Source organism: Vidua macroura, chromosome 1, assembly GCF_024509145.1.
Source record: "Vidua macroura isolate BioBank_ID:100142 chromosome 1, ASM2450914v1, whole genome shotgun sequence".
NCBI lineage: Eukaryota > Metazoa > Chordata > Aves > Passeriformes > Viduidae > Vidua > Vidua macroura.
The window spans coordinates 98,024,484-98,168,662 of record NC_071571.1 but is presented as its reverse complement, the minus strand read 5'-3'; the positions used below and the strand labels follow the sequence as shown (position 1 = coordinate 98,168,662).

Genomic DNA, 144,179 nt, shown 5'->3' with positions numbered 1-144,179 from the left:
AAAATCAGTTTTCAGAGAAGAAAATATTTTGAGTGACCCTTTCACCCTTCCTGAGGAGACTAAACAAGGCATTATATTTACCTCCTAAACTAATGTCTTCCAACTGTATTAGCACATACTACATGATTTTGTTAAGTTTCTAAAAACACAGGTTTGCCTCTTTTTTCCAGTTTTAATGAGTTACTGACACCAGTTCTACAATTAGACCAGAAACCAGAAGTACTGTTGTGTTTGAAGAATGCATTTTACTAACAGCAGCTGTTCAGCTCATGAAAGTTAAAATGAAAGTATTTATAATCCTATATCCTTAAATCATCATTTTAAATATATATTAAATTATATTGTGAAAAATGTGGTGACTCTTTGTGTACAAATTATTAATTCTGCATTATACACTAAACATTGAGCACACAATTGTAATTCACCTGCCAATTGCAGTTTGTTTGTATATATTCAATTTTTGTTGATTTTTTCCTGTTGTAAGCTGAACTTTACTTTTTCCTGTTGTAAGCTGAAACTGTTGCCTAGAGTGCAAGGAAAGGGAGAAGTCAAAGAGAGGGAGGGAGAAAGAGTACAGTTCTAATAAGAATGAGAAAATCATTTTCTCTTCAGGTATAAACAGTTATGAACTCCTAGCAATGAGAATTTGGTTGCTGGGGAAGAATTCATCTGTTAAAATCATATAGAGCGCTATGACAAGATTTACCTGCAGAAGGGTCTTGAAGATCTGAGAGGCCAGAATTCCAGACTTACATCCTGTCCAGGAATTTCATTGGTTCAGGATGAAGAGAATTTTACCAGCAACAGGAGTTCAATGAGCAGGCAGAAGTTAACACAGGATACTGTGCTCAGCATTCACCTACTGTTGATGACCTGTGCTGTCTCACAGTGGCAAAAGGGAGAGAAATGCTGTGCTGAGACACTGCATGCCACAGCCTGCATATGTGTGTGTGTGTGTGTGTGTGTGCATTTGTGCCCAGCTACTCACACCTGCCACAAGGCTCTTCAGGGGTTTACAACAGGCAGAGCACAGGATAGCAGGGTTGAAGCCACAGAGAAGAAAACAGGCAGGGGAGAGGGGAAGGGAAGGGAAGGGAAGGGAAGGGAAGGGAAGGGAAGGGAAGGGAAGGGAAGGGAAGGGAAAAATCAGGCTGGATCCTAAGGATGACTATTGGAACCAGTGTTTCTCAAGAGTGAAAGCCACAGGTGCCAAGGCAATGGATAGGCTACAAACCCAAGCTGCTCAGCCCCTGAAGTGTTATATTACAGGAGTGTAGCATGAGGACACACTATGGAGAATTTGCTGTCTTACTTCTCAGATCCTGTGAATGGATTGTTTTATGGGCTGAAAACATACCGGTGAAGAATGAAATGCCTAATTTGTTTCATAATAAGTTTGTTATGCAGCTTGGTACCTGGTAGGAAAACATAAAAAAATCAATATATCATCAGTATTTTTACCAAAGGTTTCTTCACATTTATTTTTGTCCTTATTAAGTTATAAATTCTATTCCTGTCTTACAGGCCAGCTGAAATAAAGATTCATCATTAGAAATATATGCAGCTGCAGAAGCTTTTGCAGACATTAAATAGTAATCACCTGTTAAGAGATTTCCTTTAGAGTATTTGGAAGTTTAAATATCTGAATCTGTAATTCCTTTTATCCTCTGCTTTTTATCTGCCTATGTTAATTTAATAAGTTAACTTGTATTTCTCCAAATAAAATATTATTCCATCTGTCCTAGACAAAACTATCTCCTTAATTGTGAATACTTTAAAGCTGTCACTGTAGACTTTCTATTTTCCCACGCAATTTTCTAAATTGCATTATCTCAAAATTTCATCCATCACATTTACTATGTGGGAAACAAAAAACAAAGTTACAAAACTCTTGGATCTGGATTTAACTACTGGGTGTCACTGCAGTTATGTTGGATACTAGAGATAATACCATACTTTATTTAAATTGAATTTCCAAGTGGTGGCTGCAGTGGCAAAAAATTATGGAAGAGTAGTTGAGAAGATGAAGTACTTTTGGCTTATAGAGGTAGCAGAATACTTGCCCTCAAAAAAATGTTTAACCCATTAGATTCCACTCATGCCCCCTTAGCATTTCCCTATTTGTGTAGGCATAATTGGAATGGTCACCCTTGTACCCTGTTTTATTGTTTTCAAGGTGTTTCCTGTCCATATAATTGCACATCTTTCACTTGTCAGCCCAGTCCACTTCCTTGCTCACATGTGGGTTGTCATCTCACTTTCCTGTTGCAGCTCCCCTCACCAGTCTGTTGTCAAGGATGCTTTTCTCCTCTGTCCTCAGGTGGATCCTGTCTCTTTCTAGCATTCCTTGATCAATAAAAGAGCCCATGGTGATAAAAGGCAACTTGCTGTTGACATCAGCCGTGCAACTCAGTCCTGGCCCATGGAATTGTCCTCCAGAACTTTCCCCTTCTTCAGCAGAATCAAGAAGAAGACACCACCTAAGCTGCCTGTGTCTTTGATCACCCCCTCTAGCACCATGTAGTCATGCCTGATGTGGTCCAGATCTCTCCTGGACTGATCTTTAGTGTACATGTGAAAAAGCAGCAGGACAAGCCTCCTTCATCTCACTGGAGGACCCTAAAGTCTACCCTGGCAGCAGCAAATCTCCCCAGACAGCAGGATGTGTCAGCAGATGAACAGACAAGATGTGAGGGTCATCCCCAAACTATCACAAAAGAGATAAAGGTCAGGTAATAGCCATAGCAGCCATCTGACACATGTTCATCAAAGCAGTGCTCGTATGGAACATATAAAACACGCATTCTAATTTTATCTTACTTTGGTAAAAGTGCAGCAGTCCTCATGGGTACTGAATGTTACAATTTTTTCCTTAACATAGCACATTCCAATGCAAACAAAGTAACCAAGAGTACCTAATAGCATCATTATTCTTAGTAACTAACAGAATGTTCAAAATGTTAAGAATTAAAAAGAAGAAAAGGAAAAAAAAGTAAAAAATTTCCCCAGAGGTGAATAAAAGGATCTGGATGCTCTGAATGCTAGCCAAATAATATCAAAAATGTAATCACGTTGTCTGTTTCAAAAGACAAATTTTCTCAGGTATGTCAACAGAGAGTTACATACAAGATAAAGGAGGCATTTTTCTGCTTCCTTTAGAAGTGGTAAGATCTTAGATGGAATATGACTTCATACTATTAATCTTATTAAAATAAGGTTTTACACAAATGGGAGAAAACTCAGATGAGAACAAAAACTGATTAAATTTAGAATCACGAACTGAGAAGAAAAGCTGAAAGAACTGTGTTTGTTTAGTGTGGCGGTATCACAGAAGCATAGAATCATAAATGTGTTGGGTAGGAAGGGACCTTGAAAATGGTTTAATTCCAACCCCCTTGCAGTGGGCAGAGACAAATTCCACTGAACCAAGTTGCTCAGAGCTCCATCTAGCCTGGCATTGAACATTTCCAGAGATGGGACTTCCACAACTTCTCTGGCCAAAAATATGAAGGATGAAGGTTGGTAACATGACACTTTCTTTCTCTATTTTTCAGAGAACAATAATTAATAAAGTCATTATTAACCAAGAGATATCTAGGTTAGATATAATGGGAAAAAAATCTCCTTGTAAGACTGGTTACGTCCTGTAGTATGACCTCACAGGAGTTTTATGCATGCATTTCCAGTGTGGGAATTTCTCAGACACATTAAGGATACGCTTCTCCTGCCTCAGAAGGCAGAGATGGATGAGATGAATTCGGAATGTCTTTTCCAGCCTGAGTTTTCCACAATTTTATACCTGTTTTTGATCTAAGCTTTTCATTTCGAAAGGAAGAGGAGATATCTCTTGGACTCCCAACAGGGCCGGCTTGGTTTCTTTCCTTTTACTGTTTTATAGTGAAGGGGCATCCAATCTTTAGGTCATCATAAAAGATAAAAAGTAAGAAAAGCAGTATTTAACAGGTCAATAATCACAGCAGAAGTGTGAAAAAGGCATCTTCACTTGTCTCCATCTTCTTGCTTTCTAATTAGGTGCTGACAATTTGGCTGACACCATGTAAGATACAGAGATAATTCTGGCTCTGGGGAGCTCAGCATCTGAGAGCCAAAGAATGAAGGTCCCTCAGGATTAGTTCTTGCTTCCATGTGCTTTAAAAGTCTGATAATTTTTCACTGTAGACCTATGAATCACATTCTAATTTGAGACAGAGATAAATAGAAAGCAAGTTATTTCAGGTGAATAGGGACTTGAAAAAAAGCTATGCAACGTGCTACTTTTGGCAGGCAGAAGAGCATTAATATAGAAGTAAGTGCTGAGTGGCATGGATATCATCACACTAGCCAAGAATAGAAAAGCTCTGTCTCTGCTATCACAGAAGAGGTTGATCACTCTATTTAAAAATTGGGAGTACTTCATGGTACATCTGGCATTTAAATACTCTATTAATGAACTTCCATTCTTATTCTGAGTTCTTAGCAAAACATATCCCCTGAGAAAATGGTCCATTGTCACTGATTGACAGAAACAACAATTCACCCATAAATTAGAAAAAAAATCCACCACAACCTCAAACCCCACAATTCCCAGTTAAAGAACAGGAAAAAAAATAATAAAAGGGAGACTCCATCCCCCAGGCCCCCAAAACCAACAAAAAACCCCAACAAATTATGCAACTCTGAATAATTCACACTGTGGATATAAAAGTCACTACATCAAAATAATTTTTTCCCCATTCTACTCAGAATATAGCATGAAAATTTTAAAGTCAAACTAACACTATTTTAACACCCAATTGAAATAAAATTCCTGAGAAAATAAACAGAGTTTTCCAAATATATAGAAATTCTTGTTAATATTAACCATTCTGAAAAGGCAAATATACAAACACAGGACAAAAATATTCCAGGTAATTATAACTTCATTTGTTTTTAATAAACATACAACACTGTTCTGCCATAAAGGCCAGTTTTTAATTAAGTAGTGTATATATCATATAATTTTTCACTACTGAAGACTTTCAACTTTCTATCTAGATGTGTAGCAAAGGCATAGTGCATACTAGATCAATATGAGTTTATGATCTCTCTAATGATGTTTATTATATTTTATATTTTAAGTTAAATTTGCATTGTAAATTTACTCATCATCCACTTTAAGATTTCTGATTCACTTTTATCTGATTGAATTCTGCATCACAAAGCTCTTCACAAATAGTTCAATCATTTCTGCTTCTGTTAAATTTGAAATAATCAACATTCTAATTACATTTCATGAAAACTTTAAAACTCTTAATTCAGGGACTACTGCATTTTGAAGCAATGCAACCTAGAGAGCTAACTATTAATAAGGCCAAGTGGTTTTGGAAGGATGTGTGAAACACATGAAGCCAGATGTACTTACCAGTATTTCTCAATGCAGCATGAGTCAGAGGATAGTTTGTGGTTGTGTAGGAGGCATTAATACCATGGTCTAGAAATGGGAAAATTATAGCACTGAACAGCAGCTGACAAAGAAATTCTTCATTCTTTCAATAAGGGCAAGACAGAAAAGGGTAAGATTATCTTTATGGGCAATGACAATAGAAAGTTCTAACCAAGCAGTAATGGTACATAATGTATCATCACAGATATGAGAGTGCAATAGGAAGAAAGTTTTGCATAGTGTCTGTACAGGGAGCTTAAAATATATCAATCAAGTTCAACAGAGCTCTGGACGTGGAAGATATTTTGCATGTAAATTATCACTAATTTATTTTGCCAGATTGGGAACAGTCAGGAATACACTTCAGGTTTGAGAATTCTTATGTTCTAGATGTAAAGTTATTAATGGAAATCATATTTTTAACCCAATATTTGTCTGTTGACATTGTCTTAGCTTTTCTGTTTATACACCCTCATTATAATGCTCCATGGAGTCAAGTACAGCTGAAAAACAACAGATTAAGAACTTTAAGGCAGATATGTAGATGACATGACAAAACCTGAATTTCCTGGCCAGAATAATTCCTTAAACTTTTTTTCTGTAAATTGATACTTTATTCATACTTAAAAAAAAAAAAAATCACAGATGAGTTACTTTTGTACTGATGGCTTTAACAGAGCAGAAAAGAACCAAAGGACTAAAGACAGGTCTGGAAAGGATGAAATAAATAAATGTATCCATACCTCAAGTGGCCAAAGGTAATCAAATACCAGACAAACCAGAAGAATACAATGCACATTGTGTAAAGATAAAATACTTCCCAGTACTTCTTCCAACACTTCCCAATACTTCCCAACACTTCTTCCAACACTTTTATAAATTAAAGTCATTAAAGTCAATGTTTCCTTTTAATGTTCTAAAGACTGTAGACATATCTTTTCTCTGCATACATTTCTTTGCAGAAGTTATTAGTTTAAAACAAAAGAAAGAAGGATTGCAGGAATTCCTGCTGCTGCTTTGCTGCTGTTAGACACATGGCTGGCAATTGGTGAAATGTCACAGTTGTTTAATGTGTTTTGATTGGTCACCTGGGATGAAGAGTATAAAATACACCTCCCTACAGCGCTGTCCAATGGACTGTCCCAGTGCACTGCTCTCTCTCTCACTCTTCCATTTGAAATTAAAGTTTCAACACCTGCACCTTCAAATACTTTTTCTTCCAGTCAGCAAATGAATGAATTAACATCTCTTCAATGATCAATGATTCCTGTGTGACATCTCCAATTCTAATGCTTCTTCTATTAATAGTGACTTCAATCTCTGCTCCTCACATTTTATACTGAACTTGAAATCAGACTTCAGACATACATCCCTAAACATTGTACATAAGAAACTACAGATCACTTTTAAACTGTTCCTTAAGAATGATGGAATAAAGATACTGACTATTCTTACATAATCTGTGTATCTTAGAAAATATGTAAAGAATTTTTCTCTGAAAGTAAGTGTTTTGTCTGCTTAGTGCAGGAGGATTTGTGACTCATATAATGTGGGAACATTGAGGATTAAAAAAAAAGTCCCTTGAATTCAGTTCTGAAAACTGTTGGCTATATGCTCACTCTGCAAGGAGAAAAAAAAAAAAAAAAAAAAAAGAAGCCTCAGATTCACCCAGCTGGCAAGTAACTTCCTGTGGGATAACTAGAGTGTTCTTTACCCATACATTCATGTGTAAAAGAGGCAGCATGAACTCTCAAGTTCTTCGCAATTATGGTGCAGGATTTCAGCACTGCATCCACATTTAAGAACATCCTGTAGCTACATAACCTGTGAAGTTTCTGACATAATATCCTGAATATTATTCCTTTTCTGTCAGTCTGTTTCAGTAACTGTTTCAGTCACTGGGCATAAAGAAAGCATGGATAACATGGTGCAGTTTGCCGGAGCTCTCTCTCACCTATTTCACAAATGCCGTAGGAAAATTCAGACAAAATTCATAGCAAAAGGAACAATATATGTCTAAGATTTTTATTATATATGCTGATAAATCTAAGTTAAGACCACATCTAGTAAAAAAAAATTTAAAAAAAACTATCAGTAGAACAATTGCATCAAAAATTTTATATAAGTGGTGATTTATCACCAATTCTAGGGTCTTCCATTTACCAACAAGGAGGACAGCACACCAAGAGAAGATCTCTGTAATGAGAGTTATAGTCTCCTGTGTCTCCTAGGATCTCAGGTCCTTATGCCAGCTCAGACATAATTTTTCTTTTTTTCCTCACTTTTGTCCTTGATTGAAAAAGAGCTGTGTTCACCCCACCCAGACCATGGTGGGGTGAATTGATGTTCTGTGACAGAGACTGAGCCACAAGAAGAGTCCTAAATAGAGTTTCTCCAGTCTTATTTTGACACCCCAGAAACGATAAATCTGTTGTGGTCTCTTATTCATTCAATAACATCTTTACCACACATGAAAGAGTGCAACCACCATGGACATTCTTTTTATAAAGACACCTTTACTCTAAAGGAAAATAAAGATATTGTCAAAATACTGAGAAAAACATGCTTAATGTTTTTCAAATACCTGATTTCTTTCTTCTCTTTCTGTTTTTGTTTTGAAAAGGAAGCCATGATCCCCAACCTTTTTTATCATGTTGATCTTGTAGTGTCAGGGTTTTGTTACCATGTGAGTTTCTAGATCTAGTGACACCATTAGATACTCCTTGAAATCTTTACTCATTAAGGGTCAGCACTCAAGGATTCAAACTATGCAGATCAGAATCACACTAAATATGCTCACTTTGTATTCAAATTTTTAAAAATTATACAAAGCACATGGGAAGGCAGAATCAGACTCATGGCCTCTGTGGATTACCAGGAATGAAGCATTAGAACAACTTCAAGCAGATTGAGTGCAGAAACATTCATTGTTTTGCAAGACAGTAAAAGTTAACCCAAGATACTTTATTCAAATTTATGTAAATGCCAGCAGATATGATTGACATGTGAAGAACATTTCACATTTAGTCTAGTTAAGAAATCTCCATCATGAGCATAATGCCATATGGCATTATTTCCATTTATTTCTGCTATTTCCTTTCAATGGAAATTTTGAAAGCCAATCATATATTCTACATCTATAGTCTGGTGTCAGCTTTCATTGAAGTATGCACTGCAGGTTCTGCAATGGCATAGTTACCTGCTTAAGTTGGTGCAGGAATGTCTCTGTGTCCAACAGTAACAGGTCATTAGAGATAAATCCTGACAATTTTCACGCCTTTGTGGCGTGATTTAAATTATAACCGAGCTTCAGTTTTGATTGACACAAAAACCTTAATAATACCTACTTAACTTCACTGTGCCAATTCACAGGGCAAGCCTACGTTTCATTTTGAATATATGTGTCCACAAAGTTGCATGTGTTTACAGGCACACACTTCACAATTTAGCTCAGACAATCAATACTTAAAACTAAAAGCATGAATTACAAAGCATTAGACACTATGCAAACCACAAGAAAAAGAAATTAGTCTATTAAATTTTTGTTGATTAACTGAAGAAGAAGAAATGGATTTTGCAGTGAGTTGTTTATTTGTCTGGGGGACTGTAGATAAATTAACTCTTTTAGAAAAGTAATGTCTATTGGGAATCAATAACTTATAAATAAAAAAAAAAAAAAAAAAACAAAAACAAACCACACTGTAATTGGAAAAAAAGTTTAATTACCTACAAAGTGATCATTCTTGTATGCTGGCCAGACTTCTTTATTCTATCAAAAAAAGATACCTTAAAAAGCATTTAATATACCAGGACCCCAATTATTTTTTATGTGAATCTTTTAGAACAAGATCCATGTACAGTAAAATATGAGACTAACAATCAGCTTTCTCAGTACACTTACCCTGGTGCAGAAAAAAAAAAAAAACCAAACACTTTAGAGATGAACATCAATGTCCTAATTTTACAGTTTGGAAGACAAAAAAAAAAATATGTATCTGGTGTCAGCAGCAAGCTAAAATACTGTCTACATGGATGTGAATTTTACTGTTTATTTAATCTCAGAACATGTCCTCCAGGAGTTAAAATACTTGGTACTGGCAAAGATGCTGGTAAAGTAAGATAAAGTCTGACTGAAAACAGTTCTACTATGACTACTTCATAAATAAATATACTCTCTAGAGTCTGATTTTAATAACATATTTAATTTACAGTGTAGATTAAAGCTGTAATGTTTATCTTTACTGGTAATACACTTAATTTTCCTCAGATCAGATCATGTTTATACATATTTACCAGGAGCTGAACAGGATTGTTCTCAGAAATCTTTATTCCTTAAATGGAAAAGGATTAATTTCTATTCAAAATTATTGCCAACCTTTGTAGTTGATTTAAATAGACATACTTGAAACATGAGGGGTTTGCTGTTGATTAAGGTTTCACTTTTAGTGTGCTCAAACCAAGAGAGATATCCCACATGCTGAGAATACTGAACTCTACAGAATCATTTCAAAAAAAAACTTACCTCTGGTATCAAATCCACTTTTTGTGTGGTTTACAGGGTACTCAAATCTGCAAGGTGATTGCCTAACAGAGGTGCTGGACCGAAGAGGATCATTCCACAGGAAGGTGACTGCCTTGTTTCTTCAGATTACCTCTAGCAGAGACATCCAGGAACAAACAGCTGGTGTCAGTGCTGCCTTGGCCAGGAAAAGGACTACAAGAACTTCTAGATCTCTACTGCATGTAACTTTCAGAATTATATAGAAAATGAACCCATTGTGTATAAAGGTTTTGCACTGCCAGAAGTCATGTGGGATTGAACTGAATAAGAGATCTATTTTGCCTGTCTTTCAAATGCTAGGAACTGAAATTTCCTTCTGATCTTTTATTTCCTAGCTGGGAAATACAATCAAATGTTGAATGGCATCTATTTTCACTCAGGGGAATGGGAAAGAGGCATATAATTTTTCTACATTGTGACTAACAAATTAACAAAACAATAAGACCAACTGCTTATCTTTTGAAGGCTATTCTGTCATATGTACATAATGATTCCTCTTAGTTTTTGGTTGACCCATGTTGATTAGACATGCATGGAAAATTACTAGAAAAGAGTTCTTTCTCCTCTTAGTCATAGGACTGAAAGGGAAACCAAATGAGGTGAGTGGTCAGGTAACTACAGGGTTTTTGGAAAGTACATGGACAGCTACACCGAAAGTACATGGGCATAGCTAGATCTTTTTCTCTCCTTCTTCTCTTTTCCATTTAAAAAAAAAAAATATTTTAAAGAAAAAGTTGCAATACCAGATGCTCCCTGAATTGGCATAGATTTCTGTCTTGCATATATCTGAAATTAAAAAAAAAAAGAGATATTTGATGACCTGAGTAATTTCTATTACCTTTTTCAAAATTCCATCTGAGTTAGTTACAGTGGAGAAAATGTTGGTTATAACGGAGACCATCATCTTCCGAAGTGCACTTGATGAAGAGCATTATTTTCAAAATAAGTTCTTCTATTGTATTTGTCTTTGGTATGCATGCCATAGATTGGATTCAAGACAGCTGTATTTTCTCTAAGAGTTACATTAAGTTTCATCCAGGATGTCTGGATTATCACAGCTTTTTTTTTTTTTTTTGGATATATGCACTGCATTTTCACTTTCTCAGTAAGCTTTGCAGATGAATCTGCAAACTATGCTTCCATGTTGGCTAAAGCACACACAGAAATTCAGTTTCAGTATTAACATAACTGAAAATTAAATTCATAGAGAAACCCAGAAAAAAACTTTGGTAACACTACAAGCAAAACACTGCAAAGAAAGTTCGCTGAAAAAAATCCCCAAAAGCTACAAATTATTATTACTTCTAATTTGTGAATGTCACTGAACTGTTAAAATTTGTCCAAGCCCCACTAGTGAATTTTGTTTATATCTGTTGTGATATGATAAAGAACCAAAAGATACTAACTAGGAATAAGAATGCAACCTTACTTCCACAAAGCTACAGTCCAATAATAAAAAGAAAAGTGCAGTCACTTTCAAAGAACATGGAATCAGTGACTACAGTGTGACATGATTTTATTCAATCTCTGCACATCTAGTGCCCCCCTAACAGGATATTTTTACTTTTGGAATATGAAAAACATCATGTGCCTTTTACTTTCACATTCTGAGAAACACAAAGTTGGAGGCCTCAGTGCAGTTGCACCAGAAATTGTCTGAATTCCCACCAAAATCTATCTCAGAATAAATTTTTCATTATTGATTAATATATAGCAATATGCATGGATATTATAATAACTGATGAAGCAGGGATCTTCAGGGTTTATCACCAGAAGAAAACAGAAATTTTCCATATTATGTATCCAAAATGAACTGTGTTTTTTTTCAGACACCACAGTTCAACATTTATCTATTATTCAGGGATTAAAAAATCTAAAGAGAAGATAAGACAGTTTCTATAGGTCATAAGTCAGTGACTAGTTATAAAAAGTAACATCTTAAGGTCTGAGGATTTATTTGTGATAATATGGCATGAGGTATTATTTTGGGATCAAAATTATGCAGCTTGAAAATTCGTGTTCAAAGGTGTAAGAATCCTGACTATTCATGACTCATGTTGAAATTTGTCAAAACAAGCCACATTCTTACATTTTTAATGGATTTTTCCTGGGACAACTGCAAGTATTTTTGCACTTTGGCAAACCACATCTTTATGGAGCTACTTGAAATTGGAACAATATGACTAATTTGAAGTCAAAAGTAAGCTTGAATCAACCCATTAAAATTCTTGAATGAATAAATAAGTGTAATTTGAGCAAAAGCTGAAAATAGAAGTCAATATTTCAGGTGAGTAATAGCCTGCACAAGCCAGAGAAGGACTCGGCATCAGAGCTGCTCAAAACACCTTCCACAATGCAACAACCTGACTGGAAATCAGAATCTGAATATATTTATCTGTATAACAATAGACATATTTTAGAATAATACAACATACAGTTCTTTTCCAACCTAAATGATTCTACGACTTTCAAATTTTTCCAGTGACTCCATTTTGCCACTATGATTCCATATTGTTACAGTTACACTTATTTCTATTTCACCTTACCCACAAACAGAATCCACCAAATGATGAATAAGGAAATCCTACTCTATACAACTTTTTAACTCAAAAAGCTGTACTACCTGAATATACTTACTTTTAGAAACAAATAGAAGCTAATATACCTATATAAATATACCTAATATACCTATATAAATATATGATTAGTAATGTGTCTTTTTGTCAGAATTTAGAAAAAACTTATAAAGGTTTCTCTTCTCAATCCCTTAAGCTGACATGATTCTTGTGTTCCTGTTAGCTACAACAATTTTCACATAAATTTCAAGTATTTTTAAAATTTTCTTCTTATGGAGAGCAACTCTGTGGGGAAGAAGAAATTTGAGTTTCAGTGTGAGATGTTAATAAACCTTGACTTTTTTTTTCCTTTTTCTTTCCTTGTGATTTTTTTGCTTTTACAAGTGATTTCCTATTTTTTCCTGCGTGGGAAATCATGTTCACTGTTGTAGGTAAGTGAAATTGTTGCAGATACTGTATTCCTCTAAACAGGATTGGGTTTTTGTTTTATGAGGAAGTGGTATACTTCGAATTCATAGAATCATAGAATCACAGAATCATAAAATGCTTTGCACTGGAAGAACCTTAAAACCATCTAGTTCTGACTCACTTGCCATGGGCAGGGACACTTTCCATTAGACCAGGTTGCTCAGAGCCCCATTCAATCTGTCTTTGAACATTTACTGGGATGGAACATCCAGAACTTTTCAGGGAGAACTACTCCTGTGCCTCACCACACTCACAGATTCACCAGATATGCTACAAATAAATAAAAAAAAATAATTAAAATACAGGAAAATATTTTATGCAAAATATTTTGTTAAAAGCCTGAGCTTAGTTTTCCAAATTATTTTTAACACAACCACATCCTCATTAAAATTGTTACTGACTTTGTTTCTTCATTTGTGTATTGTTTTTATTGCAGTTACTTCAATATTTTGGGAATTTCCTCAAGTACTGGAACTTCACAGAAGTGCAGGCTTTGAGGATTAAGTCTTATGACAGGACACAATTTTTAAAAGCAGCTTCCTATTTCCTAGGAATATTACTTACTTACCTTTTAATTGAGCAATTAAAATTGTCATGGACAATCCAAAATCTGGATTCACAAGATAGTCAGCAGTCCCGCTGATGCTCAGTATAAAAATCTAAATGGAAGGGAATTGAACTGAAGACTAGGCCTCATTTTATTTCATGACAAAGTTATCTTTACAAACAGATCAAAATATTAACTTACATTTAACTTGTCTCAGGAAACACAGAAGCATTACTGATAAGAAAAGCAGGAAATGGGAAGCTTCAGATACTATACTGCAGATTTTGTATTTGAAAGGATTTATGAGTCAAATTGGTCAGATTCCTGGATGCTCTGTGGCATTACAGCCTTTAAATCTGCTACATTGGAACTATATGGATACCACATTTAAATCTTCAACCTTCTGGCTAGCAGTTCTTACACTGCAGTTGCAGAAGAGGCAAAAAAAAAAAGAAAAAGTACATCTCTAACCTGAAATATTATTCTTTATGCAATAATACATGTGCATATAGTAGTTTACAGATGAGTGGTGTTCCACAAAATCTAAAGTGGAATGAAAAATATAAGCATATGTTAATTTCTTTACAACTATTATTACAAATGATTTTTTTCACACATCTGTTTTCTCAAACTAAAGCTAAGATATATTCAAGACATCTCCAAAATGAAGACATATTCCCTGAAATGAAAATTATTTTTCACTTATCTGTCTATATAGAAAATTGCAATGTTATTGCTCTGAATTTCTTGTTCATTTCTCTCCATCTGGCATTGAAAGGAAAACAGAAGTTAAGAAATAAATTTCTAACTCCTTATGATGACTAAGTATTGATGATATGTTGATGTCTAAGGATATTTATTTGCTCCACAACAAACAAAATTACTACAAATGTCAAGAATTCTTGGGCAGCTGGCCACAAGGACAGGATCCCTCATCATACCTGCTAAAAAAATACCCTGTAACCAGGGTATTGCTGGGTCTCCCCTCTAAAGGCTGCAGTTGAAGTCCCCTCTGGACACCAGTACAAGTCCCCTGGAGAGACAAGGGCCACATGTCTGCAAGACACAAATCAGAAAGCTGCAGGCACTGTAAGAGCTGATTCCACTCATACAATTTGAAAGCAGACACATAAAACATCATATTTTTACAGAAGATGTAACCTATGAAAATAAATATCTACCATCTCCACACTACCCACCTGGACAGTGGACACACCAGAGCAGGTAATGTAAGGAAAAGCCCAAAGTGCAGCTCCCTCACAGGCTCTCCCCATTTCTTCCTTAGCTCTAACCCTCTTTTCTGCCTACCCCACCCAAACTGAAAGGCTGGAAAATCTATGTAATTCTGACCATCTGTGGATAGAAGACTCACAACAGCAGCAGCAGCACATCTTAGAGTCACTCTATCACCTGAGCAGTTCTTTGGTCCCTGCCTCTCCATTTCTCTGCCCATCCTTCCCCACAGCCTGGCTCTTCTTTCCCAGTTATCCTATTTTCTCTCCATTCTTTTTAACCCCTAAGTAGAGGGAGGGAACGCTCACAAACAAGTCACATTTAACTAAAGTAATTTGCTAAATTGGCTAAATGCCAATTATCATTTGACAACAAAAGCAGCACAGTGGAATTTTCCAGCTAAATGTAAAACTGATGTGGTTTAAAGAAAAAAAGAGAAGCAGCAAAAAAGAATGTGCAACCAACGCAATGCAGATCTACAGCTTGGATTTTAATCATGAGTTGAACATACATCTTCAGAGACCCTGGGTGAGTAATTTCATTTCCTGGTGCATTAATTTCCCAAATTCCAATGCATAGATAATGCGTAATGAATGCTGCTGTTTCAAAGCATGTCACAATAATCTCTGTAGTGAGGTTTTTAATAGAAATTGCTATAAAACTGTGAAGAATAAGACACACATATAGGGCCAGAAAATATGTTAATACCTTGTTTAATGATTCATTAGTATTTAAGATTTAACAGATAGGCCTGTAGCAATAATGCAGAAAGAGTGGCAAATATTTTTGCAGAAGGGTGTTACCACCAGAAAGAAAGGCCTTGAGTGGGACAGCAAAGCAGGAGACAGCCAGAAGGGGAAGCACTCCAGCTACCATTTCTTTACCTGCAAATATAACCAACTGGAAAGCAGTGAGGACAAAAAGGCTCTTTAGTTGCAATGACTTTTCAGTGAAGGTAATGAAGCGAATGGGCTAGGAGGAGGGAGGATTTAGCAATTTCATACCTGCTGTGAGCACCCCTGTAGTTTAGCTCTAACCCTGTAGAAGCCAGGTTAACTAATCCAGAAGAAAAAATCAGTGACAAGGGCTGTCCCTTTTTCTCTATGGATGAGAGTTCGCTATCAAGAAAAATGCCTCTTTTTCCATGCACCATTCTCTGTTCCTTTAGGTAGGATGGCTAAGTGGTACAGATGGATAAAGGCACAATAATTCAATTTGCTTTTTCCTATTCTGCATCTAATTTAATTGAACAATCAAGCACCCCAAACTGGATTAATCTATAGGCCATCATTACTCAGCAACATAAAGGATAGGATTCTTCAGTATGTATTCTTTAATCTCAAAGGAGACGTTAAATGAACATTAAACATTCCTACAAAGAGAAAGAAAATATTTGTAAATTAAATATAGTCACATTTTGGGGATATCTTGATAAAGATGATTCAGAGAGGGAAAAAATTGAATCTTAAAGACTTTTCTGAATGTAGAAAAGGAAAGAAAATATAATATACCTGTTCAATTTCTCAATATTTTTTTATTCTTAAACATACTGGCCTGCAAGAGGTAATGTTATATAAATCATAGTTTTATGATAATATGCTTCAACTGAAAAAAAAAATTGCAAGATTATATGAATTTGGGAATCTTAAATAAATGTTGACGCTTCTGCATTTTTGGAACAGGAAAATTACTTATATTTTTCATCCTATTCATCCTAACATAACACGGAATACCTCGAAGTGTTAGTGTTGTGGTTTAGGAATGTATTCTCCAATTTAGTGTTCTCATTCTCCACTTCCCTGCATTGGGCTGGAGAAGAGAATTGGAGGCACAAGAGGTAAAGATCATGGGTTGAGATAAGAACAGTAAACCATTGCTGGCTTACTGGAACCAGCAATGAGATAAGAAAACAAAAAGTAGCAGTAACAATACTAATAGCAAAAGCGTACAAGAGAGGTGAGCAATTCACGTGCAAATGCTCACCACTGCACCTCCCCCTAGGTCTGAGGTAACACTCAGACAATAGCAGCACCTTTATCTCATCTCAAGTTCCTGTCACAGTTCCAGGTATCCCCAAAGGTCTGTCCAGAGGGTGTGGTTTGGTGGGTGCAGATGCCAACAGTCCCTCAGAGCACTGTGAGGGCTGCTATGGAAAAACTGATTCCATCTCAGTCAGACCCAGTGTACCTGGAGATGGCTGAACATGCCTGCTATGGGAAGTGGGGAATGGATTCCTTGATTTCCTTTGCTCACATACACAGTTCCTGTTTTTCCTATTAAACTCTCTTACCTCAATCCACGAGTTTTCCAGCTTTTCTATCCTTCCAATTCTCTCCCTGATCCCACTGGCTGGGGAGGGAGCAAGTGGTTGTGTGGGGATGAGCTCCGGGATGGGGTTTAAACTATGACACGGTGATGACAATGTTAGAGGGCACAAAGAGAAGAGCATTTTCACAGCTTTTTCTGGGAGATTATACGTGTGTAATGAGTGTCATCTGAACCTGTAAAAGATACATTTAGTGACAGATGGCTAATGGTGAGATGTACCAACGGTATAAATATCTGATTTGAGCAGTGGAAGAAGCACCACTGCTGAGCAATATTTGAACACCACGAAGCACCACTGCTACCGATGCTCAAGTGAAAGGTATGTTGATAGGAGATAAGAAAGTCCATGGAACTTTCAAATTCAATGTGTAAGTAACATTCCTTTGATGTGTTCATGGCCAGAGTGTCTGCCTATGAGGACTTGACAAACATGAGGGAAGTTCATGTGTCTGATTGTGAAGGGGAAACCCTTAAAGCAGCCATTCAGATTATTCCTCTGCTTTTATATAAAACAATCGTGAAAAATAGGATGGAAAAGTGAAGATACTTGTGAAGACAATTAACAAAGCCAAGTTGATCTACTTAGAAAAGGGAGTGAAAACCCCAACAAATCAAAGAAAATATACACTTAATTTATTTTGTTTATATTTTATTTACATGGTTGCTTAATGTTAAAAATTATCACAACATATTTTTCTTCAATTTAAGCCTTTTCTGTTCAGTGATCTTGACTGTAAATGTCTGCTACTTATTAGGTCAATAAGGTATTAAAATTTCCTTAGAAATATTTTATGAACTCTTCTATTTTTGTTATAGGAAAATAGTACTGGATTTGTATTCAAAATCGTTTGACATGTAGTCTAAGCATTTCTATCCAGTAATAACATGAAATAAAACATTTAAAAGATATGAAAAAAACTAATTTACAAAAGAAAGTAGTAAAGTACATTTGGGTCTCAAAGTACTTAATATACTAATTCTGCATAGTTGACTATGTTTATTTCTTTCATTTTGATTTTTTTATTCCTGCTGAAATCTCTGATTTTATTAGTTTGCAAAAAGTGATGCTTTTTGCAGAGAGATGAAAGTTTCATTTTAATGAAAGAAAAATCAAAGCAGAAAAACTTCAAGGCTCTCACAAAAATATGGTTTTGGTACAGGAAATGGAGCCTTCTGTTTCAGAGTAGAGCCATCCTCATACACCTATTATGTTTCCTGAATTATTCTTTTCCTAGTTCAACACTTCTTTCTATGTCCATCGTGCTGCTAAAAAACCCTGTTAAAAGTCTGTTTAAGGAAACGAACGTTGCTGGATTTTTTCTCTTTCTGGCAGAGGTTTACAGAGCTGTTTCCTAAACAATGCCCTCAAATACAGCCTGAATGTGAAAACTTCCTGCAGAGGCAATTCGCTTAAGGTTGAGGCTATCCTTAATTTATAGGATGTTGTTAGCTCAAAAATTTCTCCAGGAAAGACCTCAAACTTTTATAAGGCAAAGAAGCTTTTGAGTTTTTAAATGGCCTTCAAAATCAAACTAGTAAGTTTAAGAGAGCAAACAACGCATCTTTCCTATATGGCATCCTTAACCCTTTTTTGTTGCATCCAAGACCTGAGGAGTTACCTTTTTAGCAAAGTTATCTCATGCATCTTCTTTTTCTTAAGCCCTTTTTGTGGACCTTTATTGGGAAAAAGCTTGGTAAACAAGAAAAGTGACAGTTAATCATTTTCTGATAGTGCACATCTCCCCTACAAGATCAACTCAAGCAGACAATACTATCTAAAATCTCCCTTCTACAACGCACAAACACACACACAAAGAGAAAACGAAAAGCAAATAAGACCACCCCAAACACCAAATGCCAAACACAAATATCCTGGTTTCCAGACAAATGCCCTGGCAGAATGCATGGCCACTTCTTTCTTTTCCACTTTTTGATCTTGGACTGGCTGTAAATGTTGGAAGAGTTACAACACCAACCACTCTAACTTCCCCTTGAAAGAAGCATTCTTCAAAGCAAACAAGCGAACTCTTCCCCTAAAACTGTCCTGCTTAGTGATAGTCAAAACAGAAAACAAAAAAACATTTGCTAGGAAACTTTTGAATGAATCATGAACTAAATACTGCCCAGTCTAAAGCTTGCAAGGGGTCTAAGAATGACACAGAAAGTATGTAAAAACAACTGCATCCTATCAAATCTTTACATATGCAATGAAATGAAAAAAATAACCAAAATCTAAAGAAAAAATTAAAATTCTGTTCTATTGTAATGAATAAAATTGGATATTTTTAGCATTAGTTTGGGCTTTTCTTTACCTTTGCACCCCAAAAACACTGCTAAATAATAATCCTCAAGTAAAATTCCCTTTCCTACTAAAATTCAGAACAGACATTTCTTATGCATGTTGTTGCTTTGCAGAACTTCATCTGTTTAGACAAAGCCAAACAAAACAGTAGAGCTTTCACAAGAAAGGTATCATATTCAACTGTGAATAAACAGAGCCAAGGAATATCTGGTGCAATCATTTGTTTTAGTAGAAGTAGCATAATTGTGCCATAAACTCCTGCCTTATCCACTGCAACACATTACATCTGTTTTATGCTAATGTAGTTCCAAAGAAATCAATGATATTTATACTGACATAAAGCTGTGGTGAGTCATATTCTCAATTAGTGTCTTCAGTCTGAGAAGGAAGATCAGAGATTTTTCTTGATTTTCCAAAATTTAGCCTGTAATTTTGCTCACTGATTTCTAAGAAGCCAAAAGTTTAATTACATCTAAAGGGCTTCAGAGCATCCCTTGAAAAATCATCACAAGTTTAGGCAGATTTAACTTTTAAATTGAATTACTGTGACTGCATAGATCTTTTGTTTCATTAGTATGTTCATAACAAGAGGCACTGTTCTGCAACAGATTTCTTTAAAATTACATGTACAATCCATAGGAATCATAAAATGCCTGTGAAGTAGCATATCTGCTCAAATAATGCTTATCAACTATCTCAACATAACTATCTTAACATATTGATGCTGCCATCAGTCATATATATTATGTTCTTTTTCTGATGGTTGAATTGAACTCCCCTTAGTTGAAATTATGTGTGAAGCCCTGTCAGTTTAAATACAACACGTAGGACTTCTAGAGACAAAGCCAAACAAGGAGTGGCTGAGGTAGCTGGGGGTGTTTAGCTTGGAGAAAAGGAGGCTCAAGGGAGACCTTATCATTCTCTACAATTGCCTGAAAGGAGGGTGTAGCCAGGTGGGTGGGGGTCCGCCCCTTCTCCCAGGGAACGAGTGACAGGATGTGCCTCAAACTGCACCAGGGGAGGTTCAGGTTGGATATCAGAAAGAATTTCTTCGTGGAAAGGCTTGTTAAGCGTTGGAACAGACTGCCCAGGGAGGTGGTGGAGTCACCATCTCAAGAAGTGTTTAAGAACCGGCTGGATGTGGCACTTCCCTTGCCATAGTCTAATTGACAGGGTGGCGATTGGTCAGAGGTTAGACTTGATGATTTGGAGGTATTCTCCAGCCTAAATGATTCTGTGATTTTGAATCACTCAAAGTGGAAAAATTGCAGATACTTCTTTTTGTACAATTTTGTCTTTCTATTTTTAGTGGATTTTTTGTTATTTTTGTTAAAGTGAAAGAGATTTTTTAAAAATCTCTGATTGTAGTGATCTGAATTTATGATGTGTAAGTGTTCAGAGGCTTACCAGAATAATCTGATGCATTAGGCAGACAGGAATTTCAACAGAATATCTGAGGTAAACCTTGCTAGGATAGTTTTAAAGAGATGGTTGTCTGCATTTAGTTTGATCAGAAATAATGAGAGACTTTGACTTAGCAGGCAGTTAATTCCTAAATATTTCATGGGAGAAAGCTCTTCATGCACATGGTGGGCTGTCACTCGCACAGATTCAGATTTTGGTTTATTCACATAAACATTCTGGATCCAGAGGTCCAAGATCAAAATTGCATTTTTCGGCTTACTTGCATCAGTGTTTGTATCCATTGCAAACCATATCTCTTTTGTAATGGGAAACGTGGCTATATAGAATTACTATTTTGTTTTATTATTTTTCAAAACATGAAATGAAAGATGCACTGTATTGTTATAGCTGAATTTTGTCCCTGGATTCCTGGGATTGAAAGCTTTGTGTGCTGTTTTTCATTGTTTCTGTTGTAGATAACAGTAAATGATATTTCCTGGACATTATTTCTCAGTCTCCATGGACTATTTTTAGACAACTGAATCAACTGCATTTTCTACCAAGCCTGAGATGAATACATGTGTGTTCCCTTTCACTGAAGTAGAAATTCTATTGCTTCGAATATATACATATAAAATAATACATAGAAGATGGCTTCTGAATGAATTCATCAAATGGTGAATAAATACTTCTGAGAACATAGACACAATTTTCTGGCATTCTAATATTAGTCATTATTTGGATAGCATTAAAAGCATCTTAAGTACCTCAGTTTGCTTTTCTGAAAACATTTTGACAGTATTAATTACTTCTGCTAAGAGAAATTTCTCACACTTACACGACCTTCTGCTGCATATGAGAAAGGCTGTCATGGTTGGTGTAGTAATATATGCAAGGAAAATCCCAGGAATCAAAATTAAGTGAAACTAAACAACTCTTACCTTTAACATTACCAAGTAAGAATTTCCAATGGCTTCACCAAAACATAGATTGCATTTCTTCTGGAGGGGGAGGGGGAATTTCTGTATGAAGAAATGAAGTCTTTTGGAATACAGCAATAACATGCACTGATGACAAGACAGAATCAGCCATGAGGAGCCAGCCTGGCTCACTGTTTCATTCATGTATGAGAAGCTGAACACACACATGGAAGTCACCTCTTTGTGGTATGTTTGTAAGAGTGTCCCTAATAATAATGTTACATGGGTATTAAAAAAATAAAAACAAAAAAAACCACCTTAGCTACTATAACCACATTGGCATAAAAAGATGCAACGTTCAAGCGGTTGGCACAAACTTGCCATTCTTAGAATTAGAGCCAACCAAAGTTTCTAGAACAGCAATAGTGGAACATCTCTTAGGTTGTTGCTTAACACACAAAAAAAAAAAAAAAAAGGAAAAAAAAAAGAAAAGAAAAAAGGAAGCTAAAGATTAAACAATTGAAATTCAAACAAGCTATGATAGCAGAGTGAGCTGCTGTTTTCACAGGTGTTTATAGGTAAGGCCCTTTGAATTGATTTTCTACAGTAACAGGCTATTTTACCTGTTTTAATGTTTATTTTTCTCTCTTTGTCTCCCTTACTTCGTCTTTTCTGTTTCTTTAAATGCTCAGTTTTAGTTATATTTCAAACCATTAGTTTAGCACTTACCACCTACCACTCCTTCCAAGTGGTCATTTTGTCTCTAACTGAAGATAAAGTTATTCCAGCATGTTGGAGAGAAAGCATAGAACATTTTTGATAATCAAATGAAATAGTGTGTAGGCTGTTAAGGATCTTTCTTCTAATACATTATGGCAAATACACTCCCAGCACAGGCTAAGGAGATTTGTTACCATTAAAAGGTATTTCAGTTCAGAGAGAGAATAAAATAATCCACTCCAAAGAGCTGTGTTCTGGGTGATTACATTTTGACCTCAATTCCTGCTATATTCCCTAGTGACTTTGTCCATACAATAACATTTCCCCTGCTGGCACCTAGTCGAACACCACCTAAAATTAGATTTTTCCATTGATTTTTATGATAATTTGCTTCTTAAAATCAGTTGTTGTTACTTCAAAAAAAAAAAAAAAAAAAAATCCACGCTGTTTGTCATACTATATTTTGAAAAGCATATTGGAGAAATCTCATGTTAAACTGCATGTTTAACCACACAGAGACTCAGTAATACTCGTAGAAGAATACAAATCCTTATAATCCATTGCTGTACTACAATTTTTTTTATAATTTTATTTTTACAGTATGCGAACTTCTGTTGCTAATAAAGTTAGCTTTAAAAACAATATTTAAGGTGTTTTTGTGACATCTCAATCATATTGCCCCATAAAACTGTGTAAAAATGTTTTATTCAAAATGGAGAGGGAGGATTGCTGTCATTATATGATAAATGTGATAAATAGAAACAATACAATGGCAAATTACTGTCAACAAACACCCAAAGTGAGCACAGAGAATTTTTCTCCTATAAATCTCCTGAGACAGAGAGACAGCCACAGGCTGCACAGAACCCCAAAAGCTCCCCACAGGCTGTGCCAGCTGCTGGCAACCTCCTGCTGTATGGCTCCACTCCTTCTCTTGTATTAATAAGCATTTTTTTTCAGGGATGCTTTGCCAACCTTTAATTATTGCAGAATAATTTTGGACAATGCAAGATTTTTCACTCCAGAGTAGCAGTTATTAGGTCAGAAACCAGCATGCAAGTGAATTTAATATTCCTTTTTTAAACTTATTTTTAATGCTGGAAACGGTACATCTTGCAGGCATGAAGCAGCAACACCAGAGGTTATAAGGAACAGTCTCCTGAGCTGTGGACTAATGAGCAGCTGATGTCTTAATTTACACAAACAGATCACACCAAAACTTTCAGAAAAAAATGAGAATTCCAGTGACACTGCTGCTACCTGCAGGAGCAGCTTGTGCTAGCCCTTGAAACTTCACAGTTATTTGCCATTTATGAAAAACTTTGAAACTGCAGACCATTTAATTGCATAGGCACTAAAGCCTGTTAGTAGATCTACAGGACTCACAGAATCATGAAATTGTTAGGGTTGGAAGAGACCTCTGAAGATCATGTAGTCCAACCCCCATTCACCAAACTCGAGATTCAGGAAAGCTCTGTAGTTCAGATAAAGTAGTTTTAATTGGAAGCAACTAAAAGTTTTTATTCAGGTACTGTTACTCAACTGGGAAAGATATCTTTCTGGAAAAATATCCTAATGGGCAAGAAAAACTCTGGCTGAGAAGGAGTGAGTCACTCTCCAGCTGCCACAGCAATGCGATAAAGTCCTTCTGCAAATCCTGTTACAAAGTCCTAGAATGGAAATCAAGAAGAAAGACAATTTTCCTTATCCTGATTTGGTGAAATCACCTCAGAAGTGTAATCACTTTGAGCTTGTCTACAAGACTTTAAGCTTGTATTTATGTGATGAGCACTACTATGCTGACGCTTGCGCGTTGATTGGTGTTGCCCCAGTTGAGAGTGCATCTTTCTCAACTCACGTAGGTGTCAATACAGATGACAACTGTATTCTCTCAAAAGAGTTATTTTTGGGTTCATTTGTTTGTTTTGTTGGGGTTTTTTTTGTTCAGACAACTAACTGGTGCCTGAAGTCAGTGACAGCCTGTGACACAGCATAACACAGAAAATAAACTGAGGACCTATTACCTTGTTCTTAAACTCAATTAGCAGACGTATCTAGACTGGCCAGAAAGTTCTTAATAACATGCATTTTATTACCCCCTGGGTCTAAAATACAGACACAGGTGATCCTGTAACTCCCAGTATTTTTAAGATAGTGGGTCACAGGCTGAGGACATCCTCCCCATCTCCTGTTCTTTGCCTCTCTGAAGCTCTGCACTGCCACTTAGGGTTTGTGAAGAATATTTTGGTGAGGGAGAGTATTTGGGTTTAAATGCATTCCTCCTGCTGCTGCTGACCTCACTTGTATTTCAACTCCAGGTCTGTATTCTGAAGACATTCTCAATTAGGAAGCATTACTAAAACTGAGTTTTTAAAGAAAGATCTGCAACAACAGTGGAAATTTCCAAGTCACACATGTGAACTAAATCATGTCTTACCCACCATATATGAAGCACTGGGTATTGCCATCCTGTGCTCTGCTCAGCAAAGACTTACATGTACATAGCAAATGCTAAGGACTGGGATTTAAAAACATACAGATTTATATTATAGGCCTGTTGGCAAGCAATCAAGATGCTGGAGTGGTGACATAACATCCAAATTGACCATTCAAAGCAAGTCCATGTGATTTGTTTATGAGGAATGAGGACATCTGTGAAACTAAGCCTGTAGGTTGGTTGTAAATTCAGCACAGACTGATACTCCATTTTGGATGCATGAAAGTGGGTGCTGCAGGAATTCTCCTCTTCCAGTGAAAATGCAACCAGTTTTTCTATGTTCTCTTTTTTTTTGGAAAAGGTTGTGGTGGCTGATTGGAGGAGGAGTGTGGCAGTTACCTTCCACGACCTCAAGCAGTCGAGAAGCGCCAGCTAGCGCCGCCTTTGTGAGGCCGGGTCCGGCATGTGAGTGGGCACTCCAGGGTTATGGTGTCTGCCTCCCTGATGGTGCTGGGCACTGCGGCGTGGGATGAGAGAAGGACACTTTGTTTATGAGCCTAAGAGCTTTTATTCCCCCATGGGTGGTCTGAACTAATAGCTGTCAGCGCAATGCAAAGTAAATGCCAGAGAACAAAGAACTTGCAACAGATTAAGTAGGGGGTGGGCAGACAGGGGTGGAAACCTGGCTCGCCCTATAGGGACAAACAACAGGGGAGTGACATGGATTATAACAACCTATGGTAACATAACAGAGGTGGGTACAGCGTTCTGGGACAAATAGAAGTGCAAAGGTGGGGTGATTGATGCAGAACTTTCATGAAGAAGCAGGGAGTGGTTACAAGATTGACACTCGTCAGGGAGTGAGCAAACCTTGACTGACAGAACCATGTAAGGAGAAATCTGGGAGAGGTGAGAAGATTGACAGGTCTGAGTGGCAGGAGCTCTCGTGGTAAACAACTTGGAGCAAATCACTGCAAGGGGAAAATAGGGGAGTACAAGGAACAAACGTAACTAACATTAATGAAATCCGTGACTAAACCAACCCAACCTACAACAGAGGAGTAGAGGGCAATATACCCTGAATACCAAACTTAATTATAAATTCCCTACTGCCTAATGTTCAGCACCTAAAATACCACTTTTAAAAATAAAGATGTGCCCAAGAATACCTGGATCTGAGGCCAGAGGGCACACACTGACCCTCAATCATGGGGCCAAATCCTTATGGGTTACAAGACAGGAAGACTAAGCAGGTCTTAGGAATGCTTAGAGGCCACACAGAATTCCTGAATGAGATTAGGTAATCACAAAAAGATGACGATGATGAGATGATAAATGTAGAATGCACATCTTCCACAGGGCAGCCCAGAAGCCAAGAGAGGAGCCTACAAGGACTGCAGTGTTGTGAAATTGTATTTACCACAACTCCTTCTCTATCCCAAAGCAATGGCAGCATGACTACTATCTCAGCAGTGGAGTTGTGAATGATTACTTTAGGAGCCATCTTGGAGAGTTGAAGGAATTTTTTTTTTTTTTGTAACCAGAATAAACCTCAAGTGAAGTGTGGAGTGCCCCCAGATTCCCCAGTGGACAGCAATCTTTGTGTGGCTGCTAACCATTTTTTTTCTCCCCTAGAAGACATTAAAATATTTCTCTGAAGGAAAAGCAGATTTGAGAATCTGTCACAGCAGCTTCTACTTTACTGTGAAGGGAAATCCTTAAAAAAAGCTGGGCTGAAGTCTCAAGTATAGAAAACTTCCCACCCCAGTCTGGCTAGTACTGCTGCCACAAGCCCATAATTGCTGTAATTTGCAAGTTTGGTATGGAGGGGAATCATGAAAAACATAATCCAGGGATGTGTAGTTGCTGAGTGAGGAGAATCCATAAATCCAAATTGCTGGAAGAGCAAAAAATAGTCCCTTTCTCATAAATGAAGTATTTTTTCCTGAGGATTTTCAAGTAGGCTTGAAAACCTATTACTCAAAGGTTTGAAAACTTCATCAGTAAGTCATGACTAAATGTCTCTATTTGCATGAACACAATCAAAATTAAATTATTTAAGCATAATCTACAATATTATACCACTTAAGTGAAAATTATTTCTGTGAAAGTTTTGAACATGCACTAGATGACACATCCATCTTAAAAAAGAATCTGAAAGCTTCATTATTAGTGGATTTTATGCACTTATCTCTTTTGAATTTAATAACTTTTTTCTTGATTACAAGCTTATCATAAAAGATAAAGCAACCAAAGTAAGAGCATGATATATCTGCAGTTAGTGCAAATGGTAATTGAATTCTCCTGAATAAGGATTTTCAAGAGACTCCTAGCTTGCATGGCTGTGCCTTTTATTAGGGAACTAGATGAAAGTTGAATATTACCTTTTAAATTCTATAGCTTATTCAGGAAATCCATCTCCACTTTAATTGCACCTTCCTCTGTAAGCTAAAAAATTATTTTACAATTCTTAGAATTTTGAAGGTATTTAAGGGTTTAATTTTCTTTGAAAACACAAACATGACAAATACTCCATCCTTCAAGATAGATGGATCTCCAAAATTTGGAAATTAACTGTGAATGAAGTCTAAATATGTAAATCTTTTTTCATGAAATTGATTAAGACTAAAGGCTATTGTGAGGCTATTTATGGTAGTCTAAGTTCCAGTGAACAGGAAATACAGGGTCATTTACATTTTATAACTCACTTCATTAACATGCAGGAAGGCAGGATGCAGCCACTCTATGTTCCCAGTTTTCAACAGAAAAATGTGATGGAAGGAAGTGCTGTCCTTTAAATAAAGACACAAAGCCCTTTCCTTAATCTTGAAGGAGGAAAGCTTATACACAATATGAATATAGATTTTAGCCCTTAGAGTTTAAAAATTGTTTTGATTTTCCAGAATAGCAACACCAAACATAAGTATTTACTTATGACATTGCTACAATTGCTTCCCACAACTGTAAATTGTTGCAGAATGCTGAGAAAATAACTCATTTTGGGATAAGCACAGCACTAAGGCTTACTGTAACAACAAATGTATTAGCAATTTGCCAAGATTTTTCAATATGAATAGTTTCTTCAAGAACAAGCACAGCTTAGTAAAATAGAAATGTTTAATAGAAAACAAGCATCCAGATCTTCTATGGCCTTATTATATTGTACTTGCACTTCATGGAAGTCATGAAACTGCAGTCCTCATTCTCCTCATGAGATCCATGAGTATTTCTATGCTTTGAATGAGCTCTTGCCATCCTTGCAGGAGTGATTACCTCCATTAGAATTCATTTGGCATTGAGTGCTCTCATTTTTTGTCCTTTTGAAACAGAAAAAATGGCAAACAATCTGCATTCTGAGTTAGTGACTGATTTATGAGAAAGATCATTGGGGTGAGTATGCTGAAACATGAGTCTCTGAAGAGACTTAGCACTTGGTAGTCTGAGGGGAAGAGACCTCACACTTCCAAGCCCAGTCAGCAAATGCTGACTTGCAGAGCTGTCTCCTCCCCTGCAGCTGACTGTTCTGCAATAAATACCATGGGATGAGCATGACAGCATTTAACAACTGCTTTGCAAAATACAGTAATTATACAGTACAGTAAGTGGAAAAGAGTCAAGTTTTGGTGATACATCCTTGCTCTTTGTTTGGTGGAGGGATGGGAGATCAGCCAATAATTACATTTCTAGTAATGACTTAACCCAGCCATAAGCATCACACTTATGGTCAGCTGAATTATATCAAGTCACACATAATTTACAAGCACTGCTAAACAAATAAACCAAAATCCCTTCTGTCAGCAGAAAATACTTTCATCACCTGGTTAAGAAGAAAAGACTAATCACAGGTAGACATGGCCTTGCTATAAGTCTTAGAGATGTTATTTGGGTTTTGCTTTGAATTAGCTCACTTCTATCTGACTCTGACATAAAATAAAAGCTGTATGTGTTGAGGGAAATTAAAACACCCTGTTAGATACTCCAGAAGCATGCCCAGAAAAACATTTGTGCTCAGACAGCAAGGGTTTTTTTTCTCAAACTCTTTCAGCATAGAATACTGAAAAACTTAGAACAATAGTTACACAGTAGCACTTCAAAGGCAACATGGGCACGGATAATTGGGGGGGAGAGAGGGGAATTTGCACCAAGCAAAAGATTCAAAGTCTTTAGAAATCAACAAATTTTGACTCAAATATTTTCTACATTGTTGTAATGTAACTAAAACGGATGCACACACCCCATATCCTGAATAACCTGCTACGTTAACATAACTATCATGTCTAATATCAACAATTGAGAGCTCTTTTAAAATTGTTAGCATCTTAAAAAACATGCAGCAATGTGAACTGAAATCTTCTTCAAAACCACAACATAGACCTTGCTGTTCTGCATCTAATATGTGTAACACACCACAATTGCCAACATTTTCAATTTTTGAATCTGAACATGAACTGTGCACACCTGCAATCTTAAAAATTCCACTTCACTCACAGCAAATACTGATCTCAGTTAAAAACCCATTTATTAAGAACAATCCAAAACAGAAATTCTAATACTTTACAGGAACAATTTCAATGTAAAATTTAAGAAAATTACTCATTTTTCAAATATTTCCCCCTGTACATTCATTCTTCTGTGTACATACTTTACATAGTAGCGTAATTATAATTTCCCATTGGGATTACGGTACAAACAGTTTGAACCAGAAACAGTGCAATTTCTTTGGTTCAAAGTTATGAACTCCTTCCTCAAAGGCTTCATAAATTTCTTCCACAGCAGATCTGCTGCTGCCACAAATCTGTGCATCAGAAGTGCTTTCTTCAAATTTCAGGCTCCCATTGAAGAAGCTCTTTAATTTCAACATGAGAAGTTGACTGATGACCATTAACAATCAAGAAGCTGCACTATATTGTCTAAGCATTTTACATGGTAGGCATGTAGTTCATTATCTTCTGGCTGGGGAGAACCTGAAAGGAAAAAAAACCCAAGATTTGAATTTCTAGTTGATTCTAAATACAAAATTACTTTTCCAAAGACTGCATTAAATGCCTTGCAAGAATTCATGCTGGTTTATGACCTTAACCTCTGTATTAATGAGTAGCACATCAAATACTTTTACTTTGCAAAGTCTGTTTTGGTTTTACCCTTGGGTACAACAAAGCAGGAAATGTAAAATAACAGCCATGTTGAAGTATTTCCCCATGTGTACTCAGAATAACAATCTACCATTTTAGCCCAATTATCATTGGTAAGTGATCAAAGCTTTACAAGCACAGAGTTGTTGAGACTCTTAATGTAGGAATATTTTGGCGACAATATTGATGACATATTACACAACTGTAAACTGTAACAATGACAGCTGCATAAAATCTTTTATACTCCTTATTTTGATACATAAATGTTTATTGAATTAAAAATCAATAGCTCAGTCTGGGACTTCATGTTCTATAGCAGTACATAAATAAATGGGGATTAATGTTATGAGGTGCTAGTCTGTAAAAGGTACCTTATTGATTCAACATTGTATTTTGAAAAGTTTCTGATCAATGGTAGCTCTGTTATAAGGAACAATACAAATTTATTAATATATTATCAGTATATGAAATTTTGTATTGTTATGCTTGAGGATTGACTTAGTAAAGGCTGAGTTTGAAACAGTACATTCACGAAACTAATGAATTTGGATGACAATACCGGATGTATTTCTATGAAAAATACATCTCCTGCTTATTAGGATACCAACAATGGTCAATGTAAAGAGAAAGTTTGTAGCAGATCTGTTATGCAAATACTGTGGAAATCTTGTATTACAAGCCCCTTAATCAATAAGCCTATTTGAGTACATCCATAGAACAATTTAAATTAGTGGGAAAGCTCATTAGCGTAAAAAGACATAATCATGTCCTTTCAAGATTAGACTAACTTGATGTGACTAACAACCAATAAACCCATTATTAGCTACTGAAGCTCCAGATCAGTGTTTGAACACCTTCCATACTGAATGTTCTTCAGCTGAATCTATTGTATTGCAGCCATTCAAAAAAGAGTTATGTTCAGTTCCTTAAGCAAAAATCTGAAGCTTTCAGAACGTCACTAACCCATGCCAGAATATTTTCATGTGGTAACAAAGCTCTGTTCTGATCCCTTCCCTGTGTGGCTCAACACTCTGAGGCTGAGCACGGTTAGGCAAAGTCATTGCTAAAAGAACAATTTTTCTTATCACTAAATTTAAGATTTAAAGATTCACAGAACTGTACTGTGCAAAGTTTTTTTATTGCAAGCATTACTGTGATGATATAAATTGAAATGCTTTAATGATGGAAAAATTAAGAATTGGAATTAAGTAAAAGTAAGACCTACTTTTCTTCACTAAAGAATAAGCTTCATCTATTCTTCTCCTTATGGATGGATTCTTCAAAGTCACTTTTGCCTGTAGCACACACAAACACACAAAACACAATGAGTTTTCTTGTCCACGTGACCACACCTTCCTTAACAAAGTTAAAAAAAACTGCAATAATTCATCAGAGCATGAGATGTAAGAATTTTTAGACTTAATAGAACTATATCACCATTTAAACTGCATTTGTGTAAGTAGTCACAAATTACAAAGGACAAACTGCTTCTATACCATGTTGTTTAATCTCCCAGCCTCAGCAGCTACATGATTAAAATAAAACAGAATTACTATTGTAAACTTTATTATTATTTACTTAGAGATTACTGTATTGTTTACAGCATAAAAGTATAATATTACAGTTTTTTCACAGATTTCTCAAATACTAACCTTCTGACAGTTGTGAAGCAAAGCCCAAAGAGAAGCTGCTCCTATTCTCTGAACAGCAGGACTGTTACTTTCCAAACAGGCAGACAGTACTGCAATTGCTTGATCTAATGAGACAAATAAAAAAACATGAAACCAAATGCATCTAGAAAATATAATCAAGAGAAATGTAAATATATTTACATGCCTCAGTAGATTGATGCTTGTAGTATACTTATTTTTATGACAAGTACTGGTATGGCAGAGGAATTACAGAAATTTTATTATCGATTAAATTTCAATATGCTTATAAAATCAGCACAGTACATTGAAAGAAGTGTTAAAAATAATACAGCAAAACAAAACCAAGGAATGCTAAAAAGTTAAGCCACCAGTAATAAAACATGAACATTATGTTAGCTATCAGCTATGCTTAGGGACTAAGTAAGCTGTGAAACTGTTTTATAACTCCCAGTAGCCACAATTAGAGCCACATCAGGATGGATATTAAGATGTTTCTATTTCCCTTCATACTTATTATGCAGATGATTTGCAACCAATGAGAAGTATTTGCCACCCCACTGTAGGTGCCTTAGTTTTCTTGCATTGCTCTGAAGCCAAACTCTTCCACTTTGCTTCTTCACTTCACAACAAAAATTCATAGATTATGTAACTAAATAATGTATATTTAATTAAGGCAGTAAATCCACATCTTAGGAAAAATAAAAAAACGTGGACACTATGGAAAACCTGCTGAGAATTTGAAACTAAGACAGGAGCATTCTCTCTGCAATTAAATGAGGGAAAGAAACATGCCTTCTACAAATAACCAAGAAAAAAGTTCTGAACATATTGTTACATTAAATATATATGCCATGACATAACTTTATCACTATCGTAAACATTTTCTGTACATGACAGAACATCAAATAGTTTGTCTCAACATTCATGATTTGCACAAGCTAAGAAAAGTTTGTCCAACTGAAAGATAGTAACTTCAATTATTTCAAAACTGACTGATATAAAGAATCCTTCAACCCTCCCTGAAAAACTAGCTGTTTGAGAAAATTGCAAAAATCCTTTCATTCAAAATCTGTTATTATATCCAAATGATCTGCCTAACAATGAATCATGATTTTCTTTTGAGAACTATTTGTTTTTCCTTTTATTATGTATTAGTGTAATTGTCTCTCTGCCAAAATATGTATTCTGTAATTACTTCTAAAAATTAATTTTGATAAATATGCTCTTCTAAAATACAACATTGAGTTCTTGGTCAGTAGCCCAAAGTGTCATGAAAATATAGTCTTCTGGAAACCATGGTATTATCAGAGAACAACAGTTTGCATACCCTTCAGATACTTACCATTACCTAATATCTTTGGTTTATTAGCTGGACTAAAACATATGTTATGTAGAATAAGAAGTGCTAGATGTTGGCTGCTCTTGTGCTTGTATTTACACATTTCAATGATCTGGTCTAAAAAGCCATTTATCTTCATAACCATCTGTTGTCCATCTTCTCCAAAAGATATGTTCAGTAGTAGCTTTAGCCAGAGAGTAGACACATTACCAGAATTTTTATTACTTCCTTTTGGCAATGAAAGAGATAAAAAGTTCTGCAGGAAGTTACTCTGTTAGAAGGAAGAAAAAGGGTTTTAGAATTTATAGTATTCCATGTCTTGTTTGTTGTTTGACCTTCCAATCTATATACTTGACCGAACACTAAATTTAAACATTAAAGGCAACCTATTATTAGTCAAGGATTTTTGAAAATAATTACATATGAAAAAGAATCTGCTGCATGGGTAAAAAGTTAATATAGTAACATACATTTACTTCTATAATAATTTATGCGGTGTAGATACATAAAAGTTGATCCAACACAATATATTTCTTTAAAGGCTAATTTCCACCACTACATAAGCTTTTTGCTTTGCACTCATTATTTCTACCCAAAATAAGCTAGCGACATTTGAAGTGAATCAATGCATTACTTAGATAATGTATTCTTGATTCCTTACTTATTATTGCATGCTATTAACAAATGTTAAAGGTGTCACAGAATGTCTTGAGTTGGAAGTGACTCGTAAGAACCTACAGCACCACTCCTCCCTTCACTGACAGCCAGAGAAGTGTCCTCTATTTTTGTAAGCTTTGAAGAAAAAGAACTGTGCATTGATATGACATACACTATCTCAGGCTTTGCCTCCACTTTAAGGAGATTCTGAGAAGATGAAAATCAATTCCCCTGTTGCAAGAGGGAGGTGTTCTAACATAAATTCCTGTAATGAAAAAGTCCTTTACTAAATAATCCCAGCCTCACTGAATCTTGACAACATATACAAGCATCTGGTTGAAAGCAAGCAAGCCAGCATACATACTCATTGTGATTTTCTTCATGTGAATATAATATTGATAATTTAATTTTCACAGAGGGAATTGGGTTTTCAGAATTGCTTACACTTATGAAAGCAGAGCCCAAGAGAGAGAAGGAAGTACTATCACTCTAGAGTGAAACTCAGAAGAGTCTAAAAGCAAAAACAATTCACAGAATACAACAGCTACTACAGAAGAGATCTCAAACTCTTTGTTTCCATCAAAAAGTTTGAGTATTAGCCACTTTGCAATGGTGAGACCATGCTTTAAATAATTAGCATCACAAAAGCATCTATTTTTCCCTGCATTTCTAACAGGTAATTAGGTCCAAGAACAGAACATTCTTAATGGAGATCAAACCAAATTTTTACAATTAATAAATTACTATAAAAGATGCTAGAAACAAACACACCTTTTATAATTTCCGCTGTGTTAGCTCATCTTGTCATGTCACTATTACAGGTGACTTTCTACATGGTCTATCTTCTTTTCTCAATGTTTGAATTTATTTAAATGATCAAATTTTAAGGAAACAGATTTTTCAAAGAACATTTCATAAAACAGAGTAAGGATCATTCTATATACAAAATACAAAAAGACATTACATATATTTGTGTAATAAGAGTAGATTTTTGTCCAACATCCAATAATTGCTTTTTTCCTAAAACTTTTACAAAGGTTATGTTTCCCACAGCATACCTAATGATTTACACAACGTTTAATTTCTTGTTCATTCACGTGGTTTGTTCTACAGCATACTCACTTGCATGATCCACTAGTGATTGCTATTAATATATATGGGTATTAAAAATGTTACAACCCACTGAAACAGAGAGATTACAAAAAGCTCTAGCAAAAATTGTCCAGACTATGAATATAACTGAATTACACTCTGCTCTTAGGGAACAGTAACACAACTGAGAAGACACAATGGATTTGATTCCCACAGAAGCATGTCTATATGATCATAGGACACTCCATATTAAAATATGAGGGTTTATTAAAAAGGAAATTGCATCCATTGCTAAAATACAGGTTACCATTTACTTACCTTCTGAATAATGCCTTTACAGTCATGAGACAGAGCAAGGTTGGATATTAGACAAAAGACCACCTGCTGAACTGGGCTGTTATCATTTGACACATGGGAAGCCAATTTCAAGATGTAATGCATTAATGAATTGCCAGCTGCACTTCGTGCAGATGGAAGTGACGATTGTCCACCACTGGCCCAACAAAGTGAAGCACAACCTTAAAGCAATGAGACATTTATCATATTAGAAATGCAGATACATATTTAAAAGAAAAATCTATAGAAAGAATAGTGCAACTGCTCAAACACTGAGATGGAACTTTTCAAAGGATTTGTTACATATCTTTTCTTTGAACCCCAATGAAGTCAATCAGACATGCTTTGAATAGAATTGTGCCTGAATGTGGCACTTTACTGGAATAGGCATCTACTGTTCTATTGTTCTAGAATGCAAGAGGTGATTCTGTTGTTAAATAGAAGCCATTGCTCCGTCTCAGAAAGTCTCCTTAAAAACTGGAACATGTATCTAATTATACAGTTATTTGGACGTTAAATCTGAAGGGATCCTCTGAAACTGGCTCAGAAAAAGAAGTCTCTGTATAATTTGAAAGGATTAATATAAGTTTCTTAGAATATTTTTCTGAGAAATATAAGCGCTGTCTGCAGTTGTCACTACACTGTACAACAGAAGAATGCACAATCCTATGCTACAGAGTTACAAGTTTGAATTAATACAACAGCAGGGAACAGCTATGTTACCGACCTAATATAGATAAATGCCTTCTGCACAAATATAGATATAAGTCTTTTTTTTAGTGGCACTGGCCATCAGCAACAACAGGTAATTTCTTACATGGTAAAAGTAAACAAAAATGAGACAATGTTTAACTGTAACAAATATTTACATGCATTTCTCTGACTACACTGAGGAGGAGTCGTTAACCAGTTCAGAGCAGGTGAATTTGGGACACCTCATAAGCCAACTATTCTGAACAGAAAGAAAAAACTTGATTGATCAGAGAGCACTTGCTCTTATCAGTAAAGAAAATAAAAATGCAGCTTAGAGTCACTTCAGCTTGATTTCTTGCACATGGACAGGACACTGAATTTTTATTTTAGACTCTGTAGCTCACTAATATACATCTTTCTTCACTCCATATTAAAAAAAAAATCTTTGTTAAAAAAAGCCATTGCAAGTTTATTTAAGGTCTGGAGACATTAACTTAAAAAAAGAGTCATATTTTAACTGTTAACTATTTTAATGGTTATGGTATCTTGACAGGGAGAAAGGAACAGACACTTTTGTGTCTCTTCAAGCTAATTGCAAATCATTATCTATGATTTGCTAAATCTAAATAACCAGGATATGAAAAGCAAAAAATCCATGCTAGAAGAAAGTTCAAGCTTCTAGTAGTGGGGATAATTATCAAGGGAAATAAAAGGTTTGCTCAAATGAAAAGGCTCCTTATGAAAAAGATACATATGCAAGCTACCGAGTCCAAGGCATAAATAAATTGAGGAAATTTAATACAAAATTTAATTTGATTGACTATTTCAAAACCAGAACGTTCTCAATAAGGACTGATGTCCAACCTATACAAACCACTGATACACTGTTCTCTATTAAAGAATTCCTAGAATAGTACTTCTATAATATACTACTCAGCTTGGCAGGACATTCAGCAAAACCTTCAAATATAATGGTTTGAGTTAAATGCTATTTAATCCTTTAATACAATTGCACTCTTGCTAAATCAAACAGCTTGAACCAGATCTGAACGAAAGTCTGGAATGTATTAAAATCAAAACTCTTGATGGACTTTGATGGACCAATGCTTTTACACTTTCCTCTTACGGTAAAAATAAACATTTTTTTCCCTTTATGATGCTTTTCTGTCTTAATTATTCTGGTAAAATATTTTTATGTATTCCACCACAGAGTGACTTTCATACCTGCAGGATAGTTTGCAGTGTAGACACAAAGCAAATGCAGAGCTATTTGCATTGAGGAATCATCTGCTAAAAACCAGGGCCACAGAGAATGCAGAACAGGAACAAGATGAGCTTTGAGTGCTGCCATCTGTAACAACATGAGGAAGAATTTCAAATGCAATCAGTCCTTTGAAAATGAAATATAGAATGAGAAAACCATATTTTTATCTTATGTTTTATCTTATGGCTTGAAAGATTGCACGGAGAACTGGCACCATCATTTCAACCACCAATAAATTTAACTCTACGCCAGTCAAAATCAGCACATATCTTAATTACTGAAATTAATGAAAATAAAGATTTATTCATTCCAATTGTTCTTGTTCAAGAGCTCTCTAAAGTTTTATTCAACTCCTTCTAAAGTAATTATTGGAACTCAAAAAGCGTGGAAATATAAGAGTGCAGTTGTATACAGAGCAAATGATAGAACTCTTCAGTTATCAACAGCAACCTCCTTCAATCCTCCACACAATTCTTTCTGCAGATCCTGATCAAAAGAAGAAAAAATTTCCACAATAATCTTAGCTGAGATTATGGCACAACCAAGTTATGGAGACTTCAGGAATAATCAGATGCCTTATTCAGCCCCAAGTGTTCTGCATACAAAAAGGATGTTAATACATGCCCTGGAAAAGGGGTACTCCTGGAAAGTCAGGAAATCTTGCAGTTCTACCACTGCATTTGCTAAAAGTAGCCCAAGTTGTATACATGGCACAAGTAACACAATGCCGAGAAAAACTAAACTGTGAAAGTAGAAATAAATCTGTGAATGGTATCAGCAATAAGAAAGAAGAGCAGTGATCAGAAAGAATGAACACAGGAAAAAGTGAAAACAAGTAATGTAGTATTTTCCCCATGGAAAAAAAAAACAAGTAGGCAGAATGGAAGTTGAAAAGAAATTGAAAAGAACAGAGAAAAAAAACAAGAATAAAATGAAAAGACATTCAAGATTTTGACCAAGAAAAATTATTTTATAAAAAACAGGTATGAAAACAAAATTGTGTTTTGGAGGATTAGTACAGTTTAACTCAGATAAAGAAAAATAAATAGCAAATTATTATTTAGATTTTGGGTTTTGTTTGGTTTTGCTTGTTTCATTGGGGTGATTTTGGGGTTTTCTTGTCTTTCAGAAAGGCAAAAGAAGTAAGAAGAGAAAACAACTTTCTAAGATCTGAAATGTATCTCTGTGTGCCTTTCTGGTGGCCCCAAACTTTTCTCCACATCCATTTTTCATGCTGTATGCTTTGAAAATTAGAATTATTGATTTACAAAAAGCAGAAGTGGATATAAAAGATAACAACCATCTGAAACCACTGGGAGATGATATTTCCATATGAACACTAAGTTCCTAAGAGATGTGTGAAATATTCTTAGGAAGTGGGAATAATAATGAAATACGAAGTATTTCTTGCCATTAATATCAAACTTAAATTTAGCCAGCTTGAAAATAACTTCAAAGTAGAAAAAAAATTTATCTTCATTCAGTAACTAAATGTACTCATATTACTTCAGTATAAGAATACTTACTTTGCATTCTTCATTTTGAAAGAGGCAGTTTCTAAGGAGCTGCATAGAACACCTTAACTCCTTGATAAGGTTATCCTCCTATCCAGGGAAAAATAATTCAAGATATCAATGTAAGACCAGAATGAATTTTGTACAAGGAGGAAAGATATTTCAAAAGAAGAAGTGCAAATCTAAGGTATCAACGTTTGGGTCACATCTGCTCAGCAGTTTTCTTCTGATTTCACGTAGAATTCATCTTAGCTAGCTTCAAGCACATTTACTAAAGACATTTATAACCAGTAACTTATTATCCTTATCTCTCTTTATAACCCACAGATACTATTTCTAGGGCCACCAATGTGACCAAATGCAGAAATCTGTAATGTTGAGCTCCATTTCTCTTACAACTAATAAAGAACAGGTGGGAACTTTCTGAGTATTTGTTCCATCCTAAAGCACACATCTAAAACAAGTCAAATTAATCATTCCCTAGAAGCATTTATTTTTCTTCCTTGGATAAAAACAAGGTTAAATTAGCTCTGTCTTTCAGACCCTGAGAGAAGCTCAGTTGGAGCATAGTGCTAATAATGTCAAGGTTGCAGCTTTGACCTCTATATGTACTATTTACTGGATCTGATGATTCTTGGGAATCCCTTCCAACTCAGAATATTCTGTGATGTCTACAGCAGGTCAGGCGAATCCATCCTTCTATTCCCAGGATCTTACTTCCTATCCTTAACTATAAATATAGAAGCTATAACTAACTTCCAACCTGATAAGAATATTACAGAAATAAATACAGACATTTGGACAGTGAGGTGCTACCCTGAGATTCAAGTTACAAGTGAACAAAGATTCTATCTTCTTGACAGAGCTGTGACACTACAGGGCAGTGATGGCTGACTTAACTCCTATAAGGGTGACACACTAAACCACTTCTGAAAGATTACCAAATTCCAACAAGCTTGTTCACCTCAGGATACTATTCCTGTCTTATCAAGCATAAAGGAACAAAATGTAAAATAGGATTCATACTTAATCTCAGACAAGGTGAAGAAACAATGCATGCTTTTACATCATAAATCATGTATTTGATGACATTTAGAGATGAAGTACTCTGCAGTACAACCTACTGCAAAAAGGTTAATGAAAGCCAGGTGTAGTAAATCAGGAAGAAACATACAAGTCATTATTACAAATGTATCAAAATACATTTGATAACTGGTTTGTCTCACTTCTAGTCAAATAAAATGCTAATACTAAGACAAGACTCTTAAGACGAGAATTCATTCAAGCAATTCTGTATTTTGTACAGAATTTATTAATTTAGTATTAATTTAGTCAATAAGTAAAATAGCATTAAAACGCCACAAGCTACAACTCATATTTAATGTACAAACTTCTAAAAGGTTGATAAAGTTATGGATTGCATTGATAGCACTGTTTATATGTCTTTATTTTAGGATATCTTGCTTTTTACTATGATAATATTTTGACAAGATTTTTTGAAAGCTTGGCTACTTCTAAATACCTTTCATGCTCTTCATTAGCATCACACTAATTGTTGTGAAAGAAAAGGAATATCGAGTAAAACACCTCAGCTGACCTGAGAATGAAGGTAGGTAAAACATGTTTTTCCCAATAATTAAGAGTCAGAGAAAGAAAAAAAGAAAAGAAGCTGTCATGACTTTCCTCTGAGAGCTGTGCCCTGAAGTGGGCAAAGGGGCAGTTTTGTGAACGATCAGCTAAATCTACCATGAGAACAACGTCTCAGTGTCCTCCACATGAAACTGTCATTATGTACCACATATGATGAACGTACACTTACACATGATACAGTAACCTACAGTCCCAGCTCAGCAGGAAATCTGTCACAAAGTGTTTTGCAAATCTTTCAAAGAATTTTCAATTAAACATAAACTGTTTTTCTGAACTTTCTCAAAGGCTCCTTTCCTCCTATTTCATTCAAGTTTTAAATTTCTCCTCAACCCGAAAACTACAAAGAACCAGCTGACTTCAACCTTACAGGACATATCATGGGCAGGACACCTTTCAGCCTCCAACACTTGAAAAGGTAAAATGAATGTGTTTAGGAGATCTCAAGATAAAATATGATAGCCTTCAAATCTCAGGGTCAAACTCAATTTTTTTTAAGAGTTCATTGTCATAAAACACATTTCCATACTTTCATAAAGCAAGGCTAATATCTGTATCAAAAGCTCAGAGAAAAATACTATTTAGCTGAAGCAATGCAGAAATACCCTACAGGAAGGTGTTTTCTGCAATTTCTGATTTATGTGGGAGTGGACAAGATATCAAACTTGACAGCAGAGGTCACTGTCTGTATTTTATTAATTCTCTTAGATGAAAGTAGCAGAAAACAAGCAGATTGCAACAAAAATCTTATGAAACTGTTGTATAATGGCAAGACATAATTTATATCTAAATGTGGTAAAGAAGACTTGGGTGACATGAGAGTCTGGAAGAACTGGAAGGCAGGTTGAAAAAAAAAAGGCTAAATAAATAAACTGTGAATGGAGAGAAACTATTGGGAATGCAGGCAGTGGTAGGACCAAAAGTATGAGGTTAAAAATACCCAAAACTGACAAGAAATTAAAAAAACAGGACAATAGAGTCTGATGACAAGAAACTGAGATATCCAGACCAAGTTTGAAGGAGAAGAGAAAAAAAAAAAAAACAAAAACAAAAAAAACCCAACCAACCAACCAACCAAACAAAAAAAAAAACACCAAAAAAACCCCAAAAAAACTGAAAGCCAGATAATAGGAGAGTAAAAAAGCTATGATTTACATGCACAAGCAAAATGGAACTACTTTACTAGTTTTGGGATGGGAGGGAGATTGACTGATACAAGAACAGACAAAACCAAAATAGCTAGCACTGGTTGAAAAAAAATATTATTGTGGAAACAGCATGGAAAAAATTAGCTGGATTACATAGGGTCAATGTCAAGACAAAGTCCAACTAAGTTTGAAAACCATACTCTGATATAAGATAAATATCATAAATTACAAACATGACAGATTACAAAAGGATGAGATGTGTATGTGAGTGGATGCCTGTGAGTGGATGCCTGAAAGTGAATTCTCAACTCTCAATCATCCTGCTATTTGCTGCTTTCAGCCACAATGGATTAGTTGCTAATTCTGATAACCAAGACTAAAAGTGGGAAATCCCGAATCCTCCAATTAATGAAAAGACATGAGACAAAACCAGTACTTCAGAAGCTGATCATGTGTTGTACTTCGCACGTAGACTATTGAGTTTAGGCAAACAGAAGCTTGGAGTTCTGGAAAGAAAAGTTAGTGGAAAAAAGGAGGATTCCTGAAAAGAGATGGTCCCTGACAGAAAGAAATGGACCCAAAAAGAAGAATGTGAAGATCCTGGCTGGAGGAACAATCTGGCAAATGGGAGAAGATCCTGAGGGCCAGAGTGATGCACGGAAAAAAAACACCAGGACATGCCCAGGGGCTTTGTCCAGTGAACAACCAAGACTGGGCAGCTGCAAAGTATGAACCGAGGTGATTTTCTGCCTGACATTCCTGAAGTAGCAGTCATCTCTGTGTTGGAAAAGGTAGTTGAGACATAGTGAGACCTCTGGGTGGAAGAGTGTGTGAGATAATTAAGTTGGTAAAAGTTCTAAAATAATTGCATTTTAGAGAAGCTCCAGTATCTGGATCCACTACAAGCTGTCATTTACTTTGTCTCATCCATGACACATACAAGCACTATCTTCCTCAAGACAACAAACAAACAAAAGAAAGCTGGGAAGTGCCTTATCCTATCAATGTTCTGTTTTTTATAGCTACCTTTTTTCTCTGTGCTTTCCCAGGCTTTAGGGAATCCAAATTCAGCTGTGCGTGAATGTGCTTCATGTTTTCTATACAGCTGTCTATCAGGTCAGCTGGAAGACAAAAACCAGCAACATTTATAATTACATTCACAATCAAAAATGTTTAATTAAAAACCAAAGTATCTTTCTGGCAATGATCATCTTGTTATCAGGAAGTAGCAAACGGTTACTGAGATGAAGTGCATCTAGTTGAATGCTCTCAAGAAGCAAGAATACATTTGTGTTCTCTTGCAACAAAGTCCCATTAGAGGAATGCCCAAAGGAAGGACTGGTAAGATTGAGAGGGGAAAATGATTTCGGTGGAGAGGATAATAATTCATAACTCTTCAGGGTATCTTCAGTGATGCTCCTTAGAAGTGTGAAACTTCAAGAGATTAGGGCATCCATTTATTTTACCCAACCTTTCCCTAAAAACAGCAGATTTGCTGCATCTGTGGTGAGACAAAGGAAGGCAACTGTACAGGTGAATTAAAGGGCAAAATGTTGAGTTAGGCTCTTTTCCTTGGATCTAGTCTTTAAGTCACTATAAGATGATGGAGTGACTATGTAAGTGGAGAAGGTAAGAACTACAGATATCATCTGTCTGGACTTCTGTAAGGATTTTGACACGGTCCTTTACAACATCCTTCCAAACTGGATAGTTTTGTAATTGACAGGTGGACTTGATAGTGGATAAGGAATTGGCTAGATGGTGATACCTAGAGGGTAGCAGTCAATGGATCAATGCCCAGATGGAGAGTGGTGACCAGTGGTGTCCCTCAGGGATCCATATTGGGACCAATACTGTTTAATGTCTCCATCAATAACATAGTGGGTCTGAGTGCACCTGCAGCAAATTTGCAGGTGACACTAAACAGAGCAGTGCAACTGACACACCTGAGGTCTCGGAGGCCACCCAGAGGGACCTGGACAAGCTCAAGGTCCAGATGGAGCTCATGACGTTCAACAAGGTCATGTGCAAGGTGCTGCATTTGGGTTGGAACAATCCCAACTATCAATACTGATTGGGGGATAAAAGGATTGAGAAAAGCCCTCCCCAGATGTAATTAGGGCGCTGGTGAATGAAAGGTCGGACATGGCCAGGCAATGTCAGCTCACAGTCCAAAAGGCCAAGTGCATCATGGACTGCATCCAAAGCAAGTGGCCAGCAGGGCAAAGGAGGAGATTCTGTCCCTCTGCTATGCTCTGGTGAGACCCCACCTGGAACACTGTATCCAGCTCTGGGGTCCCCAGCAGAGAAAAGGCCTGTTGAAGTGAGCCCAGAGGCAGATCACAATAATCCTGAGAGGGATCTAATACATCTATGAGGACAGACTGAGAGAGTTGGGATTGTTCAGCCTGGTGAAGAGAATGCTCCAGGAAGACCTGGTTGCAGCCTTCCACTTAAAAGGAAAAGCTTAAGAAAGATGGAGACAAATGTTTCAGTGGGGCCTGTTTTAAGGGGTGATGGTTTTAAACTAAAAGAGGACAAACTTAGATTAGATATGAGAAAGAAATTTTTTACAATGAGGATGGTGAAACACTGGAACAGATTGTCCAGAGAGATGGTGGAAGCCCTACCCCTGGAAACAGGTTGGATAGGGCTCTGAGTAACCTGATAAAGTTGAAGCTGTCCCTGATTATTGCAGGGGGGTTGACCTAGATGGCCTTTAAAGGCCCTTTCCAATGCATTCTAAGATTCCATGACAATGGAATAATTCAAGTTGGAAGAGATGGCATCCAGAGGTCATATACCCAATCTTCTCCTCAAAGCAGAGCAAGCTCTAAGCAGGCAAGGTTTGCCTGCAGCTTTACCCTGCAGGGTCTTGAAAATGTCCGAAGACAGAGACAGCATACTATGTCTAGCAGTGCTTTACTGCCTTCAAAGGGCAAATATTTATTCACAGGCAATTTGACTCTCATGTTTCAATTTATGCCCATTCTTTCCATCCTCCTATACCATGTACTGCTGTAAGAAACCCGTCTCCAACTTCTTCAAAATCTCATAGGTCCTCCCAAAACCTTCTTTTCTCCAGGCAGAACATAAGTCAACTCCATCAGCTTTTTCTCTAATGACAAGTGAACAAAACCACCCTGATGGCCCTCTGGGGCACCCGTTCCAGTTTGTTCACATTTGTTTTACTGGGCCAAAACTGCATGCACTATTCTAGATTTAGTCTAACAAGTGGTAAGTAGAGGAAAGAAACTTTTCCCCTTGATCTAATGGCTGTGTTCCTGTTAATACAGCCCAGGATGCTGTTAGCCTTCTCACATTCAGCTTGCTGCCTACCAGGCCCTTTTTTCAGCTCTCCAGTCAGCCTCTACTGCTGTAAGGGCTTGTAGCTTTTGAGGTGCAGGACTTTGCATTTTTATCTTAAAGTAGTCCTTAAGAGCTGAACAGGTGATGCTAGAGCTACATGTATCTCTAGAACACTGCTTTGAGCCCCAGAAGTTGTCTTCCTCTTTTCTAAGGTCTGTGTGGCACAGCAGCAAGGATGACTTGACGGCTGCTCTAGCACAGAATTATGCACTTCCTGCAGTGGAAGTGCCTTCACAGGAAGCTGGAACTTAGATGATCTAGTAAGTCATCAACAGAAGAAGAGCCCTGACTGAGGAAAGGGCTGAGTACAGAACCAATACACTGGGAAAGAGCAGAAAGCGTAAGACCTGAAGTTTCTACCTCTACAGGGATCCAACACTGTGCAGATCTGTCTAAGCTATCAATGTCAGTGTAGTGTAGGTTTACAATGTGGAAAAAACATAGATGTAAGTTACAGGAAAGCACCTAAGACAAAGTACACTTGGACAGATCAAAAGGTGTAAAACACATAATGCATGAGAAATGCAAATTCACCATTCTCCCATGTTCTAGAGGGCACAAGAAGCCTGTGATTAGAAGCTGGTTTACTACTGTGAAGGGAAGAAAGTCCTACTTAAACAGTAAAATGTGACCAAAGAAACAGGGAAGAACAAAGCTGAGAAAAAGAAGTCCCTTCTTGTCCAGGTACAGCCAGAACTAAAACCATAGGGCATACTTTCACTTACACGAGTATTGGAAGATACTGCCAGTGAAAAATCTCCAGTTTCTAATGGATGAATATGCCATTAGTAGTAAAAAGCTAACAGGTCTTTTCTTACTCCAACACAGATCTGTGACTTCACACAGGGTTTTAAACTGGCTACAACATAATATTTCATCTGCAGCTGAAAACTTTAATTATCAATAAGATTTCTTAGTGAAAATCTGAGAAAAAAAACCTGCCACTGAAACCTAGCTCTTCTGCTTTGAAAAAAAAAAAAAGAATTACAATGTAAAGGTAATATGTAAAACACCTGCAAGCATTTGATTCACATATAATTTAACATACATTTTGAAAGGCTCACCTTCCAAAGCACATTTCTGGGCATTTTTACTGACAGCTAACAGAGACAACAGTGCATTTGTAGCAACTTCTTTCAGCATATCCTTTGAAGATTTTCTTTCACAGACCTACAAAAATGCAATTTCATTACTGAAATGAAAAATTGACCATATTAAAAGTAGTATTCACAGGTATAAATAGATTGTCAGAGTCTATATTTCATTTGGATGATTTATCACTATATTCCTATATAGAGTTCTCCCTCTCTATATTCATGTTTATAGTCAGTCTACATTGAAGTGTCTCGGGTTTTTTCTGTAAGTGATTTGTTTTTAATTAAATCTTTCTTCTTTTTCTCCTAAGCCCACTCCTCTTATTCTTTTCTTAACATTCTACTTTTCTAAGGCCTAGATTCCAAATCCTGGCATTCCATTATTTTCCTAATATTCAGGAATAGGCTTGGTATTGCAGACAACTCACTGATATGCCTTTAGAGCAATCTCACTTTCCTTCTACACAATGATGATGAAGAGATTAAATACCGTGAAATTCCTTAAAAAATTCACTGAGAATTATTTTAGATACTCTTACTAACCAGTGAAAAATGGTAGCTTGTCTTAGTTTTGTGAGGTCTTTGTGAGCACCACCACATTTATAATAACCTAAGTATAATCTCTGTATTTTCAAAGGAATATTTATTTAGAGTCATATAGCAAGACAGTTGAAAGACAGGGAGCAGTCTGTGCTTCATATATTATCCACCAGAGAATTTTGTCTATCTAGAATTTTTCCCTAAAATGCCAGTTCTGACATCCAAGATAACAGAAAATACCATCCACTGCAATCAGAAAAATATAGGAAAATAAGAACAGTTACTGGATCATAGTAAAGAAAAAGCATATTTTGAAGCTAGGCAAAAGTACAACATCTTAAGGAAATCTTAATACTTTAGACAGAAATCTCATGAGCACCTATCCATAGGATCTCATAGATTTTAATTCTGCATATTCCATGTATTAATGGACTAATAATTTTTCGAATTTTCATATGCAATAAAATATCAATGCATGCTCTAAGGTCATAATTTTTTGTTCACTGTAACTAGGGTTGAGAAGGTCAAAGGATAAAGAATAGTAAGTTAATAACTAGAAAAATCCCAACACCTCATTGATAAGAACAACTGACACCAAATAAAGGCACCGAAGCATGGACTGGGTTCTGTGTTTATAACCAGTAAAAAGAAATTTACATTTAGACTACAACAGTTTTTATTAGATCTGGTGTGAAATCTCAAATTTAACAACAACACAAGAATGTTCAAAGTAAATTAACTATTTTTCTGTTCTGATAGGTGATGGTTTCTTCTGAAATTAAAAAAATTAGATGTTTGAGTTACTTAAAAGCTTAAAGTTTAAAGTAATTGACACAAGCCAGGAAAGAAAAAATTGTTGAGTTCCAGCAATCCTGCATAGCCTAAGATGTAGGTTTTGTGACTTATCCACTGTTTGCCCTATTAAATTGCTAAATGTTTTTACTTGTTCTTAATATCCATTATTACTTAAGTAATATAAAAACATATTTGCCTATCAACCTCTTGGGTATTTTCCTGTAAGTATTATGTGGCAGACTAGAACTGATCCAATAATTAAGGTGAGTTGTCTTATATCTGTATCTTTTTCACAAGTTTTAATTTCATCTTACTGTTTTCTAAATTTTATCTTGAACACTAACAAAATTCCATTCTTTCTTGAAGCATGCTCTTCTATGCATTATTTTTTTACTCTGCCATCAAGAACTGCAGTTCATAATAAAAAAAGAAAATTTATGTCAAGCATAGGGAGCACAAGTAATTAAGAATTAATTAATGATTAACTATTAGTTGAATGGAAAAAATAACTCTGGAAATTTATAATGCCTTGTGCCAAAAGAATCTATAGTTTTAAACTATAACAAAAGTATTAAAATGAGAATGGACCTTTAATTTTTTTAAATTATGTTGCATAATAAATTTAAGATGTCCCATAAATCCACAGCAGGTCTGGCTATGTTAGTCTTCACCTACTGTAAGTTAGTTGCAGGGGAGATCACAGTCTTTCTATTATATTGTAAGCTTTATATCTAGGACAAAAAGTGTTAGGGCCAAAATTTGAGAGTTTATATATAGATTATACTTTCCTTCTTAATTTTATTTCTGATCTTAAGCACATGTACACAAGGATTAACATTTACATACACAAAACAACCAAAGCCTTTCAAAGTCAGCATATGCACTTACTAGATTTCTTATATGTGATAATGAATTCCAATTTGACACCTGGTCTACTAATATTCATACCTGTGCACTGGGTACTAAATTAGCATTTGCCACTGCATAAATCAGGTATTCTGTAGATTTTATGTATTTAGGATGATTAATGGAGATGACTGTTTGTTTGAAAAGTCTCCCATCCCCTTCTATGTTAGCCAATTATATGCTTGACTGCTTCTCTTAAAGAGTGCTTCTCCTGAATAAAGTCTGAAATCTTTAGGGTTGTTTTGTTCATTTTTAATGGTGGTTTTGTTTAGATGTTTGTTGTTTCAATAGGTTACTTTATATCCCATGGGCTCGTTCCATTGTCCTCTCAATGACCACTGTAAGGGGGCATAAATAAATACATGTACTTTGGTCTAAGAAACTAGCTGTTTCTTTCCTAATTCTGTTATTATTTTGGGGAGATCATAGCAGCCCTGTAAGGATCCAAAGAGCATAAGTTATCTTTTGAACTCTTTTATGAACAAAATGCAATGTCTGTCTGCATCTCTGAACAGTTAAAAAGGATGTTAAAAGCTGATGTCTTACAGTACTCAAACTATGTTTAATGTCCTTTCATTGACCTGGCTGCACTTCATTTTTCATTGCATTAACTTTTTCTGCTCTCAGCATAAGAATCATCCCCTTTTTGCTGGCACAGATTGATATGCAGTTATGTAAACTTGTATGAAAATAGAGGAAGGTTACAACATGTCTGTATCAGACATACTCTCATGTAGCCATACTTTTTGTGCCAGAGCCAAGGAGTTTTGCTTCAGGCACCTATGCAAGCATTAATACAAAAACCCAACAGGATATTTAGCAAACTATGGGACTTGAACAAAGTGCCCTTGGTTTTGCTTAAGTCCCTGAAAATTGTATCTTCACAGGAAAATACTGTGCCCTGAAATTATCTGAAATTAGTTGCCAAAGACATAGAGAATTCTGTAGTGACCAAGAAAGACCCTATTGGGAAGTTTTTCCTCCCTGAAAGACAGCAGGTTCTCAGTGAAGAGAATACCATGCCCCAATAGATACAATAGAGCCACACTGCTGCAACAGAGCAGGAAAGGAGCACAAAGTTTGTGACAAATACCAGGACAAGTCTTGGTAGGAGTAAGGTTATTCTACAAGAATTCAGCATCCATAGGAAGAGAGGAGATGAATACTAAGAGAGCATTCTTTTCATCACACCATCCAATACATGACCAATAAATGTAAAAAAGATATACTTTATGTAGCAAAATAGTACTAAGATACTTATTAAAAAATAGTTGTAAGACAATGACTTCAGAACACTCATACGTGACATTTTATATAATGTGCGTCATTCAGAAAAAAACCCTACACTTCTAATCATAGATCACTATGATTGTTACAGTGACAAACTGCACATAAATTAAAGAATATAGATAAAAGAACTGCGTTGGAGGGAAAACGAATAAGACACAAATTTCACATATAATTTGCATACTTAGGCCAACCTGTAAATAAGGGAAGGATTAAATATAAAGGAAGTAAAAGAATCAAAAATGCAACAATATATCCTGCAATCACATTGGTAAATTTTAAATACCTGAATAATTAAAGCAGTAAGTTGAGTTACTGGTGCCTGGCATTCTTCAGTGTGGTCCAGAAGAAAGCTAATGGTTGGATTTTGATATATACTCTGTTTATCCTGGAGCTGTTTTCTTCCTTCCTCATTCAAAAGGATAGAGAGGAACTGTAAACTAGCCACATATAAAGCAGGATATGTGGTAGACAGATGAATACAATCAGAAATGGTATCTAAAAGGTTAAACAAAAAAAATTAAAGTTTTTATATTTCATTATGAATAAAGCTCAAGTATACTTTAGAACACAGAAAGACTTATCAAAGAAATCATGTGAACCCAGAAGCAGTTACACAATTCTACAAATTCTATGCATCTTCAAAATAATCTAAGAAAGAAAAGTTTGAATTTTATAATGGTTGAATTAATTAACTGGTCTGCATTCATTTGACTATAAAACAAAAAAGCTATCTCCATTTCACTCAAATCACTCACTTGTCCAGTAATTTTTTGAACTCTCCTCATTTTATCAACAGCTTACATCATAAAACCAACAGTATGCATTAGCTGCTTTATTTGCAATTGGATTTGGGTTCGGCAGATCTCTTAACATGCACAAGCTTGTCTTGACTGTGTTCATACTTCAGTATTGAAGCATGTCACAGAACCTTGCCTAACTATGCAAGTAACTAATGTAAGAATAATTAAAATACAAAAAACCAAACTCCTGTATAATAATCTTGGATTTCTGTATCTCTCATCTCCCCTCAAAACTTTGCTTTCCTTTGATGCAAGATATTTAAAAAGAAAGGAGAAAAAAATGAAGTGCTAATGGATCATTTAACAAATGCCACATTTGGTTAAGGTTTACAACTAAAATCATTCATCCATACATGTGAAGAAAACAAAGCAAGTCAGTCAAGCTCTGGACACATTGGTTTTCATTGTGGGTACCTCATTAGTACTTAATAGCATCTAAAGAACAATGACTCTCTTTTCTATTTGTTTATTAGTTGCTAGGAAAAAAAAACCATGCAGGAATAGTCATTACCAATTACTGCTGTACAGTGATTTGCAAGGGCTGCTGTCACAGATGGAAAAGATATCTGGCCACTTTTCCACAGTAATGTAGCTAGAAGACTGAAAGAGTCTACCCATGTTTCACGAAGTACAGATGTTAACTCAGTATCTGCAAAGATAACACAGAAAAGAAAATCAAACTGTTTACAAATGTGCACAAACCTGGAAAGCTGAGCTTGACCACTCCCTGTCCATTCACCTCAAGGTGGTACCTAAATGGAGACCTGCCTCTGTCTGGTTATAAAGGAAACAAAGTACTTCATTACCTAAGCCAGCTCTGGGATGTATGGTGAGAATCCTGAAGGTATTCCCTAAGAGAGGTTTCAGCAGTTCATCCTGGCTCACAAGCTCAGAGTCCACCAATAAACATGATTTTAGAAGCCTGGACACAGATGACAAGTACTGAAGTAGTAACAAGACCTGTTAAATATTTGTAGAAAGATATGAAATAAAGCCATATATTTACACCTTCCACATTATTTTAAGTTTACTCACATTATGTTAACTGATTCATAATGTTTTAATATATATAATTTAAATAATAGGACATGAATTTAAAATGTTTCTCTTAATTTTTACCGTAGAAGATGAAACAGAATCCCTAGTCTGGAAACACATGTGTGCAATCAATTTTCTAGTACCAAAGCAAAAGTTCCTTGTGAGAAGGTCATGACTCTTGCTACATTTACAGCAGCATACTCATTATAAAGTCACAAAGAAGAACACAAAAATGGTCATTAATACTGAAGAATACATGTATCTTCCTAAAATAGAAGCTGATATATATTTATTTATTCTCATAAGTTTTCTGCAGAAATGCATTTCTTAAATTAGAAGAGTAATTTACTTCTAAGTAAATCTGAAAGCAGAGCAGCAGAGGCTACAAAATGGCTTTGTCATGAAACAGCATGTTCTATACATTGTATATACAGAGTTAAACTTGATAAAAAGGTAGTTCTATCAGCAATAACCTATATGGGTTGCATACATCAAAATTACCTGAGCACTATGTAAGTGTCTACAGGATCAGAGGCAAAGCAAAGCAGCCAGTTTTGATACAGACAATAAATATCCAATGTGTCAGTAAATATGTCTGGCTCATACTTCAGTAATATACAAAAAAATTCTATTACATAATTTCTTCAATGGCTAAATTTAAGTTATACTTTTAAAAGACAATTCATTTTCAGTTTGGTCATTCCAATTATAGTCCTAATACAGAAATTAATTCTTCTATGTTGAATAAAATGGTTTATTTTCACTTAAGCTTTGTCAAAAGCACAAAGATTCACATGAATGTAGCCTAAAATAGTGTGTCTGGACTATGTTAATGAAGATAAATTATACTAATATAATTAAATTCATAACTTCAAAAAATTAGGAAGTAACAAATGCTTCTCTGACCTGAGCTTTTACATGTTCTATATGACATCGATGACCCAATGGAGCTTTCAGTTCCAAGATGCATCTTTCAACCAGATTAGCACTTACAAGACTAAAACAAAATATATTGGTTAGAAATATAGTTAAGTAATTAAACATTCTATTAACTTAAAATTCCATAGAAAAGAATAATATAAATAAACCAAGTAGAAATAAAGTAAGATGCACTTACTGCTAAACCACACTATTTTAAGGAAGTCTAGTGCAATGGCAACTATAGCAGCAGTATGTTGTTTCAAAATAGCTAGACTAATATAAATTCTAATAGCTGCTACTGCACTGGCAAAAATCAATTTTTTCTATTTGATTTCTTCTTTTCTTTCCTCTAGAAGAATAAACACCTCTGCAATAATATAAGCTGTATTCACACCATGGTTGTTGGAGTTTTATGTTTGTTCATCTATGTTTCATTTTTTCCATTAATTGCACTATGAAGAGCAACTACAAATGCTCTTGAAAACTTTTACCAAAAAATGAACTAATTTTTCATGCTACACTTCAGGACTTCCAAGCATTTTTTATAGACAAAAGAATTTGCTACAATGGAAATGGAAACACGGCATACAATCTGTAGAGTTCTTTGAAGTGGTTCCTCCTTTTAAGAGGAACTAAAATACTAGGATCCATCATCCAAATTTGGCAAGTTTTATTTATTCTCTTTTAGTGTGAAAATCCTTGGCTCATCTTCAAAATATTTGATACAATTCAAAGAAGAAAAACATAAAATGAGCTGAAATTATCTGCAATTCCAAATACCTGACAAAACCCTAAAACATCATGACAGGAACACAGTAGTCCTGTAAAAGACATACACCACAGATGGAATCACCAATATGACAACCTATTCTGTGAAAAAAAAGTAGTAATTCTGATTCATTTCTTCAATTGATTGTATTTTTTTATTAAAAAAATTTCAACACTTCAGGAGCAAGAAGTAATCAATATGTTTAACAGTTTTGGTAAGAAATATGGGTAGATCTCATTTGAAGATTTTTTAAACGTCTATTGCTACACCTTATTTGTAGTTCAACAGTTATGGATCTCATACCTGCTGAGACTTGTTAGCAAATCTGTTTGTTGAAGGGCAATTCCAGTATCTTTTGGCATGACGACCAGCAGATTTTGAAGAAGGCTGCAAACAGCTGACAAAAGGGCAGGTGTGACTACAGCACGCTGTTTAGACAGAGCAGCAGACATAGGAGAATCATGTTGACTTGGAGATTCTGTTATGGTTGTATCACTTTGACCTAGAGTGTGTTGAATAAAAAAAAAACCCCAAAACAACCAAAAGATTAAATTACAGCAGTTACATAAACCAAGTTTATTTGTATTTTTCATAAAAGATCCAAGTCCTCCCTATATTTAAACTGTACATTCAGGAATGAATGGAAAAAAAAAAAAAAAGATGAAATCACATAGAGGAAATAGTTCCCAAATAAAATGCTCCCTCTACCAGGCATTAAATAAAGATAACTAGCAAATTTGGAAAGACACAAATTGCCAGTCCTTTCTTTAAAAGAAAAGTATTTTTATTTGTACACAGCTCTCTCTACATACATGATTATAAATATTTTTTTTATATTACATAAGTTTTTATCTTTTTACATATAAAGAGCATTATACACACATCTTTGTGTATGTGTGTGCATACACATTCCTATGTATGTATATGACAGCTCTACCATGATTGATCTGTTGAAACATGACTAGGTGCCAGGAAGAGACCTAAGTCTTCAGTTACATTTCAAGTGGTACCATTTTCACTTGCTTCTATAAAAATTCATATTAAAGAAAGTATTAAATGTTTGTCTTCTAAAGCAACCACTAGAAAAATCAGCTGCTCCAGCAACATGCAAGCTGTACAATGCACAGCATGGACAAATACTGAAATATGGGTGGGTGAATACACTGTGTTTAGCATGAGGTACAAGACTCAAGTTTGACTTACCTTGTGCCATAAGCCGATCAACCACAGTTTCCGGAATAAAACTGGCTGAACTTGGAACTGTTGCCTGAAGCTCAGTAACACTCCCCAGTGATGGTGATGCAGACAGAATCTAGAACGTCATAAAAAGAGAAACTAGTTGATTCCAGCTTTTACAGACTAGTCTTTTATTCATATTCTGCTTGGGAAGGGGGAAAAACCCATCATAACCAACAAAATCAAATATGATATAAATATTATTGTTCAAAATCAATTTGATTAGATTTTGTCCACTATGTGTGTGTATATATGAGATAAGAAACCTAATAATTGAAACTATTAAAAGATGGGCTATATGAACAGACTAACACATTTCAGTCAAAAACTGATCAATGCCCATGTTACTGGAAATTCCTTCTCTTCATCCTTCTTTTTCATCCATATAATTGACTCAACCTACATTTGGATAAAGATAGAAAGACATTACTGAAGCATTTAAACTCAAATTTTTCATGGACTATTTGCTCTACTGAGAACATCAGCACTTGTCCCTTTGTACCAGAACACACTCAGATAAAAATATCACAAGTGCATTTGTCATCAGCCAAAGTTCATGTCCCTGAGTCTTTTGAACTCTGAGTACTTCTCTTAACCTTAATCCTATGATGCTTAAATGTATTCATTTCATAGTGAAGATATGAGATGTTTAAATGGCAGTAGATTACTGACATAATACTATGCTCCTCCTACCAATTTTGCATTATTTACATTATGAATTTTGTTGTTTTCTAATGTTCCTAATGCCCTTGCTACTGTGTTTAAAATCACAAGCCTGAGATCAGAAGACCCAGAATCCATCTAAATGATGTGCTTTAGCGACACAACAAGACCTGTAACTTGTTTCAGAGCACAGGACAAGTATCTATCATGTCAAGTCACTCTTTCACTTCTGGTTTTTATTTTCTATATGGAAAAGTCACATCAGACAATTTTCTTCAAGAGTGTCACTATACAAAGCAGAGAATATAGAATGTTGGAGAATCCAACAAAATCCCAACAGACTTAAAACTTGAAGAAGGGTGTTGTTAGAATTTTCCTCACAGTGAGCTTTCTAAGGAAGACTGAAATATCTCAAAGGTTTCCAACATTTGGAATATATTTTTACCCAAGGAAATGTTAAAAGTGACTTAACAGACAAAAAGGGTGCAGGGAAGGAAATCACAGATCACTCTGTTCCTAGCTATTGTATCCTTGCAACCGCCACGTTGTAACTTCCTTTTCTCTTGCATTATCCTCTGGTCTCCCACTATTGTTTATCCTATAATCATGAGTCTTTCTTCTTAAGCCTGCTCAGTTGATCCTCAAGAAAAGTCAGAGGATTATTGTAACACATAAAACAAGCTAAGTAAGATCTGGGGGTGTGTCCAAAACACACACATAGAGCTCATAGGGTGAGCACACAGAATGTCCAAAATATGAAGCACACAGATAGAGCATATAGAGCACATAGAGTGTTGCATCCTGGGTTTTAGGTTCAGATCTGGGGTTCTGGTCTTTGTTAGCTTACCGGTTCCATGTATCCTCATGTATCCCCCGTGTTCCCCCCCTCCATCCCCCCCCCAAGAAGTTAGCCCCAGGCTGCCTGCCATTGGGTTTTCCCCACTGGCTTTCGTGGCACACGTCACCGCCACGGCGTCTGTGCTCATTGGGTGGAGGGTTCCTGTCCTCCCCTGTCCCACCGTGGCACCCCAGCCTTGGGGCCAGATCTGTTCACACGGGGTTGGGAGCAGCCGTGGCTTCTCCATTGCGGCTCCTGTGACCAATAAAGCATCCAGCCGCCATGCGGACAGATTTGGACAATTCCTGCCTCTTCGTTTCCTTCCCTCGTGCCAACGGCAACACGCGGCCAGCCCACCCTGGGGTGCAGCCGCAGAAGTGCCCGGAAGCAGTGGCAGCACCGACCCTGACGAGAAGCCGAGGCACCAAGCCGTGCTCTCAGGAGCCAACCGGGGCAGGAAAAGTAACGCGCAGCCACTAGTGGCGCCCAACGCAAGGCGCCACTTTGCGGTGTTCTGCTGTCTCCCGGGCTCCGGAGCAGCCTCTGTGCCCGGCGGGGAACCGCAGCTCCTCTGATCCCGGTCCGCCGCTGTTTCCGGGCTCCGTGTGCTCCAGGAAGGTGGGTCAGCCGCTTCTACTGTCGCGCGCGAGGGACCTCGATAGAGAGGGTGAAGGAAAGACCATATTCCCCAACACAGAAGCTGGCAACACACCAATAAAATGCTCGCAGCTCCTGCCGCGGGGAATTTGGTCCTTCCTTCACCCCCCTGTATCGAGGTCCCTTGCGCGCGGCAGTAGAAGCGGCCGACCCACCTTCCTGGAGCGCCCGGCGCCCGGAAGCAGCGGTGGGACCAGGATCGGAGGAGCCGCGGTGCCCCACCGAGCGCTGCGGCTGCTCCAGAGCCAGGGAGACAGCAGAACGCTGCAATAGAGTGTCCAAAACACATAGAGCTTGGACCACAGAAACACTAGGACAACACTTGGCTAAATTATTTTCTTATTATCTAAATGTAGTACCAAGCTGTACTGAGTGATTTAAATTCAAATACTATTTTGATTGCACAACTAAAAAGCATATTTACCAATTTAAAAAAGTTACTTGAAGTTCTGTGCTTGCTAATTTAAGTAATTATTCAAATCCATTATTTATATTAAGCTAACCTATCATGACACATGGCAAATTCTGCATTTATTCAGCACTATACGTCAATTCCAAGCATTCTAATAGGTGAGAAAAATCATAACACTTTTTCTTTAAATAGAACAAACCCAAAATGTGATTTCTAACACTCCATATGGTTCTTCTGAAACAAGTAAATCCCTAAGAGGACTTTAACTATATCAAGAGTCATCTTACAGATATTATTACGAATTATACAACCTTTCACTATTAGTAAAAAGTATCAGCTACCTCATACAACTGCTCTCCCTCTATCTTCTACAACTCTCTCAATATATTAGGCAAGGAAATAAATTGTCCTGTTACATTAAAAATTTTTTTTAAAAATCAGCAAAAACTTTATCTGGTTAGAAAAATATAATCTTCCAGCACTGATGGAACATTTATTGATAATTGCATCACAGTGAGAAACAGGTTAAACCCCAAAACTTTCTGCTGTCATAACAGAAAACATACAGTAACACAATGAAGTTGTTTCTACACTGTTCTGCCTTCTAGGGAAAAAAAAAAAAAAAAAAAAAAGATATTACCACTTCTATAAATCACCTTTGGTAAGGATGAACGGGAAGTTTGGCACACAGTATTTAGTAAAGGATATTTACTACTGCCACCATATTGTTCCTGGGAGCAAGGAAGCATTGTGTTGCTTAACAGTGAAACTTTGGAAGGGGGTGTAATAGGGGAAAAGGTTCTCTGTGTGGAGAGGGAGATGACAACTGCAGATTAGAACTAATTCAAAAGAATACAAAAATTATCAGAGTGGAAACACAGGAGAAATGTGAGGGTTTTGCCATTTATCTACTAGATAGAAATAAAAGGTCTTTTCTTAACCTCTAGTACAAAAATCCCTCTAGCATTGCTTTAATAGGCTTGCAGTGATTAATTCTATTCAGTTCCCTTTCCAAAGGTTTAAATCACTTAACTGTAGAGCACTCTGGTAACCACAGTTCCAGAAAATAAAGCACACATTTTTATAGAAAATAGCAAGATGATTTCATAGGAAAGAATGGCCATGACTTAAAGTTGTTTGGAGATGCCTGTAGATCTTTAGCCCACATCATTTTTAGATCAAGTTTTTAAATAACTGCTCATTTTGCTAAGATTTCCTGGACACAGAACAGCCCTAGCATATTTATGCAGTGTAAAGCAAGTCAGTATCTCCATGCAGATTGGTGATCTCTTATAATATCTATGAAACACAAACCAAACACGTTGGTTAAAACAAGACTAAGGATTTGTCTTCTCTAATGATAACCTGAGTTAATGTTTAAACTATTTATTCTATAAAAGACCAAGATTATTAATCATCTCAGATTAATAATCTCAGGCTTTTTTGCAGTATCCATATTCCAGTTCACAGAATAATAAAGACAAATTTCACAAAAATCTGTAATTCACTGGGATCTTAAAGACACAAAATACAGTGCCTATGAATTAACACAGTACAGACAATCCAGTCCTGATGTCTTCTTCTATCACACTGAATCATTGATTTCATCCCCACACAACTATTCTTTATAAAATGAACAAATTTTACTTATGGTCTCTGCAAAATTTCTGACTCTCTTTTGCATTTTTTCAATTTTCTTTCTGCAAATTTGGGGAAAATAACTGGGGATGGAGGGAAAAAGATAAAACTGAAAAGTAATTGAGTTGCAACTTTCAGTTACGGTCATATGGCTCTATGTGAAATCAGCTCATGATAGCAGATAGCTCAAATAAAGTACTGGTTACATGAAAATCTGGAAGCACAGATTAGGAAAAGGAATCAATATGGACATATCTAGACCAATTTTTTTATGTTATTAAAATATGAGAGAAAAGTTTTCAATAGAAACAATTCTACTTGGTTTGATTGCTCGTTCTCAAGTATTTGTGGGTGTTTTCATCAAATTTGTGCCACGCATCTAAAACACAGTTGTCCCTTCAGTGAGACCTGAAGATTCCTTTTCATCTGTGATGGGTAAAGCACGCCATCTGGTGGGCTTGGAATAAAAGTATTTTCCTGGCACCATCAACATCCAACATTTAGCAATAAACTTCTACAAACTTTTTGTAATGCCTTGATAAATATATTTCTTTATTCATATATCAAAACAGAAATTGGGCCAAACTGTGACCCAAAAATTTGAAGTTATGTAGGAATAAATTACAAATGCCTGAGATTTCAGGACAAGTTTGAATTTTCTGAAGTATTTCCTAACTTCACTAGATACACACTTCAGGTAACTGCCCTCTGAAATACAGTTTGCAATCAACCTCCATCAAAGTTATGCTCATCCACCTTTTTTCTCCTAATTAATAGTGGCATTGGAACATCCGACCTCTACATCTTGGAGCTTGGAAATTTTCAATATGACATGCCAGCACTGGCATTTTTTTAAAGGTAAGAAACTTAGTTAAAAGAAAAAAAAAAGTTTACAGCTGCTAAAAATGTCCATGAAGGATAAATGGAAATTAAACTAACTTCCAGAAATGACAAAGTCTTAGTGTGACATCATCATATGTGTCAAGAAAAGAAGGAAAACAAAACAAAACAGAAACTTCTATAAAATTCACATGGTTAGCTGTAAGAGCCTAATCTTAGCAAGTATGAAGTCTACAATATGTGGAAGATTGATATAAATTAGTGTAGCTTAGCATTACTCTGTACTTTCCACTGTTAATAATTTCTTGTGTGTCTGTTGAATGGAATAGTAGAGCTAAGTGTTTGTGTTAAACTATGATGCCACTTTACATATATATGATACATTAATTTGATCTAATAGATTCCAGTAGATCTACTGGAATCCAGTAATAGTTTACTAGATTCTAGTAGATTATTTTTTCCTTTTTTCTTTTTTGTTAACTACTGAAGCTGAAGAAATTTAATATTATGAACTTGTCTAACTATTCATAAAAACTCAAGCACAATTTTAAGTAGATTAGACACCAAGCTCTGATAAGAATTGCTGCAGTTTAATTTTGTCTTCAAGTAATGTGAAAAAAAACAAGATGAAACTTGATCAACTTCTAAGTAAGTGGCATTCAATTTATTCAGTAAAAAGTGATCTGGGAACAACTGCTTTTAAAAATATGAGATCCTCATGTAAATGTTTTTTAAGGAGCAAGGAGCAATCATGATTGCATGTACTTCCTGGCTTGCATGCACTTTAATTTATTTTAGTTTTCATCTTCAAATTTGAATATTTGTGTATAACATAACCCTAAGCCGGGGGGGGGGGGGGGGCTGTTGTTCCTCATTAATGAAAATGAAATTAATTAATAAAATTTCTGAAAATGAGAAATCAGTTTACAACAAAAGTGCACTTTTTCCTCAATTATTAAAAACATGGAAGATAACATTATCAGTACTAAACAGCAATAAATTTATAACAGAGAATGAAAATAACATGGAAAATATACTTATGTAATACTTTTGAGACAAAATTTCAATGCTGGTTTTTCTATTTTTATTTTTACCATGTTCCACAGCAAAATTGAGCATAGAAATTTTTGTCAAGAAAAAAAAATAGGATCTTGTGATTTATCAGCCTTTGTCATATGCACACATGCATCTGTTTAAAAGAAAAGAAACTTCTAAACAATGATATTGTAGCTTCAGTAATAGATTAGATGGTCATTCATAAATGAAAAGTTTTTAAATATGAAACTAAAAAATAAATTTCAGTGCAACATGTCAGAGTTTTCTTGGATCTATACCGCAGTCTTTGAAAAATACACGATTTTTATCAGGTAACTAATGAATGTTACAAAAGCTTCCTCCACAGCCTGAACTGATACTGCAAAATCTATTCTGGAACTGAAAGAATGTCTTCAATTTCTCCTCTGCATTTGCCATCTTGAAAGATGGCACATTTGTACAGCTTTTCATTGCTGTAGTCACAAACAAGTTTTTCAAGCAGCCACCTGCTTTCTGTTTTCCATGTCTGTTTTGGACCCTGCAAGCACTTGTGCCACTTTTAAATTCTACAAAAGCATTTTCAGAATCCAGAGTTTATTATGGCACAGAATACCCAATGTATTTATGTGGCTTTGATTGATCCAGTTCTGTAGCTGTGTTGTGTAAACACAGGTTCACTCTGAACAGACAATTTGGATAAAAGCAGCAGAAGTGACAACCAGAAATGGAGACAATTGCATTTTGTCAATAAAGCCAATTACAGAGTAATCTCTAGAGAATATGCCTTGCTGTGGGAAGTTATAGAATTCAGTACTGCCTTATGCATTTAGCTAGTCAAGGCAAGGTACCTTATTTATTTTTGCTCAGGTTAAGAATCACAAAAGGGCTTTTTCAGCATATTAAAGCTACATTGGAGTAAATTTCAACTTAATTTCACAGCTAATTTGATTGATTTCAGGTTTTGTGTTTTGCTGGAGTTTTTTTTTAACAATTTTAAGAGTGCTAATTGTCTTGAAAGCAGTTCTCAAACAACTTTATATTTAAAATGAATAATTACTCTGCAAGTTACCATAGTTTCAGATGTTGAGTGAGAATGTGAAGATTTTCTCTGACTAGGTGGAGCCTTCCAAAGATTGAGAGAATCATCAAAATCTGTAGGGCAAAAAAATAAGAATCAAAATTTTTAAAGGACTGTTTCAGTGAAAAAATAACCAACCACATCTATCTTTCTGAAGATCTCAGAACACAAGTTTTCACACATTGTATCTATGAAATCTTACACATCAAATTCCCTGAATAAACAGAAATAAAAAATTTTCAGTGCAACATAAAGTAGTCTAGAAAAAACTGCACTCAAACTGCAGTTGCATAGCCTTCAGTAATTTCAAATACTTCAGATTTCATTTTAGTTAAAATGCAGGAGTACAAAAGTATTGAAGTACTACAATAGGGTCCCAAAGAACACACATAAAAAACTGATGTCCTTGTCTTCAAAAAACTTCAAATTCCCATTTTTAGAGAAATAGTTTCAAGAGGATCCATATTCATAAATACAACAAAGGCAGAATTACTTTGTAAATCTGTTTCAGAATAAAAAGTGCCAAAAATGTTATAGCACAAATCTGCCAGTAATACTTTTGAAGCTGTCATGTATTTAGAAAAGAAAATAAAAAAGAATAAAGTTAGACTACACAGTTTGTGAGTGCAAACCCCACAAAAGTAGATGTCCTATATGTATCCTCAGTAATTACTAAACTGAACTATCTTATTTTTAACATTACATTGCAGATGAGTCTTATACATTCCTGAAAAATGTGAGAAAACTACAATAGGGAAAAACCCAACAAGGTTTAGGTCCTGTTCTCCCCTTTCTAAAGAAATAAAAAACTTGTTTCTTATTTCTGAAATACTGTATTTTCTGGCTTTGTAAAGACTGAATAAAATGTATCTCAATTGCTCACTGAAAAGTTTTACCATTCTACATTCTGAGTTAATTCTTAGATACGATATTGCAGGAGCTAACAGAACTACCAAAAGGCACATATTACAGGACCATGGGAGCAGTAAAATGTGTTGGATTGAAAATTTACACTTATAGATAAAAAAAAGCAGACACTGAAGAAATTGAGGATTTTTTTGTCTGGAATTTTGTGTACTGGTGAGGTATTTCTCTCAGTTAGTTAAATAAGAATGCTTCTTTTTCTTGGGTCTGCCATAAAGTCATAACTTAGCTGGGGAAGTAACATTCCTCTTCTGTTCATGCCACTGGAACAGGTTTATCAAATGCAGAATCCAGCAGGATGCTTGGCCTGGAATGTGCAAAACAACTCAAACAATACTGTATTTTGCAAAGCTGTAAGTAGTGAACTGAGAGGGAGTGTCATGCTGCTTTCAGTGTTGAATTATACTAAACCAGCCTGACTCATCAATTCCAAAAGTTTAAACATCCTGATAGAGAGTTGAAGGATACTTTATCATGTCTGCCACTTCTTACCTAAAAATCCTAAGGCCCAGTTGGCCTGAGACATATGACTGACAGTCAATCACTTTAAACTCTGGAAGTCCAGTCCCACTTACAAACAGCAGGTTTTTCTAAAATACCCCTTGGAGTGTGTGTGGAGATTCCTCCCTGGGGTAGGGATGCTGCTTATGGTCACTCCAGGCTGAGCGAAAGATTTGCCATGGTCATTGGTATGGGTGAGTAACATCAATCTCTATTTAATAATTGCTTCTTTTTTGCCAGCTTCAATATAGTTGCTTTAATATAATTCCTTTGATATAGTACACTAAACTACACTAGCTGTTTTAGCTTCTATACTGTGTAGCAAATAATTCTGATTATGATCTTTTTGTCTAGTCATTTATTACAGTAAGCAATTAATTTTTATATAAATATATCTGGTTTGCCATCCTTAATCTCACAAGATAAAGTAAGACAAAGATTCAAACACATCTCTACAATTCCTTAGATTTAAACCACTGAAAAAGTCTGGGTCTAGGATTGAATCCAGCCACAGCCAGGCTCCTCTCTGAGGAGGCATTTAGAGAGCAAGGGGGTCCTTCCTGCACCTTGTGACTCAGTGGGAGGGCTTCTCTAAACAACTTTGTCTGCAGTTCTTACTCCACTCATGACAGACTTAAAAAGAACTATTTAAATAAGAGCCTTAAAAGATGGAAATATGGAAATTTACACCCACAAAAAAGGTAAGAAAAGAAAAAAAAGTTCATTTTCTGCCCCATGAAAGCTTTTAGTAATTGATCTCTGAAAAATCCCCTAGCTTTCCAAATTTACAATCATCAGTATTACTTGGACAAGGAAGTGTGTTCCCACAATGCATCATAGAGAGCCTTAGAAATACTGCTCAATAAATTATTAGTAAATATAAAAGTTAGATGCAATATTCCAAGGAAATACAGGTTAAAAATAAACAAATAAATCCAATCTGAGTATTACATTTCATCAGTCTAGGAATCAAATGATATCTGAATGTCTTAGAATGCAGCTTAATTCAGATTATTAGAGTCCATTCCTACTCATGTAACCTTGAAGTTGAACACATCAAGAAACAGGAATCTTTAATAAAGTTAATGTAATTCTTTCACCCAAAATTTTCCTTGAATTAAAGTTGACTGGATGTCATAAAGTGGAAATTGTTAAAAGTATTTTAGCCCCAATATTTTGCAAGAAAATTTACTACAGAACCAATTACGTCTTTTCCATTTTCAGCTTTTTGAAGATGTAAATAACAGCTCAGAACTTTTTCTGAGCCATGTTAAACTAGAGACTTATCTACTTAAATCCTCACAGCAATCTTTTGACTTCACAACATATTTAAGTGCAGGGTTTATATATTTCCAAGAATTACTGGAGGTAAGTTACTCAAAACTACACTTTATTTAAGCAGGTTTCAAATACCAGAAGATTACATCAACATCACTTACCAGTCGCACCACCTTTTTCTGTGCTGAGCTTGTCTTCCTTGTAAGAATTCAGATCGAACATGTAACATCCTAGGTAACAGCGTTTCACCATCTGATTCACATGTTCATAGAAGTGGCAGTGATACAAAAGGGCTTTAAGCGCAGGTATTCCTATCTGAGAGAGGCCAGATTCTTCATCATGTACACAAGGACCCTGAAGACATGAAATTCACAGACATCATTACTTTAAGGAAATGTTTTACATAGAATAAATGGTCAGAAAAACTCACCCTAACTAAGGCTAATGCTGTGTGTCTGTGTGTACAATGGTTTACAGGCTGTAATTAATAAATTCCAAAAACAAAATTCAGATTTTAACATTAAGCCAAATCATAGTATTTTTACAAAAGCTATCATGACTTAGCAAAATCAAACAGCTATTTATCTCCTGAGAAGTGTGCTAACAGTTAAGTAAAAAGCTGTAAATGAGTGGCTTCAAGACAGTAAATGTATCAATAGACTTTACAATTTTAATGTCTCATTTAATTCTACTCACAGATATTAAGCAATGAAAAAGTTTTCCTTAGGCAAAAACATTTAGATAAGACTAAATATCCTGATAAAAGTCCTCCTGCCCTAAAGTATACTGTCATTGTACTACATCTAGCTATGTCAATCTTCTATGAGAAAAGATTTCTTTAGAAAACAAGACATAACCAAAAAATTCTCTTTGAAGTATGGTTTTCAATTATTTCTTTTTAAATACGGACATCAGGGAAAACTCCCTAGAGCAGTGGATTTATACCTTAAGATAATGGATTCCAGTCATATTTCAAATAAACAGTTTAAGTTGACTGCCTTTGTTAAAAGTTTCTTCAGTGTTTTCCATGTTAACACAAAAACCAAAAAGTTTGATTAAGCTACACATAATCTGGTTTAGACTGACCATAAAAATTAGAAGTGCAAAGAAGGCAGAAGAACTAAGAAATATTCACACCAATTACATTCAGAAAGGCAGTATTAGAGGGCATCCTGCAGTAGTTCAAAAATAAACTAGTTAAAATTATGGAAAGAAAAACTTTCAGTGCTAATTAGAAACTTTCTTTGGCAGTCAGGAGAGAGCAGAGCTAGATCAACTGAAAATAAGAAATTTGAAAACACTATTTATCCTTAAGAGACTTTCACCCAACCCCTTCATTTACACTGAAAACAAATTTATTTCCCAATAAAACAAAACAAGACCCAAAACCAAATACAGTAGAAGCAGTAATACTATTTTGTATCACAAGATGAGTTATCACCAAAATTTTAGATTGTTACTCTCATTCTTTTTGGTTACTGTAATACAGAAACTATTTTCACTATTTGCCTTTTACACCAACTAGCAGAGAATGAGATATGATGAACAGTTTGAGGCAGAATGTAGGATTTCAGGTAAACTATTTATGATGAATTATAAAACTCTACTCATACACTGCCAGCAATAGACTTAGACCATATTGACTATGGCAAGTGCAAACTTAATGATAAATTTAATCCAAATTTTACTGCCCAGGATTGTCTTTGGCAGTATCAAAAGCCATGGCAGATACTTTATTGCACAATGGAGGGCCTTGAAAGAGCTACTCATCAATTGTATTGACAGAGGGCTCGGACTTCAGCAACCTTTATACAACACAGTCTGCTGCACTCTTAGAGTACTTTACACAGGTTGACTTTACTCATGACTAAAGAGCAGCGTAGGAAATTTTTTAAGTGACATAGCAAAATGAAATATTATAAAGCAGATCAACTAGACAAAAGTAACACTAGAGACATTGTCATGAAGATACTGGCCTACAAACTCTATTTACATTTCTTTTTCCAGTCCTATTTGCCTAAGGAATAAAATGGTAATGTTCTAATTTGGCTATGGCACAGTAATACTACTATTCACCAAGATCCACTTAATAGCCCTCCTTTTCTTCCTGGCACTAAAGGAAACAGACAAATCTTATTCAGTGCAAGGAAAAAAAGTTACTCTGAAATATAAAATTTTATCCTAGTGGTATGTTACAGTTTTAATTGTTGTTTTTATTTTGAACAGTTTTAATTTACCAGTAACCATGAAGTGTTGTTTGATAATATCTTTCAGCATGAACACTTATTAAGTGATGAGCAATTTCCATTAAATACAATTCTTAATAAGAATCATGTTGACTCAAAGCTCCTTTTAATTGCACTGGAATTCATCCAGAATTGTGCAACTAGATTAAATTTTTGTTACCTCACCATAGTAATTGATTTTTTTAAAAGTAAGACTAAAAAGCAACTTTTAATAGAGTCTATATTGACAAGTTACAATGGCTGCCCTTTTGTAACTCCCTACAAATGAATGTAACTCCCTCCCTATGAATTTAAACAATTACTATTTATACTGATAAATTAGAAGTAGTAAGACCAAAACAACGGCTGAATTTGTAAAATTGCTTCCACATCTTCCTTTATGATTACATGTAAAGAAAAGATGAGACATTCTGTACAATTCAACTCTTCAAAAAATAGCATAATCGATTTTGCATGCAGCTGAATCATCGATAACTTATCCTAGTAAAACCTCTGGAATGCCTTTCAACACTAACTTGATCTTTTGCAGAAAGGAACAGATAAAAAATAATATTGCTGCATCTGCAAATTTCTTCGAAAACTAATATACTGTTCCCATATATGTAATCTCACACACTGAAAGGAGCAAGACAGACATTAAAAACAGATATCAAGGTCACAAAAAATTTTAAAAATTGCAAGCTAAGATCCAAATATCCTGATGTACAATGAACCAGACTTGCTGAGAGTAAAATAAGGTGACTGACTCAAAAGCAGAACTGGAAAAGTCTTCGGGGCATCTTATCAGTTTGATAAATATCTGATAAGAGAAGGTAAAGAGAGACAGAGTCCTCTCACTGGTATCCAGTGACAGAAGAAAATGCATTGAGCAAAAACTAAAATACAGGAAATTCTATTTAAACCTAAGAATAAAACTTTTTATCTGAGGGTAGTCAAACATGACTACCCAGAGCAGATGACTACCCAGATTGCCCAGAGCAACTGTGGAGTCTCCCTTCTTGGAGAAATTCAAAATCCAACTGGAAACAGCCCTGAGCAACCTGGTCTAGTTCACTTTGCTTTGAGCAAGTGGCTGTCTTCAAGAAGCATTTAAATTGACCTAAGTGACAAACTGCTTCATCTGTCTTTCAAAACATTTTATAAACATCACATTAACAGAATTTCCTCTTCCTCATACCCCTGAAATCATGTTTTACCTGCATTCCAATTGTGAGTAAAATAAATTATCAATTTCTATCCTAAAACATTAACGATATACCACATAAGTAAGCAAGTTTCCTAGAAACCCAAAGATACTACATTCATGAAACGCAACATCTATGTAATCTAAATTTGGTTGTTTTATTGAGCTTGCTGAAAGTTTTAAAGAAGTTTGTCTATTCATTTATTTCTCTTTCCAAAACGTGACCTTAGACATGTAATTTTTTAAGTTCATATTTTATAGGTATTCTGACACAACTTTTCATATGAAATGACATCTTTCTTTGACACTATGACTTTTGTTATCAAATGTAATAATCACTCACTTGCCAAATACAATCTTTAGTGTCTTCTGTTGGCATTGGAATCACAAGTAGATTTTGTAGAATAAAAGCAGCCTGAAAGAAATTAAAGCATCAATATTGCCATCTAGCCATCACACTTCAAAAAACCACATCAGATTGAAGAGTACAATCTACATATTGTTCAAGTGCTTCAGATATATGCTGAAATACATGAAATTCTCATGTTCATGTTGGGAAAAAATAATTAGAAGGACATAACTTCAAAGCCCTCAAACTTCCCTTACAAGAGATGCCATTAGAGCATGACACAAAAACAGGCTGGTATAAAAAAAGACAAGGAAAAGATGGGATGGAAATCACAAGGAAACAAATTTATTTATAAAATACTTTCATCACTGTTCCAGTACAGTCAATCCCACAGAACAAGCACTACAAGTACAGGAAGTACTAGGGGAAAAAAAATCCTGAACAGAAAAACCTAGCTAAACCTACTGTTTATGACCAGTCACTCTACTGTCCTTATGTTTTGGGGTTTTTAATTATTAAAAAATAATTGAGACAATGTGGTGAACACATTAGGACAGAGACATGTTTCAAATATTTTCCTTTTTATAAATACACAGCATGTTTGTTTTCCCAATTTATATTACACACACTTCACATGTCTGTGCATGGACTGAAATTCCTTTCTTATGTATTTTGTCAATCTTTTGTCAATGATGTAAATCTTAAGAGAATATCATTAAGAGACAATAATTTGAAGTTAAATGAAATAATGAAGGACACATTATCAAAGGCATTTTGAATAATTTCAACTATTACTTTGGAAAATAAAATTAGTTAAGCAGTAGAGCTGGGAAAAAAAGTCATTGAGTGTCAGAGCTTTTATTTCTTATTGATTAGAACAGAAGGAAAAGCTTAGAACTAGAGCTGTAAAAAATTGCAAATAAAATGTACAGAGCTTAAATTCATCAATATACAATTCTATGTGTTGTGCTACCATAGTACAGACCTTCAGTTCTCACCAGTAAATCTTAGTGCCTAGACAAATTAGATTATTTCATGTCTGCAATTAATACATATTTACTGCAGATCAGGTGATGAGTTTGTACTAAAGCATTCATAAATGTTACAAAGCAGTGATTAAAATCAGACTGATCAGTTATGCATTAGCAACATATTTATCTTACTGAGTAAGCCTTAGGAGTTTTTATGAGTTCACTTGTATTGTTTATATCATTTCTGTTTTGAAATAAGTAATCTGTATTTGCTCCTTCTTATGCAATTCCTAATTAAGCAACTAAACATTTATATTAATCAGGTAGTGTTTAACTTACAAAGCAGCAGATGTTGTGCAGCATCAGATAATAGATATATACAATAAAAAAAATATTTTCTCTCCATAATTAAAAAGAACTTCACAATCTACAACAGCAGAAGGACCCAAGAAACATACCTCCCTGCGTACCATGCTACATTCAGATTGATCCAGAAGGATGTTTATCACCGTTCCCCACAGGCCTCCTGAAATATTCTGGCAGCTTTCTGCTAAAGCAATACATCCTATTTCAAGAGATGTAAGAGCTGATCCTATTCCAAGTGCTGTAAATCTGACCTAGTACATATAAGCACAACAAAAAGTGGTATTTCTTACAGTAATTAGCAATATTTTGTTTTATTATTATTAAATATTATCAACTGAATCTGGAGCATAAGGGAATAATTTCAAAAGTAACAACCTCTTTTCCTATATTTCTCTTGCTCTCCACTCACAATCACAACTAAATTCACTTTGTGTTTATTCACAAAGTGAATAAAGAGAATTATTTTTAAGTTTTCAAAACTAAGCAAGATAGTCATTAATATTCTTCATATTTTACCACTTGAAAATAGGTCCATTTAGTAAACTCATAGAATTTAACAGATTCCCATTAAATACATTTGCTCTGAATTTTTAGTTCATGTAAATGTTTCTGCTTTGCAGCTAAGTTACAGCAATGACAAGGAAAACTGCCTATGAATCATGATAGTGAGTGACTAATGAAAGCATAGAAGACAGAAGATATAAGGAAGGATTTCTTAGATGATGTTTATATGGAAACACTTTCCCTACTGTATTATTACTGCTATTTAGGATATAGTTAGTAACATTCTAAATAATTCAGATCAGCAGTACTACTATTAAATACATCAATGAATCAAAAATTTTCAAATACTTAAGGGTCAAAATAAGACATTAAGTTAATATCACAATAACAAACCTCAGGATCTCTATCTACCCATAAAGGAACCAGCCATGCCAGACCTAGATGAGACAGAACTTGTTCTTCACCACTATCATACGGCAAAGACCAAAGAGATATCCAGTCCTGATTAGCAAACAGAAAAAAATTAAGAAATTATTTTATAAATCTTTCAATCCATGCCAGTGTATTAACAGTGTGAGCTACCAACAACTGCTAAAAAAGTTTTGTATAACACTAATTGCACAGAGGAAGGATAATTTTGTGTTTCTCTTCCCATAAGGATTTGACATTAAATCACGTGATTGTGAACAACAGACGGGTTTTAAAATTTCTTTGAGACCAGAAATTATTAGTACAGTCTAAACAGTAACACTGTCATAAACACAGAGTATTACTTAGAAACACAAGAAAATAAAACTTATCATATGCTACTATGCATGTTACTCTATAACAATGATACTAAAAAAATTGAGTCCACACCTTCATCTATGCATTTATGATCTAAGTCTCTGGAGGCTGCTGTCTCCCTGCAGTGTACTTAAAGCTCTGTCCCCTCCCAAATTTAATAAACTCTTCCAGTACCGAATATCTTGAAAAAGGAGTACAGAACTGAAGAAAGAGACACCTGGAATTTGGAAAAGCAGGTACACTGCAATTTCTATTTACATGTATGCTTGATCATAAAGAAAGGTTTTCATTTGTAGCTATCACAGATATTAGTAAGACTGGATTTTAATTCTTTTAAATAATACTTAATTGTTGCATTTGCTTCAAGTGCTTCAGAATTGTAGGAAAGACATTTCTCTGCTGTTCTTGTGAGACAGCAAAGGCTTCCTGAAGATAAGGAAAGCCTCATATCTCTCTCAAGGAAGTTACCAAGGCTATCACCATAACGACACCAAGAAAGAGAGAGAAAAAAACATAAGCAAAGAAATCTGGGCTTTGGCTGGCTTACACAGTGATGTGGCTCCTTTCACCTATTGAAAGTTTTGTTTCTTCTTTATGACCAATGGGCAGTGTATGTGTTCATTAAGTAAATGTAAGCATTTTGTAAAACTATAAAAACAACATGTTGCTTCAATAAAGAAGTCTATACAGCCTTCTGACTGAGCCCTGGTGCTTTGTGCTGTGTGGGGCTCAAAAGTGACACAGAAAAAAGGCTATCTTACTAAACTGACAAATCTAGCCCTCAAACATGTACATGAACACAAAGCACAATATGAATTTTGCTAGTATGTAATGATAGCTCCTTTTATCTGGCAATCATTTTTCCCATGCATGTACATATTCTTTAATATATATATATATGCAAACAACTGTGAAAGCCCTATGTACATGAGTATTTAAGCATAGGTTAGAAAGCCTGTTGTCTGTGAGGCTGAAGAAATAATGATGTTATAAATTCTTAGTTATTTATCCTATAGAAAATCCTGATGCTTCATTTTTTTTTATAAAAAGGAAATTATACTTATTCTGAAAAATTCTGTGGATTCAAAATCCACAGACTTATTTACAAAACAATTTCAGTATGGCTACAATTGATACTTCAGCTTTTTTGTATACTATACTCTGTCCTGTACATTTATCTAAGATTCCAGACCAAATGAGATCAGTGTGGGGTTTTTTCTGCCTTTTGTACTTAAAGTTGGAGGGGAAGGAAGAGTAAGCAGTGGCGTGGTTTTAGCAGGACTACTCAGTTGGGGAGTACCATCCCAAAACCATGACAAAAAGTTATCATTGAACTTCAGCAGTTAAAATCTCTCTGCATAGCCCTCACCAGTGATGAGATAAGGATAACAGGAATGCACTCACCGTATCCTTGGTTTGAGCCATCATTTCGTGAGATAAGTGAAGCAAGCAAAGAACGGTGCTTTTTGTCACACCTTTTCCCATGAAGGACATGGCATTTCCCCCCCACTCAACATAAAACGACGAGATGACCTAAAGAGTGGGGGTACAAGTTCGTAACAGCTTTACTGTAAACAGCACACAAACAGAGTACAAACTGTCTTACACACTGAATCATAATTTAAACTCATGGAAAAATGATCGATTTCTAGCTGAATTGTAACAATATCTTTATTTCTGAGTCATTTGGTCATATGGTGGTTTCCTATACATTTAAACTTCTGAACATCTGTGCTTTTGGCTTTTTACTCATATGAAGAATACAGCCAAGTTTAATAGTAAGCTCTAAATTGAATAGAAACCTCAATGTTTCTTTTCATGGACCTGAAAGTTCATTTGTTGTACCCAGGGTTTCTTGCTATGTCTGGAATTAAAAATAAAATTTCTTTTCAAAATTCAATGTTCAAGAGAAAGTGTCATTTATGTATTTCATTGTGATTTGAAGAAATTTATCAGCTTTCTATATCAAATACTAATAAACAGAAATAAAGGTCAGTGAAACCTAACATAAAATAAACTGTCTGACCAATAAGTAACCATGCATATTAAAAGGCATGCGGCTTTCAACAAAATATTCCCTAAAATACTTTTTAAAAAATAATAATCTTAGAAGATACACTTCTAGATTTACTTTTCTCCACAAAACACAGTGATTTAAACCTCTGCATTTTTGCTGTTACTCTTTTTTTCAGTGTCCCAGCCCACAGAATTTTTTTTATACCCACTTTCTCCATTCCTCTCCAAAAGAAACCCATATTTACTTTCATATTTAGGCCAAATAAAACTGCCTAATTCTTCTGAACAAAAGCTTATGCATCACAAGTTAATTTCATGCCATAATATTTATTATTATTTTTTTCAATAATAGTCTTTCTTTTGCATGACAACACCTATAACCTTGGTGCCATTTTTAGTCTAGACTCCAAGTGACAGAGCTCATCAAACAAGTCTAAAATGTTTATTTCTTTCTACTCAAGAAATCTGTGCAAGTTAAGGTCCCTAAAACACTGTATCTTTTTTTCATCAGATGCATTGGTATTTGAAACTAAAAACTTCTAAAAGTATATTACTGAATATGTGTCAAACAAACAGAAAGTCAGCACTATGCTTTTCCTCTTAAGAAGATTGGAGCTTTCGGAAGATATAATTTCAGGAGCAAAAGCTAGTTGTCTACCATGTCCACGGACTTGGCAAACATAGAAGAACACTGAAAATAAGAATGAAATTTTGTCTTTCCAACAACTGCAGTCTCTTTAATTACCTCTTTTCTGCTTTCTCTGTGTTAATAACCTACAAGCTAATCTTCTCCCAGATCACTTTTCATATGTGAATTTTGCCTGGGGGAAGTTAACTTGGATTTTTCCTCTTGGAGTTTCAGTTATTAAAAGCACCACATATATTTCTAATCTTGTTAAAACTACAGTCCCTTTGCATTACCTCTTAAACCAATGATGAAAGCACATGCAATAAAACCAATCTTCACAACTACAAACACACATCACTCAATCTAGTCTCCATATCATTCCTATTTACTTAGCAGGAAAAAGCATCTTTCCCACACCTATTGCTACTGATGACATTCAATAAAAGTACATTGTAAAAAGTATACTGTCATTAGTTACACAGTTCTTTACCAGTATTCAAACCAAAAGCTAAGTAAGAACATAAGCTACTCACCTCAAGAAGACCTGTTAAATATTTCTTACAAATTGTGACAGGTTCAACTACAGCAGAATAGGTACTCCAGCCTGGAAGTGCAGTAACATGAACCATTCCTTGTAATGTTCTCTCCAGCGATGGAAGCCCATAAAAATGTGGTGCATCTGTTAGCCTTAAGCACTGAAGCAACTTCACAGCCAGCTCTGTTCTGAAGGAGCCAGCAAGTTCCAAGCTCTCTCTGGTTTAATTGTAAAAAATAAAACGGATGAACCATCAATATGAAGCTGTTACAAAGAATCATTGTGAAAAAGGCCAATGCCTCATTATTCTTCCTGTTAGCCTGCTAGGCTCAGCATCTCAATTACTTAATATTACATTATGCAAAGAATAATATGAAATTAAATTTGACATTTCTAGCTTTACCCCAGTTCTGAAAACATAATATTGCATCTGATTACAATGAGGTTGCTTAAAAAAAGACAAATGAGATATAATTATTAAGGAGCACGCTAAATAAAGAGCAAGAGATTGAGGAGAACAGATGACACAGTGAGGAGAGCTGCAAAACTCAGTCGTTCCAGAATCACACAGTGTCTAGAATATTCTAACTTGAAGGGACTAACAAGGATTAACTCTTAAATGTATGGCCCGTTACACTTATGTTTGTTCTGATTCATGAGACAAGTTAAAAAAAAATCTCCTGCAAAAAACAATAAATCCAGAATTAAGAAGATAAAAAATACAGGAGTGTGAGATACATAACTAGCATGGATTTCTATAATATGCCCTTTTCCCACTGTCAAAACTTTTAGAAAATAACTAAGTGGAAATAAGGAAAAAGATATCATTTTGAAAATATTTTCACAAAGGTATACTGTGACACTAAATAATCAAATATTATCTTAATTTGAGATTTTATTAGCTCTTAGGATATATTTGGACGGAGAGATTTAGTGTGGGAAAGGTTTTATGAGAAATTTTAAGAAAAAATAATGTAAATTAATTTCTGTGTTTGCTCAATTGACAGAAAAAGGTTGGAACTTCATGCTAAAAGCAGCTGATGCAAATAGGTCAAAAAGGAGTTCAATGAAAATAAACATTTATTGCTATTTCCAATATTCCAGTGTTTTACTTTGCTATAAATACATGCTACAAAAATCAATGAAGTTATCATTTGTTCATGCAAATTTGCAGCAGCAAAAAAGACATAGTCCATCTTCTCCATGCAATCAATTTAATTATCCAATTGCTAAGTGACCACTAGCACATTCTCTTTCAAATTTCCTGGTTAATTTCCTTATTTTACTGTCAATAGGAATATCTACCGTTGATTTTCATTTCAAGAGCGTATATTCACGGTTCAGAGCAACTGAGCCATGATGTAATGACAATCAAATTGTGACCAAAATTCAGCAGTAATGGGCGTTATGATGCCCAGTCAGAATGACAGAGGCAGGTCCATTTGCACTGTACCTGTCAGTCACTGACATGGAACAAACTAACAACAGGTTAAAAAGACGAATGAGTTCTTTATCCAGTTGTTGCCTGACAGCAGCCTGGGTTTCATCCATTTCATCCTGCACTTGGGATTCTCGTCGCACCAGAAGGCCCGTAAGGGATTTTGGCTGCTAAAAAAATAAAAAATACAGTCACATCATGCATTGTTTAAATCCTCTTTTAATGCCTTCCTTAAAGCCATTTTTTCCATTGAAAACTTGCAAATCACACACATTATAAATCAGAAATTCCATGATTACTTAACTAAGAAGTAACTGCAAAAAGTTTAGTGAAAAATTCCTATAATTGCTATAATCCTACCACTAACTTGAATCTTGAATCTACTGAATGCCATAAAAAAAATCTACTTAAGGCTTTCAAATATCCTGGCATTAAGAAGACAGTGTATTATGGAGGATGAAAGAAAACTCAAAGTAATACAGCAATAACCAGCAATAAAAAAATAGATCACAAAAAAAAACAGAAAACACATAGTAACAAAATTAGTTCAGGCTCAGCTCCTTGAAAGTCTTCATATCAAATGGCTTTAAGGTTTTATATTCATGTATTGAATGAGTCATATTTTAAAATGTATAGGCTTCCCAGGTAGTGATATAAATTGAAGTGCCTATAGTACTCTATAAGTAATTGAAATTAAGTCTATGAGGATTTTTCCACAAATGCTTAGATTGTATTTGTAAATGGGAAAATGCAAGTTCATGCAGACTGTAGGTAACATAGGACACCCTTTGTAAGACAATGGATGCTCTTCCATGTTACGCTGGTAATACATTTGTAGCTATGTAGCTAAGCACACCCTCATGCAGTTCTGCAGGCACACACACGTGTGCAAGTAGTTATATGGTCAATCAAATCATGTAAGTATATACAACAACCCCATTCTTACATTTTTAAGCAATGATTTCAAGATCCACTTTAGATGGTCTGACTCCAGATTTGATTTCTGCTCTCTAAGCAATTTGTTTAAAAATCTTAGGACATCTACCAAAAGCTTTTCATCCTCCACAGAAGCTGGAAGCACTTGTAGAAACCTACAACACAAATAAAAGTTTTCATACTTGTACGTTTTTAAAAGAGCATTTAAAATCTCAGGCTAATAGGACTGGAGTCACCTGCAAAAGTTTAATTATACAGAGTAAATATGTATATTACACATATAGCAAATGTGGCATTGTATTAACCTATGATACATAAATATATATAATATACTGTTAATATTGTTATCGTTATTATTATGCAAAATAGCTATGCATATTTAAAAATCTATTTGCATGTGGTAATAATGGGATTCTGTTTAGTAAACTGTAGAGAAATCTGAGCAGGGTCACATAGAGGAAATAAAAAGTTAATTATCTGTTAAATACTAGCATTTGATAATAATATCAAAGCTTACCTATGCATTTCAAATAGCCCTTAATTTAAATATAGAATTTTAAATATTTCATGGTTTTGTGTATGTAAATTGCAAGATCACAATCTTTGAGATTGGAAGGGACTTGCAGGGGTCACCTGCTTATGAAGGGACACATGTAGCTGGTTGCTCAGGACTGTGACCAGAAAGCTTTTGAGTAACTCCAAGGATAGAGATGCTACAATCTCTCTGCGCAACCTGTGTCTGTGTTTGGTCACCTTCACAGTAAAAAAGTGTTTCCTGACATTCATAGGGATCCTCTTGTGTTTCAGTTTGTGGCCATTGCTTCTCTCACTGGACACCACTGGAAAGAACCTGGCCCCACCTTCTCTTCTGGTACTTGCACATACTGATAAGATCCTCATGCTGAGTATTCTTTCCTCCACATTTATCAGTCCCAGCTCTCTCATCCTTCACTCAAAGGAAAGATATTCCAGTCTTTCATTGTCTTTGTGGTGCTTAATTGGATTCTGTCCAGTAAGTGTGCTCCATATGATTCCCTTTTATGCTGGCAGGTCCAAAACTGGACCCAGAGCTCCAGACCAGTGCTGAATAGAACAGAAGGATCACCTGCCTCGATTTGCTGCTAACACTCCTCCTAAAGCAGCCCAGTATAACATTTGCCTTTTTACTGCAAGGACAAACTGTTGGTTCATTTTCACCTTGGTGCCCCACCAGGACCCCCAGGTCCTTTTCTGCAAAGTGGCTTTCCAGCTTGGTTCACCCCAGAGGCATGGGCTTGCTCCTCCCTAGGTGCAGGACTCTGCACTTCCCCTTGTTAAACTGCCTAAGGCTCCCGTCAGCCCAGATATAGATATATAATATATAAATATAGAGACATATGATTGTTGGAATCCAGGGCACAGGGAATATTTCTCTGTCTGCTCTGACGGGTCCTGATCCCCAGAGAAGCACTGACTTTGACTTTCGCCCATGGAGAAGGCTTCCAAGACTTTGGGATAGACTAGAGTCCACAAGAATGTGAAATAGATAATAGAGAATACTGTAGTTAGTCACAGGGTGAGAAATTTAGAGTTTTGGGATTTTAGTATAGGGGTAGATAGGAGGCAAGATGGATGGACGTTGTCTCGAGCTGCTTCTTCTTCCTCATCTACTCCATTTTCTGCAGTGTTGGTGGCACAGGGTGACTGGCCACGGGAAGCCACAGTGCAGAGGTTACGTGGACAGACAAGGGATGAGTTATTGGTAGAAAGGTAGAAATAAAGTACATTTTAAGAGTTAATTGGATGAAACAGCTTTAAAAGACCTTGAAACTGTACATCTTGGGGACATTTTTGCTGTGTTTTCTTGTGTGTTAAGTCTGGTGCAGTAAGCGTGCCAAGTTTCTGATAAGATAACAATAAACAGCGACCTGAAGACTGAAAAGAGTCCTGTGTGTCTCTCAACCCTGGCACAGAACTGTTAAAGGAGGCTTTCCCCCATCAGGGATGCCCCTGGAGACCCAACGAGAGGGGCAAAAACCCATATATGACAAATAGATAGATAGACAGATAGATAGATAGATATGTATATATATATATATCAGAACCAGAGATGCATTGACAATCAATTCCCTAAAGTTAAAATACGAAAAGTAGAAATGTTACCATTTTAGTACAACAATCTTTAACCGATTCTTGTACTCAATAGCTTACCTGTTCATTGCTTTCTGCCAAACAACGCTTTTCAAAGTGGTTCCACAAGGCCCAGAACTCCATTTTAATGCAAGTCTGTCATTCAGGACATAGAAGCTAAGCCTAGTGAGAGCAGTTCTAACATCCCTGTGGGATGCTGCCTGAATGATCAAACTAAGACAATCCTGCAGTCCACAGTTTGTGTGAGTTATTTTCAATATAAGAATGTCTTCTGAGGAAAGTTTTAGAGAGTCTAAAAATCTGAAAAGGCATGGAGAAAAATTATTAACAGTCAGTATTTTTACAAACTGTTTCAGAGAGTGTTGACTTCTTCCCCTTCCTGTTTAATTGAGAAGATAAAAGAGAAATTGGCTTAAAACATTATTTTTGTAAGCTAATTCTTTTTTCACTAAACCTTCAAAAAAACCAAACCAAACAAAAAACTAAACCAAAACCAACGCCATCACATGTAAATCATGAGATGTTCTGAGTTCTTTGGAAAAATGATATCTAAATACTAATTCTTAGTATTAGGAATGTTTACTTGAAATTTAAACCTTTAATGTTTATTTGAAAACCTTTAATGTTTATTTGAAATTTAAACCTTCAAGAAAATCAAGAGAAAGTCATGCAACTTTATAGCTGGGGGTCTACACAGGAGGAAAAAAGAGTCAATTCTCTAAGACACTCCAATGACTATAAAGAAAAACAGCCATAGAGTCCATTTAAAATTGTTTGGAATTAGCCTGACCATCAATAAAAGTTAGATCAAGCTCTAGACTTCATGCAAAAAATGCAATTTACGTAAAACATTAGCTGTGACAACATACCTTCATCCTCTTGGGATGTGAACCTTTAAGTTTAAATGACAGCATTCTCAAACAAGTAACTGCTTGAACTGCTGTTTGAAGTTGAAAATCTATTTAAACTTCATGAAACACTAATTTAATTGAGATATATTAAAATGAAAGATAAAATGGCTCACGTTTCTGTTTCCTTCTCATAATTTATCAGCTGTAGTAGGTTTTCAATCCCGTGGTACCATGAGAGATTCCAAGCCGTCTTAAGCATATCTGCCACAGGTTTCATAGCCAAGCACTCAGAAGACAGTGGCACCACAACAGTATTAGGGCTAACTACATGATGAGCAGTGATCCTGACTGGGAGATGATACCTAAAAAGACAGAAATAACAATTCTCTTTGAACGTGGTTGGTGAGAGTTTTTTTGTTTGCTCATTTTTAAATTAAATGCTCTAGTACAACTAGCTTGTAAGTTTGCAAACAAAGTTTTTGAAGTTCTTTTACAGAGAACAAAGATAAGGAGCAAAAAATTCCCTATTTAAAAATGCTAATTTCATCATCATAAAAATGCTTCGATTAAGGTTTCCCTTCATTCTGCCACTTCCATACTTCAGGAAGGACAGCAAATGGAAATCAGCAGTTAACTGTAAAACAATCAAAACCAATCAACCAACCAACCAACCAACACCCACACGTACCTTCTAACAACAGCAACAGGTAAACTGAAGGCAGGTACCTCAGTATTATTACTGGCTATACCATCAGCCCTGCAAGAGATTAAGTCATACTTATTACACTCTATTTTTAGATTTGATTTTCTCCTAATGCTACACACATTATTTCCTTATTATTTGGCTATAGATGCATTTCTCCCTTTAGCTAAATCTTTAGTAACCCATTGGTGAATAATTTTTATTAATAAACAACATTTCTTCATAATTATCCAATATTAAGATATTTCTTAAGTCACACACATATGGAATACCTATTGCAGATATACTGTACATTAAAAACTCCACATATTTGTTTCCTTTTTTCTGTTAGCGAAAAACCACACATTATAAGTATTTTCAGTATATTTCACATGTGTCAACTCTAAAAGGATATTTTTGCACGCACATGCAGCTTTTAAATGATAAAATACTGTAAGCTGAGGTCTGTTGCTTTAAAGACAACTGCTACACTTACGAGGTAAGTAAATAGAAGAATTCTAATTAAGTTAAAAAACCATGTCTACAGCTAGCTATTTGACTTGTGTAGTTTCCATTAATGGAAAAGATGGATTACAGACCAATCAAGGATTTTTGAAAAATAAACTTAAAATTAACATTAAGGTATTCATAGTGCAAAAATGTGCCATGTAGGCCTCCAGAGCATGTAACCCAATTATCGAAACAATCTGGACTACAAATATGCAATTTTGGATCTATAAAAGTTTGGGGCATAACTTGTTTGGAGATATATAAAAATTTATTTCTATTAAAAACTTAAAATTTATCTAGACAATATGCTATTAAATAAGTAGATTTTCATACCATGTTTCTGTTCTTGCTACTTCATCAAACAACAAAAGACAAAGCAATACTGTAGTTTCAGTTAAAACAGCACGATCATTTTGGAGTATCAGGGAAACTGAATAAAAGAAAGATATTTAAAAATATGTTAGGAAAAAACTGATGCCTAATAATACATAGAAGCACACTAGTTAAAAGCAATTGCTTCCCACAGTTTCTTGACAACATCTTCAACACAAGCCATGACATGGGAAAACTAGCACACAGTGATTTATCTTTTAAATATCAGAACCTGCTATCATTAAGTGATCCAAAGTTCTTAAGAAGGTATTTGGTTAAACACCTAACCATCTTTTGACAGGGGTATTACAGTGGAAATACAATTCTCACCTCTGAATAGCAAAAGCAGTAGAGAAGGTTGCTGTGCCAGGGACAGGCGAACTACTGGGTCAGCATACACAATTTTGCGTAGGAGTGTCAGACACGGTACCACTATGGATTCCATAAGCTAAGGGAACAGAGAAAAAAATGAAATAAATACAACTATCAGTATAATTTATTATGATGCACTTAACACAGATTGTCCCACTATTAAGTAATATATTCCATCACTTGTAAAAGAGAAGTCTAGAACTTCCTTAGACAAGCACATTTCAGCTAGATGACAACAGCATATTCTTAAAAAAATTATTTACTTGTTGATTAATTTTATTATTAATTGATGGTAATTTTATTTGTCTCTGGCTTCATAATAGAATTATAACATTTGCTTTCAAATTACAGAATTTTAAGAAGGATATATATAAGTTGGAAGATTTTAAAAAGCACCAAGTATTTACAACCATCTAAATTTATTCATTTAAAAAAATATATAAATAGTTTATTATATCACACTAATTTTCTGGGTCCCAGCTTGTCAGATCACAAGAATGGAAAGCAGTTTGCTAAAAGTTAAAAGTATCAATGAATGGCCAAAAATATAACCAAAGTCACAGCTCCTAAGAATGAGAAGAGAGTATTTCTTTCACAGTATCATTACTTTGCCTATGAATTTCCAACTTTAAAATTTGTTTTGTAAACAGCATCAACAAATACCTTTTATTTTCATTCCACATGAATGAAAGCTCCTACTTATTTAGTATGGAAAAAATCTTTTGCTTAGTTTATATAAAGCCTCATTTAGATGCTGATTTTTATTTCTACTACTTCTTTTATTTACTTTTCTCAGTGACCACTTTTCCAAGAACATGCAAGATTTTTGGTTGATTTTCCTTTGATATTGACTTTACGATGAAATTTTTAAAAATCATTCAAGAGGAGAACCAAGGATCTAGACTAGATTCCCTCAGGATAGTGTCCTAATGTCACAAGCTCCAAGGAGTTGTTGCCTGAGCCCTTCCTGGATTAAACTAAACTTTAAAATAATATTTTTAGCCCTTTATAAAGTTCATCCTTGACCCTTACTTGATTATGAAGAAACTGCTCAGGGCAATATATTTCCTGTGCTTGTCCTTCTTTATTATTGAGCAATATCTACTCACTGCCCAAACCAAAACAACTCTATAGAAGATACTACAAAACTGATATAAAAAAAAAAACAACCCAACATTCAGAAGCTTGAGGAACCCAATATTTCAATTTCTTCAACTGTATTAGAACAGTTTACTGAAGTACTTATATACAAGAGATCATAAATTGGACAAGACATTCTTTAATGCTATAGAGATTATATAATCTTAGATACTGATAATCTGGGGGAAAAAACTGCTATTTCTGAAGAAGAATGTAATTTTCGTTTGTTTGGCAAAAGACAGAATTCCACTAAGTACCAAGCAGATCTTTTCTCTAGATCATTTTTGGAAAAAAAAAAGTCAATACTACATAAAAATTCTCGTGTTTTCTTAAAAAACTCAAGGTTTGGACTGCTGGAATGCAGTAACAATACTATGCAAGAAAACCAATAAACTTTATCCACTGAAGTTACGTTGAGCACCTTCTAGCTTAAATGTGCTTGCATGAAATTCTTTCAAAGAATGAATTCAAGAAAAAAATCAAGCATCAGATTACCCATATATTACAAAAACAGAAAGCTCTGTCATTTACACCAAGAGACCCTCCCTGGTGAAGTGATCTATTGGTCAGAAAATTATTTATACCTGAAATTCAATCTGACACGCTTACAATAGCACATCATACAATTATATCTCATTTTAATTATAATTTAGAAGTTTAGAGACTATTATACATAACATTTTTTGCTTTTTTAATGGTCATTAAAATTTTTTTGTACTCTAGTGAAAAATCTTTCAGGGAAGTTTTGGTATATTCCAGAACCTCACCATACACAATTCTCTGGATATCTCTTGTCATAGGTAGGGAAACCAATCTTCTCTCATTAAAAGAATCTTAGCATTATCAAAACTAGAACAAAATACATATTGCAGCTATAATTGTCGGTAAACACTTGTATTCATTGCAGCATGAATGTATAAAGATCTGTGTTGCAAGTGCAGAAAAAGGCAGACTCTGCTACTCTCATGCTGTACAATGCTTGCAGAAGAACCTCTAACAATACTTTTACCTTGCCATCCACTTGTACACACTCATTAAGGTAGGCCAATATCTTTTCTATCACACCTAACTTTTTCACAATGTCATGCATTTTGGTATCTGTAGGAAAAGCAAAAGATAGCAAGAATGACTGGTTATGCACAAATATTAAAATACTTAATATTAACATTGTTTACTAAGATTATGAAACTCTTGCTATTATGAAACAAAAACTATTGCCAATCAATCAACAGTAATACATATCTCTAGCAAGGCAAGCCTTCTCAAAGTATTTTTATATGAGTACAGTAGCCTCTTGAACACTAGATTCTTAAATACATAAATTCCCATGAGAATTTTAGGTAGAAGAATTACAGTAATCCCAGTGCAACTCAATTTTAGTCAAACAAGGATGTCACTTCAAATATTTTAAAAGACTTTAACAGTTTAATATGGAATTGAAAATGGTATTTACTTAATCATCATGGGAGTATTTTCCACTGATATCACCCTTTAGAGTAGTTGGTTTAAGAATATTCAACAAAAATAAACAACAAAAAGGTATGTAATTTCAATTAGTTGGGTTGGTTTGTTTTTTAATAACTAAAAAGTGATCCTTCATATGAAATTTGTCCTGATAAAACTGCAATTTTTCCTTCAGGATTTCATCCTACGCTTTGTTTCAATTTTGAAACATATGAAAATTTTTGCAGTCATAACTACATGTATTTTATGAGACAAAGGAGATACACTTCCTCATTTTTGTGGTAATTTTTCTGACAGTATTTCTAACATCACCTAAAATTTCACCTTCCCATGGCAAAGAATTTATGTTCTCTCATTAGAATCCAAATTCCTTGAAGAAAACATTATTTAACTAGAGTTTGAGTATAAGAGTAAAACCATCAAGGTTTGAAACTTCTACAGTTATGGACCAAGTGAAATAATGCTCCAAGACTGCTTATTTGCATTGTAATTCAATCACTTCTTTTTACCAAAATTCATAAAATAAAAATTACAAAGAGTACCTTTAGCACAAGCATACAGACAACCTAGCAAAACTTCAAGCTCACAAATGACCAGCACATGAATACAAATTTTCTGAAGAATTTTACCTTCTAAAATGACAACCAGCTGCTCAGCTGCAGACTTCCGTAAAACTAGGTCAACGGCATCAGAAGTCAAAATATCATACAGCTTTTCAACAGTTTCTGCCTAAAATTAGAACAGTATTAGATTTGCATCCAGTATGCTACCATGAAACAAGTTAACCAGCCAAATTTCCTAACAGGAAGTACAAAAGGAAAATATCTACATTCTTTATTAGAATGTATTTGTTAGATCCCACATACATGTAAGAGGAATGGATTAGGTTACAATCTTTTTGCAACAAATTTCTAATAACATCCGGGAAATATGAAAACCAAACAGTTTCTAGTACATCATAGCTGCAGGCTTCTAACAAATAATGGTTAATCTACGTAGGAGTTCAGAAATCTTAACACCATGCAGAAATTCGAGAACATGTTTTGAAGTCTAAAGGGGACTGATATTTTAAAGGCAATAGAGTCAAGCATCTAACCATTTGCTTATCATATTGTTAATCTGAAAGTATTGAAGGGAAGGAAGAAAGGAGAATAGAAGGGAAATGAGAAAACAGAAAGAAAAAGAGACGTATTCCCTTGACTCATACACTCATGATTTGCTTTACACTTTGCAACAGCACCAATATTAAGTAAACACAGACATAAGTTTGCAATCCATCTTAAAATATTTCATATTAAAAATTATTTGTGCCTGCTTTAGTAAAAATTGTTTTTGTGGGGAAAAATACAGAAAAAAATTCTAGAAAATAATCAGACTCTCTCCACACAGAATGAAATTGTTATGAACAGACTGTTGTACCAGGCCTGTGTTCTCTGCAATCAAATCTTTTCTGCACAGAAGAAAAAAGTGAATTATTTTTTTTCTTAGTGTTGCAAATGGTAGCATAAGAACTACTGTTCCAGTGCACACAGAAAGAATACATCAACAGATTTCTTTTTATGAAGCAAGGCAATTTGTACGAAATATTGCAACTTTCTGAAAGTGGAAACTCAGAGACTAGACAGGTAGAAGAGCAAAATTTAGACAGAGTTTACTAACCTTAATTATTGAGTTCATTTTATCATCCAATTTTAGCTCCATAGCTCCCTCTATAATAAATAAGTTTGAAATGCTGGAAAGGACATTACTATCCAGGCATGGGCGTTTCAGGTTTGCCCCATCTTCATTGAGAACATGGAATGCTAAATGTTTAGCTGCTACAGAACGAACCCTAAATGAACAAATACTTAAAATAAATATAAAAAGCTCTCACACTGGAAAATTTGAGCTGTATAGTTAGAAATTAATTAGTTTTTAATCATGGGGTGGAAAGTGCCAAATTCAGAATTGATTAATCAACCTTTCAAATTAAGACACAGCATAACATGTAGGAGAAGACATTGTTGTCATCAAGATGAGAAGAAGTGCTGAAACACTACAGAACATTACTTACAGCTGCTTTTTTGAGAAGAGAAGGCGCAGAGCAGCCTGTAGCCTGGGAGTACCCGGGAGAATGCCTTCTCCTTTGTCAGAGGTTGTTTCACTCAAAGAGAGGATGCATTTACCTAATGTATCTTTTGTGTCAGCATAACCCTAAGTGAAACAAACAACAAACAAAAATTTCCAGAATTACAGAAATCCACTTATTGACTTAGCAACTTAGACAAGGTAATTAATTCCATTTTAGGGGCTAAGAGAGGGTGCAGAAGGAGCAACATAAAAAAAACCAAAAGACTGTGCAGTTACTTTTAAGAAAACATTCCAATTCTGCAGATTAATATTCCTCTGTGAAAAAAGAATTAATAAATGATCCTGTATATAACTTAAAATAAAGATTTCTTTACGTGGTTCAGAGGTGCTTTGACCCAAAGCTTCACCCTTCAGTCTGTTAACGTGAGTCTACTCTGTAAGGCTAGTTTCCATTTCAAGAAACAAAATTTATTGAAATAGAAAAATGTATTATTAATTTCCTACAAGAAAATTATTTTAAAACATTAAACTCTACCTATTTTCAGGTCTTCATCAAAGAATTTTCACACACAGACAAAAGGGAATCAGTTATGCCAAGTAATGATATTGCAAACATTTTAAAAGTAGAGCAAAATACAATGCATTTTATATGCATCTGGTAAACACAGACCTCTGGTGTACCCTACTACTCTGGTACCTATTGCACAAAGCCACTATGGGCTACAGAATAAAGGGAAATTCTACTCACAAAAATTTCTCACATGTTTAGCCTACATCTTATAGTAAATCCCCAACTATTTAATCTTGAATGTCAATCATATGCAAGATATATATGCAGGTAACATAAAAAAGCTCTAATGACTTTTTGAGAAAGATCTGAAATAACCCTTTTCCCATCTCTTTCAATTTCTTAGTGTATTTCCTCTACATATTTTTCTTTCAGAGCCATCTATTTCATGCCCCATCTTATTTGCAATTTCTCCCTAGTTTTGCCTTGATTTTTGTGCAACTTGCATATAGAGTAAAGTTATATAAGCTACTTTTTCAACTTAGGGCAATTCTGAGGTGCAGGCAATTAATAAACACACAGCAGGGAAACAAGTAAGTTGGTATAATTATTGAGTGTGATATTTTTGGAGAAAATGAAGACAAAACATATACTTGAATTTACTAGCTACTCTTAGCTAATATAAGGCAAAAAAACAGATACCAGGCAAATGCAGCAAAATATCTAATCTGGAAGACTATGGGCAGACCACAAGAGGAAATTTCAAGTACTAGTAAAAGAACAGTAACGAATCCAGATGGAGCTATTAGGCTGAAAATCCGACTGCGGAAGGCAAAAGTTCCATTTAGATCAAGCTGAGAGTAAAAATAATAAAAATTAAATTTCTACATTGTTGGAAACATGAAGACTAAGGCTTAAGGGATACTTCTATAATATTGGAAAAAAAACCACTGAAAAACAAATATCTAAATATACTAAAAATATAGCTTAGACTGATTGCTATTTTTTGAGTGTGTATTTGATCAGAAAACTATTATTACAGAGGAGCTACAGTTTTCAAATTTAAGACATGGGGGACATTCCAGTAATTATTAACATATTTTAAAAATCATGAATACTTTAATCTGTGATTGCATTATCCATTCATCTCTTCAAACCTTTTAAGCCCCAGTCAGTACTGACTCATTTGTGTTACAACATTTCAAATTTCATGCACAAGTAATACCAGGCTAAAATGTGTCTACAAATTCAATGTACTAACAAACTTTAGTGATATTAGGATGCTTATAAAACATTTCTCCATTTGACACCTGATAGAACAAATCTGTAGGCATGCTACCGTTTCTCTATTTTCCATTTGCTACTTGTATCTGTTATTTAACCTGATATACATGATTGCATACATCAAATTCAGATTAAGGCACTTAGAAGTACCTGTAAAACAGGAATAACAGGACAGAGGGCCTCAATAAACTTGTTCCAAGTCAATACTTCCATCATTAACCGTCCTTGCAACAGATGTATCAGAATGGCCTTGGCTGTAGAGTTCACCTGCTCAATAACAAAAAAACCAAACCACTAATGCAGCCACCAATGTGTCTAAGTCAGCTTGTCAATGCTGTAATTGGAAATGTTATACAAAAACATCTCAAAGACAAAATATTGTTACTGCAGAATGCTACAATTAAATTGTCAGTTCAACTACATATTAAGTTATTATAAAAGCCTCCAAGAGAAAACACACAAATAGTTCTGCCTAAACAGCACAAAATCATTTTCTCCTTAGAACTCTGGTTTGTCTTTTCTGAAATAGAATAAATCATTACTTCAAACTTCTGCAACTATTGGTCCCTCTATCCTGCAGGTAAAAGAAATTTGGTTTCTTTTCTTTCCTGAGCTTGCCTTTCAGGGTCATTTTATTCCCAGTCTATGATATGCTTCTGAAGATACAGAAAGACAAGAAAGACTTAAAGCCTGTTATGTGGCCATTTCACTTTCCTGAGGCAAAGAGTCAAACTAAGAAGGCTACTGAATATTTCAAGCTGCATCATAATTCATCTGAAGTTCTCTATCAAAACCAAAAAAGCTAGATGATACAGCACTTACACTGCATTAATGTATCCAGTATATAATCTACATAATATATAATATTAGAATATTTACAAGCAAAAATTATTAACGCAATGGGAACATAGGAAAAAAGCCCAGCTTATCAGAATTAAGTCTTCCTTATATAATGTGAAAACACCTACCTTCAGCAGCTAAAACCCTGCATTTTATGCCAGAGCTAAAAATCCTCTCACCCCAGGCAACAAGGACAGCCTTTAATAATATCACTCTAGCCTATCTTTAAAGGAAGATTGGCTTTACAGAATCATATGGCAAATATCAAGCCTAACCTTGAAATACAAGGTTCTTGTCCATTTTTTTCTCAATGTCACATGCCTAAAAGATTAAACTGATGCTTTATGAACACTTAAGCAGCAGTTATACAGCAAGAAGTCATATAAATTAAAAAATACTTGGATACAAAATTCATTAGCTATTTTGTTATAAATAGAATAAAAATGCATTATAAGGTAGAACACAAAATGTGACAAATTTGTAAATAGTCACTATTTCTGATTTTTTTTAATTCAGCATCAATTGAAATCTACTTCTTTGGCTTGAACAACCACTAATAGAGAAAACTCTCAGTCTTTTTAATAACGCACCCAATGGAGTAGCCAAAATAAATGCTTTCCTTGCAAAAGATAAATTACATTCAAAGCATAAACATATAGCACATTCTCAAAGACATTTTATTTCTCTCTTTAAAATGCTGACATCTAAAAAAAGTCACTTTAAAATGGAACTGTGCATAGTACTGGATTTTTAAAAAAAAATCTCATTCCAGATGAGAAGCTAAAAATATGTAAATAATTTTGCCACGCACCACCACATAATTTGTTAGTCAATGTTCTTTCTGACTGTGGGGATGTTATACATCAGCTATAAAGGAGTTGTTATAAAGAACATAAGTAACTTTATTCTCTTCTCACAACTCCCTACTTAGCTCTATAAGCTAGTGGACATATGCTAAGCAGTCATGCATATAAATGAACCCAATGGAAATTTAGTCCTGTTCTATAACATTATAGAACACTTCAATAATACTCCAGTAACTATACTTAAACACAGATCTTTACGGTGGTGAAATACAATTTTATAGTAAAGACTTGCAGATTTAAAGTGTCTTTTTGTTTCTTGGCCATTTCAGAGGTTACCCCACTTTTACAAAACTTGAGACTTAAAAGTTCATGTTTCCCATAAACGTGAAGCTCCATACATACTTTTTCATCATAGGCACATTTTACTAGGGCTGAATATTACAGGAAAAAAGTAAAAAAACATATCTCATTTCATTTTTTCATTGGTCTTTATTGCAGTTACTAGCATCCTATGCACATAATATTATCCTGTCTCTGAATTCATTGTATTAAAAAAAAATCCTTCCACTTACTACAGCCTCACTATTGCACAGCTTTCCTGTATGCAAGAAACCATATTTGGTCAAAACTTCAGGTAAGCATTAGACCACTACAGAGAATATCAACACCTACTCCGTGTGCACACCAACTTACAAATGCAGCTAGTAAATACAGTACCTCATTCTTATCTTCTTGAAGGCCAAATGTACAGATTTCATACAACACTTTAGGATGGAGAAGAAAATGTACTCCCTGGGAGATTGAAGGCACGGGCTTCACAATATTATGAATACCTAGACAATCCTTCAGTAAAAATAAAGTTGGTTAGTTTAAAAATTCAAGTCAGTCTCCACTACCACATCTTGTTTTATAGACAGACTGAAGTCATGTAGTAAAAGACTTTTTCCTTGCACTTTGGAAGACTAGTTTTGAAATCCAAACATGACAGCCCTGGAAGAAATACAGTCTGTCTGAATCACTGATTCAAAACTCCTGTTACTACTAAGGACTAAGAATTAGAAAATAATTTTAGTTTTATTTTGAATAATTATGAAAATAAATTTGAAAACCTGTATATTACATTAAATAATACAATGTTTGGCATTACATTAAAATAAAAAAAAACTAAAATAGGCTGGTAAAAATCTTGCAAAAATAGGTGTCATCCAGTGGAGATAAGGGTTTTTTTTCAGAGACTAGCTCCAGCATATTTAAACATTAGTGGATTGTGTGACAAGCACACTAGGTGCAGATTATGTCCGTTATAGATAATATAAGTTTCAATCAAGTATTATATCAAAATACAAAAATTATTTTTATTTTGTGAGTCAATATTACTGAATACCTAAAATGACCCCATAAATGTGACTCTGCCATTCCCAGCATAGAGTACAGCTATACTTTCAGGAAGTCCATGCTCTTTATCCCTTGGGCTATCATTACAAAAAACTAAGGCCATGACAAAATACCCATGTAAAAAAAAAAAAAAAAGACACATACAACATGGCTCCAGAACAGGGAAAAAAACCCAAGGAAAACAAAACAACAAACATTAGGAATATATAAAAGGATTTACATGTTCTTTACGTATCACTTTTAAGTGCAGTACCTGAAGTCTAACCTAACCAAGTAGATTTAATACCAAGAATGTAACAGCAAACTGCAAGCCTAGGCCTATGCTGATTCTTCAGCATATAACACAGTAAACAGAATTTGTATTAAAAATGTTTCTAATGACAAAACCATACAACGTGCATTACTGAGTGCAACACCAAGAGTGTTAAGTAAGCATTAATTCAAACCTTAACCACTTCCAAACAGCAGTGATAGGCTTCAGCCTTTATATTCAACAAAGGATGAGACAATAGATGGAGAAGCAACTTCTGACCCTCCACCTGAAGCAATGAATTGGCCTCGGCAGACTTCCAACTAAAAATAAAAAATAGTTAATGAAACCAATTTATTTTACAGTACCTAAAGATGCCTACAAAAATGTTCTTGTTAAATTTCAGGATAATCTCTGAAAAATACTTCCTGCAATAGTATACAATCTGGAAAACAGTAAAAATTTCAGAGATGACAACATATTTGCCAAAATCATAGCATCAATCTTTGTATATTTTTATTCTTTTAAACATGTAGATAATCAAAGACCATAGTTTTTCGAAACTCTCTAATCAAAATTAAGAGCCTAACACTGATGTTCATCTGAAAAAATAAAATTCTTTTGAGCTTCAGTAGTCATCTTTGATCATATATGTGATTATAAAAAACACCTGTGCTTTTAGAATTTTTTCATTATAGAGGCTGAAGTCCATCTCACTATCATGAAGGGAATTGATATTAGTTAAAAAATTGATTTTCCTATTGTCTAAAACATCAACCAAACTATGATAAATTCTAAAAGCATTAGAACACTGAAAAACATTTTTACATTTCATAATTTAGAACACTTACTGGACAGCTCTTAAATGCAGTCTCCTTTGAAAAAAAATCCCTAAAGTCAAGTTCTCAATCAGTATATAATTAAATTTTTGTTGTTCAAGAACTTTTCCAGGAACCATAAGGTAACTTATTCTCTAACTAGAGACATGAAAAAATCACAAAAGCAATAAAAATATGCTTTTTAATAAATGAGATGCCATGTTGTAATATAAAGCATCTAGAATAAAGGAAGTCCTTTAGGATTTCTGAAAGTAAAATAAAAGTAATTGATACAAATATACTCAGGGCAAAGGATTTTCAAGAAATCTGAAAGACAAGTCAAAATGTCTAAGATTGCTTCCTTATAAATCACATACTTTACACACAAAATCATAAAAGCTTGTACATAGAATATAATTAACTTTTTAGCAACTGAAATTTAGTTTGCAAGAAATCCACCACAGAATGGCACAAATCAGTCTGTTCAATGGCTAAAAGAAAATAATTGTTCTACAGGGAATAAAGAAGTGAGCTCCTATTTGAGAAACCTTATCCACAAAAAAAAAAAAATCACATTTTCTGAAGCAGAGGTTTAAATTGTAATATACTCACATATTTGAGCATATGTGAATGCATTCTTGAAGCAAGGGAAAGTGTAGGTGGAAGGGCAGACTGCTCAAGGCCTGATCTGCCAATTCTAGCAATTCAGAAAGATTCTTGTCCCACTGTGAAGTAAAATGAAGAGAAAGAATGAAACGAACAAAATTAGTAAAATTTAAATTATCCAAAATTACTGCATAATATTTCCAAATTTATCATAATTGGATATTAAGTGGGTTTTTGTTCACTCTTTCACAGAGAAGTTTATAATTAACTAATCCAATACATTTCAACAAAAAAAATTTTAGAACCTGTTCTGGGGAGCTGAAAGCCCTTCAGCTGCTGAGTCCAAATAAACTTCTATTAAACTCAGTAGGAATAATGTATGTCTTATATTTCACAGCATGAACACTTTAACACTATTCAAAATCACTATTTTTTTATCAATATGCATTTTATGTGAGAAGAGTATAATAAAAGATTTAGCTATTAAAACTTTTAACATATCACTATTAATAAACGAGTTAGATTTCTTTTTTAATTTAAGTTCATATGTCTTCATCATATTTGGTTACCAAATATATTAAACATGAGCCATTTAAATTTGATGGAGTTAATTTCATTATAAAGAGCATTTTATGAGCAAAGTATTGCTTCTATTAACTTCAGAACCTGCCTAAACAAAGGATAGATTAGTTCTGATTTAAGACAGCACTATATATTCTGTATGTTTTACATTTATATTAGTATCAATGGAACCAGTATTGTGAAAAATTGCTTATCCATTTGGATAATGGAGATGAGTATTTCAGTACTGTGCTAGAATCTCTTAACTAATAAAGCAGCTGTCTTCATAACAAAATGAAACACAAACCTCAGCCAGTCTAGTAGTTGTTTATATAAGCTGCAATTGCCAAAGTACTTGGGATTTAAAATTTTCTGAAATATGTATTTAACTCCTGAACAACACACATACGCCCACACTATATATTTTAATAGCTATAAAATAGTTTATTATGTACATATATAAATATGTATTATATACACAGATATATATTGATATACATGTATATGTTTGTATAACTAAGCAGAGTACTTGCTGCTTCTTTCTTTGCCCATAAGAGGCCCTATGCCTTCTTCCAATTTCCAATTGTTTATTTCTTTGTTTTTACTTCAGATAAGATTTTTTACCAACATCATGACTAGCATTAATGAAAACAAATATAAATTAACTACACTTGCATCATACAGAATACTCATACTTGGGGATCTTCCTCCGCTATGTTAGACTTTAATTTTTAACAGAGAGAAAACAAAATGAGGAAAGAAATTTGCCTACAGGAAATATTTTATATAATAAAGTTTCACACCTCCTTATGAACTTCAACCATAAAGCTACAAGTGCATTCAATCGAATATGCAGCTTCTGAAACTTGCTTATAAATACTGTAGTTCTCAGTACTCATCTGCTCCAGATAGGCTGCAATGGATTCATGTATGCTTGGGTATTCCAAGGAGAATGACATATCCAGTGAGAGAAGGAACAAAGCATTCAGCAAACTCTTTTGTGTAACTTTACTCGCCTTTGAAAAAGAAAGCAACTGTCAGAATAACAGCCTGAAAATACAGTAAAACCAACAGTAGCACTTGCAGTCATTCAACAAGTACAATCATTATTGCTGCTACTTAAAATTTAGAGAAACTCATTTCATTAAATGAGTTTTATATGAAGAATTATTTTTTCTTCATTAAAAGTGACAGTTTAGAGTCACTCCTAATATCAGACCTGCAACCAGTCACAAAAGTTGTGTATGATCCAGGCATGGCATACTGCTGGCCGGAGTGGTCAATTCATTGTCTGACCAGGAGATGGCAGAGAATACACAAACCACATTTATTTCTGTAGTTAAAAAAGCTGTCTACAATTCCACATGGTCATATTGCAAACTAAGGACTGAGATCTTTCTTGTTGTTTTGTTGGTTTTTTTTTTTTTATTTTTCATTTCAAGTATACATTATTTCAACTTAAATTTTGACCTCAAATACAGTAACTTTGTTCCAACTGTCATACACACAATGGAAACTTTGCATAAAAGACAAAAATTACGAAAAGTCATTAGATTGGTACACCTACACTTATTTTCAGGTACAAGACTTAATATTTGTGACAAAAAGCCTGTAACTGAAAATCAATCTTCTAATCCAATTGATTAATGCCTAGGAAAATCTACCTTCCACTAAAAACTGGTCCAAAAACTTAAAACCCATTCCACTTTACACATCTCACACTTTCCATCTCACACAAAAACTTCAGTAGACCTTCCCAGCTGAAATAAACAAAAAAACCAAAACCCTCCACCCAAAAAAACTAATAAAAAATATCAAAAAAAACAAAACAAAAAAAAAACACACAAAAAAACAAACAAACAAAAAAAAAACAAAACAAAAAAAACCAAAAAAAAACCAAAAAAAAAACAAAACACCCATCCCCAAGAGCTACAACAGAATTTTAAAAGAGCACTGGAAGCAAAGAACAATTAAAATCACTCCAATTTACAAAATGTAGTTGATTATTACATTCCATCAGAATAAGAGTGATGATTTTACATGTTATGTAAATCTACTCCTACTTGCATGCATACTAGAAACGAGCAGGGGGCAGCAGAGCCTTGCAAACCATACATCATATCAGAAAAAAACACTACAGGAGGAAAAAGAATACTGAATTTCAAAAACTCATCTAAAAACCGTATTAAAGAAGTTTTGTTCTTTAAGATTTGTTATCTGCAGAATACACTGGTAACTGAAAAATGGACAAAGTTGCCATCTGTGATCATACATCACCAGTGCAAGTCAGATTAATTTCTCTGTCCAAGGAGCTATTTTCTCAGTATCCACCCCTGAGAAGGTATCTCTTACTGCCCTCTTAAAATGTAAAACCAAGAGACAAACACTCATAATTAGTGATTACATACCTTTTCTACAGGAAGAAGCACTTGGAGCAATCTAACAGTGAAGAGTGAAATGCTAATAAATGCCATTCTGTGATGCACCAGCATCACCTTGGGCTGTTCTGCACTTATATTGCTTTTGTGATATAATATTGTTTCTCCAAGCAAACCCAAGACCAGAAGCAATTTGTCTTTCTGAAAACAAAATCAGAAATACAATAATTAGAAAAAAAATGAAACATCACTATGTATTTACAGTGTTTACACAGTACCTGCAGGATCATTAGCACAATTATGCCACATAAGCTAAAATTGCATAAATGCTGCCAAATACATATCAATGTGCTTGTTACCTATGCACTAGTCCTAGACCTCTGTCTACTTTCACTATCAGTTCTGAATACTTTGCTCAATAACTACCCATTCCTGGTTGCTCCTTCCCCTTTCCACCCCCACTTTTCTCTCTCCCACCACCATCTTAATTTCTGCTCACTACACTTTTGAAATTCTGAAATTTTACCTATTTTGAAGTTAATAAGGAAATATTAAGTCCTGATTTGAACCTGCTAATAAAGCTTTACCTTAAAAAAGTTCCCAAAGCAATTCACAGTAACTTTGAAAACATCAAAGACTTTTTTATCCCTACTGAGTCTCAAAGGAGACAGCAAAACTATTTTCTTTCTCTATCCTATTTAAAAAAAAAAAAATCAATGTAACTGCATACCATTACCCACCTTATTTGCAGAGGTTTGTTTATTAGTAGCCTGGAAACAAACATTATCCTACTAATAATAATCAGTATGGTATACACGTGATCTATTCTACTGTAGTTTAACAGATTTATAAACAATTAAATATACTGACTCAGATCATAAAACAAGTAGATGAAGAGATTTTAAGCTTCTGAGATTAAGTGCTCTGCAAGGAATTTTCAGTACTGATGTGATGTTGATCAATTATAATAGATTTTCACAGATTGGTAGATTAAATTCAAAGAAAAAATTCTCATTCAGTAATACGTCCTACAAATATAAATCTTAACATTTATAAAACAGAGAATAGGAAAGCCTAAAGCAATAATTAATATTGCAGGTGTTATTGTTTCATATTCAGTGGTATTTTCACAAATTCTAACTCAAATCAAGTGCATCTAAGAGTACATTTAATTCAAGTCTTTAGACAAGTTTCAGTCTGCAGCTCTGGTATGTTTGTTACAGGTCTGAGCCATGCCAGCTTATGCTTCAGTTTTCACTTGTCTTCAGAAGAGCAAGTCATAATAATTTCATCTGTTTTTCACTAATTTCATCATTCATGTATACAACTTTCAACTGTGCTCAGCAATTTAAAATATTTAGTCAACAGCCCCTTAATGCTTTGAATCTCTGCTGGGCCAAAAAGGTCCCTCCTTTCTTTCCCAGCTAAGCAACATTGTTAGGATATCTGAAATTTGTGTAGGGATCTATAGTTCCGGTGTAGGAAATGGATAGCATGTATCTTACAATTCCAGTCCTGGATCTGAACAGTTATCCCCCTAATTTTAAACAGATAGTTTATAAGGAGTAAAGAAAGGGAAAGTTGTTATGTACATCAAATTGGTGTCCAACATTTGTAATCAGTGCTTTTCCCTCAGCTTTCCCTCCCTACATATGTTTCTTTTAGTGGCTGCTTATTTTCTTGAGGTAAAACTCCAAGTAAAGTCTAGTAAAAGAATTTACATTTTAAAAAGTGCCATCAATAGAACTAGTAATAAACTACTTAAAATTTTCAAACGCACAGCTCAGCAGAAGCTTAGATATACAAATCGCTGCAGAAAATGTCAGAAGCTTATCAAAGGAGACAAATATGGCAGATCAAAACCTGAAGAATCTTACCAATTCCAATGCAAAAAGGCTGTCATCTTCCCAAACATTTTCAGAAATAGCATCACCAATAAGGGACATGTCTTCAACAAGCAATTCAAGAACTTCCATTGTCACTCTCCTACTGCCTACAAATGAGAGGATAAATTCAAATACAGACAAAATACTGTATTTTCATATTCAGAAGACACCACTGTAAACAAGAGATTATTCCTCACAGGAAATTCTGGTATTTAAATTTTCCTATATGCTTCTACTAAACTTATGCTAACTGTCCTCAACCACTAGTAGCTCTGCATCAGAGAAGACAACCAGCCAAAGTCACAACAGATTAAAGCAATTGTATACTTAGAAAAAATCTGAATTTCCTTAGAACCTATCACAAAATTATTTAAGAAAATAATCATGAACTTTACAACAGCTGTAAATCTGATTACTGAACTTTTTAAAATTTCATAATAAAGTCACTAATTTCCCCCATCCAGACAGCAGTGTTAAAAATTTTCTGTGTATATTACCTACTCCCATTGATCTGCATTTTTTGTATAGGAGTGTCTTTCTTCAGACTATTTTGTTTGAGATCTTTTAAAAGACAAAGAGATGAATACCCACTTAAGCTACTTTCACAATTCTCTGTAACAGTGTCCCCTTTGCTTGTAGGCTGGTATTTATTAATTTTAATTTCTTCTTCTGAATGTCTCTTAATAACAAGGCTAATCTGGTCCATTAGTAACCTTTATCCAATGTACAGTTTTAAGCTTGAATATGTGGCCACAAAGAAATTGGCCTGAGCTTAGAAATCTACAGCCTACATTTACTACAAATATAAACCTCCTCCTCCCCAGATAACGAGAAAACAGAAGAGTTAGAAGGTTTTACAAAGAACAAGGCAGAATATCTGGAGCCAGACCAAATATTTTCAACCTCACATAAGTGAAGATGCCAAAACTGTCTGACATCTTAAGGAACCATACGGTGACAGTTTCCCTTAAATAATCAATGTAGTGCAACAGTTGGCTTAGTTATTTGTTGATGGTATGTTTCTATTTAAAATCATAGATGGATTTCACACCAACACCACTGAATTTTCAATGTATATTTTAACTAATGTTAAAATTCTGCATCCATCAAAATCCTCAAAACAACATCCGTTGAAAAAAGATAAAGCTCTACTTGTCTGTTATAATTAAACATTAATTTCCTTGTGGATTTTTCTATCTCTTGTAAATTTTACAGACTGCTGAAGCCTTATTGATACTTGAGGAAAAAAAAATATCGCTATATGTGACTAGATATGTAGTTATAATGACCACAGCTTCTGCAATTTGTAGATTCAGTGATCTGCTTTGGGTGAGAAATGACAGAATGGCACAAGGCGTTTTTTGAAAGCTTGTTTTTACCTATCTCACAGAAGTTCTGTTTTCCATTGATTTTAGGCCAATTTAACTTAATAAATCTCTCAGTTTTAACAAAAAAAAACCACAAAAAACCCACAAAACAATCCTCACAAAACCAAAACAAGCCCACACCACTACTGATTTCTGCAATGACTTTGCTCACAAGGCAGGTCAGCACAAAGGAAGAAAAATTCCAATAAACATTTCCGCAAGGAAGAGAATTTAAGCTTAACTAAAATACACATCATACTGCAAAATAAAAGGCAGCAAATTTTATAATAGGCTTACTGTTTTTTTTTCCTTTACCCAATAATTTAAACATCTAGATTTTAATCATATAAATTAAAACTATACCATATAAATTGTTAATAATGTTCATAAAAATGCCTGTTAATTTTACTTAAGATAACAACCCAAAATATAACCACATGAGAAACTGTGTGTTACTGTCTCACAATATCACAGTCTCACAGTGTGCCTTCAGATCACAGGCTTGCAGATCAACAGGAACAGGATAAAAATATTAGTTTCCTTACAATCTGTGTCTCATTACAGCACAGTGGAAGAAAGGAGAAATATCACCAAGGAGAGTTTAACAAGCGCAAAAAACCTAAGGGGATGATAAACAAAGACAGGTCCACCTTTCCAGAAAGTAACACTATTTTAATTCTATGATAAGATTGAAAGAAAGAACCTTGAAATATAGAAAAATTGTCTTTTAACTCTGCAGATTTGAATTGACAGGCACCAGAAATGGAAAAGAGAAAACACATTTTCTGCAGTTTTACATTATAAATAAAAGGTGCTAAAAGTCATGAATGTGCTTGTGACTAATTAATATTTAAATACCACTCTTAAGAAAGGAAAAAACAAAACTTTAATTCATTTTAGTTGGTTTATAACAAAACAAAAAGAATTTCATCATTTTCATACACATTTCATAGAATTTTTATAAGTTGAAGCCTCTAACTTTTAGTATCCTAGTCATAGATACACATTTCCAGCTCCTATATTTGAAACCCTGACCACATTTATCAATACCTGTTTTGAATTAAATTACATTTTACAGCTAAATACCATTTAAGACAACCTCAGAGCAAAAATATTGTCCTCCAAAAGGGCTTTGCAATTTAGAACCTCTATAAATTAAAATTTGCAATTAGAGTATCATTACTTATGTTTCTTAAATCATTTTTTACTGTATTTGTAAGAATAAAAACAAGCCTTTCACCAGAATTTTTGTTTATTATTTCTTGAACAGGAGGAAAACTCTATGCTTAAACAGATCCTTTGGAGAACGCCTTTGGTTAAGGGTGGTTATTTTTCCGTCTTCCTGAATGACATTTTATTCTGACACACCGTTTTTCCACCATACACTGACTTCCTGCCACTTTCAATAAAAAATACTTAAAACTTCTGCAGCAATTCTGGAAATCAATCAGAAGATTCAAGCTCTGTGACCTGAACAAAGTCCCTAGAAAAGATCTGTTGCAACTAGCCACAGTACATCAGTAGCCATCTGTGCCTTATTTATTGGAGGTAGTCACCTCATCGACCAACTTCTTAAGAGTATCTTGTATTAAGGATGGGAAAGATATGCAAGTTAAATACTTAACTCAAAACTTTCTTACCTGTTCTTAGAAGAGGTATTGCATTTTCCAAGATGGAAACACAGAACTGAGGAAGGCTAAGCTGCTTCATCTGTAATTCCAAAGTGTCCTCATTTTCAATATCTGGTAGGTCAGTATGTCCTACGTCAAATGGGGAATGCAGAGAGATTCTGGAGTTTGCATTTGCTTGAGTACTGTTTCCACTTAAAACAAAAAGCAAACAGAAATTTTAAAAAAATAAACATAATTAACTCTTGCAAAGAGAAAACACATATGTACAGACGTTAAAAACAGCATTAAGTATTTTCATGACTCCTGCCTTAAGCATATCCTTCCTCCCATCCCAAACTTTCTCTGCTATCTACCAGAGTTGCAAGAGGGAGATTTTGTTTCATTCTTTTTCTGAATGTCAGAACAGGTAGCATGACAAGTGAATGCCTAATGTTTTGGCAATCATCTTCAAAATCACTTAGCACTGTGTACTGGAAGAAATACACATGCAACAAACACAATATTGCATGATAAATATCAGTTGATTTGAATTTTTTTTTTTGATGAACAAAATCTATCAGTTGCTTGAAGCAACACAACTTACTAAATCAAATTTCAGCCTGAATTATACTTACTATATTAAAACCATTCTATATAGCTAGCCACAAGAATCCTTAGAAGGAAAATTAAGAAGCATGAGTTCTGTTTACTCCTTAGGACCACCTTATCCACTGTAAAACAGGAAGTATTTCCTTGTCCAAGCCAGCCTTAAATGTAATCAAGTATATACTACAAAGTATATAGAATGCTATTAAATTATAGACATTTTTAATTATTACGTATTTTATTTATGATATATGAATATATAATTAAATAAAGTATATATGGTTCATATATTATGAACAATGTATAGTTCATAACTGTATTAGTTTTCAACAATAATCTAATTCCACTATCAGCATTATAATTAATAAAAATCAGAACATATTTTTTTAAGTTTTTTTATCCCAAACGATGTTTAGCAATCTTGATTTCCTTTAAAAACCTGTATGACTTACAACTGGGTTTTGGTTGGTTCCCTTTTTTATTATTAAACAAGCTGAAGAAACTGAATTGTGGCATGACTGTATTACATTCTATTGTCTAATTAAATGTACAAGATGTGTATAAGAAGTTAAATGCCGACTGATTAAGAAGCCAACAAAAAACTACATGCAAAGTAGAAGAGTTCACCAATATGTAGTTTGGGTTTGGCTGCACTTACCAGAGGAAAAGGAAGGAGAGGTATCAATCACAAAAACAATTCAGAAGAGGAAAGGTTAAGTTTCCAGGCAGAATTTGAAACAGACAAACAGATAGATTGAAGAGTCTCAAGATTAAAGAAGAAGGAAAAGAAGAGTTACATATAGAATAACAATATACAAGTAAATAACAATAAACAAATTTACAGTACAATTATGTAGAAAAAGACAAGGTTCACTAAAAGTAGTTCTTCCTTATCAAAATCAGAAATATCAGAGCAACACTACTGTCATTTCTGTCTATCATATCTTCTATTCAACATCATTTTGTTCTTTATGTTACCTCTGGGCTAAATTATATTTTTGTAAGAAATGAGATTCGTGGGCAGTGAGCAGGTCTACTGCAGCACACAGGATGCAAGAAGATAAAGGTGTGCAGTCATAAACAGCTCATAAAATGACCCTATTAGCACTCCCTGGTTTCTAGAAGTCTCATCACTGCCTGAACTGGTACTTATTCTTACGCAGCTTTCATTTCTAGACTAACAGCCAGGTCACCGCTCTCTTGCACAATACACACCAGCTGCTATTAAACTGTTAACTGTTCAGCTTCGGAAAATGGCCAGTGCCTCGAAGGCATAAAGCCTGGAATTCATTGACAGTGCCATATTAGTTACATGATAAAAATTAATATATTAGACTTCAATAAAAATAACTTTTTAATATGACTGTCAATAACTGTTTAATATGACTGTATTTACAATTGAGCTATTCTCATCACAGTCTATTTGAATACCTAGGAGGTACTCAAACACTAAGCCCATACATCACAGAGACTCAAATGAACTACCAACAAGCACACAGATTTACAAGGACTTTTAAAATCCCACATATGAGAAGACATTGGTACTTGAACAGCAGCTTTAAGTCTTTAAGTTGGGTCAAGACGAGCAACAAAATCACACACAGACTTCTACATTTTGAGGGTATACAGAAAATTTATAATTTCATATAAGAGTCAAATATTTACATATTATAGAACTGAAATTTGTTGTCACATTTAACAACAAATTTTAAAGACTTCAACAGAAATCTTTATACAGCATAGCATTTTTGACAATACTGTTACCTATGGGATGGCCATTCCACTTAAAAGAACTTATGAGGTCATCTGCTGAAAAAAAGAAAAATCCCTGACTTTCCAGCAAGAGACTGAGTAAATGATTTTCTGTGTCTTACAAATACATGCACAAGCAATAACAGTTGATAGGAAGAGACTTTGTTTAAAATGGTACAAAACGTGGCAATGTTTTTATGTATTCTGAACACCACTTCAAGAAAGGTTTAATTCATAAATATGGTTTGAATCTTCACAAGTTACCAAAACCATTGCATCAATCCACACATTGACAAGGAGCTGATAATATAATCCTGTATTAAAATGTTTTTAACTGAAGTGTAAGTTATTTCCTGTTTCATTCACCTAGAAGATACTGCATCCCAATCTTGACCATCTCCTCTAGGACGCTGAACTGTCCGTCCAATTACAGAGGGCCGAGGACTGCTGCTGCCAGGGGATGGATTCTGAGAACGAGGAGCACCTCTTGCTTCTTGACAGTAAGATATAGATGAATTCTGGGAAGCTGTGCCTTTATGTAATACAAAAAACATATTTTCCCTTAGAAGTATCCATTATTCTGAAAGATTCTACCTAGTAAACAGTAAAAGTAACTAAGGTAGGATATGGAAAAAAACACCACGTAAATACTGACGACTTAGAACAACTGATCTCTGGCAAGTAGCAGAGTTTGAAACCAAATTCCAAGGCAAACACCACTGAAGATTCCAGCTGAATCATAAATCTTGACTTTTAAAAATAGAAACATAGTGTCTGGGTAAGGCTATTGGACTTGTTGATGTTATAACTGAATTAGCAGCCAGCCAGTACCATTTATTAAGACACCAAATATAGGGGCAATCTTATGAAGAAAACCAGACTACCAATTTATAGAAACAAAGCTTTGACTCAATTCAGATGACAAAATGGAAACAAGAAGACCATTATAAGTCATCTACACCATTAAAGCTACAACATTTAAGTATTAATAACATTGTGAAGCAGCCCTCATGACTGCAAAATTCAAAACAATGATTAAACTATTTTTAGCCATCAGCATAAAAAAAAAAGTTCACACAGCTCATGAAATTAGTAACTACTCTGTTAAATACTAATAGCTTGAAAGCTTTTCTGAAACTTTGCCCACTTTTATTTTACAGATTTAATTTAGTTTTAGTTAAAAATCCCTCCCCTGCTGACATACAAACAATTGGATACTGGGAAAAGTTGATGAATGGGGAATCACAGAAAAGTAAAACTGAATAAGTACTTTAAAACAATGTGAGTACTAAAAGTTTTTTAATTAATATTAACAGCACTGAACACCAAAACAATTTTACAAGATTACATTTGCTATAAGGTTCTGGGTTTTTTTTCTGTCATTTTAGACAATTTTATCTGTAGTAAAAACAACAGTATCTCAAATACTTAAAAATACCTACCTTGCTCTGAGGAAGAAAAACTTGGATCTCTATGGAAGTCAAGCCTACTTCTCAAAAAGATGCAAAGCTGTTGCAAGCATGACACAGCCTGCAAAGCCAGCTGGTGCCTCCCATCTCCTCCAAAAGCCAAGCTCAGAAGAGACAAAAGGCTCTGCAAAGACAAAACCACCAACATCAAGACCTGAACATTAATCACCGACATGAACAACCATGCCAGCAAGTCTTACACTAAATATAGTTCAAAAATGCTTCCAAGTGTTTTTCAAAATCACAGCAAAGAATAAATAGGCTCAACTACTGTTTCATCACTGAATGCAAGACCACCAGGCATAAGGAAGAAGCCAAGTTTCACATTATAGTTCCAATAAATTCACCACTTCATTATGGGAGTCCATTAGAGGGTGTGCAGACAACAGTCACACAAATTCATGTATTCAGAAGAAACAAAGTATTACTTCAGAAAATGCTTAGTGATTAGCAATATACATTGTTACAAGCAAAAAACTTTCAAACCGTAATACATAGACAATATCCCCTTTCCTATGCGCCTGGAGTTAGCATGAAGGTACTTCTGTTTAACTATTTTGTTTAAAAACAAATTGAATCATTTGCATCAATTCATTCTTGGCAAAGCTTATACCAATAAAAACTTTAAGTTTTATGTGAATTCTTGCCTGTACAATCTTTGGCCTTTGAAGGAAGATCTCTGCAGGAAAATCTTGCATAATCACATCCTGAAGAAGCTCACATGTACTCCAAATTAAACTTTGGTTGTTACTTCTCAAAGAGCTACAAGTTCATATTTAAATATGTATTAAAACAAAAAGAAAATCAATCAGTAATTATTAGCCTGAACAAGTCTTTACAAGAAAGTTATAATCACAACACTGAAGAATCTAAAGAAAAAGAAATCTCTTAATTCTATTGGCATATCATTTTTTCAGTTAAATTATTCCTTAGCTATATTAATCCTATATATAATAAAGAACAAACTCAATTCCCACAAGTAAAATTTAGTTAGAAAAAGAGAAATAACTTTATTGATTCTGAATTTGAAATTAAAATAAGAACTACTGGAAATTCCCTGTTAAGCTAGTGATTATCTCAGTGGTATATAGCAAGTAATCTCATATCATTAAGAAAGTTTCTTTCATTACTAAGGTTCATGTACAGCTTAAAAGCACTTGCATTACATAAGTAGGAAATTCCATAAAAGGAATTCAGAAACCACTGTTTCTGAAACCACGGAAAAAATCAAATATGTCCAGTTACAAATCTGTGTTCCTCTTCTATATTCTGGCATAAAGGAAATTAAATATTAAACAGGTTCTCCAGCTTCAGAGATCTTTCAAAAGGAAAAAGAAAAAACACAAAAAAACCAAAAAAAAAAAAAAAAAAAACAAAAACAAAACAAAAAAAAAAAAAAAAAAACAAAACAACAAAAAAAAAACAACAAACAAACAAACAAAAAAAAACCTATGCTAGAAATCTATCAAAGCTCTGTGACAACTCATAAGGAATCCCTACTCTCCCTTGGGGCACTTCAAACACCTTTCTAAATTAAAGAAAAAAAAAAAAAAAAGTCCCTGCAGAAAGACAGTTGGAATGACTCAATGCCTGGATAAGGCCAGGTACATAAACTTATTGGCCTAAAGCTACTACTGAAAGTAGGGATTTTCCTACCAACTGGTTATGGGGGTAAAGTAAATAATGATTTTATTTCAGCTTTTATTCAGCTTTTATTTATTAGCTGAAACAAATCCTTGATCCATTTAAGAAATTCAAAATACAGATTGAAGTGTCATGAACAAAAGACCCAAAGACACTCTGATTTAAACACAAAAAAATAGAGAGTGACAGTGCCCAGCTTTAGCCCAGTTCATTTATCAAAGCTAGCTCATTGGGTTATTTACAAGAACAACCTCATGAAAGAAAGACAGGAAAGAAATTTACAGCCACTATTCCCGAAAAAGAAAAACTACAAGGAAATTGCAATATTTCTATTACTGCACCTTTCATTTGATGAAAGAACATGTCTATCTGTTGAAGTCAGAGTTAGCCAAGGAAAGGTGGAAAATTTCAAGCATTTCACTGCAAAAAAAAGAGCGGATGTCTTGAAATATAATTTATAGAAATATTATATTGTATACATCCAAGGCAAAGTAAAAAACTTATAAACAATATACTATCTTATACAGAAATATCTTTCAGTAAATATAGGCTTGCACAAACTCAAATGCTTTTAGTGTTTTCAGAAATACCAGAACATCATTAAGGTCATACCAAATCCAAATGAAAGAGGTTTATTGAAGAAAGCTTTACCAAATAACAAACACAGCATTGGTGGAAGAATACTAAATCTCTTATATCATGCTTTCAATCAAATTATAATTTTTATCTGCTACTAAAGAATATTTTATCCAATAGCATGATCTCTAAAAATGGAAAATTTACCTCATGGTTTTACTCTTCAAGCAGTAGAAATTATTGTTCTTACAAAATTATGACACATAATAACCTTGCCATGAAAATAACTTTAAAGCCATTTCTAACTTAAAAGTTTGTAATAATTATTGTGCAATTCCTAAGACAGTTGATACATTACTAAAAACTCAACTGGTGATTCACCTATAGTAATGGCAAAGTCATATTTTAAAATCTAGATCTCAGCACCATACTGTATTTTAAGTAAGACACTATTCTGTGAACTGCTATTGTTATACTGGTACAGGCAAAAATTTGCCAAAATATTATTGATCTGTGGTTGTCAGTGAAACACTTCACACCATTTGACAAAAAAAAAAAATCAAAGCATAATACTAGTTTTCATTTAAATACAAAGCAAAGATTCCCCTCGCACCTACACCAGTTTTCTAAAAAGTAGAAAGGTACTTCAGACTAAGTTTTGTTGAAATAAAAGGTACTTAATCTTTTAAGCCACTTCTGATTACAAAACACAGATCATCTGGAGAACAGTGGAAATTTAAATGATTTTTTAAATTGCAGCACTTTCTAATGTACTTTAGATATTCCAAAGAGCTACACTACATACTAGAAAAGGGAAATATCTATTAAGATGAATGTCATTTTTATTAGCATTATAATTGTAGCTTCTGTGCTGTCAGATTCCACAGAATAACAAAAGGAAAAATAAGAGCCAGTTTTGCTATCCACATTTGTAATGGAATTCCATCTAAATTACAACTCTAAGCTCTTTCTGTAATTAACATATTCCTTTATAACTAGACATACCAACTGTTCTTTTGGGAGATATTTCTAACTGCGGCAGATGACTTCTACTTGAACAAAAATATCCAGTGAATAATTCCTCTTGAGGCAGAACTAAAAGGAAAAAAAAGGGGTAAGTTTAAAAAATGCACATGCACAAAAAAATGCTCTATTTATTTTCATGCTTTTCCTTAACTACCTGTCTCTTGCCCTTGAGTTTTAAATCAGTTTCCTTAATAGGCTAAAATAGTCTCAGATGATCAGAAAAATGAAGTAAAAAGAGTGTGTCAATGTTTATTTTTTTATAATCATATTCGCAACTGTTAAGGAAGCATTTTTCTCCATTTTTTACACTAACTAGCATACCATACAAACAATAGCAAAAACAATTACACAAAATGTATTGCCTGATGGAGGACTGGCAGCCAAATAAATTATTTTCCTTTAATCTACCTCTGTAGTAACAAAATTAACTTTTTAAATTAATTATTTGAAACCTTTTCCTACCAAATTGCTGTCTTCTTAGGTCACCTAGAAAGTTGCCCTCCTGTATAAATGTATTTTGCCCCATGTCATTCATATGCAAACTGTATTAAAAAATACACAAGAAATGTTAACACTAAAAGCAATCTCTCCAGACCATAATATTTGCTTCAAAGGATCAAACTAGATAATGCCAGGTTATTAGTTTACAATAATTTTTTCCAGTAACTGAAGTTGAAACAGAAATAAAAATACAACACTCCTGCTTAGAAGCATTAGGATTATTCCATCCACACATGCATACAATTTACAGTATAAATAACTTCAACTGAGTAGTTTCAGAAAGACATAATTTAAGAATGCAGATGTGGAAGACTATTCTCCATACAGTATAAACATTAAGCAAAAATCCACCCCTGTGTGGGCATAGGAAGGAAAAAATATTAAAAATTAATCACCAGGCACATAGTTCTAGTGAACTAAATCTCCAAGCATTAGAGAGGTGGCAGAAACCACCCAAAATTACTTTTATCTCTGTGACTGCACAGTATGAGTGACAGAGGTGTGGTCATTACTGCTATATGCAATGTGTAACAGCACTGTCTTTCCCACAATAAGCAGGAGGTAATGTAATATGATACATAATTTTCTCCTCCAAACTCTGTTCCAAAATTTTTTAGGCAGAAGAGAAAAACCAAATGGGTTAGACTACATCTAGGAGGAAATGTAAATCATTGTAACAGACAGATAATGAGCTAGGTAACAGATGCAAGCAATAGCACTTCACACATAATGTGACATTTTAAAGAAAGTTTATGAATTCTTCTATGAAAAATGCTTATCCAATACTAAGTACATAGAGCATACAGCTACTGTAGCTTCAAAAATCATTCTATTAGGATCAACTACTGTTTTTTTTCTTTTCCTTTTTTTTCCCTCATAGGATTTCAATTGCTTTCCAAGCTAGAGCCTACTATACAAAGAACAGCAGGAAAGCATACTGGCTAAATTACAGATTTATTTGAAGTTGCTACACAGTTGCTGCCATAAAGCTGTCCTTGAAAGTTGTGTCATGCTCTTTGTACATTACAGAAAACAGATATTATACACTGAAGAAATGGATATGGCATTCCATTACAGGAATGCCACCAGGTGATTTAGCTAAGGTCACACTGTCTCTGGCAGAATCTGATTAGCACACACTTCCCTGACCTCTCAGGAATAATTCACCTACTATGCCAGAAAACATCAGCTTCTCATAGGCTTTTAATTTGCTTTATTTTAATATAAAATAAATTACAGTTCAAAACAGGTAATTTACCTGGTTGATCTACTGAAGGCTGAGACTGAGCTTGATAACGTACTGAAGAACTAGAAGGGAGTTCAGAAGAAAGGAAGAACAGTCTATCCACAATCCCATCAATTATGGCCTGCAAATTTGGATCCACGTCGGAGCGAAGCTGAGAGAAGAATTCCACTGCACCAATTCCAATCATTTTCTGGGCAGCAGGTGGATGCTACATTAAGACAAATAACTGCCAAAGTTAGTTTGAATAGTCTTAAGGTCACTGGAGGGGAGCAGGAAATAAAGAACAGCAGGGAGAAGAAAGAAAAGAATTGAAATTTTTAAGTGATATTTTGCCTTTATTCGTTTAGACCATTGTGTTGAGGTAGAGTTCATTTTCTTCCCAGTGGCTGGCACAGGGATGTGTTTTGGACTTGTGCTGAACACGGGGTTGATGATAAAGAGTTATTTTTGTTACTGCTAAGCAGAGCTTACACAGAACCAAAGGCTCTTCTGCTGTCCTGGCAAGGGATCTGGGAGTACAGGGGAGTTTGGGAGGAGACACAGCCAGGACAGGTGACCCCAACTGACCACAGGGATATTCCATACCACAGAATCACAAAAAGGCCTGGGTTGGAAGCAGCCTTAAAGACCATCTAGTTCCAACAGCATGCTCAGTCTATAAAGGGGGTGAAATGAAGAGGAAGGGGGGACATTTGGAGCGATGGTATTTGTCTTCTCAAGTCACTATTATGTGTGAGGGTGCCATGCGCTCCTAGAGATGACTGAATACCTGCCTGCCCATGAGAAGTGGTGAATTAACCTCTTTTTATGCTTTGCTTGTACACGCAGCTTTTGCTTTTCCTATGAAACCACCTTTGTCTCAATCCACCAGCCTTCTCCCTTTTACCAATCCTATTCTCTCCCCAGTGCCACTGGTAGGGTGTGAGCAAATGGCTATGTGGGGCTTGGCTGCTAACTGGGGTTAAACCATGACATCCATCTGTCAGTATCAAGGATGCCTTGTTTTTTAACTCTGCATAATTGGAGTTTAGTGATTAAAACATAAGAATGTAAAAATCTGAGCTATCTGAAGTTCCTGTAACATTTTCTCAATTAGTTGCAACAATGTTCAAATCTTTACTTTCCAGGAACAATGCAAATGCTTAGCTGCAAATCATGACCCAAGTTAAAAATGAAGCACTAGATGAGAAACTGAAGAAGCTGAGAAACTAAAGCAGAAACGCAGAAAAAACTATTTTTTCTCAGCTATCTCTGACCCATTTGAAGTCGCTGAAATTGTTTTAACTTTGGTCTACACACAGTGGCTTTATTATTCCTGTCTTTGTAAACGCTCTAAAAATCTCGTTACATGGAGATACATATCCAGCTTTATTTAGCTTCAGCATTCTAAAAACATACAGTTTAAAAATAAATGAATGTTAATATGTCATACCTTGATCAAACTATTCACAAAATTTAACACTTCCTCTTTTAGTGGTACGTCTGGGAAATTGAACCACTCCAAAAGGTTACAAAAAAGTGCTTTTTCGTGCATCAGATCAGCATAGGAAATCAAGTTGTGGTCAAGTTTAAATAGAATAGTCTTCATAGATCGCTCTCTTATCTCTGTCAGCTCATGACCTGCCCAAAAAAAAGTGATTAAGAAACCCATAAAATACAACAGAACTTTTTTTTCTTTTTTGGAGAAACAGAATGCTGCCAGAGATGCAGTGAAAAAAAGCCGGCTTATAAACTGCCAGTATTATGCTTACCAGGAAGTCGAATACGATTCGCACTCACCAGCGACAACCTCATCAAATGTGTTTACATGATTATAAAGCGGTGAGACATTATAAGATATACTGACATAATCCGGTGCCAAATGCGCCTCTACTAATTTAACGTGGTACCGGAACCTCTACCAGAGTATGTTGTGGGTACGGAAAGCTGCCTTGCACACACCAACCGAAAAAAAAAAACTACCCAAGCCCACTGAATCGAAAGGCACCGTGTTTGCAGGGGAAGCCTCTGGCATTTCCTTACGGAAGCATGTCCCGTTGGGGGAGTGCCGCCGCCCCCTCCACGCCTGCCGCGGGGAGCGGAGTGGAAAAGCAGCAGGTAGAAGAGCGGCGAGGGGCGGCGGAGGCCGGGCAGGAGCGGCCGGGCTCCCGCAGAGCATCGCCAGGCCGCACGCTGCCGCTGCCCACAGCCCCGCAGGCGGCGGGGCCGGGAGGGAGAGGAGCCATTACCGAGCTTCCTGACGAGCGCCGACAGCTCCATCGCGCCGCTCCGCCCGCCCGCATTCAACCGCCGCGCCGACCCGCCGCCCGCCCAGCTGGGCGCGCCCGCGGAGCACCTCGGGAAATGTAGTCCGCCCGCTTTCGCCCCGAGCCCGCCGCCCGGCGCTGCGCGCGAAGCACGCCGGGAACCCTCATCGCGCTGCGGCCCGCCGGCGGGAGAACAGAGAACTACAGTTCCCATGAGCCCCGCCGCGAGGGCCGGGCTCCACGGGCCGGGATGGAGGTGGGGAAGCGGCAGAGGGACCTAAAGATTCCAGTGTCTGCCCGTTCCTCCGAGGCGTGTAGCTAGGTGGGGCTGGCCTCTCCTCTCAGGCAGCTAACCAGGGACAGGATGAGAGGACATAACTTAAGCTACGCCTGGGGGGTGATTTATTCATCCCAGTACTGAAGGGAGACTACTAGAAAGATAGCGAGGGACTTTTTACAAGCGCGTGTAGTGACCGGAAAAGGGAGAATGACTTGAAACTGAAAGATGGTGGGTTTAGATTAAATGTAAGGAAGGAATTCTTTACTGTGAGGGTGGTGAGACACTGGAACAGGTTGCCCAGAGATGATGTGGATGTCCCATCTGTGGAAGTGTTCAAGGACAGGCTGTTCATGGGGCTTTGAGGAACCTCTTCTAGTAGAAGGTGCCCTGCCCATGGCAGTGGGGTTGGAACTAGATGATATTTAACCCAAACCATTGTTCTATGTTACAATTTACATTTAGAGTGATAATGGAGTGTTTGCTGGTGTCACTGATGTGTCTGCCAGCACTCTGGAAATAGCTCTTGCTGACTCGCGTAAAGCAAAGCGATGAGGGGGTGAAGTATGAGGTGAATCATTAGAGGGTTTGGGTTTCTTTTTTATGTAACCTAGACTCTAGGACTACATTGCTTTGTCTATAATGCAAGGCCATTTCACAAAGGAATTTCTTAAGCACGTACTAAAGATGGATGGTACATTGTTGCTCATCTGATCTGAGGGCTGATTTTATTTTTGAAAATTTGTGCTTGTCATCATAATTGGAAAAAATAAAGTGATGATAGCTGGACAAATGATAGACATTGTGTGTATATGCTCATGAATTTTTTGCACATAACTGTAGGTTCACAAAAGAAGATGGCCTTATAATAGTCCTGGGGGGAGGGGGGAGTTACACCATGTATTGCACGAGAAACTACATTTTTATCACCACACAGCAAAAATGCAAAAGTGCAATGCAGCACATGCAAATGCTTTCCAAAAGATGTATGTCACTGCCCTCTCAGTTTATGGCTAATTGTTTCTTGATGTTGTTGACATCACTATGCTACTTTCACAGTAGATTCATATTAATGTCCTCCATCTGCTCTATCAAGATTTTGCTAAATTCTTAATTGCAACTCAAAACCGTCTGTCATTTTGCAGGACAGTATTTCTATCTGTAGAACAATATAACAAAGGGACTTTATTAAGCTAATTATAAATGTTCTGTGATTGCTGCAACAGGGGTTTGTTTAGCCCAGGAGGCTGAACTCACATGGATCTATCAAGAACAATTACATGAGAAGCATCACTTACTAAGTAAAAATTCCTTTTAGTTGTGCATGATATGCTTGTTCAGTGAAATATGAAGAGCTCTAACCAGATGCACATTGGGCTACTCACATTCCCCCAAACAGGACTGGTAGGAAGGTTATGTGACCCCATGTGATAATAATAAAATGGATTTGTATCTCATTTCTACAGCAAGGAAAAGGAATTAAGGAAGCAGGCATTTCCCAAAATAAAAACATTTCTTCATGAGGAAGAGCTACATCATTCACCTCTATGGGAGTGTTAAATCCAAGTCCTTCTCACCTCTTTAAATATGGTCAATCTCCATTGAACAACAGTTTTCTTACACTGTCTTCAGTGCTGGTGTTGGTGGCTACAAAAGTGTTTCATAGAGGAGACACATACACTCTCCATTGCCAATATACTCCTGCACTGTAATTGTGGCCATTTTGGTCAGACTTTCTTAATTGAAGGCCTAATTAGGTTAAACTTTAAGAAATATTCCTAACCTTGAAAAGCAGCTTCAGTTTTGCTGCTCTTGTTTTAGACAAGAAAAGAGATGATTGTTTACCCAAAACTGATCCAGGGGCCTGCTGTATCAGCTGGTGCAATACGTTTTATGCTATCATGGCTCACGACTGGTATTCAATGTAAATATTTTAATTTTTACAAATAGAAGAGTGACATATTAAGGGAAAAGCATATAGGTCCATAAAATTGTAACACACATACAGAGAGAGAGAGAGGGAAAAGTTTATTGGATATTAAAATGAAAAGAAGTGGTGGATGTGCTCAGTAATTATTGCTGGCATTATAAGACAACCTAAATAGGGGAAGATTAGTCTCTCATTACTGGGAGCACTGACTCCCTCTGGGTCTGCATCTCCTGTTTTGGACTCACACTAGCAGCTCTGCTTTCCCTCTTACCTGCTTGTTCCCTTTAGCTTGTATATTCCCGTGACTGCTTCTGAAGCCAGTTGGACTTTTTCCTCTCCATTGGCATTATTTAACATGAGTATCTCTTCTTCCAAGTATATTCTTACTGATCTGCAGTTAAAATGTGTAGGAGTTCCACCACTGGGAAAATTAGTCACTGATCTCATTTACATTGTCCCTTGTTCCTTCCTTACTGCACTCTGCATAAGATGAACATCAAAGAGCTGCCTACTCCTGACTCCTCACAAGCTTGGTTTCTATAATTCAAATAACTTTTTTTTTCTTTTTTATATCCTCTGTGTCAGATGGGTTCCATCCCAATAAACTGATGAAAGGTGGACAAGCAGTGGATATTGCTGTACATCTATATGCATGACATTTTAGCATGTAACTGCAGGTGCACAAATGAAGATGGTTTCGTAATTCTCACAGTTTTGTAGAGGTTCTTGTACAAAAGCCATCTCTTAGCACTTTCAATATAAGATGCGCTGTAATTTTAAATTTCCCTTATATCAAATGTCATACAGAGAGAGGAGCTTGAAAAACTTTTTCTGAGTTTTTTTCAAGAAGTTTTTGGTTTTCTTTTTATTTATTATTTCTGTGACTCATTCATTACAGGATGAAGTCTTATTATCTCTGCATCCTTTTTTCAAAGCTGTCTATTCATAACATATTTTTCCTTCTTTACTGCTCTGACTTCTGTCCTTTAACATTCCAAAGGTTCTCTGAAGATCAGCATATCAAAGACTCTATCTGACAGGGACATGATACCATTAGTGATAATATCTTTATTGTACTTCTGAGCTTAACTGTTGCAGCTTCCAGTTCTCTGGGGATTTCCTGCTGTCTGATTTTTCACCTATCTCAAGGAGCAGCAACCGGACAAAGAAACATCAGGGCATGTCAGATGCAAAAAAACCCCATAAATTCCCAGTTCCTCTCTGATAGGAACACCAAATTGGGACTATGATGCCCAAACATCACTGACTGCTATATTTAAAATTAACCTTGTGATGTGCCAGCTGAAAGAAGATTGCCAAAAGGAAGGAGAGAAAGCAAAGAGATCAGAGTATTGGGAATGGAAGGGGGTAGAAATGGACAAAAGAGTTGAGATGAGATCTTCCCCACATAAGAAAATTATCCTTGTATGTTAATCTTTTCTCAATCTGCCTCTCAGTTTGTTTCAGAGTCCATTTAAAAGTATCATTTCTTTCCCTGAAGGCCTACCTTGCTTGTTCTTACCTCAAGCTTTCTCATCCTTTTCTGTGCACTAGCTATTATTGGTAAAAAAATACATCAGTAAATCTAAGAAAAAAAACCATCTGAAATTAAAAAAAAACAAACAAAAATTCCAAAACAACAACAACAAAAAAACACAAACAAACAAAACCCCAACTATTCATTATCTATATATGCAGGCTGTAGTGGACCTATTGCACATGCACAGTAAAGACAACCTGGACATATACAAGCAGCTGTGTGTTTATTGCTTTAACTGACTACCAAGTCCCTGAAATTAGTATTCTAAATCAGTAGGATGATAGCAGTTTTGTAAAAGTTTTCTTTTAATGCCAGTGAAGATGCATGTATAAACCCTCTTTTTGTGTGTGTGTATGCTTTCTGCAGCCAGGAATAGCATATAATTATTGCATTATCTTAAAGTTTATGACATGATCTCAACAAATACTTTAATGTGAATTCCTGAATTTTACTGCTTCTAAATCAGGTACAAAATACCAAACTGAAATATCTTACAAATGTTTGTATTTGCAGCATAGCAGATGCAAATTTGGAAGCTCATTTATGATACTATTAATTTATTGTTTATATTGTCTTCCCTAGTGAGACTTTCTAATTTCTCTGTTTTCCTATTTAATTTTCCATTTAACTGGATCTATCTCTTCTGCAAAATTGCATATGCAGATATGCAATTGACTTATAGAGTGGTACAGAAAAAACAGTTGCATCTAAATAATAGCTAGATAATTTATTTTCATACAGATTATTGTACTTGGTGAGTCAGTCAATATCAATATAAATGTCTTCCATGAACTGCAAAGCAAAAGGCCTTCAAGAAACCTAAGTGTGAAAATCCATATCCATTATGCTTGTTTAAAACCTATAAAAACACATTTTCACAGGTGATGAACTTCCAGAATTTATTAGCAGAGGAGGTTGTTGATGCAGACAATACCAGTAAAGCCCAAAACAACACGTTAGGCAAATTAATGGAGAACAGGACCATAGACCCGGGAAACAGAGGCAGGGATGTGCCCACTAACCCACCAAGGCAGGGGTATGGCAGGCACAGTCTTCTCTCTCTCAGGATTTTTTTATAGAGGAGCACAGGGAGAAGAAAGAGAAAACAATTTCTACTTCTGCTCCTTGTTTTTCCCACGTGGAATGTGTTTGGAGAATTGTTTACCTGGGGTGATTGCTTGATTGGATTCTGGTGAGGATTGTTTGAGCCTGATGGCATATTAAATCCACCTGTAGCTGGACTCTTGCGAGAGGGTCGTGAGTTGTGAGTTAGTTAGATATGGTAGTTAGAAAAGTAGGTTTGTAATTTTAATATGTCCTTTAAAAACATTCAGCCTTCTAAACTGGAGTCAAGCATCATCATTTCTTCCCACCGGGTTCACCTGCATTTACAATACAGGGGTTGTGGTCTCTAGGCAGGATGGGGCACTCGGACAGGGGAAAGCAGCTCTCCCCCAGCAGTGGCTGTGGTCATCACCTGGGGACAAAAAGATCAGTGCCCCCTGGAAAGGCATTTCTTACTCTCATCTGATTTTTTAATTACATTTTCACAGGTAGTAAAAATCTTCTTCCCTCAGAAATATAAAGCTAAATTAAACTGAACATTGGCATGTTTTGGGTTTGTTGTTTTTTTTTTTTTTTTTCTTCCCAAAATGAAAAGGCTGGATTAAATGGCCGTGAATTGAATCTGCAGCCACTTCACAGAAAGAGCTGGCAATGCAATGCCTAATATACGTAACTGTTCTGCTTCACTTGAGGGCACAGTGCATTGCACAGGAGTTTTGGCTCAGGGCACATAATTGCCACATATATTTTCCTTTTTATGTACAAGTTTATGGTTATGTCATTTAAAATTAATAAACCACTGATAAAATCTTTGATGTTATTAAAACATCTAGCATTTTAGTTTGTATCAGGGCACTTCTCTACTACCTTTATGTAATTTACCACATGGTTTACTGCACTTGCTTCATAAAGACAGTTTATTCTAAAGGGACCTGTTTCTGTTGTTTATTGCTTGGATAATATTAAACATCTGAAGATGCTCTATTGTTCTGGGAAACAGTATATTCTTGAGAACTGTAAAATTTTCATGGAGGTTACTCTTTTCTACTAATACTAATGCTGTACATAATTGCAAAGGATAAAAACATTTAAGTAATAAGTTTTTTGATTTGGAAGCTATTCACATTTTAGCCCACATTATGACATTTTGTTTTTATTCTGATGTAACTGTAATTAAATTACCAAGACTCAGTCAAAACAGGAAATAATTTCTTAAAATACTAATGGAATAGTAAATTTGTATCATTAATGTATGGATTTGTAAAAACTTTGGATGACATTAGTAAAGCTCAATATAGTTTTGAATGTTATCACTTAATTAGCAATAATAGTATCCGCAAGCTAAGTAATACTCTTTATTTACTTCAGAAAGTGAGTTTTGCAAACTCATGTCATTACCCTACACATCACAGCCACCTAGTCATTTTCACAAGCTTGGCCATTATTTTGTGAATTTAACTTCAGAAGAAAAAGAGTGCAGTGTTTGGTGCCTCACATTTCTCCAATGTTATTCTTCCTTTAGAACTAATAAATAGCCAAAAATGGTGCCAAAGCAAGAGGAAATGAGATTCTGTTTCCAACCAGGATTCTTGGCTTTTCAAGAATCTACCACATTTCTCAAAATCATGGTTCCCATCACTCAAAAGAGAGGTGGCCTTCTCTCCATACACGGGGCTTGCATGCTTTGAACACTGTAGATTCACATCAGGCAGAAATTACTGAAGCAACTATTGTAGTGTAAATTGTGTCCTGGCTTGAGTAGGGCACAATTTCTCAAAAGAAATACTCAAACAGCAGTTATTTGACTGAAGATGCAGTTGGAATTATGTATTTTATGTTCTCAACTTTTCTAGTTTTTGAAAAACTGTTGAAAACACAATAGTCATCTGTTGAAATATTTGACAATGGAATTAGATGCTCACTATCTTATGATCAATTCAAAAGAAATATACTGGAAAAAAATCTGTAATCAAGATCATGAAAATTATAAAAATTTTTGTATTTCTATCTTAAACACAGTTATGAAGTGGTATATGCATGGAATGCAGATTTAGACTTATTTTTAATAACTTTTTATAGATTTACAAATATTTTCCCTAATACAGATTTGATTTCTAGATTTCTCATGTAACTTTCCTAGGCCTTGAAACTGGATCTTGCACTCTAGGTATATTGCAATACCGTTCTTTGACAGACTCTAAGTATTGCTGTTGCTGTTTCATTTGTTACTGCATGCTTTTATATAGGCACATTAACTTTTGGAGATTGTACTGCACATTGATCAGTTAGTGTTTGTGAAGGCAGCAGAAAATCACATGGCTTGTCATTGCCCACAAATCTGACATCATGACATCTGCAAGAGCTGTAATTGCCTGAATGTTCTTGGACAGTAACATGAACAATGTGAGACTTCTCAATTTTTTGGCAAGCTTTCAGAGCTTGTTAAGACAACTAAACAGTCTTGGGAAAATGTGTACATTTTTTAATGACTACAGATCTTAAAGATATTTGTTGCTGATAATTTCATCTGTAAATTGATCTAACTAGTTTTATATAATTGTCATCCAATTTTATTCCCTACATGTTTTTCTACTCAGCCTCATATCTCCCTTTGAGTTGCTAAAAATTGAAGACTGTCTGTTGGCGTGTTTTGAATGGCAACTCTTAGATATATTTTTTTGATCCTTTAAGCACTTTTTCAAAAGCATCATATTCAAGTTCACTTGTAGCACTTGTATCGTATATGCATAAAACCTATTTTCTGTACTAATCTGTAGTTCTGTCTTTAAAACAGGCATTTTTCCAAATATCCGGAGAATGTTTTTCAGAAGTCAATTTGAAAATGTAACCATATGTATGCCATCACCTAGTGATATTTTCTTAGTGAACTGACAAAAATAAGTTTTAGCTAATGTCACACAGCTAAGTTAGAATAGCTGCCAAGCAGTGAGCTGGATGGACTGTATTCTGCCTCCAGAATTAACCACAGAGCTGATTATTAGCAAGATGAAGTCTCTGCAGTCTTCGGTGGCAGTAGGCAATGAATGACAGGGAGCAGAGGGGAAATGGGCTCATTTGCAGGTAGTGAATGCACTCTGTTAATGTACTGGCATGTGTAGCCTGAGAGAATAAATGAGACATTGATAGAATGACACCCAGCAGAGCTGCCAACCTGTCATTTTTACTTTTTTTTTTTCCCTGATCATAATTTCGCCAGGTTAGCATGGTAAATGTAAACCACAGAAACTTCTGTTGCACTCAGTGAAGCAGAGGTCATATGTTAGAACACTGAAGCTTTGTTATCAACACTACTTAAAAAGGCAAAACTAACCTAGCACCTGTGTTTCATCAGCACTATAGGCTTATATATATATATTTATTTTAGTTTTATTATTATTTGTGTATAAATGTCTGTATAAGTAATACAAGGAAAATATTTCCACTAAACCTGTCTTCACCTGTCTCTGATTTGCACCTTCTTTTAACTCTAATTTTGCCAGGGCTGCCTAAAGGAGTCAATTATCTGATGGCATGCATTATCCAAGGATTTCTTTTCAAATACAGGTACTTTTAAGGGATGTTAATAATCTGAAATATTCATGACCAGGAAAATGTGGAAAGCTTTCTGCTATTATCAATTAATTGGTTTTCAAAGTGTAAATGACAAAAATTACATTTTTTCAATCTTTGCCAATACCTTTTTTTGTTTCATATAGGAACACTTTATTAATAGTATCTGAAAGATACAAGATATATGACACATGCTGGGCTAAAAATATTTTTATTCAGTACAGAATTCTTTACCATCTTAGTTCACACATTCATCTATAACTAGTAGCAAATTTCATGTAAAATATGCATATTTGGATGAAACAATGATAAAACTATATGATGTTTTAACTTTAATTTTTTCATAGAAAAGTCATTCTGTTTACAGGTAGCATTTAAGTGTTCCAAACCCCTATATTTAGTGAGGAAGAATACACTGACATTTTAATGAATAATATAATGGTGGCCACTAGGACAGCTAGCACTGTTTTTGTTGGACAGTGTTTCTCTTCTTCACTTTATGGAACAGAAATCTGCATTTCCTTACATGTTGATATTTTTGAAGGTTTTTTGTCTCATTGTTTTTTAGTTTTCATTTGGTTTATGGTTTGGTTTTTTTTCTTTTTCTTGGTTGCAGTTTTTTAGTGATTTAATTTCTGTATATTGAATGTAGGATGTAGCAAAAGGGCCACCTAGCTATATATACCTTCCCACTGGTAATGTCAGGAGCAGAGGAAAGAGTATCCCAGTATCTGTCTATTGCTTTGTTCGCTGCCTGTGATGCCTTGTGAAGGCTAACCTAGAACAGAGACTAAAGAGAGTTAAAGAATAAAGTAGGTATTTATTAGAAGCCCTCAATCGATACACCATGGGCAGTACAAGAGCCCAGCCAGGGCTACACCCAAGATGAACCAAAACGGTCACAAAATGGACAATCAGTCACAGGGTTACACACTTTTATAAGTTCTGGTTCATTAGCATATTGGAGCTAATTGTCCAATTATAGCTTTAGGTCATGAAGTCCCATCCTTCTTTTTTGTCCTTTCTTCAGTCCACATTGTTTATGCTTTAGGGCGTGAAATTTGGGTCGGTTGTCCTTGGTCCCAAGCTAGAAAATGAATTGTTTTGTCTACCTACTCTGTGAAGAGAGCTTACCATCCCTTAATATGAAGCTCAGAACTACACACTAAAGCAGTACAGAATCTGAAAAATATAAAAGTTAAACCTAAGGCATCACCTGAAGCAAGCAGATGTATACTTATCTCTAAGAGAGACATTTGTCACAAAAACATGCCTTGAAATTATCTAGGCGAATATTCTCCACAGATACTGGAAGACACCTGGATTGGACAGGTGTAGAGAGGTTCAGCCAGCGTAATGTAATTCAACAGCTCTTTTAATAAAAAAGGCTTTATCTGATGAATTTAAATATTGTTTCCAGTGTCAACAGGTCTCTCTTTACAATTTAATTAGCGCTACAATTAGAAAATAACTGATTTCACTAAGAAATCATTTGGGCTGTGTGACCCTTTCAGAATGCAGCGTGTAGATTCCCTGGGACTAGTGCTAGATAATTGTTTGTCCAGTATGAGCCACAAATCACTTTCTTAGATCTCAGTCTTGTAATTCACACAAGTCAAGGGTCTATTACTGGCTCTCACTTTAATAGAAGGATGGCTGTGGGTTCATATCACCTCGCTATTTACGGATTAAACAGCATTTAGGTGGCTTCAAAGAGAGAGGTTTTGTCTTGGATTGTTCTTCCCAGAGTTCTCTTTCAGCTGCAAACCACCCATTTAACCATCTGAAAGCTGTATCACTGCACAGCTATGTCTCAGTGAAATGACAAGCTGTTGGCTAGCATTTCTTCAAAAATGTATGCAGAGGAATGAAGAAGGATAGCATATTCTTCTGTTTCCTTATTTTGCTCTGTTCAGAACTTCATCTGTTTCATCAGGACCTGACAAAAGTGATGACAGAAACTTGATTAATGGCAGGCAGCAGCCTTGACATGGTTCAAGCAATGATGCTGTTTGTACCCAGATGTCAGCAGAGATGGGCTGGTGTGGGAGAGGGTGTGCACAGCTCTGGTGAGGGCAGCAGCAGCTGCTCTGTGTGCACTCCCAGCACAACGGGGAGCAGTGCTGGGAACTGCTATTAGCATACAGCTCATCTTCCTCACTGCTAGCATGAGGTCAAAACTGCAATCTAGCCCCAAATTACTGCTTGATAGGTTGTACACTCCAAAATGACATGATCCTGCTCTGCTTCAGCAGCAGCATATTTCTGTCTGAAGACCAGCTGCAGCCTCACCACTGTGTTTATACACACCCACTAGCTGACACGTGGTTTTCAGTGCAAGCTAACTAATGAAAGCAGGCTTTAATTAATTTTTTTAATTTTTTTGTTTTTGTCTTGATTATGTTTTTAAAGGTAATGTTCTAAAAATGGAGACATGCAAGGCAGCCAAGTCAGTACAGAAAGGACTTTCAATGCAGGACAAGACTGCTTTTCTTTGACCTGAGGAATGAAGTACAGCAGAAGCACAACTTGAGAAAATGGGAGGCTCAGATGTGCAAAAGATAGAAGCATGATTTAGCAGTCACATCAGAAGATACTCAGAAACAAAGGGATCGTTATCAACCTCTATTTGGTTACTAGGTGTGTTATCACAACTGTCTTCAGTGGGGAGGGAAAAATTAAAAACAACAAAGAAACCCCCAGAAGCTGGGGGAAAATATTTTTCTCATTTATTAAGCCAATAATTGTCTTTAGTTCATTCTGTAATGTTTCAAAATAGTTTTTCAAAATACCTGATGCATACTCCAGATTCCTGCTTTTCCTTCTACACTTAGCCATCAGTGATGCAAGCAGCAAAACCTAGGACACCTGCTAAAGAGCAACATAGAATTTACTCCCAGTACATAGCAAGAAGAAAAATTGATTTCCTGCAATGTCCTCTTGAGGAATATTAAGAGAAATATTTAGCTTATTTCAACTGTTTGACTTCTTTAAATATTCTGAACTCTTTTTTTTTTTTTTTTAGTAAAGAGAAATCTTTTTCTCTGCATTCCAATTTACACGCTTACATTTTCATTCCTGACAGACAACAGACTCTGATTCTAACACCCTCTATATATTTATCACTGAGCAGCATGTTGTTTGTCTCAAACCTTCTTCCCCTGTGCAATTTCTATATGTATTCGTTTTTATTCATTTTCTTAAAACATCAGTTTCTAAAAGCTTTTCTGTCTTTAAAGGAAATCAGGATTAATCAAGGTGATTTTCAAGCTGTAGTACATAAAAATGCAAGCCCACTGACATCAATGCAAATTGCATACCAGCCTAAGGTGTATATTGGTTATTTTTCAAAAAGAACCTAGTTTTTTCTTCTTAGGATCTTAGTTTTCCTCTTTAATATTTTGCTGGCCTTTCAGAAAAATAGAACTGTCAAATTGTCATATCAAAATGCTAGGACTCAGAACAGAAGGAGAAAAATATCCCTCAGTACAAGTCAATCCCAAAATATTTTTGGTTTATACTTTATTCAGATAAAGTCAGAAATCATTTAAGCAATATTTTACAACTAATTTAAAAAATGTTCTCCAGTTCTGAGGCTTTATATGATAAACATTCATGCTGAAATTGTTTGACAATCAGCAGCTTCAAAAAGTAGAGCTAAGTAGGGTGACACTGAGATAACCCCAGCTGTTCTGCTACTTCTAAGATAAAATTATATATTACAATAAAATCTACAGCTACATTTACAATTCTTTCTGAGAAAATGAGCAGTAATTCACTACTGAAGAAATTCCACTGACTTTTTATTCTGTGCAGTCTTGTGTGCTCTCTGAAAGAGTGCCACTAGAAATCCAAAAAGTTCCTGTTACTTAAATATTTCATCACAAGTTATTTGTTATGGATGTGACAGTTTTCATAGTTAGCACAGCAAGCTATCTCATCCAGCAGCACTAAAATGTCACCTTCCAGAAGAGACCCTGTCCTCAAGTGTGAAAGGTATTTAAGTAAAACTTGCAGGGTGCAGACAAAGAGTCACAGGTGCTTTTTACTAGCAGCACTCTGCTTATCCTCCAGCCTTAAGTCTGGCTTTTCATTAAAAGCCTCCTGTCTCTAGTTTTTACCTTTTTTAAGGAATTGTTTTGGTAGTTCCCTCTGCTTTAAGTTGGTTGAGAAGAGTCGAATACAGGTGTTGGCTGTGTATTTGACAGGGAGCAAGTACAGAGGGGATGCCAGGGAACCACATCCTGGCTATGGTCTCAGGCAGAGTCCTGAGCTTTAAGGAAGCCTCAGGGCTGAGCTCAGTATTTGGTCAATTTAGGAAATACTTGCATCTCCTAAGCATTCCACAGCATTACGTAATTAACTTGGAATTTGAGAGAGTAGCCAGACTTCCTCTTTAGATGAAGCATCCCACACTGGGCAAAGCTTTAAATAGATGACCAGGTTTAGATATGGTGTTCACGTGGACATTGATCAGGTATGATAAATCCTGTCTTTGTATCTTTCCATGACACAAATATAGCTAGAGGATTTTTCTCTCTATGTTATAGTCTTTGTTTAATCTGAGATGTTAACGTTGCAAATTTTTGACTTTGAAAGTCAGTTGTATACAAACAGTTTGTGTACAAACAGTTGTGAAGTTTCAGGCTGCAGTTATAAAACAGAGTTTTCTAAAGCTGACCCTCATTCTTTTGATTACAGATGAGTAGAGAAGAACACAGACATGGGCTTCTTTCCTGTAAACTTATATTAATAGAACTTCCTTGTTTGAGAAAATCGTTCATAACTTAAAAAAAAAAAAAAAAAAAAAAAAAAAAAAAAAAAAAACAGCCCAGATGAAACACTCTTAGGTGCCTGGATGTGACTAGTTTTGGAAATAAAAGGTATTGATATTAGCGATCATTTAGCTCAGCAGGGTATCAGAACAGCTACAATGAACAGTGCAGCATTTCAGGATGCATTTTGGTGCTTGTTCCTGGTAAATGACACAGAAAAAAAATTTTTGTAAAATGTAAAAAGATACAACAAGGTACTTTGGATTTTCAGATATACTATATTGTATAGTAATAAGTTACACAATTATAACTTGTAGTTTGGCTGTAACATTATGACAATTAAAGAAAAATAAAATATCCTCTTAGGAATTATGAGCTATCTAATTACAGCTAAAACAGATAGAAAATATCTATGCCTAAATTTCTATTTTATTTGCATACAGATCAAATTTTTAAAGAAGGTAAAATTTTTAAAGAAAGCCTAACCTTTGGTTGGGATAGAGGCCTTCAATGAAGGGGTAAAATACAGTACTTCTATAGATGTATATTTTGCCAAAACACTGAGGGAGATTTACAATATGTGGATGGGTTTATCCCCATGCATCACTGAAATTGCTGGGACTGTAACTTGAAACACTGGAAGTGTTGGCCATTAAACATAAGAAAGAGGAAAAGGAGATAAATATGTGGTCAATCATATTTATAATAATATACTTCCTTACATTACTAATTGTTTATTATATATTTTAAAAATCTAAAGTCCCAGTATATGTTCTTCCTTTTCTTATTTTTTACATAGAAATTAATACTCTAAAATTCCTGTGATTTTATGATTTGTAAAATCTCCATTGGAAATCCTAAACACATGAGAAGGTCCTAAATAGTAAATCCCAAGGACTATCTTGAACTACATTGTATAACTGAAACAGGAAAAAGTTCTCATTGATTTTCACCTTGAACTTTTCCAGCAAAAGAGAAAAGAAGACATAAAAACAGTGGTATTAGGAAAACTGGTTATAAGCCTCTCAGTGGATACTTATTACCTATACTCTACTACATATTACATGTAATAATTGCCAAACACATATAGAGAAAAACATCAAAACTTGGGGACAGGAAGAGCCAGGAAAACAGTTATCTTCATTTGTTACCTTACAGATTATGTAACTCATTTGTTATACAAAAGTGCTCCATGTCCCACACACACATCCCAATGTGCCATCAAATTTTGGATTTTTTCCCTTTATGATTAACAACATAAAATATATTAATTTTTCTTTTACGTGGAAATGTGCATAATTTAAAGTCAAACTTGAAGGGATAAATGCTACAAAGATGCTTGGCTCAGAATCCATGAAGTTCTATGTAATGAAATCTATTTGATAAACAACTGCTGAGTCACAGAAAATTATGTAAATTATATACACAAGGAATTTACAAGATCAAACAGCCCATCTCTTGGCTGTTACATGACTGTTTTTTACATTCTCTAGTAAAGGCCACTTTGTTATCATCAAAAAGAGGAGTTAATGTAGTCTGAACTCCCCCTATTACAGATTTTCCATTGAAGTGGATATAGCAACCATGCTTAAAATTTTGCTATTTGAGGTTAACTCCAAAACAACTAGTGTCCTCCTACATGCTTACCCCAATTTAATATAGATTAAATGGGCATCTTTATGGCATAGCACATACCCTTTCTGAAGATTCTGGGATTTCACAGCATTTGAACCAAAAATACCCTAAATAAAATGCTACACCAAAAGCAATTTTATGTTATTTTAATAATATTTAATTGCCTTTAAGTATGCCTTATTAAAAAAATAAAACATGAATAAGCATCTAAGAAGGCTGAATTGAAATATATCTGCTTCTCAATGTCAACTTCCTTTCTTATTTTCTCCCCCCCCACCCCCCCCCACCTGGGGCTTTAACAGCTCTGAACCTCCTGATAAACTGAATTCACACCTTTTCCTCCTTTTTCTCTGCAGGCTTCTCTCTGTTGTTTCTTGGGGGCAAGACCCTCATTCCTCCACAAAGGACTGGCTCATTTATTATTAGATACTTCTGCTGTTAATGCCAGCAGGTGTGGACAGCTGAGAAAATCAATGCTAACTTCTTGTTTCTTTCTTTGTATCTCAGTCTGTTGGCCATTGGCATAGATCGTGGAGTTGTTGGGCTACAACAAGGACTGTCCTAAATGGCACACTGCAGTAGATTTGCATGAATAACAGTAACAAGCAGTGAAGGCTCACAAATGGCTTTGTTTGCTAATTTGTAATGTGGAGGTCAGATATAATGGAATCTGACCTCCAAGGGTAAGAGGAATTGCCCATATGCTGTTCCCAGATCCAGAAACAAAAGCTCTACACATAAAGTGCAACTATTGTTAGACCACTGTCACATGGAGAACACTTGATTCTTTATGTCTTTGTTTGTTCTGTAAGCCATTTTCTCAAAACTTGGTTACATTGGTGCAAATTGCAACCAAGATCTGCTCTAACCTGGAACTTCTGTCTCGACTGAGATTTTAAAAAAAAGAAAACAACAAAAAAGAGGGACAAAATTGTTAGAGGAATTTCTACAGACCAGCTATGGGAAAATACTTTTTAGTTTGAATTGATATTAACTGAAAGCCTGTTACTCAAAACATAGCCAACTAGTTGCATTGTTTCTTGAATTTGAACATCAGAGGACATAGTCAGTGACATAATTGTAATTATCAAAGTATATCAATACTGAGGCAAATAAAATTTTAAGCTACTTAACACCAAAGTTGACTATGAGTCACTTAAAATTCAGAACAGATCTAAAGATTATTTGGATTTTCAAACATTTGTGAATTTGTTGGTGAACTGCACTGAATTTATAGTTCTTGATTTGCTGATAGAAGAAAAAAAGTTGTTTCATTTTCATACATTGCCTTTAAGGTATCTTGAAATAAGTGAATTTTTTTTCAAGAATTCTTGGTTCATTATTCTAAATTTAGTTAAGAATCACCAGTTATATAAAAAAAAATAAATTTGAATATCAAGGCTTGTAAGATTGCATATTTATATTGTAACTTGGTTGACTAAGTCCTTATTTTTCCTGTACAAGTGAAATAGAATACCATTTTGCTTATCATCTGTATGATTATATAGATTAGATCTTTGATTTAATATAATAAATTCAGATATCTCTGTTTCACATGGATAGTGCCGGACTTTATTTTGTACATTACTATTACAAAGATTTTACCATGGTGTTTGACTTAGCTTTTTCTATTATGTGTGCTAGGGTATGTGGACATTTCTTTATTGTTTTCTTACAGAGAATATAGACTGGACAGAGAGAGGGAAGACTTGTCCAGTCTGTTCAGCATTTAGATCCCTCAATATGAAAGCTGCTTTTTCTGAGAAGCTTTTAAGTTTACTTTGAATTTATGGATAAATCCTTTAGACTTAAGGATAACAACAGGGAAGCTTACCTCTGTTCAATATTTTAAATATGACTGGGCAAATTTTGGCTATTAGCAGCCTATTCGATACTGACATTAAATAAATCAGTGTTTAATAATGGAAATGGTACCTGGACCACAGGCACTGATTCCCTTGGCAAGGTTTTTCAGCAAGTACTTGAGCACTCGCATCATAATGAGTGGCATGACACACAGGATGAATTTGCTGTCCTTTTTATTAAAGTTGCACCATGATGCTGAGAGGCAGGTGAGGGACATGAGTTATTTCATACATACAGAATGAAAAACAAGCTGGTTAAAGCCAAAAAGGCTGGCTAATGCTCTAGCTTGGACTGAATGGGCCTTTGGCTGCCACCCCAAACAGGCCTACAGGAACCATGGAGGTGTTATGACTTGAGCTTTTATCCTGTTGCTGTTTTGCACCTCTTCCAAGACAACATTTTTATAAGCACCTTCAAATGAGAGTGAGTCTGAGTGGTTATCCTGACTTTCTCTGTGTCTGAATTTCAGACATTGAACATTTGCACATCCTTCCCCTTGTCTTCACCTGAGGCTGGAGTTGCTCAGAGATGCCTCCAGATCTGGTCACAAGTACTATCCAAATTCAAAGCTGGTCATGCCTAAACTGAGGAGTCCCTTATTGAGTACTGTGCCTTCATTACTCGTGTGAGACCTGCAGAGCTGACACCAGCAATGGCTGCGCTCCTCAGGTTTCAGTCATATCACTGATCTGTTCACTTGTGTGCTGCTGACCTCTTTGTGCATCAGGCCCCAGCTTGTGCTTGCTTTCAGCTAAGAGAGCACTGAAGCAGCATCTTGGGTGTAGGTGCCCATGTTTTGGCAGCTGGGGGGCTGCAGGGATGGCCTGTGTGAGAACACAACATGGGCTGCCCCGCACCACGCACAGTTCCAGCTGGCTGCAGCCCACCCACCACAGGACATGGCTCAGCCCCACAGCCACGATAGTGGCTCCTCCAGGAAAGTGTATTTAAGGAAAGGTTAAAGATGCTGCACAGCAGCTGTGAAAGAGAGGAGAGAAAATGTGTGAGAAACAGCCCTGCAGACACCAAGGCCAGAAAAGGAGGGGGAAGAGGTGTCCCAGGTGCCAGGTCAGATTCCCTGCAGTCCAAGAAGACCACGGTGATGCAGATTGTCCTCTGGAAGCCCGTGGGTAACCTCCCCCATCAGAAGACAGCTGAATGCCCTGAAGGATGCTGAGAGAGCCCACACAGCAGCAGGCTCCTGGCAGGAGCTACAGCCTGGGGTGGGGGACCCATGCAGAAGCAATATCTTCCTGAAGATTGGAGAAGACCCATGCTGCAGCAGGTCCCGAAGGACTATGTCACATGGGAGGGACCCCATGCTGGAACAGGGAAAGAGTAGGAAGAAGGAGGAGCAGCAGAGGAGCTGTCATGGACTCATCTCCCCTCTGGCAACAGGGGAGGACTTAAAGGAATGAGGACTCTCAATGAGGACAGTACTGGAGAAGCTGAGCCTAGGAAGAAGGGGGAAGGGGTAGGGGTAGCTGTTTTTCATTTTGTCTTTGTTTCTCACAATTCTACTCTACTGTTATAAGGCAATAAAAGAAATTAATAATGACCAAGTTGTGTCTATTTTGCTCATAGCAGCAACTGGTGAGCAATCTCCCTGTGTTTTCCCCAGCCCATGAACTTCTCCATCTAATTATCTCTTCCTGTCCTCTCCAGGAGAGGGAGTGAGAAAGGAACTGATGGGCACAGAGCAGCTTGCCAAGGTTAAGTCACTACAGGCAGTCAGAGAAGTCTGTATCCACAGTAACTCATCTAATTAACTTTCATTTAAGAACTATTTCTTGCAGAAATGCTGGATATTACTTTTCCATTGTAGTTTTCTTTTGGAGTACCACAGTGCTAGACTTCTCTGTGTATCTTGTACAATCATCCCATAGATCCTGGAATGGCTTATGGTTTCTAGATATAAGGTAACTTCTGTGCTACAATACATGTCTTCTGAAGAAATATCCAGTTTCTAGGTGCACATATTTCTGATGTTTTTTCTGCATTACCTGAAAGTGGTACATATTTTCAAAATATGAACACTATGTCAGTGACTTGCATCTTTTGTAACGTGTAGAGCTTCTTAACCCAATCCTATGATTACAGCAAAAGTAGCATGCAGAGCTTAAGTGGGCTTTTAGATACCAAAAAATTCAGGGGCCTTTTTGGTAGCTTCCAAACATTAAAGTCATTACCAAAAGGATGCTTGGATGAAACTGTGGGTTTTCTGAATATGGAGAATTGCAAATTCTGTTAAAGACTTATCTTCCCTGTATATGTGATCCTAAGAAACAAAGAGAATTGCTTTATCTGTTTCAGTATTTATTCTGACCCAATTTATATAAAGAAAAACACAAGGGTACTGAAAGTATCAGTTTGTGGCAGCAATTTTCAATAAAATGGGGGATAATGTGAGTAGAAGGATTAAACATTTAGATAATATCTTTGATAAAGGAAAACATAGTACAGACAGTCATTACTTATACAAAATTTCAGAAGAAAAAAGCATGGTGCTGTGTTGTCAACACTGAAGGAAGTACAGAGATACAGGATTTCTCCTCTCTGACTGATGGTTCCTGTCTTGAAATTCTTCCAAATCTGTATCCTCACGTTGTGTCTTAGACACTTTATCAGTGGGGCGAACAAGAAATCAAGAAAGCTTCTTCAGCAAAAGAACAATTTACCCTGACAGTTTTGAAGAAGCCATGAGAAGTTCTGTAAAAAAAAAACAAAAACAAAAACAACCAAACAAACCTATCAAATGGCCATCTGATGAACAGAGAAAGCAAATGGCCTGTGGGTAGCTGGAGATTACCAGGTCAGCCAAGACTTCTTTCCTGTTCTGTGGTACCACTGATTTCATACTCATGTCTGATGCTGATGTTCCTCCTAACTTTCCTTTTTACACGGATGGGCTTTCTCCAGATGCCACTCCTCACAGTGCTTAATGCTACATGATGGTCTCTGAAATGATAAACTGCTCTGCATTGATCATTGCCATGCAATGAGGAAATCCTGTGACAAGCTCCCCAGGGACTGAATGAAAAAACTCATTCTGTAACAGCATCATCTAACAGAAAGTGACCTCTGCCAGAAAGCAGACTGAGGATGTTGGTTTGTCTTCTTTTCATTACTATCTTGACAGCAGATGGAAAAAGTATTTATGATTTTTAACTATAAATATGATTTTGAACATGGTCAGATAAAAATGCATCTAAATTCTTAATATTACCACTTTAGTAATGAAAACAGCATCCTTTTCAAACAGATAGAAAAAATGTACAACTTTGCAAAGTTTCCTGGCTACAAAATTTTGTGATAATATTTTACAATTTTGCAGCATCAGCTCTTTTGCTATATATTTCTTCAAGTTGGATGATACAAATTAATCTGGGGTAAAGTAGACTTCCTATAAAGATTTAAGAACTGCTCTGTACCAAAAGCTGCCAGCCACTCACTTGCTTTGCTTACAAAACATCTAACTGCAACTCTTGAAAGAATCTGTTGTGAGGAAAGCAGGTATAGCTATTTAGAAATGAAAGAGCTGAGTAGCTCATATCTATATTTGATTCTGTGCTTCTAGACAGTTAAAAAATCCAAACCTGATTCCTACACTGTGAAACTTTTCCCACAGTTTTGTAAGAACCGGCAAGGTCACAGCCTGAGGTAATATGGTTGCCAGATGTCACACCATTAGTTAGAGTTCTAGACAGCATAGGTATAAGTAGGGAGACGCAAGACTTAAAATAACTTGCATGAAATGTTTTTTCTGCCAATGCTCTTCCAACAATGTAAGTCCTATTTCTTATTTCATAGTGTTAGGTGTGTCTCAGTATTTTTATTTAACAGAAATTAAGTATTTTAATCAATTTATAGTTGAGAAAAACTGTAGGCCATTTATCCCATACAAACTGTGTTTTTAATTACTAAGCTTTTCACAAGAAAAAAGCCTTTGACCACATCAGATCCTACCAGTGACCTATGATTTCTTTGAACTGAATATTTGTGCAATTACTTTCAGATATATTTGTTATCCATTTCACTTTAATATAATCAGTTCAATAGAAAGAACTTTTTTTTTTTTTTCCAAGCAGGGGCAATATATTTTTCAGAACACCTCTCCTACCTTTGAAAGTCACTTTTGATACTGGGATACACATAAATCATTGCCTCGCTTTATTGGCTTTTGATGCATGTTTTCTACAGGTCATTCTTCACAGAATGAATGCTATATATCTTTAGTAGTGGTTAGTTGTTCTGAAACTTTCAGAGAAACTGGAAAATTGCAAACCAGTTTCTATACTTTTGCTTTTGTTCAGCCAGTCTCTCCTGGACTGTGCATTCTTATTTCTCAGGTAAGGTTTAATATAGGGAACTATATTAGGGAACTATATTTAATATAGGGAACTATCTGCTAAATGTTTTCTAAAAGTTACTCTTCATTATAAAACAGTTACACTTACTAAAATTAATAGATGAGGTTTTCTTCGCTAAGAAAATTAATGATGCAGCAAGAAGAAAAAACTTGTACAGAGAAATTAATTTTTATGGGAAATATATATGTCTGTACCTGTACTGTGTTTGCAAAGAAATGCTGTTCTTTAGAGTGCTGTGTTCAACTCATTGTGTGTATCTGCATACACAAGCGAAGGGATAAGAACCTCATCTAACTGTGCCGTAGCACACAGCTACTGTTTCCCTGTGTTTGGCAGCAGAACAGTAGAAGCCAAGGTCCAACACAATTCACAATGTGGCTAGTGCTGTTATGTCAGTAGGCTCAGGAAAATACACAAACTGCCTGGTATGGAACTGATGCAGCAGAAAATGCTGGGCTGCAAAGAAAATATGTAAATCATTATAGCCGATCACCAAAACCACATCCAGCCATCAATGTTTAATACCAGAAAGCCTATAAAAACATCAATTTCTCTTCCAACATGCCCTCCAAATCATCCTTAACCAGACAAATGAGAAACTTCTAGCAGCAGGAACAATAAAAGTTGTGGTGTTATTGAACAGTAAATCTGAACTTTGAAATAAGGAAATGAGCAAGACTGACTCCGTAACATTTAAAACTATTAAAAACTATTGCTCTTTGATGTGTTCAAGTCTGGTAAACTATACATAACAGTATCATTCACCCTTACACAGAGCAGCCTCCTTAAAAACTCATGTCAAAATAATAAACAAATTGCTGCATTGCAAAAAATAACAGGGAAAAAGACACTAGTCTTGTAAATAGACTGACCAATGTCATGATGAGGAAAAGTAGACCATGTAAGAGATGCTAGCAGACCACTACATGTAAGTAAATAGTTATTCTATGCCTGTTTTCATATGGTGTTCATTAGAAAAACAAAAGAACTGCCTCCAGCAGTTTTTCCTTAGAAACAGACAATACGGCTTTTGTCTTTTGAATCTGCGTAAGAGAGTTACAGACTGGAGAAAGCATCCAAGTTTCCCCTTTGAATTAATGATATCCAAAAATAAGAAGAATGAAATATCTTTTGATTATCAGATGAATGTTAAAGTGTAAGTAATGCCCTATTAAATTTCTTAGAGAAAAATGGCCCTTTTCAGATGCATTGCCTATTTGCTTAGGGCATTCTTGCTAAGAGACCTAACAGTGAATTATCATATACAAATTAAACTTTGATATGAAGACGGTCCTTAGAGAGCTGGTGAGAACTCTCTGCATATAAATAGTTACAATATGGTATGGAAGAATCTAGTTACTCAGAGGGTAGTGATATGTAAAGCAGTAGGAATTGCTACAGAGAAATAGTCACCATAGTGATTATCTTATGTCCCAGTAACCTGGAAGTTTTCATGGCAAGGCATACTTTTACTTTCTGTTGCACCGATGCACAATTAGTAAATGATTGGCTAGAAACAGACTTTCTGGTAGTACCAATTACTGTAATTTCACTGAAATTAATCCATTTTTTTCATCAAAGATCAGCCACTTAGCATACCTCCACAAGTAGACTGGAAAATCTGAAATCACTGAGCATTCCCAGGAGAGTCTTCATTTGGCATAATGTGAGTCATCTAGAGTAATTGTTTTGATATTTATGAATGAGGTTCCTTCTGGAATCTTTATAGGATTTTTCTTGTAAATATTTTAAAGCTCTTAACTGAAGATAAGTTCAAGAACCAGAAGAACAGTCAGCTGAAAAAATACTCTGAAATGCTGTCTGCTGCTGCTTCAGTCCTACTGAACTTTGGTCAAAGCACAAAGCCTTCCACTCATCCTCTGGTTGTCTTACCTATTTACATTGTAGTATCAGTAAATCAGGGGTTTCATGCACTAAGGATGTGGTTTTAGCTCACACCCACCTGATGTGACTGTGGACTTTTGGGGCACAGTGGTCCTGCGCTTGTCTTTTCCTTCTCAACCTTGTATTGGACCTAGCAAATACATTATGAGCTGGATCAGCTCGTTGAACTGTTGGAAAACTATCCCACTTACTTCCCTGGCAAGCCCTGAGTATGAATAAGGTATTGAGCTGATTCTCTCCTGCAGCAGCATAATCTTATTATGTGCAAGAGAAGCATCAGGGACATACTACCTGGAGTGGAGGATGAAGAGATGTTTGTGGATTTGACCGATTAAAATATATTTGACAAATCACAACCAGCATTCTAACTATTTTCAAAATTCCAGCCCTGCTTATGGGTCTTGGATTTGCATTACACAAAGTATGGATTGAGCTGGAAGTTGAATTAACCACATCTCCTGAAGGGTGCCCTACTCCCAGCCTGACAAGTGCAAGCTCAAGAAGGTGCTGCAGACTCCACCACAGACACATACAGGCACAGTATGGTTACAGTAGTATTTTTGTCAAATATAAAAAAATTACATTTCATTTCACTTAAACAGATAATCCTAAAATTCTGCCTTCATCACGAACTGAAATCTGAAAATTTTGCCCTCCCTAACTGCCATACATGTTACATATTATCAGGCACAGAGCTTCTCTCTGTATTCAGTAAGACTGGAAAAAATGCTAGAAAATTACTAGCCTGGATTTTGATAATGAAGACTAAAAAGAGAGAAATGCAGTCAATTGCCAAACATCTTAATGACACATGGGTCTCATCAAACTAACTGAACGTTTTTTGCGTTTCAAGTTTGTCTGCTAAGCAAAATAGTATTAATGTGATAGTACTGTTCTAAAAAAGTCCTTGATTAAGATTAAAAACACTTAAAAGAAAATGTGGTGATAATGAGTATATTAAATCCCATTGAAATTATATATTTTAGGGTAGTTTTTCACTTACAGTGTTGAACCTGAATGCTGTGGACAAAAAAGCAGAATGGTACAATACATATTTATTGATACCACTGCAAGCAAGAATGAGCAACAGCCAGCAATAATTTGATGTAATGATCAATAATATTAAAACAGTTCTCAAAAATTCAAAGTATTAAATAGAGCACTTTTACAAGAGAAATGTTGAGAGATTTCCTCTTCTAATACAACAAAAATAGTCACTTCTATTTACATTCATTTGCTTTTGGTGTTTCATTTAGCTAATTTTGGTTTTAAATTTTGTTTTTAATAACAGAAAAAAGAGGTATTGTGACTTCTGAATCTGAAGCTGGAAAGTTTTAAAATGAAATCCCAATTATTTTGCCTTCACATTGCTACAGGAATGACTTAGCATTCAGTATTATACATAAAACTGCTACTCTAGTTAGCATTTAAACAAGAGTGAGGAAGCCACAGTCATGCTGAAGTGAACACCAATTTTGCTAAGGAGTCACATAGAATAAAGATTTGGTTTCAAATTTTCACCTATAAAAAATTAAAGTCTGATTGATATGTGAGCATCTATCTTATCTATACATGAAAATTGCTCCCATTAGGTATATATTTACATGTTACTAGTATTTAAGCATTTTTTTATTTTTATGAAAAATGGGTATCATTATGAAAAAGGTAGTATTCTATATTTGTCAATGTATTCTATAACTTCGTAATATTAATGCTAAATAATATGTTCTTAAATATCTTTATTTCATTGTTTTTTCTTTCTTTTTTCAGATGAGAAAAATAGAAATTATATTATTTTTTCCTGTATTATAAAATGGCCTTTCTGGTGTGAAAATAGTGAGATTGCATAGAGCTTTTTGTAGCCATTGAATACAATTTAAAACAATATTTCTCAATTCATGCACTTCACTTTTGCTAAGTATCCTTCAGCTTTACAATGATTAATGTTTTCCATGCTGCCTATCAGCATATTTATAAAACCAACTCTATGTTTTATTTACAGCAAAGACATTATAGAGATGAGTCATAAAAAAAGAGAAATTCTGCATTAAGAAAATCCTCACAGAGCAAGAGGATGTTTTTTCAAAGGCGTGAAGATCCATGAGGCACCTAACTGATGTGTCTAAGTGCCCTTCATGTCTTTGAGAATCTGCCCTGAATGCATGCTATTTAGTAGAATGTAACTTCTTCCATCAAAGCATTTTCTTTTCTGCAGCAAAATTTAGTATCCAGCTAAAATCTGATTTTTACCCACAAAATAGACCGTGTTTGTGTATTCACTATTGTGAGCACATTTAGCAAACATACTAACCTCTTTTTTTTCCTAAAAGAATAGCCTTATTCAATTCTGGAGTTTAGGATTCTATCATTCTTTGTGGTGCCTTTACTGACATTGATTTTAGTCATATAGTAAGACACACATTAAAGTACATATGCAGTAGAAAGAAGATGCTACAGTGTTATTTACATCAGTAATAATTTCCAGCTTTGGAAGTGTACACTTCATATTCAGTCCTGCTCTTTTGTTTTACAAAGTTCCTGCATGAAAGGAAGCTGTGATATGATCTTCAGCATGTCCAAGTCACTTAGTCTTTCTTTCAATTTTTTTCCAAAAGATGCCTCCAGTTACATTAACCTAGAACAGAATAGCACAACTAAAAAGAGTTTTGCTGCACTATAATCAACAGTAATAAAATTTACTGCTTCACAAATAAAAAGCAGTGAAATCCTTAAGGGATCCTAAAAGCTTTTGTGGAAGAAGAAGGATTATACAAAAGATCATCCACTTACTATTGCAACTCTGTCTTGGGTCACTGAGTAGCAGACAGATCAGCTGACAGAGTATTTCCTGACTGTTTTACATACCGAAAACTATGGATGTGACAGGCTGGTCAGAGAGTGAGAAAAATACAGAAGTTTTCCCAGAATCAGCCTGGGAGACTTTAGGGAGTTGGAGATAAACAATGATATCCAATTATTAAAAACCTGCAGGCGTTGTTTTTCTAATATCTGTTTCCTTGTTATTCTCATAAGATTGTTTACAAATGGGTGTCTTGTTAATTAGCCAATCAGGTGAAATGTATTGATTAAATGACCATTCAGGTCCACCTGTATAGATCAGTCTATGAAAGAAGTAGTTCTGAATAAAGATTTGTGCTTATGCCACTCAGCCTTCAGATTGTCTTTGTCATTTCTTACCAAACAGTGACAGAAAACAACCTAAACACCCAATCATCATATGAGGATTTTTCACCTTTTCTGAATCTTGTTCTCATATTTTTCAAATGTTCAGTGTGCTTTGTGTGATGAATTTGACAAACTTGCTTCTGTAGAATAACCCAAATTTAATCAACTGACTCAGTGTGGTCTACACTTGCATAGACATCTTCATAAATGTTCTTGGTATGTTTTTAAAGATGGTATGTAGAGGCACAGTAGGCTGTTTCCTAATGCACACAATGCCATTTCAGGATTTCACAGTAATCTGACTTGTGACTGAGGTCTATCAAAAATGCCTAGTGTGGGCAAGGGACTTTTCCACCCGGCATTGCCAATCAGCTTCACCTCTACTGAGAGATCAGCACATACATAAAAAACTGTAATTAAAAACTCTGACTTCATTGAGAAAGTAGGTTGCAGGTATAACAGAGCTCTTAACATCAGTATTTTACTTGTTGCAATTACAGAAGTAATAAATGTGTTGTGTCGAATTGTAGAGGTTGGTATTGTTGACTTCTTCCTGAGAGATAAAATTATTCATTTTTGAGAACAAACATCTTTAAATGTGCATGTGTAGAGTGCATTTAGAAAGAAGTTCACCAATTATGTCTTCTGAATTATCCACTTCAGAAAGCAACTCATTCCATATTGGCTATGTAACAGATGTCAGTTATTGATAGTTTTAATTTGCAGCTAATGAAGACCATGTTTGAACTTGTGACCTAAATGTGAGAAGTTCCATATGTACCTCTATAAGCCATCTAGATTTAAACATTGTTTCTTCAACAATAGTAATTTTTTTCCAGAATGCTGTGAATTTTATTGCTTGACTGATACAGCTCAAAGTTTTCTTCTTTTAAAATTTATTTTACTTGCACTTTATAAACATAAAAAATAGGGATTAAAATTATTTACAAACTATGTCAAATTAAAATTAGCAGCTGCAGGTACACTCTCTAATGATAAGATCTTGAGAAACAAGAATATCAGAGTCATTCTTGATATAGCTAATAGTGCAAGGATAAGCACCTGAGAAATGAAAATACTGGAGGAGCCATGGATCTAGCTGAAGTCAGAGGGAGTTCAGAAATCAAAGGAAATTGCTTGTGGCATCACAGGCAGAGCCCTACAGTGTTGGGCTAAATGTGGATCTCTTCTGTGAACTGGAAGGGAAGGACAATCAAGGCTCAACAAGGACTGTTCAGCTGGTATTGTGAAATGACTTCTTGCAACCCTACCTCCATTTTAGGGGCAGGCTTGTTTATTTGTTGGTTTTTAATATGCTTCTGCCCATGAACTGGGCATTTATTGTGCTTTTATGCATGTTTTTAAAAGGATATTCTTAAGAAGAGGACGGAAAAGAACCCGTTTGACCTTCTTTTTCATAACTAAGGAAATGGCTGCAACACTTAAAGCCAAAAGGAACAATTAGTTGTTACACAGCAAGTAGGACATTAATTTCAAGGCACACCTGCTACTACTGTTTTCAGACATTTTTAAATTTAATATAATCGTTTGCAGTGAGCATTCTGAGCCAGCATCTACACTTTGCGTCCTTTTATGTGGTCTGATGAAGTAAGTATGATTCTTGATGTCAACAAACTTTTATATTTAGGTTTTTCAATAAAATTCTAGCTACAGCTGTATGCTTAGTCCTCATATAACTGTAACAGGAGCAGGCTGAAGAAAAAATGCAAAAATAATATTACCTCATAAGTTTAAAAAAATATTTATGCCTGTAAGAGGAAAGAGTAAGTCATCTTCTAAATCCTTTTCCCATTTTTATTCCTTCCTCTCTTTCCCCTTAAAGAGGACAAAATAAACAATAGCTTGTTTTTCTTTTAAGTAGTCCTGCTTAAGAGCAATAAACTTCTGAAAAATAAAATTGTTTCTTTTTAAATTACCAGTTTTAGATTTGAAAATTTTGGGGCACATATTCGTCATGAACTCTGCTCTGAAAAAGCAGTGCAACATTTTCTGAACCAGTTTCACTTCCTCAAAAAGAGAAACAAGAAAACAGAGCAACACACAGCCTTGTCACAATCTCAGTCAAATCCCACAAATCTCATTTGATCCTCCAGACCTATGGCAAAACCATGACCTGAAGCTCAGAATGTTTAAGTATAGTAAAGTGACATTTGGATTTGTTTTGATTTGTCTTTGGCACTTTCTTTCCAAAATGATTGTCTTTAGGTGGACTCCTTGGGCCAGTTGTAAATACTGAAGTAAAGCCTAAAAAGTCAAGCTCGTGAGCTGCATTGTAAAGAACAATTCAGATAGTGAATATAATAAATCTGGCTACAAGGGAGAATATAATGTTGCAAACATATTTTTTTTTTTCTTTAAAGAAAAGGTGTGGCGCCAGTAGCCATAAAAATTCTGGATATGTACTTTATATTTTAGCAGAAGAAACACTACAAGTTGAGAAGGAAATCTCTGTGAAGTTTCTGCTTTACTGTTATAAGAAAAATGCACGACTGTAGCTTTCTATATATATTATTTTGATGAAGTAGTATGGGCATATAGATGAAACAAGGCATATGTGCACCAACGCATTGGCTTTGAGAGCATAGGCTTCATATATATTGTCTTTGTTAGCTATGTCCTACTCCAGGCAAAGTCCTCTGGGCTGAGAAGTTCAGACTGTTTGTGTCAACAGTGATTACACAGATGAGGTCTGAGCTGGGATAAGTTCTCCACCTTGCCTTTCTTTCTGAATCTCCAAATCTACATGACTCAATGCAAATTACAAGTGACTGTACAGACAATATGGGCAATCAATGAATAAGATACATAGGCTAACCTCACTGTATAGAGCTATTTGCAGACAGCTATAGTCATGATTTACTATGCAGATTTGTCAACAAGAAAAGTGGTATTTTATTTCTCTGACATTAATAGGAATCAATTTGTGAGACCAAATTTACCCTGACCATTCCATTTTTGGTACATAAAAAATTAAAATGTCTCCTCCTTTTATTACTCAACAGATTAGAAGTTAGTCCCCTTGTGCTGTTATTAGAGATGTCATTTTGCTTTACGCTGTTTTCTACTGTAATATAATTGTTAGAAAACTCTGAAAGTCAAAAGTAAATATTGAGCTGCACTCTTGCTAAAAAAGTGAACAACCCTATAATCAGCAGAAAACTTCATAATGAATGTAAGAATCTTAATTTCAGAAGTGCTCATCAATAATTCTGAAGAATATTTTCTCTTAAAATGACATTAAATGAAAGAGGTGAGAGTGGCACTCAAAACTGGTGTATTTCAAAAAACACCCGAGTAAGTAAGGACTCAGCTTTTATCCATAATCATAAGAGATACAGCATATCACAACACAACCACAGCGTGAAACAGAAGCAATAGCAGTACTGATTAAAATGTAGCACATCATTTTTATGTATGGTAGTTCTTTAGTAGCTGTAAAAGGTCTTAATGCCATCTATATCTTTAAATTCAGCAGTATCAGTAAATAATGCCAATTTAACTCCAATCTAAGACAAAAGGTTTGTGTGAAAGAACCTCCTGTATACTTCACCTCATCTTGGTGGGGTTTTTTTGTAACAATACTATTAAACTGGGTGGAGGGGGTAGTCCCTCCAAAAAAAAAAAAAAAACCCAAAAAAAACCCAAAAAACAAAAAAACCCACTGTGAAAATATTTACATAAATTAACTTTTATAATATAAATTGAATTTATCAACAGAAAATGTGCAAGAACCTAAGAGAAATTGAAGTGGAACAAACAACCTACAATGTCTGAAAACCATATGTTATGATGTGATATATAAGGACTTCTAATACATATTATAACATAGGAATATAAATATACAATATTGTCTAAAAATACAAATAAAGGAATACATAAAGTCACATAATAAAAAAGGAGAACAGGAATTAAAAAAACATAAAATTAGGCCACAGTTACAAAAGATGTCCAGCAATTTAGTGATTTTGGATATATGGCTTTCCTTAAAAGTATATATTTTTTCAAGGCCATCTGAACACTTAGGATCTAAAAATCAAATTCCTGTAAAGCATTACAATAATTTAAACATTTCAGTAAAATGACAACAAATTCCCTTTCTGAAATATACTGAACAGAACAGGGAAGGAAGGCACTTGGGTCCTTGAAATAAAATCACATTTATATGCCTGCAAGAACAGTAAGACAAAGGCATTAACCTCCCACCACAATTCAGGCCAAAGAGCCAGGGCCAGGGAAGTTGTTACAAGGTGATGATAACCTATACCAGGCAGGTAGGTAGCAATAAGAAAGAAATAGATATAATGGACATAACTATTGGCTTTGTTATCGGTGAATACTCATAATTTAGATTTCTGACCTGTCCCTCTGAACTACAGATTTGTATATACACAGCTTGATCTCAAAAATAATGAAATCATTTGTAATCACATTTTTAAGTATAATGAGAAAAAAAGGCATAAGCATATAAAAATAGAGAATGCATCAACATGCAACCCCTAAGTAATTAAAACTGGGTGTAGAGTTCCTGATTTTAGAACCTCCCAAATATAAGGAAATCAGATAGGAAAAATTTGGATTTTCTATTACCAAGACCAAATTTCTAGTTCTTGTCATTTAAAAAAAGCTAGCAACTGTGAGGCAAGTCTGATAGGTGATACATACAGAGAGCATTGAAACAAGATGCCTGAATGTACCGACAGCCCAATTTAGTTCAATATGTGTTTTTAAGCCAAGAAAAACTCATCTGAGTGATCCTGTTTGCATTCTCCTTGTCTGTCATCCAAGATGCAACATCAGTAGCACACTTACATGAATTCAGACTTGGTGATAAACTGTTGCTCTCACTGGGATATGGCTGTTTGTTGCCACATTTCCATGGGAAAAAGTCTATCCTAAACTTGAAGCTATATATTAAGGCTGAGATAAGCTGAGAGCACACTGTTAGCCTATGGAAGAGAACGAGATGTGAGAAAAAAGGCATCGGTTTTTCTTTATGTCACAATTTATTGTTAGGAAAATGAACTTCAAGAGATTTTGCCACCTGAGCTGGCTTAGAGAGGACCAATGAGGCCTGGAGCCACTATGAAAAAAGGGTGTTCATGGGCAGGAGGAGGGAGGGAGATGGAGAGAAAATGAGAAAGGTGAGTGCTTGGAGTAATGATGCTAATTTAAGCCATATTTAACATCATCCCTACTGAGAAGAATGTTAAGGTATGGGGGAAAAAGCTACCAAATGTTTTGCATTACTTTTCTTCAACCTCCCTGTTGTCTATCAGTCCCATTTCTGCAAAAAGCTAAGTGCTTTCATTCGTAAGACTGATAAGGGGGCAGTTTCAGACACATGGAAACGTTTGGTCAACATATGGGCTGGAAAATATCATCATCCAGACTCAACTGTTTTTTTAATAGTTTGAGAGACTGTAGAATAAGATTTCTAAGAAGATTTTAAAATTCATCTCATATGCAATGTAGATCACTGCAAAAGTTGCCTATGGTAAAAGCTCCCTGAAAGCAAAATGAAGGACAAACATTTTATGCCCAGTTGGCTTCTTCACATACTGCTGCTATCGTCCCACAGCTGCTGCTGAAAAGTTAATACTAAACCAGCTTAAGTTAATACTACATATATGTGTCAAGCACCAATGCCAGCAGGATCCTGAAAATAATTACTTGGTCAAATGCTTGTATCCCAAGGAAAAGGAGGCCCAAGAAGAAGGTAAGAACATACACACACACACAAGAAGAAAAACTCCTTGTTTGACAAAATGACAGAACTGCACAAAAATTAACCCAAAGCTTTCCCCATCAGAGCCTTTCTTGCTCTCTCATTCCCCTTTTAAACTTAGTTTAAAAAATCCTTTTAAACCCCTTTTAAACTTGGCTAATCTTATAACAGTTCATCTAGAAGAAGGAATGCTCTACGTTGTAAAAAAAAAAAGATACTATTTTATTATTTAATTTTCTTTCTTTCTAAATGAACACCACTGCCAACCTAGAAAGTAATTTGTATTTTTCATATCAACAATATTGGTTTTACAAACAAAAGTTAAAACCTAAAAGGTTTCATGTGATCCACTTGAAATGATTCTTAGCTTTGTTATACCACTGATAACATGTAATCATAATCGTAAAACAAACAGTTCTAATCTAAAACACTTAATTAAAACATAAATCATTCTATTTATAAATGAAAAAGCCAAACTTTATATTTGAGAAAAAAATTTATTTCTGCAACTCTGATTAGTCATCATCTCCTGAAATGGTCCTGGCCTGCCAGAAACTGAGGTTGATCAGACACATAAGGAAGCATACAATCCTTGGATGAGACTCAAGGAAAGTATTTAACTCTCTATATGCCTGGGATAGAAAAATATGAATGCAATCAAGGCACACTCTGATCTCAAATAACCTAGGCAATTAAACAAGTCACTGACCTGAACTCACAAACACCTCAGATCTCATAGAATTCAAACAGAATGTGCATGAATATTCTCACAATCTTGAGTGTCAATGGATACTTTTTAACCTTGAAGTCAGTTGCTTCAAAATAAGTCATACAAATACTCTGTCATGCGATTACATAGGTAAACAAATTGTGCTTATCTGTGCAAATCTGGTTGTTAAATTGCATATGGTTGTTACATATACCACAAGCAGGAAACTAAGGCAGTATTTTATTAGCTGCACGTCAGTCAGCAAACACAACTTGCAACAATTTTTAAGAGCCGTATAGTCCATAGATTTTAAACCTTCGCACCCTGCTAGTTGCTTCCATCAATCTCACACATTCTAAATTAAGAATTGTTTTCTTGCTCTGGAGTTAGCATTTTATTTTTAAAGAGACCGGAGAACAAGCAATCAAAGCAGTCTGCTTGGCTGAAGTTGCTGCAGCACAGCTGATATGCCTGAAGTTTAGTGTCACTCTTCCAGAGGAGATCTGTGAAGCAGAGTTGAGCACAAAAGTAATTCCTGTTCTGGCGGTCGCTTTCACGCCAAGAGAGGTGTGAGGGAAGGTGAAGCGGAGGAGAAATCACCTCCCTCCCTCTCCCTCTCCCGCTCCCTCTCCAGCGCAAGCGGGCCTGGAGGGGGGCGCCCGTGGCC

At 35.3% G+C, this 144,179-nt stretch overlaps 1 protein-coding gene across 1 annotated transcript; it reads right to left on the bottom strand.

Annotated features, from left to right (window-relative positions):
- Positions 1–29,420: 29,420 nt before the first annotated feature.
- On the bottom strand, positions 29,421–110,991 carry RTTN (rotatin). Its single transcript, XM_053993788.1, has 49 exons — positions 110,921–110,991; positions 110,125–110,312; positions 108,705–108,900; positions 106,925–107,014; positions 105,685–105,763; positions 104,347–104,461; positions 103,673–103,823; positions 102,597–102,762; positions 99,903–100,084; positions 96,887–97,002; positions 95,040–95,210; positions 93,435–93,647; positions 92,077–92,189; positions 90,843–90,969; positions 89,719–89,844; positions 87,506–87,622; positions 85,547–85,686; positions 85,153–85,324; positions 84,123–84,222; positions 83,039–83,127; positions 80,848–80,965; positions 80,479–80,575; positions 79,642–79,710; positions 79,127–79,315; positions 78,163–78,402; positions 75,983–76,127; positions 75,052–75,206; positions 73,597–73,816; positions 71,824–71,952; positions 70,027–70,134; positions 69,222–69,380; positions 67,787–67,858; positions 64,176–64,368; positions 61,303–61,385; positions 54,118–54,226; positions 53,218–53,416; positions 52,131–52,221; positions 50,993–51,146; positions 50,698–50,835; positions 49,670–49,881; positions 45,826–45,931; positions 42,419–42,513; positions 38,610–38,687; positions 37,044–37,170; positions 35,109–35,308; positions 33,045–33,312; positions 31,703–31,806; positions 31,276–31,345; positions 29,421–29,882 (listed from the first exon to the last, which is right to left on the bottom strand). Exons 1-49 carry the CDS (start codon positions 110,949–110,951, stop codon positions 29,800–29,802), a joined length of 6,693 nt encoding a protein of 2,230 aa, XP_053849763.1. The 5' UTR covers positions 110,952–110,991; the 3' UTR covers positions 29,421–29,799.
- Between the last annotated feature and the right edge of the window lie 33,188 nt (positions 110,992–144,179).

What these genes read in the sequence shown, in the direction of transcription:
- RTTN (XM_053993788.1), bottom strand. Translation starts at nt 110,951, where the DNA reads ATGGAGCTGTCGGCGCTCGTCAGGAAGCTCG. An exon ending in TTCAAAATGAAGAATGCAAA is followed by an intron (nt 37,171 to 38,609) that starts GTAAGTATTCTT and finishes ATGTTGTTACAG; the next exon opens with ATGGCAGCACTCAAAGCTCA. An exon ending in ACCAAAGATATTAGGTAATG is followed by an intron (nt 31,807 to 33,044) that starts GTAAGTATCTGA and finishes TTGTCTCATTAG; the next exon opens with ATCAAGCAATTGCAGTACTG.